We start from the raw sequence: 144,179 nt of genomic DNA, 5'->3' as shown, positions 1-144,179 counted from the left end.
AACCATTTTGGGCTTGGGTGGAGGAAGGTAGGTTGGCCCCACAGGCAACCTCTCTGCAGGCTGCAGGAACGTGCAGGAGAAATTAAGGTGACAGGGTCTTTCACAAAAGCCATGACTCAAAATAATGAGCATTGTGGAAAATAAGAAATGCAAATACTTCGCCAAGCCAGACCCACAAATTCGCAAGTGCAATGAGCAGCCAGGCCAAACTAGATGGATGATGACAGAATGGACCCCGAGTTTAGGAACCTGTGGAAAAGGGGTGCAGAGCAGACAAGCACTTTGTACGCAACAACTGAGCAATGGACCCAAGATGAGGGTCCCAAGAGGGACTGCTCTGGGCCTTAACCCGCCTCTGGCCAGTGCTGCGAGGGCCAGGACTGCACGACCACGTGGGAGGTGGGAGTGTGGTCAGAGTGATTGGCAAGTGTGGCAAACGTGTCTGTCCCTGGACCCTGAGGTGTGTCAACCCTAGAAAGAAATGAGTCCTCTCCACCGACCCAAAATGTTGCTAACACATACACACTGGGGTCAAAGCCCCTCTTATGAGCTTACCTGGTTCTGCCCCTTCACCTGGTTACCATGGACATTGGCTAGAGAGATGCTAACATTCCACATTCTGAATTGTTGGAGTTAGAAGAGTGAGAAGGAAGGAGAGTTGTGTGAGCTGTTGGAGAGGAAAGAGTGAAGGGATTCAGGAGCATCTTTCTTAGTTGGTGTGTGAGTGCACATGAGAGACTGGTGAAGACCAGGTACCACAGTACCATCACCGGGACCACAGTGTTGTTGAGGTCCGGAGCTTCTTCTACCAGGACCTCGGTGCATCTGAGGTCTGGAGCTCTCTTGCCTGGGAACATTGTGCCCTCAGATCCGTAGCTCCCACCACCGGGACCACTGTGGCACTGAGGTCTGGAGCGCTGACCAGAAACTTGGTGCCACTCAACACTGAAGCTTTGACCAGGAAGACGTCCACGCCACTCGACAACTACCAAGCCAGTATCCAGGTGAACAAGGCTTCTGGACAATGGACGCTACTACTGGGCTCAGACCCTGGGAACTAGGAATATTCCCCCTAAGGGAGGACTGTAGAAGCCCCCCTAGATCCCATTTTCCTTTAATAAATCCTGCTTTAGAGCAAGAAAAGCCAAAAAAAGGAAATGATGGTGCTCATAAAAAAGACAATGGAAGTGAGGAAGATGGACCACCAAATGTGAGAAACTCAAATCCAACAAAAAGTGTTAAGGCAGGAAGCCAGCCTGCTACTCAATGAAAAGCTACCATTTCAGGCTAACACTAAAGTCATGATAGTGCACTTGGCCAACAAAGCTAAGAAGTACCAAAGGGAAATGGAAAATTAGTGGGACAAATACGCCCAACAAAGATGTGAGATGTTACCAAGACAAGGACGGGATCAAGGGGGAGGGTGGAGGTGGGGGAGGGAGGTGGGACTGGCTGGGGTGGGGTGGAGGGAAGGGGAGAAAATGCAGACAATTGTAACTGAGTAAAAATTTTAAAAAAAGAAAAAAGAAATTAAAAAAAACAAAGAGAAAAAATAAAATAAAATTGTAATGTTTTCTCTGTAAATATCACTACACCATGTAGAAACCATTAGTTTCTTTTGAAAATAGAAATCCAAACACACACACACACACACACACACAAAGAATCAGCCTCCAAATATGCGAAACAAACTTCAGGGCCTCAAACAGCACTGCTCTTTGAAGAAAGAAAAGCTTGTCTGCGATTTCCAGCAGCAGTGCCGCACAGTGAGGGACATTTCACTGGGAGGGGAGAAAGCATACAGGGAGCTGCAGACAACCCAGGAGGAACTAAAGAAAGCCGAGCCAGCTGTAATTGAGCTGAGACAGCTGCAAAGGCTCCGGGCTGGTACCTCCAGGAAAAAGCATTACTGGAGAGGCAACCAAGTGAGCCAGCCCTGAGCATGCTGGGGGAGAGAAAAGAAAAGGAGCTGAAAAGGAGGGCCGGGCCTTGGAGGTGGCAGCAGAGAGGCCTGCTGCTCAGCTGTGCTGCCTCCAAACAGAGAGCCTGACTCACAGAGTCCCTCCAGCAGTCCCAGTAGCACCAGGAGGAAAAGACCCTCCACCCCTGGTTAAAATTTATGAAGCAGCAGCTGCAGCAGGAAAGGCAGTGGTCTGCAAAGAGCTCATATGAGGACAGGCAGGACCAGAAGTCCAGGAAGAGCTCACTGGCTGATGTGGCAGAAAACTAGCCTGAAAGACTGGGATTGAGGAAGAGCTCACAGCCTGAGGTGCCAGAACACCTGCACAAAAGACAGGGATCCGAGAAGAGCTCACAGCAAGGTGCTCCAGGTTCTCAAGGAAATTCCCAATAGGGAATTGAATTACAGCCGAACTGCTAGATATTTGTGTGACCGGCTTCCCTTGATTAGGTTTTTCCTTAATTAGCTCCTGTTGATAAACGAGATTTTCCTCACATCTCTAGATCACGTACCACCACCTGCCAAACACTGATACATGAAACCAGGTGGAGAGTTTGACCCCCTGGAGAAGAGGGACTGTGAGTTTTCCCTGTTAGGAATCCCTGCTAGGAATTCCTCTGCACACCTGCTAGAGGCATCAGCTGCTTAAACACTCCTGGCAGGTGGAAAGGAAATGGGACTGGGAAGGAATAGACTAAGGATGAGCAAGAGTCACCTGAGTCTGGGCCTGTGCACTGTGGTCTGGATGAGAACTGGCCGGGGAAGGCCACGTGATTAGGATTGGCTAAGAAGCACCCTGGGATTGGAGGCCATGATTTGCAGCATTGGTTTGCAGAAGACAGGACCCCAAAACCTGCTTGTGAGAAGGAGTTGTGGGTTCAAGTTTTGTTTCTATGTTCACAGGTTGCCTGCACTCTATCAGTCTTAGTTTTCGGCCTGTATGTTTGGGGCAATAAGGGCAGCTCTGTGCTGGCTCTGGGAGGGAGCCTGCTGGGTAGGATGTGGGCAGACTGGAGCACGTAATACCACTATCCAGTGCCCAAGGAGGTACTGACTTGTACTTGTAACACTGTGCCCTACGTACATTTTGGATTGTGGGAAAAGGTGGCCTGTGGCCGGTTCCCTAGATTCCTGAACCATCATTCACCTGAGACAGAACCGCCAACAGCTGCACAAGTGGGATGAAGCCTGTTATGCCGAGTTACTTCCGTCACCGCGCAGTAGGATTTCAGCAGAGACAGAGGCCCGCTGGATGGTGCAGAGAAGGGAAGGGGCCTTGAAACCTCTTCCTGATAGTAAGACACAGGAAGGAAAGGAGACTGAGTAAATAAACCTCATCAGCACCCTGAACCCAGGGGACTCAGGGTTGGTGGCAGCAGAACCTCCCCCATCACCAGGACCTCCACTGGCTACTCCTGGAGTGGGGCCACAGACCCAGCGGGGGCAATTCCCTTGACAGAGCCTGACTGGAACCCAAACAGTGGGGGCCTAGCCTTCCTGGGACATTACAGGAAGTGCAAACGGGAAGGGCTTAAGAAAGGGGGTGCCCAAGCAAAAGAGCCAGAGCATGATACAAGCCCTTCAACACAAACCAAAGGAAGACCCTTTTGAGTTTTTAGAAAGGACCTGCCAGGCCTATAGAAAGCACACTGGTGCTGACACGCAGGCACCAGAAAACGTGCGGATGGTGAACTTGACCTTTATTGGACAAAGTGTGCTGAATATTAGGAGAAGACTCTAGAAGTTCGATGGGACATTGGGGATGAATCCCTCTCGGCTGATAGACAGAGCCTTAAAAGTCTACGACACCCATGGAGTAAGGAAGATAAAGCAGGCTGCAGTGTTCTTAGACTGAGGGTGGGGAGACCCTAAAGGGAGAAAGGGAGGCCCACTAGGCACCCACCAATGTGCCTACTGCGAGGAGGAGGGCCACTGCAGAAGGAGTGCCCGAAACTCCAAAGGGAAAGTACAGGTGAAAAACCTCACCGACAAATGCATAAAAAGCGAGGGGAGTGAAGACAAAGGGGGAGGCCCAGGGGCTCCCTTGGGCATCTCCCGACCTATTACCATGTCCTCACAGGAGCCCCAGGCACAGTTAATGGTGGGGAACAAGCCACCTGATTGCCTTTTAGATGCAGAAGCTACATACTCGGTGTGGAATACGAAGGTAACTAAGAGAAGTTGGGATGCGGTAAGGGTTACTGGGCGACTGGACAACTACAAACCCAGGCGTCCGTTCAAGCCCTGGAATGCCAGCCTGCGGACCGGGGATTGCACGCAGCTTTCTCTACATGTCGGATGGTCCCAACCCATTTCTGGACCGAGGCTTACTTTGCCAATTAAATGCACAAATAACTTTTTCTCCTGAAATGCAGCATTTATTTGTAGAGGTCCCACTGGAAAATGCTCTCCCGCTCCAGCCACTCCTGACTTGCACAGAAGGTCACGGAGGTGAACTCTTCCCACCTCAGATCCGTGAGCAGGTTGGTCAAACCATTTGGGCTGATGGAACCCCAGGTAAGGCAGTTAACATCCAACCCATAAAAGTCAACTTAAAAGGGTGGGGGGCGAATTCCACAGAAGATACAGTACCCCCTCAAAAGGGAGGCTTTAAAGGGGATTCAGCCAGTAATGCAGAAATTCTTAAAATCAGGACTAATCCAGTCACACCAGTCTCCCTATTTTACACTCCCACTTTGCCAGTCACAGAGCTTCACTCAGATGAATCTCGATTGGCACGGGGTCTTCGAGCCATAAATGACATTGTGCAGGACATTCACCCTACAGTGCCCCACCCCTGTGCTCTGTGGGCCATGGCGCCTGGAGATAGCAAGTGGTTTTCAGTCCCAGACTGGAAGGATGCCTTTTTCTGCATCCCAACAGATGAACAGGCTCAGCTACTGTCTGCCTTTGAACAGCAGGACCCACAAACAAAAGCCACGCTCCAACACTGCCGGACTGTGTGCCGCAAGGATTGAAGAACTCCCCGACTATACTTGGGGAAGTATTAGCCCAGGACCTAAGGGATTTTCAGTAGAGATCAGGGGTTCTGCAATAGTAGATGACATACAGATAACTAGCAATACCTACGAGGTCTGTTTGCTCAACACCATCACAGTCCTAAGTCATTTGGCAAAAAGGGCACGTAAGGTGTCGCTGCACAGGGTCTGGACTTGCAGCAGTGAGAAAGCAGCAGGAGGGCTGCCACCCCTAGGGGCTTTGATCCCCTGCTTGGACCTGTCAAAAGTTCAACCTCATTACACAGGACGAGATGAGGGACAGGCCGCGAACGAGGACTCACTAAAACTGATCCCAACTCACATGGCAGATCTCACCCTTGGTGTGATCGTACTCCCTGAGGCTCTAGTTATCCCCTCAACAAACACCTACATAAAGGGACCCGTTATGGAAGGGATGCGTTGATGGACATCGTTAGGCCCCATTTGAAAGGCCCTCATTTGCAAAGGACCGCTCAGAGGATCACCCAGCCTGTCAGATACGTGCCAAACCCTACCCTGAGACAGCAGGCGCCCCAGTGCAAAAGGGAGAACAATAGAAAGGGTTCTGCCCTTTGAGGACTGGCAAGTGGATTTTACACAAATGCCTAAAACCAAAGGGAATTTCCAATTTCTATTTTTTTTGTGGACACTCTTCCTGGATGGATATAGGGATGCCCCACCAGAACTGAGAAGGTGACTGGAGTAGCGAAACTCTTACCTGAAGACGTGATTGCTAGGTTTGGACTCCCTCACAGCATTCAGAGCAACAGTGGGCTGTCGTTCACTTCGGAGATCGCCCGGAAAGTTGGACGGGCACTGCAAATATGAAGGAAAGTACATGTATCTTGGAGACACCGATCTATGGGAAAGACTTCGAGAAAATGAATCACGTAATAAAAAAGGTCATGACAAAAATATGCCAGGAAACGCATTTGAATTGGACTAGGCACTCGCCATTGCTTTGCTCCGAATTTGGGTGGTACCCAGACGTGGGCTTCAGTTAAGTCCTTTTGAAATAGTTTATGGAAGACCCTTGAAATTCCTGTTTTAGGAGTGCCGCTTTTAGATTTGGAGCACAAGTCAAAGATCAAACAAAATGTGTAACATTTAGGGCAGAGTCACCATTTTGCACAAGTTTGCTCACTGCAGGTGCACATTTCCCTCTGAGAAGCCCCTGCACAGCTCCATCTGGGAGGCCGAGTCTTACTGAAGCCTTGGAGGACTCAAGGCCCTGCACAGCAGCTCACCAAACAAGCCCCCGGGGCCTACTGTTGACGACAGAGACCTGGTTCTTCTTACTGACACATGTGAAGAATTACAGAACAGCAAGTCTATTAGCGTGCAGTCAGAGTTTGTCAGTGATCCGTGCCCATGGAAGAGAACGGGCCTCGCTAGGGTGTGGGTGGGTGGGGGGTGAAAGGCATAGGTTCAGGGCAAAGCAGGGCAGCTGAAGGCCAGGCAGGTGGCAACCCCAGGTGGCCAGAGAGCCAAGACAGCCAAGAACAGGAGGCCTTTGATCTGAGGACTCATATAGTTGGAGGGATGGGAGTCAAAAAGGTACATATTCCTTGACAGGTAAAGGTGGTGCCAGATTTTCTGGGGGGGCATGACTACCCAAACTTAGGTATGTGTGTGTGGGGGGTGTTAGCCCGAATCCTTATCTTGTTCCAGACTCCATTTGTTCATCTTGTTGTAAAACAGACACGTGACAGGATGTAGTTAATTAAATTTGGGGCAGTTACCCAAAGTTATTCATGGGCTTCTTCTCTGGGCACTGTGGACCCTCTTCCGCATTCCAGGCCCTGGGATGAAAGCACAGTTTCAAGGCTTTCTTTCCCGGATAGTGGGAACACTGCATAGAATTTCAAGGACTTCGCTCCTTCCTTGCTAACATAGTGTTTCTTGTGATGTTGGAGCACCTGGGGTTATCAGATAAGGCTCGGACTGCCGAGTCAGTGTGTGAGATGTGTCTCCCTCCTCCACCCTGCCTTGGTTTGCTATTCCTTGTATGCAAGTGATAAAAAGACATTTCCTGGCAACCAGGATGCTAGACGCTGGCCAGTGAGAGCAGCGCAGTGTAAGAGTTCTTCCTATGCTGCCTCCTACCGCACTGTGAGGTCGTAGTGACAGCACACTCTTTTCTAAAGCTCACAGGAAGTAAGCCTCGGATCCACCACACACGGATAAAGCGGGCACTGCATGAGGAGTGTTTGAACGCTGCTGCTGTGGTCGATGCTGAAAACTACAGCTGGACCTGCACTCCAAAAGGAGATTTGAAATTACTCTTTCAAAGAAGGCAGCGACCCCCAATACAAAGTGACCATATTCCTTTACTTGATCTGTGTGTTTACAAATATGGGGACTTGTGGCTGCTTGGTACTGAATTAGGGTATGGTCCTTCCCATTGTTAAAGGTAGATGACTTCTAGTCAAGATGGAGGCATAGGTAAGCACACCTTGCCTTCTTGCACAACTATAGCAAAAAATACAACTACACTACAAAACAAATATTGCCTAGAATTGTCAGAAAATTGAGCTGTATGGAAGTCCAACAACCAAGGATCTAAGCCACATTCATCTAAGCCTCAGACGGGTAGGAGAGGTGGAGATGCAGAGACAGCAGAGAGGTGCAGAGGGGTGCAGAAGAGTGGAGAGGCAGAGAGGCATGAAGTCCTGGAGTGATGCAGAGAGACGTGCAGAGGTGGAATGGGTGGTCCCACATCCACGTGTGGTGGATAAAAATTGGGAGGGATACCTAAGGAGTGAGGGATCTTCGTCCCAGACCAGACTACCAAGCTCAGGGTTCCAGTGCCATGAAGATAAGTCCCCATAACTCCTGGGTGTAAAAACCACTGAGGGTTGAGACAGCAGAAGAAAGTGCAGGATACTCAAGAGGCTCCAGTTAAAGGACCCCCAACAGACTTAGTACTCATGTAGACCCACCCCTCTGTGATTCAACACCAGGGCAACAGCTGGGAGGGCACCAGTGGCATACGGGGAGAAAATGAAGTGACAGGCAAGAGGTCGAGTGCTGGGAGACAACTTCCTCCTGGGAAGAACTCCAGATGCCACGCATTGGCATTGTCCCCTCTGTGAGTCCTCCCACACACAGAGCTGCAGAGCAGTGACACGGGTTGCTCTGCCCTGGCGATTACCTAAGGCTCCACCCCATACAACTTACAGGTGTACTTTTCTACAATAGGTGTACTTTTCTACTTTTCAACTTTTCTTTCACTAAGACAGGGAATCAAAGCAGCTCTATCTAATCACAGAAACAAACACAGGGATGCTGCCAAATGAGGAGACAAAGAAATATAGCCCAAATGAAATAACAGAACAAAACTCCAGAAAAGGAACTAAATGAAATGGAGATAAACCATCTATCAGATGCAGATTTCAAACACTAGTTCTCAGGATCCTCAAGGAGCTCATTGGTGACTTCAGTGGCATAAAAAAGACCCAGGCAGAAATGAAAGTTAAGTGAAATAAAGAAACATCTATAGGGAGCCAACAGTGGAGGTGATGCAGTGAGAATCAAATCAATGACTTAGAATACAAGGAAGAAAAATAAAACATTCCAACAGAACAGCAGGAAGAAAAAAATTCAAAGAAATGAGGATAGGCCAAGGAACCTCTGGGACATCTTTAAACATACCAACATCTGAATCATAGGGGTGCCATAAGGAGGAGAAGAGCAGGAAATCAGAAACTTATCTGAAAAAATAATGAAAGAAACCTTCCCTAATTTGGTGCAGGAAATAGACATACAAGTCCACAAAGCACAGAGAAACCCAAACAAGATGGACCCAAACAGGACCACACCAAGATACATCATAATTAGAATGCCAAAGGTTAAAGATTAAGAAAGAATCTTTAAAGCAGCAAGAAAAAAGCAGAGATTTACCTACAAAGAGTTCCCATAAGACTGTCAGCTGGTTTCTCAAAAGAAAACTTGCAGGCAAGAAGGGACTGGCAAGAAGTATTCAAAGTGATGGAAAGCAAGGTCATACAACCTAAAGTACTCTATCCAGCAAAGCTCTCATTTAGAATGGGAGGGCAGATAAAGTGCTTCCCAGACAAGGTAAAACTAAAGGAGTTCATCATCACCAAGCCATCATTATATGAAATGCTAAAGGGAATTATATAAGAAAAAGAAGATAATCAAAATGATGAACACTAAAATGGCAATAAATTCACAACTATCAATAATTGGATCCAAATAACAAATTAAGCAAACAAGCAGAACAGGAACAGAATCATGGATATGGAGATCATTTAGAGGTTTGTCAGTTGGGAGGCAGAAGATGGAGAATGGGGGGAAAATTGCAGGGATTAACAAGCACAAATTGGTAGGTACAAAATAAGGGGATGTTAAGAACAGCATAGGAAAAGGAGTAACCAAAGAATTTATATACATGACCCGTGGACATAAACTAAGTGGGGGATGGCTGGAGGGAATGGGGGTACTGGGTGGAGTGGGACAAAATAGAAAAAATTGGGACAACTGTAATATCATAATTAATAAAATATAATTTTAAAAAGTACAGGAATATTGAAAGAGAGTTATATTTATTTCTGAATGAGTAGAAAGTTGTGAAAGTTTTAAACTAGAAGAGAGACTTCAGTTCTTGGTTATAGTTATTCTTTCCTGACATTCTGACCTTAGAGGAACTTGCTATTTTGTGTACATCGAGAATCCTCTGTCAGTACTGTTAGACTGGTGGGTGAGAGAATGCCTCTGGACCTAGGAAAGGTCATCTGGTGCCAGTTACTGCCCTGCTGAGGCAAGGGAATGTCTCTACCACTGGGGCTTTGTGCCATCTTGACCTCATGAAGGTCATTTGTGGTACTGGTTGGGGTGAGAGAATGTCTCTGCCATCTGGGTTTTGTGCCATTTGGACCTAGGAGCGGTCACCTGTGTGATGGGTTAGGAAGCCCCATTGGTGTGAGACAAGGTTCTAAAGCTACTTCTAATCCCCTCCTTTTTTCTTTCTGATGTTTTCTCTCTGTTTTGAAAAGAAATTGAGGTTTATAGCATAGAGATAAAAGTTTTGCAGATACTGGAAGAACAAGGATTTTGCCTTTTGCTTTGTATTTACTCCCTACCTGATCCCTCCAGAAACTGGATAATAGTGAGGGTAATTTTCAGGAGAGGAATCACATTTTAAGTGAAATCACAACACTCAATTGTGAATATTGGAATTTAGTACAGCCAACCATCCTCAAAGTTTATTTTCATTAGAATTTGGACTAGTTTACATGAAGGATTTGTTCAATTGTCACTGCTTGATATCATTCTACCAAAGGCCTTGTAGCTGAATGTCTTTACCATTTGAGTAGCCCGTATACATCGCCACTCCCTAAGACTCAGTGGTTTGGGTGGAGCAGATGGTTGAGGTGGTGAAGTATGGGGTGGCTTCTCACCTTTTTTTTGAAATTGGTTTTCTTTCCTGCTTTAATGGTTTGAACAGGAAAGTTCCATAAGTGTTAAAAGGGAGGAACTGTAACACTCCCTACCTTGGTTACTTAGTTGTTTGGTTTTGATTGTGCCCCCTGCTAGCCCTCTTGCCAAATTTGCGGCCTCCAGAGTACAAGATTGCCAGCCTGTCCATCAATGCAATCTTTGGACACCGTGCACGCCACTTTCCAGGGACAACCAACTAACCTGGACCTTGCAACACCCTGCCCCTTCACATGTAGACTCCCTTCCACTCCATTCTGGAACCCCTTTGTCTTACGGATCTCTGGACCTAGGGAATAGGTAGGACTATGTCCATAGCCAGCAGGAAGTATTCCCAGAAGACCAAGACCTTTGACAATTGTCTTTGTAAGTTTGCAAAGTCCAAGAGAGTTAAAAAGGGTGAATTCAGATGCATCAGGCCAAACTGCAGAGAGAAGGCAGGGGGCAGGGAGGAAATCCCAAAGCAAAATTGAAGGTTAGAAGTGACTTGCCCTCCCTGTGCAGAGAGGGGCCACTGGAGAAGGGAGCTTATACAGAGCACATGGGAATGGAGGCTTTGCCTCTTTGCTAAACATAAAGGTTGGAAGAGGGGAAAGGCACATATGGCCAGCACTGGCCCTCATTGGTTGGAAAGATGGACATGCCCACTGGCTTTTGGTGCAATTGTGATTCAGGGAGAGGACTTTAAAATGGAGCACGCCAGGAAGCAAAAAGTGAGTTTGTTCTTCCCCCTCACCTGCCGGGGGGCATGTCAACAGTCACCAGCAGGTGTCCCAGTGGAGGCCTGGGGACAGAGACTTCAAAGGATGCCTGGAGATAGACAGTGACTGGAGTCCAGCTAAGCCACCTACATTTCTGATACTTTTGGGTGGGAAAAGGGGAGCGACCTGTAACTGAGCCAGCAGAGGGTGACAGGGTGATTTTTCTTTGGGAGTCTTAGAGGAGACAGGCTTTCAAGCAGAAACTTGCCATTATTTCCAAAGACCTTGGTGATAATACACTGTGAACAGATTATTGTTCTTGTGTTATTTTCCGTTCTTAAACCTAAGTAGTAGTTGTAATGACAAATACTTAAATAGCTATTTTTGATGTCATACTCTGACTTTTTCTTTCTTCTTACTTTTGTTACCCAGATATTATAAGCAGAAACTTGCCATAATTTCAAATTATATGATTGTTAAATAAAAGATTCCTTTCTTTTCCACTGAACTCCATCTTGGGACATTTGCCTGGTAGGCAGTGAGTGGTGGGACCTCCCGACTTGTTAGGTTTGGTAACCTGCTCTGTAAATCACCCATGTGTTTATCCTCATGCCTTTTGGCCAACTCAGAGCTTGAAGGCAAAGTTTCTTAAGGTTTCTTTTTTTAAAATTGTTTCTATAGTTTGCTCATGAGTGAGAAGGTACTCTAATAACAGCAAGATAATAAACTCTAGGCAGAATGATCTTTTGTCTGATGCATCCCTTACTAAGTTTGAGTTTTCAGTAAATTGAGATGGGAAAATAGAAGGGGCGTATATTATTGTGTGAAGTCTTTTGAAACACTTTTCTGTGAAGAAATAATTTTAGAATTAATAAGATGGCTGCATACCTCTGCTTTTTTTTTTTTTCCTAATGTCTCAAAAGACTGGGTGAGGCAACGGCTGATGGACCAGGTGGCCTCACATTTGCATGAGGATAAACCAGGAGGAACAACTGGAGAATGAGACAGACTGTGCAACCCAGGGTACCAGCATGGGGAAATAAAGCCTCAAAACTGCGGGCATAAAAATCTGTGGGGGTTGTGGTGGCGGGAAATACTCAGCAACTCACAGGAGAGTTTGTTGGAGAGACCCAGGGGGTCTTAGAGTGGGTGCACAAACCCACCCAATTGATAATCAGCACCAGAAGGGACCAATTTGCTTGTGGGTAGCAAGGGAAGTGACTGAAAGCCAGACAAGAGCCGAGCAAGCATCATTGTTCCCTTTCTGACCTCTCCCCGCCATACAGCACCACAACACAGAGAAGTGATTTGCCCACCCTGGTGAATACCTAAGGCTCCGCCCCTTACAATGTAAGAGCTGCACCAAGACAAAGATATATGGCCCAAATGAAAAAATAGATCAAATTTCCAAAAGTAGAACTAAGCAATGAAGGGATAGCCAACCTATCAGATGCAGAGTTAAAAACACTGGTAATCAGGATGCTCACAGAAATGGTTGGGTTTGGTCACAAAATGGAGGAAAAAGTGAAGGCTATGCAAAGTGAAATGAAGGTAAATGTACAGGGAACAACAGTGAAGGGAAGGAAACCAAGGCTCAAATCGACAATCTGGAGCAGAAGGAAGAAATAAACATTCAACCAGAACAGAATGAAGAAACAAGGATTCAAAAAAATGAGGAGAGGCTTAGGAACCTCCAGAAACAATTTGAAATGTTCCAACATCCGAATCATAGAGGTGCCAGAAAGAGAAGAGGAAGAGCAAGAAATTGAAAACTTATTTGAAACAATAATGAAGGAGAACTTCTCCGAGTTGGCAAAGGAAACAGACTTCTAGGAAGTCCAGGAAGCTCAAAAAGTCCCAAAGAACTTGGACCCAAGGAAGCACACACCAAGGCACATCATAATTCCATTACCCAAGATTAAAGATAAGGAGATAATGTTAAAAGCAGCAAGAAAAAAGGAGACAGTTACCTACAGAGGAGTTACCATAAGACTATCAGCTGATTTTTCATTAGAAACCTTACAGGCAAGAAGGGGTTGGAAAGAACTATTCAAAGTCATGAAAGGCAAGGACCTGTCCGGCAAAGCTATCATTTAGAATGGAAGGGCAGATAAAGTACTTCCCAGATAAGGTCAAGTTAAAGGAGTTCATTATCACCAAGACCTTTTTATATGAAATGTTAAAGAGACTTATCTAAGAAAAAGAAGATGATCAATAATATGAACAGTAAAATGACAACAAACTCACAACTATCAACAACTGAACCTAAAAAAATCAAAAACGAACTAAGCAAACAACAAGAATGGGGACAGAATCACAGAAATGGAGATCACATGGAGGTTTTTCAGTGGGGAGGGGGAGGAGGGAGACCGGGGGAAAAGGTACAGAGAATAAGAAGCATAAATGGTAGGTACAAAATAGACAGGAAGAGGTTAAGAGCAGTGTAGGAAATGGAGAAGCCAAAGAACTTATATGTATGACCCATGGACATGAACTAAGGGTGGGGAATGTGGGTGGGAGGTGGGGTGCAGGACCGAAGGGAATAAAGGGCGGAAAAATGGGACAACTGTAATAGCATAACTGATAAAATATACCAAAAAATAAAACCTAAATCAAACTCAATCTCAAAAAAAACCCCCATTAAACGCAGCAATAAGAATAAAATAGAAACTATTAGCCAAAGTCTCTGCAACAAATATAAAAGCATTTACAGGGTAGGCCAAAAAGTCTATTTCATTTTTTTCCATAAAATAGGAGACACAGTTTTCATTTTCAGCAGTAACTTTATTGATTTGGCTATTTTCAGTATGTCAGCTATATCCCGCGTGGTATAACATTGCTTGTTTTAAATTAATGTCTTAATCGCTATCAGCTGCAACTGGACTACCTGACCATGGGGCATTGACCAGTGAGAAATTTCCAGGACAGAAATTTGCAACCACTTTGACATGTTCAATGAGCCACAGTGCCTTCTCCATATACTGCAGAAATCTTTTTTCATGTTTCAGTTGCACTGCAGAACATAACATGTGTTGTCTTAGAGAACTTCTCTTAATTTAAAGAAAAGAACCATTGGTTGGGTACAGTTGAGAATGGGGTAGGATGTGCACATGAGCGTACGTGATGACATGTGGGAATATTTCCTCCATCCACCAGTCCTGTTTCCACTGGACTTGTCTTAAAATAATGGGCCACCCCTGGCCAGGTGGCTCAGTTGGCTGCAGCATCGTCCCACAAGCCAAAAAGGGTGCAGGTTCAATTCCCTTCCCAGTGAGGGCAGACACATAGGTTGTAGGTTCACTCCCCAGTTGGGGCATGTAAATGAGGCAGCTAATCAGCGTTTCTCTTTCATCTCTCTCTCTCTCTCTCTCTCAAATACATATCCTCAGTTGAGGATTAAAGAAAATGGGCCTTCTGAAAACCAAATTTTCTGAATCCTGAATGTTGCTTAATTTGCCTAACACTTTACCCCATGTACATTAATTTATTCTCTTCTACTTATTGGGGTGAGAGAAGCTCATTTTTCCCTTGAAGATGTCACAACAGAAAAAGTCAGTGTTCCTGCGATGCTGGGCATGGGGAGGAGTGAGAGGAAGTCCACACACCTGTGCCAGGACAGGCCTTGAGGGGTCGTAGTAGACGGAAACGCCTGTCTCCAGCACCCTCTTGAGGTGGCTGAGCTGGTCTGTGAAGGCCAGCTGTCAGCAGAACCTATCTGTTGGCTGGTGAAATTAGATGAGCCAGAACTTCTCCTTCCAGACACGGGCATCCAAGTCTCGCAGGAAAGTAGCAAGGCTGTCAGGATGGGGGTCAAATGCCCATACTCTAAGTAGGAGAGGGCCAGAGACAAGGTGGGCCTGTGGGCTGCAGGATTCAGCCGACCAGGGCCGGCCAGCACTCACTTCCTCTCCTTAGAATTCTAACACACCAGCCATTTGTTTGCCTTAGTAAAGGTTTTCAGGTGCCACATTAAAATGAAATATCTCTGGAGGTGGTAACATCAATGTCTCAATACATTTTTACAACCTCCTTTGATCAGTCACGGAATCTGTCCCCCAGGCAATCAGAGGTACTGAGGAGACCATGGGATCCAGGCATTGCAGGCCAGGGGGCCAGGGGGCACACCGGCACCTGGGGCGACCCTCACAACCAAAACATATGTGCATGAAAGGATGCACCCAGGTGTGGGATTCATTTTGAAATACTCAGGTCTGTGTGTGCATGTGTGTGTGTTTGGGGTGAGACCGGGTATGCCCAATGCTGACAGCTGTTGAACTTGGATAATAGGTTCATGGGATCTCTTTCTCCTTTTCTCTGTATCCTTGTGTGTGCCAGGAGGTCATCTGTCCCTGTGCCAGCTCACCAGAGGCAGTTATTGTGGCCATTCGGAGGTACAGCCACATAATTTACGTGGACAGCTCGGGGATGGCCGTGATTAAGCCGCTACGGGAGACCTAGGAATCATAGCAGTTAATCTCAGTGAGGGAATAAAGCCACACCCTGGCTGCTCCTTAACCTCCCAGAGCTCACCTCCCTTCACCCTTCGTGTTTGGTTGCAGACCACATTATCTGCAAACACGAGAACTGGTGCTATAGAATCACTTTTTCACTGAGTGAAGGACGCACTTTCTGTCTAATCCCAGGGTTGGGGTGCAGGGGTATTCTGCGAGGTCTGTGGTCGCCATTACCAGGAGGGCAAAGCAACAAACAAGTCAGCCAGGCTTCCCCAGCTCCCCACCACCGCCCCCCCCCCCGCCCCCCGCCCACAACACACACAAGTTGGCTACACTAACTGCAGTGTGTGGCTGCCGAGGACAGCACTGGGATTTCACAGATTTGGAGCACTATTGCCTACCGTATTTCCCTGTGGGGTTGGACCCCTGCGACCAGGGTAACTAAGTTATAGGGCAGGCACCCACAGGCCATTTTCCACCACCCAGGGAACACAGGCCATTTTCCACCACCCCACAGAGATCTGAAAAGCCAGAGAACTGAACGAAGCAATTAAAAAACTTGTCATTTAGCGCCACCTGCTGGAAAATAGTTGAAAGACTTCTTATCTATCTACTGGAAAAGTGCCATGTTAACACAGAAGACAGAGGCATTTATTGAAGATACAACAAACGTTGTACATAGGCCAACGGCACCTCAGTCCCCTTCAAAGTATGCACCTCAGGACCTCACATGATTCTTTGTTAATTGCAGCACATATGCATTCAACATTCTCAGGTGTTCTGGCAAACCGTTCTCGTTATATAAACAATGGCAGCAACTTCTCCAGACACACCTTGTAAATGCCTTGACAAGAAAGGAATCCAACATGTACCACGAATTACCGAAGTAATGAGACAGCTCAAAATGAAAAGGACAAATCTCCACAAAACCAACTTAAAGACATGGAAAGGTGTGATTTAAATGACAGAGGAATCAAGATTGCAGTTCTGAAAAAACTCAAGGATATGCAAGAAAACACATAGGCAGTTTAACGAGCTCAGAATCATTAAAGAAAATGAGTACTTAAAGAGTCAGAATTTTAAAAAAGAACCAAACAGAAATTCTGGAGATGAAGAACTCAACAAAAGGCATCAACAATGACCTAGCGAGCATAGGAAACAGAGCTGACCAGGTGGAGGATGGAACTAGTGATATGGAAGATAGAAATCAATAAAAAATGCAGAGGGAAAAAGAGTGATACTTGAGCACTAACAAAGAAAGAGAGTAAGAAAGAACTCTATAAGAACTATCTGACTCCATCAGAAAGAGCAATGTAGGAATAATAGGCATACCAGAAGCAGAAGAGAAGGAGAAGGGAGTGAAGAGCCTATTAAAAAAAAATAGGTGACAGGAGTTTCCCAAACCTATGAAAAGAGCTGGATCCTCAAATCCAAAAAGCAAACAGAATAGCTAATTACTTCCCTCCAGAAAGGCTTTCCACAAGGCAAGTGTATTAAAATTGCCAAAAACTAATGACAAACAGCCCTGGCTTGCATGGCTAAGTGGTTTGAGCATTGGCCTGCAAACCAAAAATTTGCCAGTTTGGTTCCTTGTCAGGGCACATGCCTGGGTTGTGGGCCAAGTCCCCAGTTGAGGGTGTATGAGAGGCAACCGATGGATCGATGTTTCTCTCTCACATCAAAGTTTCTCTCCCTCCCTTCCCTTCTTTCTAAAAAGAAACAAAATCTAAAGCTAATGACAAAGAAAGAATTCTCCAGGCAGCCAGGGAAAAGAAGAAAGTAACCTATAAAGGAAGACCCATTAGGTTTATCACTGGACTTCTCAGCAAAAACTCTTACAGGCTAGATGAAAGTGGAACCAAATATTCAAACTATTTGAAAAGAGAAATTACCAGCCCAAAATAATATATCCAGCAAAGTTATCCTTTAGAAGTGAAGGAAAAATAAAAACTTTTCTGGACATACAGAAGCTGAGGGAATTTATCACCAGAAGACTTCCATTGCAGCAAATACTCAATGGGGGTTATTCTACCTGAAACAAAGAATGAAAGGTCACAAAACTACAAGGAAGATCACCAACGAACTTACAGTGTAAACAGGGATGACGCATGACAACCAAAACATAAAAGTTGAGGTATAAAGGTCTGAATTTGCAAAGGAAGAGAGAGATTAGATGCATTTTTTTTAAAAAAAGAGGACTACTGTTTATATTAAACTTTCTTTTTCATAAACCTAATGGTAACCACACACACAAAAAAAACCCAAAACTGAGACACATATCTTTGCAAAAGAGGGAACAGCCCCTGCTGGGCTCATTTGGTTGGAGTGTCACCCTGTAAACTGAAAGGTCTTGGGTTCAATTCCCAGTCAGGGCACAGGCTTGAACTGGGGGGTTTGGTCCCATGTCAGGTACATACAAGAGGCAACTGATTAATATGTCTCTCTCACATTAATGTGTCTCCCTCTCCCCCTCCCTTCCACTCTCTCTAAATTAATGAGCTTGTCTTCAGGCAAGGATAAAATTAAAATTAAAATTAAATAAGATAAGAAAATAGAGGAGAAATTATGGAATATCACCAAACAAAAACAAGAGAAAAACACAAAGGAAAAGAATCAACGGAAGCACAGAGCTACCAGAAAACTAAAGATAAAATGATGATAGGAAATCCTCATATAGAAATCATTACTCTAAATGACAATGGACTGAATTCACCAGTAAAAAGGCACAGAGCAGCAGACGGGATCAAAAAACAACCCAACTATATGCTGCCTCCAGAAGACACATCTAAGCTGCAAAGACAAAAATAGACTCAAAGTGAAAGGGTGGAAAATGATTCTCCAAGCAAAAAGCATTCACAGAAGAGCAGCTGTAGCCATACGTATATTGGACAAAATAGATTTCAACATAGCAAAGGTAACATGAGACAAGGATGAACATTTAATAATGATAAACGGGACACTACATGAAGAAGACATCACACTTCTCAAAGCATATGCACCATCCAGGGAGCACTGAAATATATAAAGTGACTACTAACAGAACTAAAGGGAAAGACTGACAATCACAGTTGGAGACTTAAATATTCCATTGACAGATCTAGATAGATCATCCAAACTGAAAATAAAGAAACATTGGCCTTAAATGACACATTATATCAAATGGACATAACTGACATTTACAGAGCCTTTCATCCCAGAACATCAGGCCATACATTCTTCTCCAGTGTACATGGAAAATTCTCAAGGATAGACCATATGTTGGGTCACAAAACTAGACTAAACACATTTAAGAAGACTGAAATAATACCAAGCATATTCCCTGAACACAATGCTTTAAAATCAGAGATCAACTGCAAAAAGGAAGTAAAGAAATCCACAAATATGTGGAGATTAAACAACACACTACTGAAAAATGACTGGGTCTTCTCTGGCTGGTGAAACTCAGGTGAATGGAGCATCATCCCATACATCAAAAAGTTTCAGGTTCCATTGCAAGTGGAGGCACATACCCTAATTGTGGGTTCAATGCCCAGTTGGGGCACATAGGGGAGTCAGCCGATTAATGTTTCTCTCTCACATTGATGTCTGTCTGTCTGTCTGTCTGTCTGTCTCTCTCCTTTTCCCTTCCCCCAACTGTTCCACTCTCTAAAAATCAGTGAATATGTCCTCAAATGAGAATTTAAAAATTAAATAAAAAACTTCTTTAAAAATGACTGGGTCAAAGAAGAAATAAAAGGTGAGACCAAAAGATATATAAAGACAAATGAGAATGACAGCACGACACATGAAAACTTCTGGGATGAAACAAAAGCAGTGATAAGAGGGGAGTCCATGTCATTACAGGCTGATCTCGAGGAACAAGAGAAATCCCTGGAAACAACCTAACAGTATGTCTTAAACAACTGGAAAAAGAAGAACAAAAGCAACCCAAACTTCATAAAAATTAGAGCAGCAATAAATAGGGTACAAAAACACTATACAAAAAATTAATGCAACAAAGAGCTGGTTCTTTGAAAAGGTTAATACAATCGCCAATCCCTGGCTAGACTCACTAAGGAAAAAAGAAAAGACTAACAGAAACAAACTAAGAAATGAAAGAGGAAAAGTTACCACAGACATCACAGATATACAGAGTCATACTAGAATACTGAGAAAGACTCTGTGCCACCAAATTCAATAACCTGGAAGAAATGGATAAGTTCCTAGTTGTGTAAAGCCTTCCTAGACTGAATCATGAAGGACTGGAGAACCTAAATAGACTGAATCATGAAGGACTAGAAAATTTAAATAGACTGATGAACAGTGAGGAAATTGAAACAGCCATCCAAAACTTCCCCCAAAATAAAGGTCCAGGAACAGATGGCTTCACTAGTTGAGGCTACCAAACATTCAAAAAAGGTTTGGTACCTATTGTTCTCAAACTCTTCCAAAAAAGAAAAAGAAAAAAAAGAGCAATACTTCCTAACACATTTTATGAGGCCAACATAACCATGATACCAAAACCTGGCAAGGATAAAAAAAAAAAAAAAGGAAAGAAAACTACAGAACAATATCTCTGATAAATAGAGATGAAAAAGTTCCTAAACAAAATACTAGCAAATCAAAGACAACAATACATTTTAAAAATAATACATCACGATCAATAGGGCTTCATTGCAGGGGCACAAGGACGGTTCAACATAAGCAGAGTGACCAACGTAATCCACCACAGTAACAGAAAAAAGGACAAAAATCATTTGATCTTATCAACAGATGCAGAAAGAGCATTTGATTAAGATACTAGATCATTTACGATTAAAACACTCAATTAAATGGGTATAGAAGGAAAATACTTCAACGTAATAAAGGCAGTACACGACAAACCCTCAGCCAATATCAAACTCAATAGTGAAACACTGAAAGCCTTCCCTCTAAAGTCAGGAAGAAGAAGACAAGGATGCCCACCCTCCCACTCTTATTCAGCATAGTTCTGGATCCTAGCCAGAGCAATCAGACAAGAGAAAGAAATAAAAGACATCCAAATTGGGAATGAAGTTATAAAAGTGTCATTTTTCGCAGATGTCATGATTCTGTATATAGAAAACCCTAAAGGCTCCTCCGAAATACTATTCGAATCAATACACAAATAAAGTTGCAGAATACAAAAATTAGTGTACAAAAATCCACCAAATTCTATATATTAACAATGAAATTTCAGAACAAGAAATGAAAAAATGCAATTCCTTTTCAATTGTAACAAAAATAATTATATACCCAGGAATAAACTTACCAAAGGATGTGAAGGATCTGTATACTGAAAACTACAAACCACTATTAAGAGATTGAAAAACACACAATGAAATAAAAACATATTTCGTTTTCATGGGTTGGAAGAATCAACATAGTTAAAAATGTCCACACTACCCAGAATAATATCCTAATGTTATTTCTTAACAAATAGAAAAAAACCACCAGATTTGTATAGAACCCGAAAAGACCCCAAATGACCATAGCAATCCTGAGAAAAAAGAACAAAGCTGAAGTCGTCACACTAGCCTGACTTCAACTTACGCTATAGAACTGCAGTAATCAAACAGCAGGTACTGACAGAAAAGCAGATACACAGACCAATGGTACAGAATTGAGAGCCCAGAAATACAACCATATGTAGGTGTGCAAGTAATTTTTGACAAAGGAGTCAAAAAACACAAAATGGAGAAAAGAAAGCTTCTTCAATAAATTGTGCTGGAAAATTGGAAAGCCACATGCAAAAGAATGAAACTAAATTACAGTTTTTCCCCATGACATAAAATAATTCAAAATGGTCAAAGACCTAAATAAAAGAACTGAAACAACTGTGGCCCATGTGGCTCAGTTGGTTGGAGTGTCGTCCCATAGACCAACAGGTCGTCGGTTTGATTCCTGTTCAGGCCACATACCCAGGTTGTGGGTTCAATCCCTGGTTGGGGCACATACATCAGTGTTTCTCTCTCTCTCCCTCCTTCCCCTCTTCTCTAAAAAGTAATGAAAAAAAAATGTTCTCAGGTGAGAATTTAAAAAATGCAACAATAACAATAACAAACCAAAACAATAAATTACACAGAAGAAAACATAAAAACTAAACTTATGGACCTTAGCCTTACAGAAGATTTTATAAATTTGACCCCAAAAGCAAGGGAAATAAAGGCAAAAATAAATGAATGGGACTACATCAAAGTAAACAGCTTCTGCACAGCAAATGAAACTGCCAACAACAACAAAACAGAACCAACCGAATGGGAGATGATATTTGCAAACAACAGTTCCAACAAGGAGTTAATATCCAAAATGTGTAAAGAACTCATATAGCTCAACAAACAAACAAGCAAACAAACCATTAAAAAATGGGTGGAGGACCCGAACAGATACTGCTCCCAAGAAGATATACGAATGGCCAACAGATATATGAAAAGATGCTCAACTTCAGTAGCTATTAGGAAAATGCAAATCAAAAATACAATGAGATACCACCTCACTCCTGTTAGAATCACTATTCTCAACAAGAAAAGTAATAACAAGTGTAGGAGAGGGTGCTGGTGTAAATGGAAACTGGTACAGCCACCAGGGAAAACAGTATGGAGGTTCCTCAAAAAATTAAGATTAGAGTTACTGTATGACCCAGCAACTCCTTTTCTGAGTATCTATCTGAAAAATTTGAAAACATTTATTCGCAAAGGTATGTGCACCCCTATGTTCAATGAAGCATTATTCACAGTGGCAAAGACACAGAAACAACCAGTGTCCTACCATAGGTGACTGGATAAAGAAGACGTGGCCCATATACACTATGGAATACTACTCAGTCATAAGAAAAGATGAAGAACTGGTGACAACATGGATGCCCCTTGAGAATATCGTGCCAAGTGAAGTCAGTCAGTCAGATAAAGCTCAGAACCATGAGATGTCACTCACATGTGGGATATGAAACGGAAACCAATACACACAGACAGCAGTATGGCGGTTACCAGAGGGAAGGGGGTAGCAAAGGGTAAAGGGGGGAAAACATATGGTGACAAGATGATTGGACTTTGGATGGTGGGCACACAGTGAGGTATGCAGACCATGTGCCATAGAAATGCATGCTTGAAACCTATGTGATCTTATTAATAAATGTCACCCCAATAAATTGAATAAAAAAGAAACTGTATTTCAGCATATCACACAATGAGATGGACTATAAATAAGGTAGTATTTTAAATATAAAACTGTATTAAGCGTGTAAGCATAAACAACAGAAAAAAATAGTTATTCACTGAAAAAGGCAATCTACCATTCACTGTCTAATTCATATTTATAATAACTATTTTATCAGCTATTCCCAGTAAGAACCATCTAGTTCTTTTGCCCTGCTATAAGCAAAATCCTAGATTGTTCCCTTCTGATTTCTACCATGAACATTTATACTTTAAAAGAAAAGAGGATTATATAAGTTATTCTCTCCCTCCCAAACACATAATTCGCGAGTGCCATAGAACACACTTCACAATGTACTACTATGAAAGACTGGAGAGATTAGTAGCCCTGAAATATCTGTTCCATGAGGATAATTTAAAACAAACCAGGTGAAAAGAAATCCACTTTATAAAGTTATACTTGGGAAAATGCAACAATTCTCCCCACTTCTTATTTTCCGTAAAGGCTATCCTTAGTCACCCCGGAACTCCACAATCAGAATAGCTCTTTGCTGGGAACGCTTCCATTACACACCATGCTGTATTTTTGTCTGTCTGACAATCTATTCTAAACTGTGCAGCACGCAGCACATTTCTTAATCAAATTCTAAAAATAAAACACCGTGGATTTAAGTTACTAATTTATTACCCCATATTCCCTGAATAGTATTATAGTCAAAATGTCTGCAGCCTCTATCTCATAGAAATGCAGAAACTGAGTTTCATCCTATGAAAACGCCACCTGCTGCTGGGAGATACAGTCCTCGTCTAACCCTTATCCAGAATATTATTTCCACCCATACCCCTGCTTCTAACAATGAATCTCCTCAACGGCCCTCCTTTACTGACTGCTCAAAAAACCTTTGGATCTGACCTGACTACCTCTCCTCAAACCATTCTCGGCCTTACCTGCAGTTTCCAGAATGCACTACGGTGCTCCTGGTCGCAGAGGCTACCTTTACACTTCTTTCCTCTTCGGTGAACCTTCCCCCCCCCCCCCCATCTCGCATATCTAACAGAACACTTCTAAAACTCCCACTCCCTCTTGGAAGCCTCTCCAGACCCCACCCTAGTCCTTGGCTCAACCCAGGCACGGGTTTTTAGGATCCTGGGGTCGAAAGGAGATGCTAACAGACGGGAAAAGTAAAAATGGGAAGAAGAGAGGAAGAGTTTGAGGCCCTGGTGACCCGAGGCAAATAAAGGAAAGTGGCGGCGGGGTGCAAAGGGAAACACAGAGGGTCGCCAGGGCTGGATCCGAGAACCACCTGTTGTTCAAGGGCGCCCGCGGATCTAGGGACCGGCGTGGGACCTCCAGCCCCACTGCAGTGCGGCCTAAAGCCATGGCCTCGCATCCAAAGGACCCCCCACCAGGCACCTGCGCCTGCCCGGGATGACACCTCTGCCAGGCGGACTCTACCCGTGGGCTGCAGCTTCACACCAAGGTCCAGGCGCCCAGGGTACTGGAGGCTGGGCGCACTTGGCGTTAGCCCTTAAGGGTCTGGACCGCAACAGTCGCGATCCTTATGCGGAGTCCGCAGGGCACGTGCCAACGTGGGGTAAGCGAAAGCCTACCGCAAGAAATTCACCTGGGAGCAGCACTCTAGCTGGGGCGCCGCTTGTCGGCAGAATGACCGCACTGCACCTCCCCTCCTCTGTCTCCTGTTCTGCCAAAAGGTGTCGCCGTAGCGCCAGTTTGTAAAATTTCAGACTCCTAGGAGAGTTTGCAGTGACCCCAGATGGTGAGGAGGAGAAATGGTCCAAGGCTGCAAAGATCGTCTTCGGCAGCCAACTGTGTGCTGTCAAGTGTGTACTAGTAGGAGAGAAGGGGAGAATCCCTCAGAGCCCTTGGTTTTCATTCATTCAAACACATTCCTCTATTGAATATACGCACAATGCTGACCACCGTAGTCTAGATGAATGCGAAAACTGCTGAAAAGAATTGGCAACAAGCAAGGTGTAAGCCTAAGGAAATAGTAGATATGGAGTTTAAAGTTATATAAGTGTAATGCCTCACAATTTAAAACGATATAACAAAAGTTGGGAGGAAAGTGGAAATGGGATTTGTCTAAATGTAATTTTTATATGTACAATGGGGGTAAAATATTTCAAGCTGATAGAACACATAGAAGAGATTTAAGTATACATCTTAGGACAAAGAAACATACTGAGAAAGAATATAATCAACTAAAATCTGGCTGCTAAGAAAAGGAGAAAAAGGAGAAAAGAAAAAATATAGTACGGAGTCAATAGGCTATCTAAAGTAATAGATGATAAAGGACAATAGGTAACATAATTATTGTAGTCCACCACAAAAATACAAACACATACACACAACTACAGCGAATCAAACCAAATCACTTAGTAAAATATTTTAAAACATTACAAGGCAGAAATAGTACAAAATCATATGACAGAACTAAGATCAAACCACTTAATGAATAAACATAAATTATCTAAATTAGCCTATTTAAAATATACAGCTTCAGATTGGGGCACAAACCATAGCACAGCTCTGTGTTTCTTGTATGTTGTATACAGAAAATATATATAATTTTGAAAGTTTGAAGTTACAAGAATAGAAAAGGTATACCAGGAATATGCAAACATAAAGAAACCAGAGATCATAAACTGACTATTGCACAGTGCTGATTTCATGGCAGAAAGCACTGGAAGAGATTAAGAAGGGCATTTTACAACCACCAGAGTTACAATTCACAGCGAAGAAGACATAGAAATATCTATGCACCGAGTAACATGATTTTATTAGTCATAGTTAGATTATAGCAGATAGAAAGGGAATACTTAGACAGAAATAATTGGTACAGCCCTTGTCAGATTAAGGTTACAGATGGACAAGACCTAAAAGTATCATTAATATGCTACATCTAATATGTCAAACTCTGTACCCTGACACAGAGATTACATCTCTTCAAGTGTCCTCGGAACACTACAACTATTTGCCATATTTTAGGTCACAGAGAAAATCTTAATACATTCATATAAGGAGAACAATATGGATAAAATCTGATCACCATTTTTTAACAACTAGAAATTAATAACAAAACAGAAAATAAAGTATTCTTACTCCTTGGAAGTTTTTAGATGCTTAGGTAACATTTGGATTAAAAAGGAAAACAATGAACAAGATGGATAATACTAAGAAAAGAAAATGAAAATGACATAGCAGAACCCATTACATTTTGCTACAATTGTACTGAAACTTGTGGTTTGAAATAAGTGTTAATTACAAAGTCATAATAGACTAAAATAAGCACCCTTGGAAGATGATAGAAAGAGAACAAAATAAACCCATTAAAAACAGAAGGATGTAATTAATAAAGATACAATACTAAACTGATGATGGACAAAATGGAAAAATATAGAATTAAACTAACAAATCCAAGACTGATTCTTTGAAAATAAGTAGCTGAGCTGTCAACTCAACAAGACAGAGGGGAGAAAGCACAAATATACAAAATATGAAATGAGGAGAATTAACTCAAGATGCAGAGGAAAGTACAATTACCTTCAGAAATGACTCTATTCAGTTTTGTCAAATAAGTTAGAAAATCTGAATGAAATAAATAATTTTTAGGACATATAATTCCTCAGAAGGGACTTTAAAAGAGTTATAAAACTGAAATAGACCAACTGGCACAGGAGAAATGAGGAAGAAGAGCAAAGAGCTACTCTCTAAAATAGCACCAAGCCCAGATGTTTCCACAGGGGCATTTACAAGACCTATACTGCCTGTGAATTCTGATGTACTGTTTCAGAGCCTGGAGAAAGAAGGAAAGCTTCATGTTTCTTATGTGGAGCTAGTTCAGGAGTGAAACCCAACAAATATAGCCCAGAGAAAACTGTAGGCCAGTCTCACTTATGACTCTCAATCCAAAAATCCTAAATAAAATATTAGTACAGCTTTGGGACAGAAATCCTCAGTCCTAGAATAGGTTGTTCCCAGACCTTTGGGAGTCAGCCCCCACCTGCTTAACCCATGTGAAGGGAAACATTCTGGCAGTAAGACAACAGGCTTGAGACTGGAGTGCTCAGGATAAGCTTTCAGGAAGACTTAAAATGTGATTAATGAAAAATGAGAGGGAGAGTCCTTCTGGAGAGAGATGTGTTCATTGAACATTTGAGAAAGAAAATGAATTTACCTAGTGCCTCGGAGAATTTCTGGCCCTGGACCTGGGGAGCAAAGACAGCACATGTCTGCGCTGGGTCTCCCACCCTCTGATCAAAGCACAGGTGCGTGGGCAAAAGCCCAGACTCTGCGACCCGGAGCCTTGGGGACGCTCCACATGGAATCTGCTGTCTACCAAGCCTCGCTCATGTGCTGGAGGTCTCCGGGTTGCAGGCTGTTTCCTACCACTGCCCTCCTTCTGGTTGGAGTTTTGTGCATTCCCGAATCATTAAGTCACACATTGACAGACAACTTTTTAATTTATAGACCATAGATACAGTCACCTGCATTGTTTGGGAATTTTGTAGTTTCTTAAGAGGAAATGATTTTTCCTTTTCATCTCTGAGTATATTAGAAATATCATTCTTACCTCCACTTCCCGTCCAAGGTAACTAATATGACTTTTTAATTTTGTTTTTTTTCTTTTTGGTGATATAACCCTAATTTTATTTTTGTTTTTAATTATATTTTATTGATTTTGCTATTACAGTTGTATTGATTTTTCACCCTTTTTCTGTGCCTTACACTCAACATCCTCCACTCCCATAGGCAATCCCCACACCATTGTTCATGTCCATGGGTCATGTGTATAAATTCTTTGGCTACTCCATTTCCTATACTGTATTTTACATCCCCATGGCTATTCTGTAACTACCTATTTGTAGTTCTTAATCAACTCTTCACCCATTCCCCCACACCCCCCTCCCTTCTAGCAACAATCAAAATGCTCTCTGAATCCATGAATCTTTCTCAGTTCTTCTTGTTTGTTTAGTTTTTTTTGTACATTCAATTGTTGATATATTTGTATATTTTGCCATTTTATTGCTCATAGTTTTGATCTTCTTCTTTTTCTTAAATAAGTCCCTTTAATATTTTATATAATAATGGATTGGTGAAGATGAACTCCTGTAGTTTTTTTCTTGTCTGGGAAGCTCTTTATCTGCCCTTCCATTCTGAATGATATCTTTGCTGGGTAGAGCAATCTTGGCTATAAGTCCCTGCTTTTCATGACTTTCATTATTTATTACCAATCCCTTTTAGCCTGCAATGTTTCTTTTGAGAAATCAGCTGACAGTCTTATGGAAAATTCCTTGTAGGTAATTAACTGCTTTTCTTTTGCTACTTTTAAGATTCTCTCTTTGTATATTTAACCTTTGGCATTTTAATTATGATGTGTCTTGGAGTGGGTCTCTTTGGGTCCAAGTTGTTTGGGACTTTCTCTGCCTCCTGGACTTGTATGTGTATTTCTTCCATCACATTAAGGAAGTTTTCTTTCATTTTTTTCCCAAATAGATCTCCAATTTCTTGCTCTTTCTCTTCTCCTTCTGGTACCCTTATGATGTAAAAGTTGGACTTCTTGAAGTTGTCCCAGAGGCTACTTATACTATCCTCATTTTTTGGATTCTTTTTTTTTTCTTGTTCTGATTGGTTGTTTTTTGCTTATGTTCCAAATCATTGATTTGATTCTTGGTTTCATCCACTCTACAGTGGATTCCCTATAAACTGTTCTTCAATTCAGTTAGTGTATCCTTTGTTTTTGCATGGATTTTATGATGTTGGGGTCCTCACTAAGATCCTTGAACATCCTTATAACCACTATTTTGAACTTTGTTACTGAAAGATTGTTTATCTCCACTTAATTTAGCCTTTTCTCTGGAGAGTTGATCTGTTCTTTCATCTGGGCCATGTTTCTTTGTCTCCTCATTTTGGCAGCCTCCCTGTGTTTGTTTCTATGTTTTAGGGAGAGCTGCTTTAAATCCATGTATTGGTAGTGTGGCCTAATGTAGTAGGTGTCCCCTACAGCCCAGTGTCACAGCCTCTCCTGTCACCCAAGTTGGGTACTAGAGGTGTGCCCTTCATGTGGGCTGAGTACATCTTCCTCTTGTGGTTGAGCCTTGGTTTTTGTTGGCCGATCAACGGCAGAGAATTACCCAGGCCAGTCAGCTGCAAGGATTGGCTGTGACCACTTACCACCAACCTCCGCCCTCTGTGGAGGATCAGCTGTTAGGGGCAGGGTGGTGGTGCTCCAATGTGGTCTGTTCCTGTCCACTGGGTGTGCTGGCCCAGGGGTTTCCTGGGTGGTGCAGGCAAAGATCAGCCCCTACCTGTGTTTTGCCAACGGCCTCCTTGCCTGAGCTATAAAGCAATCTGTGATGGCTGCTATTGTGTTGGGCCTGGAGATTCCTAAGCAGAGCCACGCTGTGAATCTAGTCTGGCTATTGCTAATGCTGAGCCAGGGGCTCACTGAGGCCAACTGTTGCTTGTTTGAGAGGATTTTGGAAGTTATGAAGCATGAGCCAAGATCAGCCACTCAATGGAAAAGTAGCTTGAGTGGACCAGCAAGTTATGTGGAGTGGAGTTCTGGGGATCTCCAAGGTGGGTCCCACAGTGTTAGCCAGGATGATGGAGTCCCACATATGGCACCAACTTGCAGACTCTGCGGGGGAAGGGTTTATAAAAGGCACAATGGCCTCTGCTTGCTTTGATGACCGACAATTCAGTTCCCCCCTGTATACCATAAGCGCATTTCAAGTTGCTACCTTGGTGCTGGAGCTCCGAGGAAGTGAGTCTGAGTAGGTGAGTCTATGTGTGAGTCTAAGAGGAAATGCTGGGGGCTCCAGCAGGTTCTTCCACCGACTCAGTCCCTGCTGTTTTTTGCAGCCAGAAGTTGTGGGGACTTATCCTCTTGGCATGGAACCCTGGGCTTGGGGGCCTGGTGTGGGCTGGAACTCCTCTCTCCTGAGATATCCCTCTTGAATTTTTATCCACTACATGTGGTTGAGGGACCAGCCCATTCCATGTCTCTGCCCCTCCTAGTCTCCATGGATGTGGTTTCCTTATTTCAGTAGTTGTCGGATTTCCATTCAAATCTATTTCTGACAGTTCTGATGGTTGTTCTATATTTTAGTTGTAATTTTGATATGGTTGTGCAAGGAGGTGAGCCATGTCTGCCTCCACTGTTATCTTCACTGGAAATCATACTTTTATGCTACCAACTGAGAATATGAAGCTTAATGAGATGGAGGACTGTAGCCCAGGCCATGCAATTAGCAGGAAGGATGAACAAATTGTGGAGATTCAGAAGAGGGACAAGACATGAGGCATGAGGGCCCTTCCAGGCTAAACATACCTAGTGACACCTAGCAAAACAAGTTGTATGATGTTCCTCCAGCAGTGCTCAACAGCCTTGAGGGAGGAGGGTAGAAAGCAGATGGTAGCATTAGTCAAAAACTAGAAATTAGCATGGCAGGTGCTCTGGGAGGAAAGGAGATGAGGGAGGGGCTTAGGCTGGCAGGAAGTGGCTGGAATGAAACTTCATAGCATGCAGGACAGACACTGGGAGAGGGCTAGGAGTGAAAATAAACAAATGTGTGGGTGCACTAGAAGGAAAACATGTTAGTTAAGATTACAGTTTGCCCAAAATTATAATTTGACAAAATATGATTATTTCCAGGGACTAGTGAAGAATTATTTTTCTTCACTTTTATATAACTCTAAACAGTTTTGTCCAATTTTTAAAAAAATTTGTTTTTCCTCCCTACATTTTCTTTCTAAGTCATCCTGTACAGTTATTCCTGGTCTGTAATATTTATAATAACAAAAATTTAGAAAACAAACTAAATAGTCAATAATAATAGAGTCAGGGAAATTCAATTATTTGGGGTGAAAATTCATATGGAAGAATCCCATTTTTGTTTAAAATATGTAAATATATTCAAAGAAAGTAGCTAAGGGATATTTGCCAATGTGATTTTCTCCCAGCAGGTGCAATTATTGCAGCTCTGCATTTATATTTTTTGCTTATATGTGTTTTTTCCTAGTAAAATTTTTAAATGTGTATAGCATTTTCTGAATTTTTAAAACAAAGTTTTAATTCCCTTTCTATCAATTGGTGTCTGTTCTCCTTGTTTGACAAGATTTTCCATAAGTTTTGATGGTTGAAAACTAATCTTTCAATAAGAAACTTACATTTTTATAAAAACAATTTTTGTGCATTTTTTTTTACTTTAATGTGGATGTGTTTTAGATGCCTAGTTTACATACACACACACCTAAAATGCTTTTATCACTTTCCATCAGTGATGTTCCCATTTTTCAAGCAGGGAGACTAAGACCTTGATCTGAGAGATGACCCCCTGGGGTCTGTTATCTTTTTCATCCTGGAGTTTGGTGCCATCCCCAGAGCGTGTGGGCAAAAGCAAGTTTTACTTCAGAACTTTGATGGTGAGCACAGCTTTGAGTGACAACTTTAATGTGGTCCTCAATGTGTGATCAGGTCATCAAAGCCAAATCAGTGGCTTATGTGTCAGGATTGGGAAATGACTTTACCTGTGATCAGTGGGTTTTGAGGGATTAGTAATCCTTTCAAGTTGCACTCTCTGCCTCCGTGGAGCAAAAGTGTTGCAGAGAGTAGTGGTGACAGTTGAGCACAGAGGTCGAACTTTCATAGAACCACAGAGGAGAACTAGGGCTGACCCAGTGCAGGGGATTTTAACACAAATCATCCCATTGATCCCTGAATACCCAACAGGACAGGTGTATTAAGAACAAGAAACTGAAACTCAGAGAGGTCAAGTAATTTGCTGAAATTATACAATTAGTAAATGGCTTAAATATGATGAGAACCCAGCTCTCTCATTGTCTGAAGTTAGTGTGCTTTTTTTTTTAATTTTTTAAAATTTTTATTCAGGTACAATTGTCTGCATTTTCTCCCCATCCCTCCTTGTGCTTTTTAACATATTAAACTGCTTCCTGATGAGAAAGCAATTTAACTAATGAGCAGGACAGTGATGCTTCCCCCAGAGGTACTCTGTGGTTTGTGGTACTCTGCAGTTTAGTGTCCTCACTCCCATTGGAACTCCCCTGTCCTTCCCACTCTGACAAACAATGCCTTTCATCGAGCACTTTCTATGTACCAGGCTCTGGGCAGAGTGATTTACATATATTATCCAACTTACACCTCATAAGAGACCTATAAAGTAGCCACCATCATCCTTATTTACAGGTGAAGAAATGGCAGTTTAGAGAAATTATTTGCTTAAGGTCCTAACTACCTGAACCCCGAGCTTCCCAATTCCAAAGCCTGTTCTCTTAAACTCTATGCATTATTCCACTAGTCAAACATGAGCAGAGATCAAGTTCATTGTCACATGCCATCTGTATAAAATGAAAAATATTTGTAAGTCTGACAAAACATCTTATTTTCAACCACATTGCAGTAGTACTTAATATTCTTGGATGCTTCCTTAGATTTTATTGAGTTTCATCTTGGAATTTCTGAGCCCAGTTTAATAAAAATGTATCCAAGATCAGTATTGTAGTTGAGAAAGTTAAGAACTTCGAATACCCAACCCAAGGCTAAGTTATCCCTCCAGTTTTAAAAGCAAATGGGAGAGTTGGCACTGCTCTTTATCTTCTCAGGTGTCACCAAAAGTCACAGACAGAGTCAGAAACAGAAGTGCAAATTCCACCTCTAAGCAGAATGCATCCCTGACTTTGGAGTTTGGGGATAGGCTGCTCTACACAGGGAAAGAAAAACAGCACAGGATAATCCTCTCTGCAGCCAAACGTCTCCGTCACCAGAAGAACTCAGCTCTCCAGAGTGAGAGGCTTACACTGATGAGCAACACCAACATGTTCTTGTTAGAACCAGAGAAATGAAATGTAAGAGAAGCAGAGGAGGTGGGGTGCAAGTCACCTGTGCAGGAAGCTGTCTGTTACTGAAGCAGGGGAGAGGACAGAAACTGTAGCTGACAATGGAGAGAAATAAAGGCTAAAGTTAAAAAACAGATTTCAACATGAAGTCTGCATGCCTAAGAATTTCTGCTACTCTGGACCATGACCCTAGGATATTTCTTATCCAAGCCCCTGCAAATGTCTTGTTAGGAAGGACTTGACCCATTGAAATTTTCACACACACACACACACACACAGGAAAATGTACCCAACATAGATCAGTACAATGTTACACCTTTAAAACAAAGGAAGAAAGAAAGTAAAGTTACCCAAGAAAAATACTATGATGGGACAGATGAGTCCTGGGACCAAATACATTGCCATGAGTTTTTTAAATGTAATGAAGCAATGGTCTTTATAAATAAGAGCTCATAGCAGAGATGTAAAAAAAGATATGATACGTATAAAAGAAGTGAAACCTGAGGTGTTTGTGCTCAGGAAATTAGTGCGAAGGTCACAGTGGAAACGGCACATCTGATAATAAGCCCAGCTGAAAACATGATATGAGGCCTGGATGGTAAGCCTTTGAGAAAAGAGAAGAAACCTAATTGGATGTGAACAGAGTTATAATTTTAGAGAACTTTCTCGGTGAAGTGGAATAGTACATCAGTGGAAGGGAATGCACTAGCTAGTGTGAGAAGTCCGAGGAGTTATAAGGACAACAGGATTGGATAGTGTCTTAGTTCATTCAAGCTACTATAATGAAATAGCATGGATTGGGTGGCTTATAACATAAATATTTTGCTCATAGTTCTGAAGGTCGGTATATCCAAGATCATGGTGCCAGCAGATTCGTTGTCTGGCGAGAATCCACTTCTTGCTTCACAGGCGGTGTCTTTCTGTTGAGTCCTTCCATGAAGGGGTTCTCGAGTCCTGGGGATTCTAATCCTGTTATATAAGTGCACTCACTAACCCATTCACAGGGGCCCCACCCTCAGGACTTAGTCACCTCCCAAAGGCTCTACCTCCTAACACCATCACACAGTAGTTAGGTTCCAACGTATGGATTTGGGGGACACAAACACTCAGACCATAGCACAGGGCTATTGCTAGGCTCCATCAATATTTTACAAAAATAAAATAAAAAGCTATGAGTGTTTAACAAGCAACTGAAAGCCAAGTTTGCAATCCAGAGGAATTCCTTAGTAGCTTACAGAGGAGCTCTCATCTCCTGAGTAAGTGGGAGGGCAGAGAACACTGAAAACTATGCCCCACTCACATTCCCCCCTTGTTTTAAGACAACGCAAAGACCTCCTCTCCCTACTTCCCCCCAGCCGTTAGACTCTAGCTAGGGTTGAGGAACAGCGTATCCCAGGCAGAGATCTTGTCCCTAGAGATGTCATATGCCAGCAATCATCTCCATAACTCTGCAGGTCAGGCCTGCTTGGCTGCCATTCCAACACCCCTGCTGCTCATTATGATCACTGCACCCTCGTTTCCCTTCCCCATCTTCTGGTAATTAAGAGCTGGGACCTGGCTTCCTTACAGAAGTATCATTCCCATTGCTGTTAGTGAGCCTAGCTGGGCAGCCAGCAAGAGTCCTACTCAGATTGTACTGTCAGAAGAAATAAAAGATGGCTTCCCAGGAGGCTGATGGGAGTTATCTCATAAAAAATCATGATCCCTAACCCAATTTCCAGTTCTGAGCCACTTATTAGACCCAGAACTTATTGACAGAAGGGGAGGATGGTTCCCCAGGAGGAAGAACTCTGCAATACCAATTCTGCAAGTATACAGAATACTAATTCCCCCAGTCCATCACCAAGGGAGCTGTGGCACTTTAATTGGGCAACACAGGGGGAAAGAGAAATAAAACATTTTGAAGATTCTTGTTGACATTGATATCTGGAGATGTGAAGGGTTATATGGCACCCTTGTTTAAGTTGGGGTATGAGAGGACAGGTAATAAATGGGGTCCTGGCCAAGGTCCAGTTTACATGGACTCGGCCAGTGGTCCATTTTCACCGTTTCTGAGTGTGTAATTGAGATTGACATACTTGGGAATTGCCACACTCCCTGCATTGGATCCTTGGCCTGTGTGACTGGCTTATGGGTGAGGCCAAGTAGAAGCTTCTGAAGATCTCTTCTGCCAAATCAAGACAGAAAACCAAAACAAATACCATGCCCCAGGAAACGGGAAGGATGGCAATGATTAGTACCACCTGTAAGGATATAAAGCAGCAGTTGGTAAATATTTAAGGCTTTGCAGACCATACAGTCTCTAGTGCCACCATTTGGCTTTGCTATAGTAGCACAAAAGCATCTATAGACAATACGTAAATAACATTTCTGGGTTTAAATAAGACTTTACATATGGACACTGAAATTTGAGTTTCATATATTTCCATGTATCACAAAATATTCTTTTTGATTGAAACCACTTAAAAATGTAGAAACCATCCCTGCTCGGGTAGCTCAGGTGGTTAGGGTATCACCCCATACACCATAAGGTTGAAGGTTCAATCACTGATCAGGGCACATAATTAGGTTGCAGGTTCGATCCCTGGTGGAGGCCTGTGAGGGAGGCAACTGATTGAAGTTTCTCTCTCACATAGATGTTTCTCTCTCTCTCTCTCTCTCTCTCAGATCAATAAACATACCCTTGAGTAGTAGATCACCCTCAGTTGACACACAGCATGGGCGAGACTTTTTTTTTCTGTCATAAGGCACTGAAACTTTGGAGTCATTCATTGCTGTGGCAAAACTGACTACTACTCATCTTGCCTCTCACACCTTCTCAATCTGCAATTTACAAGAATGTAAATTCCATGAAGACAGGGACATGATTTTGTTCACTGCTATTTCCCTAGGTCCCAAAAGGGTGACTGCCCATAATAGTTACTCAATAGAAAGTATTGAATGAGACTTCTCATCTATTACCCTCTGTCCTCCTCCATCTTAGGCGATGACATTGCTTCTCATTTCATTGAGAAAATTAAGCAATGAGAAGAGTTTCATATCACCACCCACCACCACATTTACCAGCAGACCTACTCTGACTCATTACTCACTATCTTCCACCAGTTACAGTAGTAGGACTGTTTCAGGATGGTTCTTTCACCATGTGCCAAATCCTCCATCTTTTCTCTTATTCAAAAGGTTTGTGCCTGTAATAGTAATAGTAATAATAATAACAATAATTTCTGTCTCTCATCAGCATTTTCATCAGCATTTTCATGAGCATACCACTATACCATAACTCCTTAAAAACAAACAACTATAAAGGACACATGGCAAAACCAGGGGGGGTGGGATCAGGGGAGGAAGATGGGGATGGCTGGGGTGGGGAGGGAGTGGTAGGGGAAAAAGGCAGAAAACTGTACTTGAACAACAATAAAATTAAAATAAATAAAAAATTAAAAAGGTTTATGTTTTTTAAAAAATCACTAGTTCTCTGGCTGCTGTGGGTCAGAGGGTTGAGTGCCAGGCAGTGAACGAAAGGGTCATTGGTTCAATTCCCAGTCAGGGCACCTGCATGGGTTGCGGGCAGGTCCCCAAAAGGGGGTGTATAAGAGACAACCACGCATTAATGTTTCTCTCCCTCTCTTTCTCCCTCCCTTCTCCTCTCTAAAAGTAAATAAATAAAATCTTTAAAACAATAAATTTAAAAACATTTTAAGTATATTTCATTGTTTTGGGATGTCCCATTTTTTCCTCCCCTTTATCTCCCTCCTCCCTACACTGTCCCCCTCACCCTGCAGCACTCCCCTTGCCCCCACAGTTCATGTCCACGATTCATACATGTAAGTTCTCTGGCTTCTCCATTTCCTATACTATTGTTAACCTCCCCCTGACTATTTTGTGCCTACCTATTCTGCTTCTTATTCCTGGTACCCTTTCTCCCCATAGTCCCTCTCTCCCTCCCCATGATAACCCTCCATGTGATCTTCATTTCTGTGATTCTGTTCCTGTTCTGGTTGTTTGCTTAGTTTTTATTTTTGTTTTTTAGGTTCAGTCATTGATAGTTGGGGGTTTGTTGTCATTTTACTATTCATAGTTTTTGATCTTCTATTTCTTAGATAAATCCTTTTAACATTTCATATAATAATGGCTTGGTGGTGGTGAACTCCTTTAACTTGACCTTATCTGGGAAGCACTTTATCTGCCCTTCCATTCTAAATGATAGCTTTGCTGGATAGAGTAATCATGGATGCAGGTCCTTGCCTTTCATGACTTTGAATACTCCTTGCCAGCCCCTTCTTGCCTGGAAGATTTCTTTTGAGAAATCAGCTGATAGACTTATGGGAATATCTTTATAGGCAACTCTCTCCTTCCCTCTTGCTGCTTTTAAGATTCTCTCTTTATCTTTAATCTTGCATAACTTAATTATGATGCACCTTGGTGTGCTCCTCCTTGGGTCCAATGTCTTTGGGACTCTCTGGGCTTCCTGGACTTCCTGGAAGTCTATTTCCTTTGCCAGATTGAGGAAGTTTTCCTTCATTATTTGTTCAAATTAGTTTCCAATATCTTTCTCTTCCTCTTCTCCTTCTGGCACCCCTGTGATTTGGATGTTGGAACATTTAATGTTCTCCCAAAGGCTCCTAAGCCTCCACTCTTTTTTTTTTTTTTTTTTTTTTTTTTTTTTGCATTCTTGTTTCTTCATTCTGTTCCAGTTGGATACTTTTTTTTTTCTTTTGTTCCAAATCATTGATCTGAGTCCCGGTTTCCTTCCCTTCACTGTTGGTTCCCTGTATATTTTCCTTTATTTCACTTTGTGTAGCCTTCATTTCTTCCTTCATTTTGTGAATGAGCTCAACCAATTCTGTGAGCATCCTGATTACCATTGTTTTGAACTCAGCATCTGATAGGTTGTCTATCTCCTCATTGCTTAGTTCTTTTTCGGGAGTTTTGATATGTTCTTTCATTTGGGTCATACTTCTTTGTCTTGGTGCACTGGTTTCATGTAAGGGGCAGATCCTTAGGTATTCGCCAAGGCTGGGCAACCCTCTTTTCTGGGTTGTGGTGATGTCTGTGAGGGAAGGGTCAGAGAAGGAACAATGGCGCTTGCTATGTTCTTGTCCCACTTTCCGTCACTTCCCTCACTGCTCACAAGCGGTTTGTGCCCTTTTGGTGCTGATTTGCGGGTGGGTGGATTTGTGCTCATTGTAGGAACCTGTGGCTCCCTCCAATGTACTCTCCTGTGAGGCTGGGATTTTCTCCTGATGCCACAATTCCCACAGATCTTTTCCTCAAACTGTGGTTTTCAGTCTTTAGTTTCCCACGCTGAAACCCAGGGTTTTGCAGTCCATCTCATTTCCCTGCCTCCCCCCAGGCTTGCCTGTGCACAACTGTGGAATTGCCTGCGTGGTCCTCCAGCCCCCACCTTGCTGCATCCTCTCCACTCTGATGCCCATCTCTGCCCCTCCTACAAAATGTTTCTTCAACTTCTTGGTTGTTGTTCTTCTATGCAAATGTTTTTCTGGTAGTTGTGGTTGTTCTTTGTTTTTAAATTGGTTGTTTTCCTTCTTTTGGTTGTGCAAGGAAGTGAAGTATTTCTGCCTACACCTCCATCTTGGGCCCCTCCTAAAAATTATTTTTAAAAAATAAATTAAAAACTTACTAATTGCCAAGGGTTAGGGGAAGGGAGGGACGACTAGTTGGAGCACAAAGAGGAGTTTTAGGACAATGACAGTACCAGACAGAGTCTGGGCCATGAACAGGTCTGCCTCAGGCCTGCCAGTAGTGTGTAGATTCTTGACTTGGTATAGGAAAGGTTTTACAACACGAGTCCAGGTGACTTTGAGAGTGTTATTAAAGCTGGGACAGTGAAACAAAGGAAGTGCTTAAGGTAGAAGAAGCAACAGGAGAGAGAAAGTCATAGAAAAAGAGGGACTTGGAGACAGGTACAGGGGGTAAACCCAGACTGAGCCGCCACTGCCCGCTGATCCCCTGGTTGCAAGTCTCGTGGGGACCCTTAGAGGTTAGAAGAAAAACATCAGGGTTACAAGGCTTGGGTGTGCTCTATTGAAAGTGTGCCATGGATCCTTTGTCTTGAGTCTTCTTATCTTTCTTTGGTCACAGGCCAGAATCCTATGGGAAGTCTCAGGGAAGGGCCTTTACAGAATATTCATTAGCTTTTCAGGTTTGTCCTTCCATATGTTGATTCATCAAAATGTGTGTATAAAGGGATCAGGGTTATTTTTCTGGTTGGGTTTTTAAAAGAAATTATTTTATTGCTCAATTACAGCTGTTTGCATTTACGCCCCTACCCCTACCCCAGTCAACCCCACCTCCCTCCCTTGCTTCCACCTATGCCTTGGTTTTGTCCATGTGTCCTTTATAGTTGTTCCTGAAAACCCTTCTCCCATTTTCCCCTCCCACCCCCGCTCTGATTACTGTCAGATAGTTCTTAATTTCAATGTCTATGGTTATATTTTGCTTGCTTTTTTCTTTTGTTGATTAGGTTCCAGTTACAAGTGAGATCATATGGTATTTGTCCCTCACCACCTGGCTTATTTCACTTAGCATAATGCTCTCCATGTCCATCCATGCTGTTGCAAAGGGTATAAGCTCCTTCTTTCTCTCTGCTGCATAGAATTCCATTGTGTAAATGTACCATAGTTTTTGGATCCATTCATTTGCTGATGGGCACTTAGATTGCTTCCAGTCCTTGGCTATTATAAATTGTGCTGCTATGAACATTGGGGTGCATAGGTTCTTTTGGATTGGTGTTTCAGGGTTCTTAGGGTATAATCCCAGCAGCAGAATTGCTGGGTCAAAGGGCAGTTCCATTTTCAGTTTTTTGAGGAAATTCCATACTGTTTTCCATAGTGGCTGCACCAGTCTGCATTCCCACCAACAGTGCACTAGGGTTCCCTTTTCTCCACATCCTCTCCAACATTTGTTTGTTGATTTGTTTATGCTGGCCACTCTGACTGGTGTGAGATGGTACCTCATTGTGGTTTTAATTTGCATCTCTCTGATGGTTAGTGATGCTGAGCATCTTTTCATATGTCTCTGGGCCCTCTGTATGTCTTCCTTGGAGAAGTGTCTGTTCAAGTCCTTTGCCCATTTTTTTATTGGGTTGTTTGTCTTCCTGGAGTGGAGTCATGTGAGTTCTTTATATATTTTGGAGATCAGGCCCTTGTCTGAGGTATCATTAGCAAATATGTTTTCCCATACTGTTGGTTCTCTTTGTATTTTAGTGCTGTTTCCTTTAGCCATGCAGAAACTTTTTATTTTGATGAGGTCCCATTTGTTCATTATTTCCTTTATGTCCCTTGCTTTAGGGGATGTGTCTGTGAGGATGTTGCTGCGTGGAATGTCTGAGATTTTCCTGCCAATGTTTTCCTCTAGGACTTTTATGGTGTTACGACTTATATTTAAGTCTTTTATTCATCTTGAGTTTATTTTTGTGTATGGCGTAAGTTGGTGATCGAGTTTCATTTTTTTGCACGTAGCTGTCCAGATCTCCCAACACCATTTGTTGAAGAGGCTGTTTTTGCTCCATTTTATGCTTCTGCCTCCTTTGTCAAATAGTAATTGACCACAGAGACTTGGGTTTATTTCTGGGCTTTCTGTTCCGTTTGTTCCATTGGTCTATGTGTCTGTTCTTATGCTAGTACCAGGCTGTTTTGATTACAGTGGCCTTGTAATACAGTTTGATATCAGAGATTGTGATCCTCCTACTTTGTTCTTCTTTCTCAAAGTTGCTGTAGTTATTTGGGGTTGTTTATGGTTCCATATAAATTTCTGAAATGTTTGTTCTATATCTGTGAAATATGTCATTGGTACTTTAATAAGGATTGCATTGTATCTATAAATCACTTTGGGCAGTATGGCCATTCTGATGATGTGAATTCTTTTAATCCGTGAGTATGTTACGTGCTTCCATTTGTTTGTGTATTCCTTAATTTCTTTCTTCAGTGTTGTGTAGTTTTCTGATTACAGGTCTTTTACCTCCTTGATCAGGTTTATTCCTAGGTACTTTATTTTTTTGTTGTTGTTGCTATATCAAATGGGATTGTTTTCCTGATTTCTGTTTCTGATATTTCATTGTTGGCTGGTTTTATTTTTAAAGAACATTATTAAAGAGGGACCCGACTGAGGCTGATCTGCCCTGGGAGAGTTTGGAATGTATAAATCATTTGCTTCTAAGTGTCTTTGGTTAGGGAAGCTTAAACCTTGTACTTCATTAGCTGGCTATAAATTGCTCAAAATTTGGCCTTATTATTTTGTCTCAGTTCCCTTTATTCCACTTGTCAAGGAATTTCCCTAGCTTCTCACCATCCTGCCTCAGTGACACTATCCTGTATGATACTCTAACCCACAGAAGGTACCACAGTGAACCCTAATGTGAACTCTGGGTGATGATGATGTGTCAATGTAGTTTCATCAATTGTCAAAAATATACCACTCTGGTGGTAGATGTCGATAGTGGGGAAGACTGGGTGTGGGCTGTGGGTAGAGGGGAAACATTTGTACCTTCCACTCAAATTTCCTGTGAACCTAAAACTGCCCTTAAAAAATAGTCTATTAAAAAAACTCAGTAGCCCCACAACTCCTTCCAGCTACTGCCTTACATTCTCTGCCCCCCTTTAGAGCACAGCTCCTTAAATGAGTTGTTTATCCACCACCTATACAATACCCACTGAAATGCCAATTAACCATGGCCAAAACAGGACTCTCAAATCCATTTCTCCCTCAAAACCCTAAAACACCTTCTACTCACCTTCACTATCTTGGTAAATAACAACATCTTTCACTGAGGACTCAAGTCAAAGGGCTGAGTCATCCTTGGTTCTATTCTCCTGACTTCCTTCATCCAAGTAATCAAAAAAGTTCTGTGAGCTCTACTTTTAAAAAGATCCCAAAAGTGGGCATTTCTCACCATCTCCATTGCAATTACCTCAGACTAAGCCACCATCATCTCACTGGAATACATGCAAGAACCTGATTGCTTTATTCTCTTGTATCTCTTACTGCTGTCTTCTGGCCCACCCACTCTCACAAGCCTGCTTGCTGGTCCTAGGACATCAAGCTCATTCATGCCACAGGGATGCTCTTCCCCCAGACAACTACATGGTTTGTGCCCCCATTTCACTGAGATCTCTGGCCAAGCGCCACCTTCTCAAAGGGGCTTTTCTTGACCTCTCCACCTAAAATAGCATTATTTTCATCCCCATCCCAGGAATGCTTTATTATTTGCATTATTTTTCTTCGTAGTACTTATCACGATGGAATACTATGCTGTATATTTATTTGCTTATTTGCTTACTATCTGTGTGCCACATCAGAATTTAAGCACCGTAATAATAACAAGGATTTTTTTTCTGTTTAGTTCTCACTTAATGCTCGTGCAATGTGCCTGGCACACAGTAGGTACTCAATAAGTAGTAGCAGCAACAGAGCAGCAAAATATGCTCAGTAGAAAATGAAAAATTATCTTCTTTGTATAAAGCAGACAGACGAGTCACCAATGTGGGTAAAGATGGGTAATAATAGGAGAGATATGGGTTCTTCAGAAAAAGGAGAAAAAATTTAGTTTTGTCTTCACCATGGATGAAATTAACCTAATCTCAACAGATCTCTATCTCTTCATCTATCACACCAGAAACAGAATATTTGACAGTAGTTTGGGAGAGAAAAAAGAGGTAACTCAAATAAAAAATTGTGAACTTCTCAGAAAAAATAAATTTCATCAATTCGAAGTATTGTTAATGCCCCATCTGGCCACAACTGATGAGACAGATATGTGGATTCCATGAATTTAACCACTTGGTAACGTCACTTCTAGAGTCTTCAGACAGGTTCCTTTGTCCTATTTTAATCCTCCAGGTGTCATATATAAAAAAAGTTGGCCTATTTTGAAATTACCCAAAAGTTCCCTATTTTGTTCCTGTTTTTAATTTTTATTTTGTTTCACTTTGTTTTCTCAAGGTCTGAAAGTAGAAGTTGCTGAAAAGAATAGTGGGGAAAGCCGTCAGTTTTTGTAGATGGTCACAGTTGTTCAAAAGCCAAAAGCAAAATGTTATTGTTTTTCCTCCTTATTTTCCCTTGGCCCACACACTCAAAGACAATGCTACCCAGCTCAGTTTATGGAGACCCATCTGCTCTTAAGAGACAAGTCCAGAGAAAAAGAGAACAGCACACTCTGCTCTTAAAAGAATGGAACTTACATCAGCTGGCTAATTGCATCTACTTCTTTGTGTTCATTGTTGAGAATACTGACCATCCCAACTACTGAAACTGAAGATATAAGCACAATCAAACCTATGTAACACATTGCATAATTGTGGACTCAGATATTCCACAACTGAACATTTCTCCTCAAACCCAATGCCTGAAGTAAAAGCCTGATGAAAACCAGTTGAGACCAGTACCATATTATTCTTGTCTCTCCAAAGCAGAGCTCCAAAAGGGTTCTCCATGCCATCATTCATGCAATAGATACTTACTAAGCATCTATTTTGTGCAAGGTACTGAACCTGGTCCTGAGAATAAGAAGTTGACTTAGAAGCATTTCCTCCCTCTAAATACAGGTTTGAATGATCGGCCATGTCTCCAGAGACTGATAACATAGGTATAAATTTGAAAATGCAGAATGATGGAATAGTAACATTGTTTAAGAGGTAGATAGACCTGGGCTTCTAGACATGATACTACCCCTAAGGAATTGTGTGAGTGTGGGCATTTCACAACCACAATGAGATTTAGTCTTCATTTAAAAAATAGAAATTGTGATACTATAGCGATCTCATCCAATTGCTGTGAGAAGACAATGAGATAGATTATAGATATAAAACGCTTAGCACAAGGCCTTCAAGGTAGTATATGTTTAATCAATGCTAGTGATTATGATTGATATTACTGAGAATGAGGAGGGAAGGCATTTTATGACATAGGGATGTAGGGGAGATTTCCTTTAGGAGGTGGCATTTGAGCTGGATATTAAAGAGTGAGTTAGATTTGGACTTAGGGATTTGGCAGAGACAACTAAGAAAAGAAGAGTTTAAGTTGGGGGGTGAGTGAGCTGTTGATTTTGTTGTTGTTTGTTTTTCTGTAGCAAAGACAGACTGAAGGAGAGTATTGGAGAATTTGTGTTAAAGAGATAGACTAGGGCAGATTATGAAGGATCTTGAATGCCAGACTAAGGAATCTGGGCTTAATTTCATAGATAGTATGGACATTCTTTTATTAAAGTATATTTTATTGATTATGCTATTACAGTTGTCTCCATTTTTTTCCTCCCCTTTAGCCACCTCCACCCTGTACCCTCCCACACTCCTAAATTCCTCCCCCCACCTTAGTTCATGTCCATGGGTTGTATATAGAATGTCTTTAGCTTCTCCATTTCTTATTCTATTCTTAACCTCCCCCTATCCATTTCTACCAATTATGTTTCTACCAATTATGTTTCTGATTCCCTGTACCTTTTTCTCCCATTCATCCCCTCCCCTTTCCCACTGATAACTCTCCATATGATCTCCATTTCTGTGATTCTGTTCCTGTTCTAGTTGTTTGCTTAGGTTTTGTTTTTGTTTTTAGGTTCGGTGGTTGATAGTTGTGAGTTTGTTGTCATTTTAATGTTCATAGTTTTTGATCTTCTTCTTTTTCTTAGGTAAGTCCCTTTAACATTTCATATAATAAGGGTTTGGTCATGGTAACTCCTTTAACTTGACCTTATCTGAGAAGCACTTCATCTGCCCTTCCATTCTAAATGATAGCTTTGCTGGATAGAGTAATCTTGGATGTAGGTCCTTGCCTTTCATGATTTTGAATACTTCTTTCCAGCCCCTTCTGGTCTGCAAGGTTTCTTTTGAGAAATCAGCTGATAGTCTTACGGTACTCCTTGTAGGTAACTCTTCTTTCCTCTTGTTGCTTTTAAGATTCTCTCCTTATCTTTAATCTTGGTTAACTTAATTATGATGCGTCTTCGTGTGTTTTTTCTTGGATCCAATTTCTTTGGAATGCTCTGATCTTCTGGACTTCCTGAAAGTCTATTTCCTTCGCCAGATTGGGGAAGTTTTCCTTCATTATTTGTTCAAGTAAGTTTTCAGTTTCTTGCTCTCCCTCTTCTCCTTCTGGCACCCCTACGATTTGGATGCTGGAGCATTTAAGGTTGTTCCAGATGTTCCTTAGGCTATCCTCATTTTTTTTTCAATTATTGTTTCTTCATTCTGTTCCAGTTGGATGTTTATTTCTTCCTTTTGTTCCAAATCATTGATCTGAGTCCCAGTTTCCTTCCCTTCACTGTTGGTTCCCTGTATATTTTCCTTTATTTCACTTTGTGTAGCCTTCATTTCTTCCTTCATTTTGTGAATGAGCTCAGCCAATTCTGTGAGCGTCCTGATTATCAGTGTTTTGAACTCTGCATCTGATAGGTTGTCTATCTCCTCATCGCTTAGTTCTTTTTCTGGAGTTTTGATATGTTCTTTCATTTGGGCCGTATTTCTTTGTCTTGGTGTACCTGTAACATTGTAAAGGGTGGAGCCTTAGTTATTAGCCAGGCTGAGGCAACCCTCTTTGCTGCATTGTGGTGCTGTGTGTGGGAAAGGGGTCAGAGAGGAAACAATGCCATTTGCTCCATTCTTGCCCCACTTTCTATTACTTTCCTTGCTTCCCACAAGCAGATTGTGTCCTTTCAGGTGCCAATTCCCAGGTGGTTGGATTGGTGTACATTCTAGGACCCATTGAGCCTCTCCAATGGACTCTCCTGTGAGATTGGGAGTTTCTCCCACCAGCACAACCCCCACAGATTTTTTCAGCCAGAGGTTTTGAGTCTTTAGTTTCTCATGCTGAAACCCTGGGTTTCACAGTCTGTCTCACTTCCCAGTTGTTTCTCCTGGCTTATCCACCTGCAAACATGGGAGTACCTGGTCCACCAGACCCTGTCTTATCCACATGGTCTGCTGCCTTACTGCATGTCCTCTCTGCCCCAGCTACCTGTCTTTGCTCAACCTTCCAGTCTGGATGAATGTTTCTTTAACTCCTTGGTTGTCAGACTTCCATGCGGTATGATTTGTTTTGGTTGCTTTTTGTTTTTAAATTGGTTGTTATCCTTTTTTTGATTATGTGAGGAAGCGAAGCATTTCTACCTACACCTCCATCTTGGCCAGAACTCCATTATGGACATTCTATAGACTCTATGTGTTGGATACAGAAAAGGAAAAATAACAGTGTTCTTGCCCTGGCCAGGTGGCTCAGTTGGTTGGAGTGTCATCCCGTGCACCAAAAAGTTGCAGGTTAAATTACGGGTTAGGGCACATACCTAGGTTGTGAGTTTGATCCCTGGGGCACATACAGGAGGCAACCAATCAATGTTTCTCTCTCATCTCTCTCCCTATCTATTTCTCCTCTCCCCCTTCCTCTCTCTCTAAAATGAGTAAACATATCCTCAGGTTAGGATTAAAAAAAACAAGGTTTTTCGGGAAGATTAAACTGGAAGAAATGGGTAAGAATGATAGAGTTGTGAAGAGATACATTGGAAAGCCACTTGGAAAGCTGGGTGGAGGTCTAGACAAAAAGTGACACTGGCATGCCTGAGGCCTTCTCCTGGTACTTAGCCCACGGAGCTCCGTTGGTGCCCCGGAATCTTCTCCAGACAGCCAGTGGTAATTGATCAGCACTGGCTTGAAAGACAAAATGTATTATTATCCATACTTAAACCCAGGTTATAGCAGAAGAGGTGATGGGCTTTTTTTTGATATTCATCCAGCAAACACATCCTGATCTATGGAAGGAGGAAATAGGAATTTTACTTTAGACAATCTCTGTTAGATGCAATAAGAATGGTCAGTATAAGCTGAAAAATGATAACAAAGTCATTTTTCAACTATCAAAGACAGAGGACTCAGTTTTTGATTCATATAAACCAACTATTTTCTTGCAGTATTTTATAGGTGGGGCAATTCACAACAGTGAAAAAGCTCCTTGGGAACTAGACATATGAGTAGGGGAGAGTTATTTGATTCATAGTGGATTTTGGTTTTCCACGGTAACCCCTGTGCCCCATTAGTAAATCTGGTGGAAATTACAAACCTTAGAAATTCAACTCAGTGTAACAATAACAGGATGCACCTGTAGATTTCATAGAATTAGTAGCAGCCTTCTCTCAACACCAGCTTGAGAGAAATAAGACTGTTTGCATATAACCAACTGTGCCAAAATCTGAAGTAGTATTACACATCTCTCACTGATAGAAGGTATCAATCATGGCAGATACCGTACATCCCTCCCTCCACCATCCATTCAACAAACTTGTATTGAAGACCTCAATGTTCCAGCTTCTCTTCATTGGTGGTTTGCTATTTAGGGGAGAATAAATCTGACAGATGGCCTGCAGTCAGTTAGTTCTGCTCCCCACACCCCATAATTAGCCAGTGAACTTCTTGAGAGCAGGAACCCTATTTTTATTTGTCCTCACATCTCCCAGACTTTGGGCAGAATGTCTTGTTCCTGGATTCTTAGTCTCTACTCATTGAATTGAATAATACTAAAATATGCACCCAAGAGTGCATGAAGTGTTAAAAAAAGTAAATTGTGCAACCTTAAATGGAGACTTCAGGTCCATATCTAAAAGATAAAGGTCAGAAATACCTGGGATACCACAGGCCTGGGAGGACAACCTCTTACTGAACTGAACAAGAACATCAACTATGTCAACCATAGGCTCTTTTCACCATCTCTGGTCATTATGCTGCCACTATCCAAGAAAGCAAAGAGTTCTTTTTGGATTGTGACTCTAAAACCGCAACTCAGCCCATCACTCTGCTAGGGAAAGTAGAGTGTGAGATGAGAGAGCAAGGCTGCTTTTATGTGGTGCAGCTGGGTAAGGTAGAGCAAGGCTGAGTGCTTAAAGGATCCCTGCAGAATCCATCAGTCATTTCCCTTGTCAAGGGCCCATCTCTTCTGTTTGAGCAGATTGTGAGTGCCCTAGAGCTTAATTTCTTAGATCTCTCCTATATCGTAGCATAATTCTTTAACTGTAGGTTTTCAGTGAACATCTGTTGATAAACTACCTGATGGAAATGCAATTCCTTGATCTGAGTTTCACCTTTCCCTTCCTTAATCTTCCCTGGAAAAGATGCTAGTAAACAATGAAATGGTAAAGAGGACAGCAACAGGACATGAAAGAGAGAAATCACATGATTCATGAACTAAAGAGGCTTCCCTCTTGACTCTATCTCACAGAGAATGTTGTGCTCAGCTTTTGAACTCATCCTCAAAGCTAATTAACTTCAGAAGTCATGATCAAGAAATGGGAATCTTACTCAAGATTTTTGAGGAACGTTAGGGGAAAGGTTTAACATTGCAAAGCAAATTGCAAAGTATTATCTTCCAATTATTTTTAAAAATCTCTTTTAAGGTCTCTATTATTTCCCTAAAGTTCCTCTTAATTTTTCAGTCTACCCTAATCTCTTCTTTGGCACTCTCTCTCAACTCTACTTCTCTATAGTCTGTCTGCCATTTTTTTCTACAGAGCAATTTTTCTTGCTCCTGGCATCTCTAATGTGCATACTCATCCCCAACCTATCAACCAAACTTTGGAGAACTAGTGTTTCAATACCTGAACACAGTAATAAGTGGATTTAATAGAGTACATCCTAACAACCTTAAGTTTCCAGTGTGACAGCATCCTCAGTGATCAGGAATTAGCAAGGTATGGTAGCCCATCATCAAGTGGGACTCACCCTCTCACTGTGTTCACTTTTTCTGCTTATTTCATCCTTTCTCCTTATTTTTATTTCTGCACTCAATCATCACAATCCATTTCTTTTATTTTCCTTTCATAGGAGAATATGTGCCACTCTTCATTAGTGTGGGGAGAGATTGGGGAACGAAGGTCTAAGATAGTCTGGATGATAAATGCCAAAACAAAGTTTCTGTCTTCAAGGACCATCCAATATAGTGAGAATGAGAGAACAATCAAAAGTGAACAACTCCTATCCATTAGTGGTACCACGTTTCTGCCACTTACTTAATCTCAGCCTCATGCACCCGAATTTCATCATCTGTTGTCTTTCCATGTCCTCCTGCTGGTCTCTTCATTTTGTGTTTGCTTGCCTCTTCACCAGAGAGTGTTGAAGGAAAGGAAAAGATGAAACTTTAATCAGTGAACTTTACCTCTGCCAGAGCTCACAGATTCCATTCTCTATATACTGGGATTAAAGCTGCATTATTCCTTTGCAATATACTCTGACATCACCCCACCTTGCCATTCCAATTTGCATCACCTCACTCAGATCCTTATTATTTCATGCCTGGAGAGCATCTTAGCATCTCTGTGTATCCAGTCTTCCCTGTGACTTTACTCTCTTCTGCACACTGCTCCAGCTCAGGCTACTTATGATGTCACTTGGATTATGTTCTGCCCCTATTTAGACATCTTCAGAGGCTGAAGTCCAAACATCTTATGCCATCCTTCAAAGTTCACCCCACTCTAAATCCTGCTCATGTTTCTACCCTTAGCTTCCACTACCTGACTGTGGAATTCCTGTTCTGGTGAACCACAGACCATGCCTTGCTACCTCAGTATCCTGCAAGGCTACACCCATCCTTCAAGGATAATTTTTAGGCCTTTCTGAGACTTTCTGAGTCATATCAACCTGGTAACTTTTTTCTTCTTGAATTTCTTTTTCTTTTTTTACTTTAGATATTATTTATTTATTTTTAGAGAAGAGGAAGGGAGAGAGAAAGAAAGGGAGAGAAACATCAATATGTGATTGCCTCTCATGCGACCCCAACTAGGGACCTGGTCAGCAACCCAGACATGTGCCCTGGCTGGGAATTAAACTGACGGCCCTGTGGTTCGCAGTCTCAGTCCACTGAAGCACACCAGCCAGGGTCCCCTTCCTGAATTTCTATTGCTCTTGTTATAATGAACATAAGTGTTGGTCAATTTTTACTGTTAGAAAATTGTGTCAAGCCAAAGACAAGGTGACCTGGGTCAGAAATTTGTAGTCTGATGTGAGAAGCAGTTTATTCTGGGAATTACTGAACCTTTCCAATAATAGAGTTGAGTAATTTTCTGATAAATGTAGACTCAGCTTGCACAGTTGACCATCTGTCCTGTGAGAAACTTAGTTACCTTTAACCAAATGTTCTTGTCTTGAATCTAATCTAGAAATGTTATCTAGCTGCCCTTTGTTTCTAAGAAAAAAATATATCTACTAGGAAAGAAATCTTTGAATGGACTTACTGGAAAGTACCACCTTGCAGCAGGCTTGAAACACAACTTTGACATGTCATGCTCACAGAGAATTTGTCTGAAATTGCTTTAATATATGTTAGTCATATTTTAATGCAGATGCATCTTAACGAATAGCAGTCGTACACCACATGTGTGACCCAACTTGTTAGGTGGCATGAGGCCAAAGATAAATTGGGTCAGGCCCATCCTCTAGAGGCCCACAGTTTGGCATGGAGATCTTTAATCTGTGACCCTCAGACCCTTGAAGTTCGAAGAGCCCATGACTTTTCTGAAACAGCCTGCCAACTTACTGAGTATATGCTGATGAACATTTTTTTTCAAGGGAAGAAGCCATAGATTCCATCAGATTCTCGAGAGTGTTCCTACCTCCCACAAAGATTAACCACCAGACCAAAGGAAGAAAAGACGTATAAACAGTGGATTGCAATGCAGCATGGCAAATCCTATGACAGAATGAGTATAAAGGGTAAGGAAAGGCCTCCTGGAGGACATGATACACAAGTGTCTTTCCATCTCAGTTCATTAGGGGTGGCAGCTTTGATATATTCAGCCTCTGTAGGAGATTGTACACAATTCATGACAAAAGGGATCTACTTTCTTCTCCTCCTCTCTCTCCATCTTTTCTCTGCAGAGTGCAGTGAACATCAACTAGAAAGTTCAAGATCATTAATGACTGAGCACTAAGACTGGACGTTCACCTCAGTGCGAACTGTAAAAGTCAGCTAGGTTATTTGTTTTGCTTAGTCCATCTTAGCACCAAGAGTTGGTCCTCTTATTCTGCAAAAAAAAAAAAAAATGTGGGGGCTTTGTGATATGGTATTTTAAATTTTTTCATTAATATGAATTTAAATATTTTATAATTACAGTCAGTTAAATACTTGAAGATATTTGTTCTGCTGCTTTACTAGTTGCTTTGCTGCTTGAGCTTGGGGCAATATGTTGGTTCAAATATCAAGGCAATGTTTATATGAACCTTAAAATTATATTAGGAAGAAACCTTCAATAACAACATGTGAAACAATGGAATCATTTAGTTAGATATGTTGTTCAAAGCAAAATGGCAGAGTCCCCATATTTTGAAAAGATAAGATTTTTTTATTAGAAGTTCACAAAATGGTGCTTTTCCCCATTGATGGTGAGTCAGACATAAGCTATTATATTCTTATGATATTCTTATGTGATTTGAGACTTGTGAAGACATTCCTAAGCAAGCCTGCTGCCCCACAGGAAATCACTGATAATAGTAACACGTGATGCTTGATCTGCCCATTGAGACCAATTATATTAGTTAGGATAAGCTAAGCTGTTATAATAAAAGAGGCAACAATAATGTGATATAAATTTTTATTATTGATTGAATTTGGAGAGACATCAATTTGTTTTTTCATTTATTTATGCATTCATTGGTTGATTCTCGTATGTGCCCTGATCGGGGATTGAACCCACAATCTTGGCATATCGGGACAACACTCTAACCAACTGAGCTACCTGGCCAGGGCTATGTGGTTTAATGCACAAAAATGTTGATGGCTTTCTTACATAACAATTTGGTGCATGTTCTGGGCCACAGGTAGCGGTGCTCCAGACATTCAAGAAGCCAGGTGGAGCTCAGTGCTGCCATTTTCAACACCCAGCTTCGGAGGTTACTCTGCTCACAGCATTCCAGCCAGCGGAAAAGAAGAAACGGCAGGGTTTCTAGTTACACAAATGATTCAGAAGTGGTAAACATCACATATGCTAATATTTCTTGGTGAGAATTTCATTACATAACCACACTTCACTGAGGGAGGCTGAGGAATGTATTCTGTTCAGTCGCCCAAGAAGAAGGGAAGACTGATTTTGGTGAACTGCTGGCACTCCCCAAAATACCAACTGTCACGTTCTTGATTTATGGTCTCTGTCACATAACTTGAGTTTTATTTTCACCATGTGTTTACGATATTATTCAGTTTAATGACCATCCAAGATTTTAATCACACAATCATGTTCACTTGGCTTTCTGACTAAAAAACTTTAACATGGTTCTCCAACAGGGACTGGCAGAAGCAAGCAACAAGTCCTGACATTTCAAGGTAAAAACTTAAAAATCCAACCTGAAATTTCTTACACATGGAAAAGTGAGTTTCCCAAGGCAAATCAACAGGTAATTTTTTTAAGCAATGAGCAATTTCTATATTCCTTTGTTTCCCCCAACATATCAGTGTGGGGTAGGATGTAAAAATTGTCAAATGTGGCCTCTGAAATGAGGCTCTAACTTAGCAACACTACTCATAAAAGTCATCATTATTTGCTTTAAAAAGCTCCCCAAATCATTATTTTTATTTTAATGATTTGCATATCATTTTAAGTGATAAAAATGTAAAATAAGATATTTAATCTATTTTGCTAATATTTTATTATTTTGTTTCTAAGAAATGGATTTAGTTCTTCTAATTATGATGAGAAGGGATTGAGGAGAGCTCTGTTGTAAAGTAAAAAAAAGCAATATTCAAATTTTGATTGTTTTATATAGTAAGGAATTAATCTTTGAGATTAACTTTTCCTGTCTACCTTAATTTAAGTACATGTAACAAGTTTGGGTTAATGTTTCTTTCTCCTCAAAATATGTGTAAATAAATATCATTATCCTAGCAGTGGAATTGCTGGGTCAAAAGGCAGTTCCATTTTTAGTTCGCTGAGGAAATTCCATACTGTTTTCCACACTGGCTGCACCAGTCTGCATTCCCACCAACAGTGCACTAGGGCTCCCTTTTCTCCACAACCTCACCAGCCCTGGTTGTTTGGTGATTTATTAATGTTGGCCATTTGGACCAGTGTGAAGTGGTATCTCATTGTGGTTTTAATTTGCATCTCTCTGATGGCTAGTGATGCTGAGCATTCTTTCATATGTCTCTGGGCCCTCTGTATGTCCTCTTTGGAGAAGTGTCTGTTCAGGTCCTTTGCCCTTTTTTTTTTTTTTTTTGATTGTTTGTCTTCCTGCAGTAGAGTTGTGTGAGTTCTTTACATATTTTGGAGATCAAACCCTTTTCCGAAGTATCATTGGCAAGCATGTTTTTCTATATGGTTGGATCTTTTTTTATTTTGCTGATGTTTTCTTTAGCTGTGCAGAAGCTTTTTAATTTGATGAAGTCCCATTTGTTTATTCTTTCTTTTATGTCCCTTGCTCTAGCGGACACATCAATGAAAATATTGCTGCGTGGAATATCTGGGATTTCCTGCCTATGTTCTCCTCTAGGACTTTTATGGTGTCACAACTTACATTTAAGTCTTTTATCCACTTTGAGTTTAACTGCTGGGATTATACCCTAAGAATCCTGAAACACCAATTCAAAAGAACCTATGCACCCCAATGCTCATAGCAGTACAATTTACAATAGCCAAGTGCTGGAAGCAGCCTAAAAGTGCCCATCAGTAAATAATTGGATCAAAAATCTGTGCTACATTTACACAATGGAATATGATGCAGCAGAAAGTAAGAAAGAACTCCTACCCTTCATGACAGCATGGATGGAACTGGAGAGCAATATGCTAAGTAAAATTAGCCACGTGGTGAAAAACAAATACCATATGATCTCACCTATAAGTAATCTATAAAACAAACAAGTGAGCGAAGTATAACCAAAGATGTTGAAATGAAGAACAAACTGACAGTGATCAGAGGGGAAGGGGCAGTATGATAATGGGGAAAGTAGGGGAAGTGACAAGTCAAGAAACACGTATAAAGGACCCATGGGCATGGACAACAGGGTGGGGATTGACTGTTGGAGTGGGGCAGGGAAGAGCAAGTGGGAAAAAAGTGGGACAACTGTAATTGAACAATAAAAAGAAGAAAAAAAGAAACATTAATTCCCAAAATGCCCTAGAGCTTTTAAAAAATATAAAGTGCCTCGCAGGTGTGGCTCAGTGGATTGAGCGCTGGACTGCGAAACAAAGGGTCACCAATTCGATTCCCAGTCAGGGCACATGCCTGGGTTGTGGGCCAGGTCCCCAGTAGGGGGTATGTGAGGGGCAACCACACATTGATGTTTCTCTCCCTCTCTTTCTCTTTCCCTTCCCCTCTCTCAAAAAATAAATAAATAAAATCTTTTACAAAATATGAAGCACATTAAATGCTTGTAGATCATTATGGCTTTGTTTGCTTCTTCATACATGTGACCTGTTGTCTGGATTTGACATTTTGGACTTATTTTCCCTTTACTGCCTTACTCTTGAATAGTGGCCATAAGACTTCCTTTTCCCCTTCCCTTTCTGAAGAATTCATTCCTAGAGTTTTCAGGTTGAGCAAAGCAAGGGGGGCAACTGTGGTGTCCAGGGGAAAGTGATATAGTAGCTTGGAGTTGGGGGAGTGGGCATGTCACAGCCCAAGGGGTGAGAATAGTGTCTCCAAGGGGAGTCAGGCCCCAAGCAGAGTGGAGCAGGGGTCCCCACAGAGAGCAGCCCAGTGGAGGAAGTCAGAACCTGATCAGGGTGAGAGGGGGTCCATAAATACAGGCAGATACTCAAGGGCTATTGGAGCTCAAGTGGGGTGGGGAGGGGGTTCACACATGGAGCTGGTGGCAAGGGGTGTCAGAGCCAAGCAAGTGGAGGAGGTCATCCCCAAGGGCAATGGCCCAATATAAGCTTGCAGCACTCACACAGGGTCAGAAGGATATCTATCCATGGGACCATGGGGGCTAGCCAGGTAAGGAGTGTCAGAGCCTGATGAGGGTGAGGAGGCCATTCTCTCAGAGCCTGGGCATTGTCTCAGAATAGGGGTTCATAGCCTGAGCAGAGAGAACGGTGTATCCGTGTGGGGAAGGGGGTGGTGGCAGAGATAAGAGACTGATAACATACACAGGAAGATCAAAAAGTAAATAGACTAGGGATAATGGAAGCCAAATTTCCCACAGTCATGGAAGGGAGTTACAAAAACAAAAAAGGATGAAACTAGAGTTCAGTGCTGTGGTATTAAATTGGAATTGGGATGTTGGGATATATCAGTGTGAACTCATGGCTTTCAATATGTGTAGATGGATATAGAAATAAATATAGATATAAAGGTGAGTGTGTGTGTACATGCACGTAATCCCTGGCTCTGTCCATGGGAAGAACCTGGGAAGAGTGCCACCCCAATAGCAATGAGCATATCACGGTTGATAATGACTATTTTCCTCTAAAGGAACCAGGGGACTTTGGATAAGTGGCTGATTGAATAAATCAGGAATTCAACCGAGAAACCACAGGATGAGACTGGAAAATCTTTTTATGCCTCCAAATCAAGGAAGTATTCAAAGAATGATGAGACATGTCAAAAGGACACAGAAGCCAGCTTGAATGGATTTCCTATGGACAAACAGGAGACAATTTAGGCTTTGAAATAAATGACAGTAATAGATTATAACCCACTGAATAAAATAGAAAAGCATGAGTCTGTATAGATATAAGTAAATGAATAAGTTGAAAATTTGATGTGTAATGGGATATTAACATCCTATCACAAAATATTTATTACAAAGAGGACAACAGTGGCTTTAAAGTGGGGGCACCTGGAAGACACTGGATGAATCAAATGAGCAAAGTGAACATGGTCAGTAATGGGGTGAAAGGATGCCCTAACTACACAGTACCACTACTGTGTACTTCCTGACAAAGATGCAAAACCTGCATCTAATCATGAGGAAACAATAAAGAAACCCAAATGGTGGGATAATCTACAAAATAACTTGCCTGTATTTCTCAAAAGTGCCAGGTCATGAAATCAAGAAAAGACAAAGGACCTGCTAAGGATGCATGACAACTAAATGCAACAAGTGCTTCTAAACTGGATCCTTTTGCTGTAAAGGACATTATTGAGACAAGTAGAGAAACCTGGTTCTGAGAATTGAATGGTAGTAATGCATCAATGTCATTTCCTGATTTTAATGGTTGTAGTGATGTTGGAGAATGTCCTTGTTCATAGAAAATACACACTGAAGTATTCAAGGGTGAGGAAACCTCACGTTGTCAACATTTGTAAAAGATTTAAGGGAGAAAAGTTATTTGTAATATAATTCCAATTTTTCTGTAAGTTTGTTTCAAAATTATATGATGATAACTATAGCTAGCAAAAATCTCCAGCTTAATGACAGGAATTGCTACATACTCCATAGAGTTGAAAAGGTATCTAGCAATAAGTTTAAGCCCGCTATGGAATTTTAAAAGATAATCTTGTTACATTTTGATAAGTATACCACTCAGAAAACGAGATTGATTTACTATTTTTCACTGCAAAGTCTTACTTCATTTGCAGAATCCCAACACTCTTTTCAGAGGTAGCTATCTTTCTGAGGGGTCAGAGGCAGAAGAATTACATACTAGAACCATGAACTGCTGTGGAATGCCTGGATGGTCTTCCTTTTGCCAATACCTTCGCTTTCTTTCTAATATTTTTAAAATTGTATTTTACTATGACAAGATGATTGTTAAAATGGACATGAATTTCCAGATAGCAAAACACAGCCAACCATTTCATGAAAATCAGGAGGTAGTTCTCTGAGAATTAAACCAGGAAGCAAGATTTAATTCACAAAGTCCAGAGTTTAAAACCAAAAAGAAAGAGTAACTTGAAGGTAAAATATGAAATGACAACTCACATTTGGAAACACAGGACGTCCTGGTAAAAAGACTATGTTTAGTACTAATTATAATCTTGGGAGATTCTTCATGAATTCTGAGTTTGGGTCAGTCTGCTGCTTCCTCTTCAAATACCTGAATATCAGAGACTCATCCTGACACCAGGACTTTTAAAGGGATCAGTGGTCAGACAGCTTTAGGAAGTTGCCGTCTATGGCCAAGGATCCTCTTCCACACTCTTGGGATGGCTATGCTCCACCATCTTGTGTGGTCCCTGCTAACTTCTCTTGGAGGTGCAAGTCTGGGGGAAGACCTCAGTTTCTTGGTGACGTCAATTTATGAAGTGCTAGATGAGACCACTGCCAAGAAGTGCTTGCTCACCCTCCTTTAACAGGCAGGGGAATCTCCCTTTCCTGTTCTGGGTGAAGCTGAAGAAGACTCATCAACAAAGTCCAGTCCTTCTCACCAACTTCAGCCCACACCTCCCAGCAACTGAACTTGAAAAACACCTGGTTAAAACCACTTCCTATCTGAGACTAGAGAAGAGACTGTCAGACACGATTTCCTGGCTGAACAAATCAGCCTAACACTTATAAAGCGCAACTCCTGACTGCCATAGAGACTGGATGGACCAGCAAGGATGACAACCCTAATGGACTGATCCCTTTGTTTCCCATCTTCCCAGCACAATGCTAACAAGAGGCTGACAGGAAACTCAGAATTTTGCAGAGAAAGATCTTCTCTTCACTGTCGCTAAGTAGGCAGTCTATCCCAGGTGCCAGGAAGATGGAGCGAAGCTTGCTGATGTGGAGGTTCTTCACATTCATCATGGTAACTGACTGCGTAATAGGTAAGGGGTCACGGGTGCCCTCAGGAGCACGGAGAGGCTAATGGATGTTATAACTTCCCAACCACAGAATCACAGAGGGCACCAAATAGAAGGGGCAGTAAAGGGGTTTGAATCCTGGGCTCTATTTCTTATCTGTGACCCTCTAGGGCCCCATTTCATGCCTCAGTTACCCCTGATCTATGTAAGAGCTAGGAATGGTGGACTCTCCTGTCACTCAAAGTCTTTGACAGTTAATTCAGGGATGAATCAAGGGGCCTGATATTTTAAAAGAAATTTTCTTTTATTTCTCAATGGATTTAGTTTCCCGCAGCATTCACCAGCTGTTAAAATAATACTAAAAATCTTTTAGAAATTGCTCTAAAACCACATAAATGTGCCTGCAATGTCAGTAGCTTATATATGAAATATTGGGATAATTTGAGATCTCAGAATAGTTTAGCTTCAAGGACATATACTTTGTTTTTTACTGCTCAAATCATACCTAGGAAGCCCACTATAGGTGCAACTCTATAGAAATTTTGGAAATATAAGAATGCTCATTTTCAGAACACTTCTTTTTCTTATGTTCTTGTTGGTGTATATGTGTGTACTATATGTATGTGTATATTTTTATATATGCAAATTTTGTATTTCATTCATCCTTCAAATGTGTTTTGTCAAAGTTGTTTTTTTAAAGAAATAACCACCAACTTTTACCTCAAACCACCCTTCCTAATTGAGTGTGAATTTTCTAATGACTTCTTCTCTTGCTTACCTAGAAAGAGAGATAAGGTAGCAAAGTCTATAATTTCATATCCTTGTTTTCTAGATATACAATGGTGGGTGAAAGTAGGCTTAAACTTGTTTGTATGGAAAATAATATAATAATAATAAATAATAATACAAGAATAAACTCTGTGTTTCACATACTCACAACTATAAACCTACTTTTGCCCACCCCTATATAATAATTCAAACAGGACACAAAATGATGTGTCAAGAAGTGAAATATAATTATGCATATAGAGTCCTTTTCCTTGTTTTGGGGAAGTGGCAAAGATATGTTGGACTGTGAACTAACCCAGGTGTAAGTACTTCTTCACTTTGGAGCTAAAGTGGGCATGATTTTAGGAATGCTTCTAATGTAATTTCTGTCTTATCAGGGTCTTTGCAAAGTGGGAGGTCAATCCAAGCCAGAACAGAAAAGTCTTTACAGTTATTCATGCCCTATTCCTGGGAAACACATTTCAAGTAAGCTCATGTTATTGCTAGCAAGTTATGACTTATCTAAGGATATGAATGTTCTTGGTGGCAGCAGGGCAATTAGAAGTATTATGAGGACTCTTTCATTCACTCAGTCCTCCAAAAATTTATTCAATACCTCTTAGTCCCCTTTTCAGCACTATAGAAAATATAAAAATAAACAAGACACGCTCTATCCTTAAGAGATTTGTAACCTAGTAAAAGGGAGAAAGGCATAGATATAACAACAGTAATACAGTAATAAAGTCAGAATGTGAAGATCTATGGGAACAGGAAGCTATCAGAGGAGGTTTCACAAAGGTGACATGCAAGAAGAGCCCTGACGGACTAGTAATTCTCTGTAAGTGGAGATTCCAGACAGAGAAGACCCTGTGAGCAAAGACAGCAGAGCATTGGGAAAGCATGTGGTCTGCTGTGGCCCTGAGCATGGGACAGTGAGGTGAGGCTATTGGGAATTAAGACTGAAAAGGTAGGATGGAGTCAAATGAATGACCCAAGATCTTGGATAACAAGTTAAAATTTTTTAACTTCATTTGGTAGTCAATAAAAGTTATCACTTATAGCATACCTTCTGTGTGCCAGAAATATGCCTTATTTTAATTTTCATAACAACTTTGCAGTGTAGATGTCACAAATCCGCTGGATGAAGAACACAAAACTCAGAAGTTACACAGGCAATGGCAGAGCCGAGGCTCAAACCCAGGTCCCTCTTGCTTGTGCTCTTTCTGTTCTGTTCACTCCAGACAGGGTCAGAACTCTATGGAAAGGACTCTGGCAAACAGTGGAGGGACATTAGGTGCACAGAGGCAGTTCATGAAGCTCTTGAAATAGTCCAATCCAGAGACAAGTGAGGACTTGGTGGTTAAAGAGAGTGAGATGAGTTGGGTAACAAATAATCTCATCTCAGACTTTATTCTCGAAGAACTCAGTCCTAAACAAGTCTTTATTCCTCAGGGGAAAGGTCTCCAACAATATCAAACAGATTGTCAACAGACACAATTTCTAGCTGATTCATAAGGCAGGTTTTCATTCTGAAAGTTTCCAAAGCCACCATTTAAAGTTGTGATGGGTTACAGGGGATGTATTAATAAACTTGGGTGTTTTTAGTCTCTATATTACTGGGTCCTGGGATGTGGTTAAAAGAGAATTCTCCTGCTAACACAGCACATTATTGAAGGCATTGTTCTCAGAATTGTGGAAATTCTGAGAGTTTATCTATGCCTTGATCACCTTTCTTTCATTCTAGGAATTCTATGATCAAATCTTCATCCCTTAGACTCAAAAATAAAAAACCAAAAAAAAAAAGGTGCAGAAACACGTTAAGATGATATTTCTAATTATCCCTTCTTATAAAGACTACTGCCCACACTGGAATTTCCCATCTTCACATTTGTCATTAAAACACAAAATGTTGAACTCTTCACAGTTAATGATTCAATTTCTCTAGATCCCAAAATGTTATTACCACTGTTATGTTACTCACCTTCAAGATATACCTTGGTGCCCCAGCCAGGTGCCTCAGTTGGTTGGAGCATTGTCCCATACACCAAAGGTTGTGGGTTCAATCTCCAGTCCGGACACACACCTAGGTTGTGGGTTCTATCCCCAGTCGGTCATGTAGGGAGGCAACTGATCGATGTTTCTCTCTCACATTGATATCTCCTTCTCTCTCTCTTTTCTTCTCTCTCTAAAACCATTAAACATATACTTGAGGAAAGATTTTTTTAAAAAAAGATATACTTTGGTGGGCCCTGGCAGGGCTGTTCAGTTAGTTAGAGTGTCTTCCCAATATGCAAAGTCTGCAGGTTTGATCCCTGGTCAGGGCACAAAGAAGAATCAGTCAACAAATGCATAAATAAGTGGAACAACAAATCAATCCTCCCCTCACTCCTCCCACCCCTCTCTCAAATCACTAAATAAAAAAGACAAAAAAAAAAAAAAAGAAGAAGAAGAAGATACACATTGGTGAGAAAGGGCTTTGGTAAGCATAGAGAGTACCTCATAAAACAGTTTCTACTTTCTTTAAAACAGTGTGTCTTAAATAGACAGTGCTGTATATCAGCTGTACCTATGGTCCAATTTAGATTTGAGAAAACTGAGGCATGAAAGAACTGACTTTGCTAACAGATAGTTAGAGATGCTAGTAAAGACCTGTGGATGAGCTCTACAACCCCGCCATATGACCCCACTCTTCTCAAACAGAAGTATTCTTAAACTTTTTTGGCTAAATCCTTGAGTATTCTGGATACTTCTGTGTAATATCTTGTTGAAGTCATTCTTGTAATAGCTAGAGTCAGCTTCGAGTCAGGCTATCTCTCAACACAGTGGCCCTTTAAGTTATTTTCCTTCCTCCTCTCATTGCTCAATGATCAGTAGAAACCTTAAAAATAGATAGAGTTCCTTTAGGCAGTGGGACATGTCACCTGAGGTCAGTGGAGAGAAGAATTAGAGGGAAATTGAACTGTGCAGGGAGCTGATAGAGGGCCAAAGCACCTCTTTTACAAGCATTGTTGGAGAACTAAAGAAAAGACATGTGAAGGATGTGATTTTTTTACAAATTTCTATACCTCCCTGCTCTTCAGTTTCTCTCTTTACAATGAGAATATTGATAGAGATGATTTTGAGGCCTCCTTCCAGTCTATGTCAGGAATTCTGGAAAGGGAAAAAGAAATAAGCTCGGCTTAAAAGGCATTTTCAAGCTGGGGTACTTTTGGATGAAAAAGTTTCCAAACTTAAGACATACAAAACGAGGTTTGGGTTAAGAGACCTTTGAGTATCAAAGAACCCAAACTGACATCTCACTGTAGGTTATTTCCAACTCTCTCCACTGCACTCAAGCATGACCCAGTGCTTCCGCAATTGATGCAGCTGTCCATCTCAAGGCAAAGATACCACTAATGTTGGTGAGACCTTCTGCTGATTCTTGTTCAAGGAATTTTTGCCTGAAAACGTTTCCTTATTTCTCACAGGAGAGGTCTTACATGAGTGGGAATCTGCTTCTCTTCTCTTTATCCCAGGCCATTTCCTATGAGAAAAGGAGAGAGTATCTTAATTCAATTGATTGCTTCAAAAAGTTATAAGCCCTTCACCCATGGAAGTGTTGAAATAGGGGCTGACTGGCCACTTCTGAGGGGTTCCATGGAGGGTGCATATGCTGGCTGGGAGGGCAGATGGGGTGGCACTCTGGGCTCCTTCCCACTCATCTATTGTGGTTCTCTTCAGCTGTCTTCCAACCTCTATTTTTTACTTCCCCTTCTAGAAAATGAAACTAGGGATGTGTGATTTCCATACTTTTCAAATCCAAAAGCATCCAGATCACATATAAGTGTGGATTCTTGGTTTTAACCCACTGACTGCTCCCCCCGCCAAACTTTGGGCAGCAGTGACAAATATAAAAGGAAGGAAAATTTGAGAGGGAAGGTGATTGAAGCTGGGTGAGGGGAAGCCACTAAAAAGGTAAAATTTGAATCATGGGTTTATCTGTACAGGGGGACACAAAAGTAGGTTTACAGTTTTTCTTATGGAAAGCAACACAATAATTAATAAATAGTAATATGAGAATAAGTTCTGTTTCACGTAGTCACAACGGTAAACTTAACTTTTGCCCAACCCTGTATTTGGTGAACTTCCAGAACCCAAACACTCAGACTGAAGAGCTCCTCCACTCCTGTCCTCTCCACAAAAGCATGGGCTCCCTTTTTCTGGAAGCAGATCCTACATGAACTTTTGTCAAAAATGAGAAGAGATGTCCCAAACTAAGCAGAAAGCTGAAGTGGTGGGCTCTGATCCCTTTGGATGTCAAATCTAGGATTCCTTCTATCTGGACTGACAATGTGTAGCCACCTTGGCATCAGTCTATGGCCCACCTGGGGGCCTTCTGTTACTGGGGATCGCTACACTTCCTGAGACCCTCTTCTTCTGTTCAATTCTTTGTCTAGGCAGGTATGGGGAGAGATTGGAGAGACTTAAAGAGCTTCCGCATATCCTGCCTTCCTCTTTGGCGACCCTCTCTGATTATTTCTGCAGGAAGTTTTGGTTTGGTCAGGTTGGCTGTTGTCCCAGGTGGCATCAATGGGGCCAAAAAGAAAAAAAAGAAAGCCCTGAGAACCTCACTACATGAAGATGAACCTCATCTATCACTCCTGTATACACAGGCTGCATTTCTCGATAGGAAAAACAGTGTGACAGCAACAATTCACCTCGCTTTTGGCTCTTAATCTTTTTTGAGTGGTAAATCCTTGAGAAAATTTGATGAGATCTATTCACTGTTTCTTTAGGAAAAATGTGCATATGCACCCAATTTTGAATATAATTCGTGGGTTTAAAGCCTCTTCGTAAACCAGGGTCCCCAGGTAAGACCTCTGATTCCATTATTTGATATCTTAAGACCCATTGTCATGAACAGAGAGAATGAGACACAGGAGGTTACTTTCCCTGGTGAGGGAACTATAAATGGCAAGGACCACCTAAGAGGCTTGGTGCCTAGAGAAGAGAGAAGTAAAGGGTACCACAGACAAACCAATGACCCAGGCAAGCAAGAAAAGTGACAAAGCCTGGACTAGAATCTAGGCCTCTTAAATTCCCATCCAATGGTCCCTGCATTTCTTTACATAGATTCTCAAAGACATACACCCATCCATCCATTTACGCATCAGGCTTACTGAGATGACAAAAGTGACAGTCCTTGCCCTCAAACTGCTTTTGGCTTAACAACAGGGGTGAAACATCTGCTGAGCAATTCTTGTCTTGAAGACTGACAAGGGAAGCCAACAGTGTTTGCCAATGAGTCAACAACCCATCTCTGAATCCCCCCACCAGGCTTTCAGATAAGTCATCCATTTAGGGGAAAAGAGTAATGTAGTTGTCTCTAGGGATTTTAGGTATTTTCCACTGTAAGATTATGCAGGTAGTTTTTTGGCTATTTTGACTTGCTTTAAGGTTACTCTGGGATTTGATGCCATCAGTCAGGAAACACACGTTCCACCGGGAAAAGTATTTAGAGTGGTGGTCCCAGCACCGAATGCACATTGTGTGCACCTGGGATGCTTTAACAAATGCTGTCCATCCCCGACCCAAGAATAAGTAAGACCAATTACTTCATATTCTCTGGGGATGAGCATTGGACATGACAGTAATTTTTAAAAAGTTCCTCAATGAATTCAACATGCAGTTAAGATTGGAATCCACAAAATAATGATTCCCATTTTAGTATGACTCCATGATTTTCTTTCTATTCACTAAGAATGGGTGGTCTAGTGAAGTACTTCCCAAAATTTAATGTATTTACAAATCACCTGTGGATATTGCGATGAAGCAGAATCTGATTCAGGATGTCAGGGGGAGCAGCTGAGATTCTGGTTCAGACAGGCTCCTACATGAGGCCCATGTTGTTGGTGCATGGACCTCATTTTGAGTAGCAAGGCATCATGTGAGAGAAGAAATATGAGTTGTGTCTACCCACACAGAACTTGCAGCTAAAATGGGCAAACCATCTGAGAAAGATTCAAGATCAAATTTTATATAGAAGTATGTGGCAAAAAATTGACACATGTCATAATGATCATATTAGGTGGGTGATATGCTTCCTGGAGAGTTATGAGGAAAGGCTTCTTATAGGAGATGGTCCTGGGACTTAATTGTCTCTGAATTTGTGCTTGTGAAGATCAGGAGATGGGGTGGCGGATGGTGTTTTCTAATGATTTTGCTAAAGTTGTATACATGGAGCATGCTCTGTGGCTAACAAACTGAAAACTGAGGAGTTTATCAGGGCAATGAAATAAATGATTCATATTTCAGCATCTGTGCCTGTGTGTGCTGAGTAAAATGAGGCTCAAATGGCTAGTGATTTAAACAAATACTTTTTCTCATACAAAAAGCATGTGAGTGCTACTTACTCATCTCACTTTAATCCTCTGGTGTCTATGCACATCGTTGGGACCTGGTAAACTTCATTCACACAATGGATCACTGGATTGTCACCAGAGCCACAGTACACCTCTGGGTAACAGTCACGAAGGCCAGGAGCTTATTTCCCCACATCCAAATTTTGCCCCTGACCCAGCCCCAGCTGACCACATGCCAGTGCCTAGAGTCCCAGGGATCCATTGTGACAGCCCCACCTACACTCCCCACCACTCAGTTCATGGGGCACCAGTGGACGTCACTACACTGGAAGGAAGGTGAAGGGGAGGAGTACGGTGCCGATCAGAAGCCTGTGCCTCCGGCAGGACTGCCCACAGTGGAAGGAGAGGGTCAGGTCAGTCAGACACAATTTTGTGGCTGCTTTCTCCCCTTCCAAGGTGTCCCCACACCCCTCATTCCAGATACAGTGAAAGAATAGGCTGGTGTTAGACTAGGAGAATTTGAGTATTTTTTCCTCCAAAAGAGAAAAAGCAGCATGTTTCTAAAGGTAAAAAGGAAGTTCTACATAAGCAATTGGTTTCTTTACCCTAAAGAGCATGGAAAATTGACTAGTTTCCAGTAGGCACTGATCGCTTGTAGTGACAGAGAAAGGTGAGCCGATGAGCGAGGTGTGAACAGGAAAACAGATGGCTGGTTTAGGCAGACCGAGCATGAATACTGAGACCAACACCAATTTTTCCTTTCAGGCTCATTTGCTTTCACCTGTTCCAAGAAACATTCTGAACTGTAATGATAATAATGTGAGTGACTACTCATATTCTGTAGGCTATCTTTCAGATATTGTGTGAAAATATAGCATTACTTTAGTTAATCCTTATTATCCCCACTTTACACCTGGCTACCTGAGGCTCATACAGGTTAAGTAAGTGGCCCAATGTCACACAACTAGGCTCTGAGCCAGGCAGTCTCACTGCACAGCCTGTGTTCTTTGCTATTCTTCTAAAAGTCAGAGATATATGTGTTGTATTAACAAAGAAGTTCATTTTCACTGTGGGGTATGCCCACTGCTCCTGTGGCTTTGCATAAATTAATGTGCCTGTGACTACAGAAACCGACCCCTGATGCCCCGGAGCTGTCCCCCTAATGTACTAGAGAAACTGGTCTCTTAGGGTCCATCAGGTCCTTGGAGTCTGAAACTCTCTGAATCTTGCCGTTCCCCTTCAGTGCTCGTTCTACCCCCAAAAGAGCAGCTTGCGATGTCTTTCTTGTATTTCACTGTGCTTCAAAGAAACTTTAGTCGGGCCAAGTCTGCCCCAGCCGCCCACAAAACAGAGGAAATTCTGAGCACCTCCGGGCATGATTCAACCACACCATGTTCAGGAATTGCTATCTCTGCCCACGGAATCACCCACTCTTTTCTGTTTGGGACAGAAATAGATACCTCCTTCGGCAGCCTCACTGCGTTCTGTACTCTCAGCAATAAAAAAACAAAGGCAAGGATAGGTGGGTGCCTCTAAAGCAACGTGGTGGGAGTTTTCTCTGCTGTGAAGGTTTTCAGAGTAAAAATGTTCTTGCCGAGGCAGAGTCAACAGACAGGATGGGTGGGACAGGTGGAAGAGGGAAGCCGTAGGGTGACTGGGGACAATCTTGCCTGTGGTCATTTGTCCTTTCCGTCCTCCCTCCCTCCTTCCTTCCTCCCTCCCTCCCTCCTTTCCTTCCTTCCTTCCTTCCTTCCTTCCTTCCTTCCTTCCTTCCTTCCTTCCTTCCTTAAGTGAGTAAGTAAGTATGTATTGAGCCACTACTATGTGCTAGATAGAGCATAAGAGGTGAAATGTAACCCAATCCTTGGTCTCCGGGAGCTCAGCAGACAGCAGGGGAGAAATACATTACACAGATAATTATAGCACAAGATCTAAGGTACAAGTGTGAAGAAAGAGTGATGGAACACACAGATGTTCATTCTTACTGCAAGTCCCAACAATTGAAGTCAATAAAAGCCTCGTGTTTACACTATCATTTGGAACAAAACGAGGCTGAGAGCATTGACATTATTAATAACTAAAATTATTAAAATCAAACATCACTGATTTTGAATTTGTGATACTTTATAGAGAGGATGTGTAGAAGCCTTCTTTTGCTCAAGAAATTCCTTTACAGGAAAATGGGAACATTTCAGGTGGGAGTATCTACAGTCCTTCAAGATCAAACTGCTTGATTTCTCCCAAAGCCTCTAAGTCAGGTGTCAAACTCATTTTCACCGGGGGCTACATCAACCTCATGGTTGCCTTCCCAAATGTAACTTTTGGACTGTATAAATGTAACTACTCCTTAATTAGGAGCAAGGAGTTCGGCAGTGCCGCCGGGTAGAAACAGATGGAGGGCTGGATTCGGCCCACGGGCCTTGTGTTTGCCACCTGTGCTCCAAGTGGTTTGGAAGACCCATTTACAGATGGTGCTGACTAAGTGCTCCCTCCCTGGTTGTGAGAACCGTTCCCTCATACTAAACATCAGGAAGGACTTTCCTCTCACAGGGAACTTAATCAGTTTAATTATATTACTATGTACTTAAAAGAAAAGCAACAGTGTTTCTTTAAAGAGTTTTGTTCATTTTACTTCATGAAATGAGCCCTTTGGAGCAAAGTCGCCCATTTCCTCCTTGAAATATCCGTTATTATACCAAGAAAAGGGCAAAGGAATCATTTCTAAGAGTTTTGCTTGAAGTCCCCAAAACATAAGTTGACGTCAGCTTCTTCCTGTCTGAGAGCTCTGCGAGTTTCCCGGGAGTTTTGGGGGGTGATGACTACACAAGGTTGCACATTTGACATCTTTCCTGGCTGTGGCCAGGGGTGTCTCAGCTTCCCCTGCTGATGAGAGCAGGCAGAGCCTTCAAACCCAGCTGAGCCCTGTGTGGTATCTGTTTCCGGCCCCTGCGGTAGTGACACCTCTGTTCACCACCTAATTTAGAATAAAAGGATTTTGTAAAAAGAAAACTCCTTATTTTAAGTGGAAAGCAAAACAAGCAACTACAAAAACCCCCCACCAAAACCCATTTTAAAGTAAAAGGGCAGTTTCCTCAGACATCCTGTTAACACCCAAGAGAACACGGTGACCACAAATGGTTAGCGTTTCAGCTCTCGGTATTCAATCATTTTGTCATTTATTTCACTTTTGGCTTTCACTGCATTCACTCATGGGGCCATAAATCTCAGTTTTCTTCTCCCAGGTGTTCTTTATTTCCAATTAAATTTTTTTTATTTTGCTGTTACAGTTGTCCCATTTTTCCCCTTCACCCCCTTCTCCCAGCACCCCCCTTCCCTCTACTAACCCCTGGACCTTATGTCCATGTCCTCATGTCCATGGGTCATGCATGTAAGTTCTTTGGCTTCTGCTTTTCCTATACTATTGCCGCGGTCCAGCCGCAGCAGAGTCCAGGGGGTCCCGAAGGTGCTATGAGGCGTCGGTGAGTGGAGATCAGGCAACTACACAGCTCAGAGGCAGGTGAAGCACTGATTCGTTTATTGCAAGTACAAGTGGATTTTTATGTTTTCCTTTTTGGCATAGATTAACATTTGCAAGTGTATAGCATGATCAGTTAAGCAGAAAAATCAATACAAAGGTAACCAGGAAAAGTATGAAAGTTTCCATGGATTTAATTATATTAAACAAGGACTGTTTTGACCAAAGTTTCCATAGATTCCATTATAGTGAACAAAGATTATTTTAACCAGGAGAGTTATAAATCAGACGATTAGACATTTTCAGAAATTGTTCATAAGGCAAAAGTATACGGTAGATTGAGCAGAGGCAATAAGGCCTTTGTGATATCTAACTTAGCTATCTATCTTTTCTGTCTAGAATGTTTCTCTGTGTACTCTAAACTTTAGCTTCATAGTAGTTGTTTCTACATGCTTAATAGCTAACCAGCTTTTCTTATTTCTATGGCTGTCTAATTGATATATATATTCTTATTTAAGGTAAAGGAGGGGCTGTTACTCTAACAACTTTTAGACATTCAGGGACTTGTTGACTAGAGACGCATTGGTCTGATTATATCCTGTTTGTGTCAGCTGCTGGTCAATTCTAAGAGTGGTGATCATTTCTAGGAGATTCCAGATGATTAAGGCAGTAAAAATACAGATTCCAAGAAAGAGAAAGAACAAAATCACACACAGATCCCAAGTAATGCCACGTCCTCCAGGCCAGGATACGCTTCCTTGAAGACATATCCCCCATGTCTGGACCTTGTCAAACAACATGGTTGACCATACTGGAACTGGACGTGGCATACTATTCTTAACCTCCCCCTGTCTATTCTGTTCCTACCAATTACACTTCTTATTCCTTGCACCGTTTCTGCCTTTCTCCTCCTTCCTCCTCCCAGCTGATAACCCTCCAAATGATCCCCATAACTGTGGTTCTGTTCCTGTCCTGGTTGTTTGCTTAGTTTGTTTTTGTTTTTATTTTTCTAGGTTCAGTTGTTGATAGTTGTGAGTTTGTTGTCACTTTAATGTTCATAATTTTGATCTTCTTTTTCTTAAGTCCCTTTAACATTTCATTTAATAAGGGCTTGGTGTTGATGAATTCCTTTAGCTTTACCTTGTCTGGGAAGCAGTTTATCTGCCATTTCCATTCTAAATTATAGGTTTGCTGGAAAGAATAATCTTGGATATAGGTCCTTGCTTTTCATCACTTTGAATACTTCTTTCCAGCCCCTTCTTGCCTGCAAAGTTTCTTTTAAGAAATGAGCTGACAGTCTCATGGGAACTCCTTTGTAAGTAACTCTCTGCTTTTCTCTTGCTGCTAGTAAGATTCTCTCTTTATCTTTAACCTTCGGCATTTTAAATATGATGTGTCTTGCTGTGGTCCTCTTCGGGTGATGCGGATCCTGACCAGCAGGATCCTGTGTTGTGGTGGCAATAGACAAATACATACGGACTACAGAAATCCTGTGGAGAAAAAGGGACTGTGTGGCCACTCTCTAAGTCAGAGAGAGGGCCCCAAGATCCCCGCTTGAACAGGCTTTTATTGTTTTTCTAGGCACATTACATCAAGGATGTAACATTTACTATGCACAGGTTTGTTTTGGGTGGTTATCTTTTACAGACAACAAAGGAGAGGATGTTGTTAAATACATCAAAGAAGGATATTTGCAAATGTAAAGGGAAAAGTGGTGGAACCAGTTACACTCCATACTTGGGAGGTCTAGCTCAGATTTTAGGAAGTTAAAGATACTCAGTAACATTTGCTGCCTCAATTCAGGGTGAGGGAGTTTTAGCAAGAGCAAGCCTCATAGAGGCCTAGGTACAATGCAGGCCTGATTTCCCATGGGAGAACCTATCCATGGACGTGCGTCCTGGATGCCAGAACTCGCTCCCCACTGGCTTTACCTAGTGGGGGCTGGGCCACATTTCCCACGCGTGGAACCGTTCCCCATATTTGGATCCAACTTGATTTGGACTCTCTGTGCTTCCTGGACTTGCTGGTCTCTTTCCTTCACTAAATTAGGGAAGTTTTTGTTCATTCTTTTTTCAAATAGATTTCAAATTTCTTACTCTTTCTCTTCTCCTCTGGCACCCCTATGAGGTGAATGTTGGCTCTCTTGAACTTGTCCCAGAGGCCAATTATACTGCCCTCATTTTTTTAAATTCTTTTTTCTTCTTGTTGTTCTGATTGGTTATTTTTTGCATCCTTATGTTCCAAATCATTGATTTGACTCTCAGCTTTGTCCACTCTATTGTTGTTTCCCTGTAAATAGTTCCTTATTTCAATTAGTGAATCCTTCATTTCTGACTGGGTCTTTTTTATGCTGCTGAGGTCCTCACTAAGTTCCTTGAGCACCCTTATAAGCAGTGTTTTGAATTATGAATCTGATAGATTGCTTATCTCCATTTCATTTAGCCTTTTTTTCTGGAGTCTTGATCTGTTCTTTCATTTGGGCCATGTTTATTTGTCCCCTCATTTTGGCAGCCTCTCCCAGGGGTTCTTGAGTTTCACTTCTCTGGTCTGAGTTTGCCATAGGCTGGTGCAGAAGGAACTTTGAGTCAGAGAGAGCCAGGCTGCCTAAGCATCCTGCCTTCCTCCTCCTCATGTGAGAGTAACCTCAGCCCCAGAGACTTTTGGGGGGCCAGCCAGGCACTGAGCTGCATACTCTGCATCTATTGTCTCACAGAATCCTCCTAACAGCCCTGTGAGATGGGTACCATTGTCATCATTCCCATTTTCCAGATGAAAAAACTGAGGTTATGAGGCCCAAGAAAGCAATGGAATCAGGCTATCTGCTCCACTCCTGTATAAGGAAAGCAGCTACCAGCAGGTATTGTTACTTCCCATGGCTTTTTATGAAAGCCTTCTATCTTTCATTTGAAGTTATTTCTTGATCCATCTCCAAATTAATCTCTTCTGAAAGTGAATTTCATGATGACATTTCCCTGATCAAAGAGTTCAAATAATTTTCTGCTGTCTGTGGGACACATTTCTTCTGCCTGGCATCTAATATTCTTACCTGGATGTCCACATGCCCTCTGCACAGTGAGTGCCACAGCTCCATGCACCCCGGCCAGCAGCTCTTCTCCTTTTCTGAGGGCACAACTACTTCACCTGTGATTTCAAGCTTGACTTCTAGGGGAGCCTTACTTCCCCCCCTTACTGGAATAATCTTCCACATCTCACCTGCCTCCTTGGAATTCTGCCCAACTGGAAAACATATTGGGAGAGCAGAAAGGGCTCACGAATTAGGAAATCTACAGGCTTGAATTCAGATCCCAGCTTGGACTTTCATGCAGCTCCTTTAAAGCAATCATTGAGTGCCATTCTCTGCAGGCACTAGCAAGGTGGTGAGATCAGAGGAACACAGTGCAATAAGCACGGCCCCAAAACATGGCAAGGTAGTCTGGGAGTGCAGAGGACTGCCATAAAGCCAGGGCTGAGAGGGTCCAGACAGCTTTCTAGAGAAAAATGGCAATGAGGAAGGTCTGTAGGTCAAGCAGGGTTCAAGAAAGTAGGAACTAAGTTTTAAATACAGAATGAGCAAGGCCAAAGACAAAAGACATGGTAAATTCTGACAGCTGCATGTAGTTCTGCCAGGCCAGAGCATTCAGGTATATGGCAGAGGTGGAGGCTTTGAGGCTGGGTGTGAGCTATATCATAAAGCCTTGCCAAGTGCAGGGGTGGACTATATTTTGAGAGGAAAAGAATGCCATAGAGTGGTCTGAAGCAAGAGAAGGACATGATCTGGACTTTAAAGGGTTGGCACTAGCTTCATTATGAATGATTAGTGGAAGATGGGAAGGAAGGCAGGGAATGGCAGACCCCAAATGTGCCAAGTTAGGCTGCTAGGTTAGGTGAGAATGGATGGTAGGCAGGTTCCTTAAACCTCCATGGGCTTAAGGATTGCTGAGCATATATCCCATATTTATATCCCAGTTGCTGAGGATATAAAATGGGAATAACACCCGCGCTCCTCACTGGGTGGCTGTAAGGCCATGTAAGACAGCTTGCCTAAAGTAACCAGGATGCAGTCAGTGGTCAATAAACATGACTTGCTGGACTTCTAATCTGCATAGCCAAAGGATCTTTCCACGTGAATATTTCACAGGCTTCTCAAACTTGATACATCCAGAATTGTTCCCCCTGGTCTACTCTTTCTCCCCTATCTCCTGTCTCAACAATAACACCATCATCCACCCAACTTCCCTGGAAACTTGGGCAAATTCCTTGTTTCTTTCCTATCAGTTGTCCTATGCACCCAATCAAGCCCCAAATCCTTGGAGTTTCCAGCCCTTATAATCGCTGGACATTAGCAACCTCTCTCCATGATCTCTCTCATCACTCCCACGGAGAAGGCCTACAATAACAATCCCACAGTGCAGGACAGAGGCAGAACAGGGGCAGTGGGGGATTAGAGGCTACCGTGACCACAGGAACAGATGCAGCCAAGACACAAAGGCAGGGAAGGTATGAATGCATCCTGCTGTTAGGCTGTCATGTCCAAATGCCTCCTTTGCCACCAACTGACTGTGTGACTCTGGGAAGGTCACTCACTGAACCTATCAGTACCTCACTTCCATCATCTATAAAATGCAGACAACAAGAACCATTCATCTAACAATTAAGTATTCAATGATTCCTATTTATAATTATTATACTATGGTACCTTGTATAATATTTATCATATTTTAATTATACTATAATTATATTATTTAGCATTAATATTTATAATAGCATACCTCATAGGTGACTGAGAGGATTAGAGGAGTCAATATGTGTGAAGTACCTAGAAGAGCTCCTGGCATGCAGTCACTCTGAGATAGCTTGGACAGCGATGCACTCTCATGCAAGGAAGCAGATTGAGGGAGGGAGTGTTATGTCCCCTTTCAGTCCTGACTTGTGGGTTAATAAATACTTGCTCTGTAGTGGACTGAAAAGTACCATCTCTTCAACATTATGCTGACTATGCCATTTAACTGCCCAGGGGTGTGGCAAGCTCTCTTACCTGCTTTGGGTCGGTTCACAAGCAGGACTGAAGGTATTAGTCCAAGGCAAGGAAGGAAGTATATCTAGTTAGCTCTCTGTAATTACCACATCCTTGATGAGTTCCATTGGTTACTTTTTAGCACAAAGCAATTCCCAGTAAATCTTGGTAACATCTTAAGTTCCCATGTCCTTAGAGAATGCAGCCACCTTGGATTTAAATTTTATAAAAGCCCAATAATAACGCCCATTTTGCAGGATCAGAGACCATGCTTTTGTATGTCAGCCAAAACGTTATGTAAGATGGGAATGGCAGAGCCAATACTTTTAAAGGGAGCGCTGGGGAGCATGGAAGGCTGTTTCCTTCAGCCCTGGCTGAGGGAGCGTGGCCCACAAACTGAACTCAACAAAAGCCTCTCAGTTAAGTTGGCTTTTCTGAGGCCAGTCCCTGGAGTACAAGAGAGGATTTTCGGGACCAAATCTACAATCTTAACCTAACCTCCTCCCTACCCTATATTGCCCACCCCATCGTCCCACTGGAAGTCCAAGGTCAGGGGGCTAGCATGGTGGAAGTCTGGGGAGGACTTGCTTCAGGGTCACAGATGGTTGTCTTCTCATGGTGTCCTCATGTGGCTGAGAGCAGAGAGAGGAAGCCAGCTCTCTTGTGACTCTTAGAAGGGCTGGAATCCCATTCATGAGGATTTTTAACCTCACGACCTCATCTAATCCTAAAGGTCCCACCTTCTAATACCATCTCATTGGACAGTAGGGTTTTGACACATGAATTTGGGGGTGCAGGGTTAGAGACATTCAGTCCAAACAGTATGCACTTGTGTCTGGCTTAAAATTGAGTGTGACTTTTGAGAGCAGGGAGTGCCTCAAAGAGAGGGGTCCAAGCATGTGGAGATGGCAGGAGAGGGGTGGCTGATGGCAACATTTGAACCAGGGGCACCTCACGTTCTGTACAGGTTATTTGATGTGCCAGACACAGTTAGGGCCTGTGTCAATGTGGCTGGCCCTTGCCTGACACCCAGAATGGGCCACAGTTCTGAGGAGAAACACTGTTTTGCTGAAGTCTCCATTGTTTCACATGACTTTTTCCTTCTTTCCATCTTTTATTTGTTTCCCTTCTGGTCTTAAGTTTCTACCTGGCATCATATTTACCTACCCGGTATTCTTTAAAATCTCAGAGGAAATTCTGTTGTTAACCTGTTGAAAATATCCTCAACTCTGCAGTCCAATTTTGCAGAAAACTCTCCTTGCAGAAGACTGTGTGTGGGATTCACCCATGCAGCATGTTTCTACTAAAAATATTATTCTGTCTCAAGAAATAGGTTTCATAGATTTGAAGGAAAGCTGCTTTTAGATTTCAGAGAAAGAACAAGAGCATATTTCTACCCTCCTGTTTTTCTTATCTGATAACCCTTTAATTTTCATCAGGTTGTCATTCTGTGGTGAACTTGTGGTTAACCCATTCATGTACAGAAGCTTGTTATCAACTGAAACGACTTCCAGGGGCAGAAAATAACCAGTCCCAACATTTCACTTGCAGAAGCATTTGAGATCCCAAAACACAACAGTTTCCATTTAGAGACAGCTGCTGGGAGGGATATTTTTGGTTGCCTGCCTTCTTTTTTCCTTCCAGGGTTAACAGAAAATAACTGGATTCCCACCCTCTCTCCCCCTTTATTCTTGGTAACAAGTGTTGATTAAGGCACAAGCTGTTTTCCAGAAGGCTGTTATCCCATGAGTCACTCATTCTTCAGTTGTAGAAACTCTGACTATTTGACCTACTAGGCCCAGCCATGCCTCAGGAACTGTGGGTCAGATAACACACAGGTGCTGATTTCTGCAGAATGGGCCCAACCCACCAAGACTTTCTCCCTCACAGCACACAGCCTCCCCTCTTATTTCCCCAGGGAACCAGGCACCTTTGATGCAGGAACTGCCCTTGACCTCATTGCCCCAGCTCCCATCCCAGTGACACCAAACTTGCTTCTGTCACATTCCCCTCAGCATTTTCCTTGCTGAACAAAGATGGATATTTGTTTGAATGAATGATTTAATGAACAGTAATACCACTGGCAATACTCCCAATCATTTATTCAGTGCCTACTGCTGCCTGTGGTGATGAAATTGTTTAAATTAATAGGGAATGAGGACAGCCAACAACAACCCAAAGGGACTGTAAGTATTCAAACTAAATGATGGTGACCTAGTTGACAGTGATCAGGGAATTGACCATATTTTAATAGATTTGAAATCCATTGTAAATTATGTATGTGAATATACGTAGGAGGAAGGAAACTGATATAGAATTCTCATAAGTAGTTCTTAGAAGATGAATTCAAAAGAAACTCCATTTCCGTGATCTGACACAATGAGATTTTAAGTAATTAACATTTTAAATAATTTTTTCCAGCTCACAAAGCAACCTTACATATTTTATCATTTTGTCCTAAAAACAGCACTATTTGAGTGGTTATAAAGGCAACACACAGGATTTATAAAGCTTTTTACAGATTTTAAGATCCTTTCACTTATGTTATTTCCACTGATATATTTCTTTTAAAAAATATTTTAATGTATTTTCATTTTTAGAGAGAAGGGAAGGGAGGGAGAAAGAGATGTAGAGAAACATCAGTGTGTGGTTGCCTCTCACACACCCTCTACTGGGGATCTGGCCTGTAACCCAGGCATGTGCCCTGACTGGAAATCAAACAGATGATCCTTTGGTTCCCAAGCCAGCACTCAATCCACTGAGCCACACCAGCCAGGGCTCCACTGATATATTTCTGTCATTCATGACCTTGCAATTCACACTCCAGCAAAACATTCTACTTATAGTCTCCTGAAAATAACACTCCCTCTGCCAGGCAAGCTATTCTGTTGAACCTGCCAGGTAAAACCCTATTCACCCTTCAAACATGGTACAGTCAAGAGCAGCCTTTCTCCTTATCTGGCTCATGCACTGGGGTAAGATTCCTCATCAGGGGGCACCATGTCAGGAGACCTTGAGACCAATCAACATGGCCAAAGGCAACAACTTGGGGTATCTAAGAAGCTCCTGTGGTCACATGTTGGTTAGTGGCTCTGAGGAATCTGCCATCTACTCTTTCACTGGCAAACTCAATTGCCAAAGTAAAGCAACGAAATGCAGTCAATATCTCACAACAAAAACTTAGTCCATATTAGAAAAACACATTCCTGGATCAAAAGAAAAAGAAGGGAGACCCTGGCCAGTGTGGCTCAGTTGGCTGGAGTGCCATCCCATAAAACGAAGCGTTGCAGGTCCTATTGCTGGTCAGGGCATGTGCCTGGGTTGCAGGTTTGGTCCAATGCTTCTCTCTCGAATCGATGTTTCTCTCCCTCTCCCCCTCCCTCCCTTACCCTCTCTTTCTCTTAAAAAAAAGGGAGACTTTCTTTTGTTGTAACCAGAAATAAATCACACAGGTGAAAAACACATGAAACCTCACCTCTAGGCCATTTATTATGCTACTGGTATAATCAGTTCTGTATTTTAGGATGTTCGATATGACAATATTTTAAAGACATATTGGAGAGATGGAGAGATGAAAGGTAGAGAGAAACAATAAAATACTATTGCTATGGAAGGCAAACAGGAGGTAGTGAAAGTGGAGGTGAGAAAAGATGTGAACAAGAGTGTTGCACAGGTAAAATTAGTGAGTCTTGGGAAGTGATTTGATATGAGGGCAAAGGAGAGGTAGAATTTTAAAAGGATGCAGAAGGGTCAAGCTTGGGAGACTGTGAGGGTTGTTGTTTGTGTATTTGTTTTTAACTTTTAATTTTGAGATAATTGTAGATTCTCATGCAATTGTAAATAATAATAGAAGTCCCATATAGTCTTCATTCAGTTTCCCCCATGATTATAGCACAATATCACAACCAGGAAATTGACACTGAGACAATCTATCAATCTTATTCAGACTGTGCCAATTTTATACGGACTCAATAGTGTATGTGTGTATTAGGTCTATTCAACTTTATCACATGTGTAGAGTCATGTGACCTCCACCACAGATAAGAAACACAACAGTTCCTGTCATAAAAATCCTTCCTGCTGCCCTGTTGTAGCCACAGCCACCTACCTCCTTCCCTCTTAACCCCTGACAACAACTAAGTAATTCTCCATTTCTATAATTTGTCATTTTAAGAGAGCTAAATAGATGGAATCATATAATATGTAGCCTTTGAAATTGGCTTTTCTCACTCAAATTCAGTCCCTTGATATCCATCTTTCTGCATTCCTTAGCTGGCATTATCCTGTAAAGTACAGCTTTCTGCCCTCCACTACACACCCCACAGTGTTTTAGTATCACCATGAGTTGCTATCTTTTAAAATTATTTTAGTACTTTAATCATTTATTCTCTTGGATTTATTAGATATACTATCATATAATTTGCTGAGATAGTTTTATTTCTTTTATTTCCAATTTTTATGCCTCTACATTATGTTGTCTGATTGCATTGGCTAAAACCTCAATGGCAATATTAAGCAGAAGATAAAATAGTAGCCTAGGAACAAAGTTTTTTTCTTAAGTATACTTTATTGATTATACTATTACAGTTCTCCCATTTTTTTCTCCCCTTTATCACCCTCCGTCCTGTATTCCCCCTCCTATCAGGATCCACCACCCTTAGTTCATGTCCATGGGTTGTACGTTTAAGTTCTTTGGCTTCTCCAATTCCTATACTATTCTTAACTTCCCCTTGTCTACTTTGTATGTACCATTTATGCTTCTTATTCCCTGTACCTTTTCCCCCATTCTTCCACTTTCCCCTCCCTGCTGATAACCCTCCATGTGATCTCCATTTCTGTGATTCTGTTCCTGTTCTAGTTGTTTCCTTAGTTTTTTTGTTGTTGTTGTTGGTTTAGGTTCAGTTGTTGATAGTTGTGAGTTTGTTATCATTTTACTGTCCATAGTTTTGATGTTCTTCTTTTTCTTAGATGAGTCCCTTAAACATTTCATATAATAAGAGCTTGATGATGATGAGCTCCTTAAACTTTACCTTATTTGGGAAGCACTTTATCTGCACTTCCAGTCTAAATGATAACTTTGCTGGATACAGTAATCTTGGATGTAGGTCCTTGCCTTTCATGACTTTGAATACTTCTTTCCAGCCCCTTCTTGCCTGCAAGATTTCTTTTGAGAAATCAGCTTATGGGAACTCCTTTTCAGGTAACTCTCTCTTTTTTCTTTTCTCTTGCTGCTTTGAAGATTCTCTCCTTATCTTGGGTAATATAATTATTATGTACCTTGGTGTGGGCTTCCTTGGATCCAATTTCTTTGGGACTCTGAGCTTCCCAGACTTCTTGGAAGTCTATTTCCTTTGCTAGATTGGGGAATTTCTCCTTCATTATGTTTTCAAATAAGTTTTCAATTTCTTGCTCTTCCTCTTCTCCTCCTGCCACCCCAACAATTTGGATGTTGGAACATTTACAGTTGTCCCAGAAGTTCCTAAGCCTCTTCTCATTTTTTTTTTTTAATTCTTGTTTCTTCATTCTGTTCTTGTTGAGTGTTTATTTCTTGATTCTGCTCCAAATCATTGATTTGAGTTCTGGTTTCCTTCCCTTCACTGTTGGTTCTCTGTATATTTTTCTTTATTTTACTTTGCATAGCCTTCACTTTTTCCTCTATTTTGCAACCATACTCATCCATTTCTATGAGCATCCTGATGATCAGTGTTTTGAACTCTCCATCTGATAGGTTAGCCATCTCTTTGTCACTTAGTTCTTTTTCTGGAGTTTTGATCTGTTCTTTCATTTGAGACATGTTTCTTTGTCTTGGCACACCAGTCTAGGTGAATGTTTCTTCTTTAATTTCTTGTTTGTCACATTTCCATACAGTTCAATTTTCTGGCAGTTCTGATTGTATTTTGTGTTTAAATTTGTTACTGTCCTTCTTTTGATTGTGTGAGGATGCAAAGTTTATCTACCTACACTGCTTTTTTGGCTAGAAGTCTAGGAACAAAGTTTTGAACAGAGTTGCAGAACCAAAGGATAGCAGAAGTAGAAGGTAGAAGGAAACAGAGTGGTGGTGGAGGTCAGGAATAGAGATATGGATCTGGAAGAGACAGCATAGCATTATTACTAAGAACATGGGCTCTGAAGCCTAGACCAGACTCCCAGCTCTATTACTGTAGGTTCTCTAGTTGTGTGACCTCACTAGGGATTACCTCAGGCAATTTATCAAATTTCCCAGGACCTCAATGTCTCATTTTTGAAAAATGGCAGTAATATTTACAGTATTTACTTCATAGTATAGTTTTCAGAATTAAATTAGTTAATATCTATAAAGGGCTTAGAATTATTCTTGGAAGTTGGTGAGAACTCAATAAATGTTAGATTTTTTTTTTTAATCATTTGGAAGCCACAACATAGAGGTGAGGACTGAAATGATGGGACTTCTGAAAAAGAATAGAATGACAAGAGCCAAGGTCAGATCATTGGGAAACTCCTAGACTGAACCATTCTTAAGAATTTTTTGGTCATGGATTAATCTGAGAATCTCATGAAAGTTATTATCCTTCTTATTCCAGTCTAATCATGACAAGGACATCAGACAAATTCCAGTAGTGGGGCATCCTACAAAATACCTGACCAGTATTCTTCAAAACTGTCAATGTCATCAAAAAAAAGAAAGAAAAAAAGGGGAGGGGAGAAACTATCATATCTTTTCCATAGCCAAGAGGGGTTTAAGGAGCCATGACAACTAAATGTAATTCAGACCCCTGGATGGGATCTTGGAACAATGGAAAAAAAAAAGGACATTAAGGGAAAACTGAGGAAATCTGAATAAAGTATAAACTTTATTTAATAATAATGTATCCATATTGGTTAATTAGCTGTGTTGAATGTAACATCTTAATGTAAGATATCAGTAATAGGGAAATCTTGGGTCAGGAAATTTATAAAACGAGAGTAAAGTGCACATTTGGAGAAAGAAAGCCAAAAAGATGAGCAACCAAGGGATCATGATGCCTTATGATACCAAAAGTGAAATTTCAAAAAGGAAGAGTTAAATTTGGAAGCATACGCTAAACAAATGTTGAGGAGAATGAGAACCATTGGATTTGACAAGAAGTTTGACTGGTGGCTTACTGGTGTGCTCTGAAAAAAATATTTCCAGTGGAAGCAGAAGACACACTGAACAGTTATGGAATGAGTGTGTCAGCAGGAAATAGAAATGATGAGGTGAACAATTCTTATGAAATACTGAATTAGGGAGAAAAGAAATAATGATTGATTAGTGGGGGACTTTGAGTAACTGAGATGTTTATGGGCTGAGGAGGGAATCTGGTGGGAGTGGGGATGCTGGAGCAGGAACAGCTGAGAGGGCACACCTCCAGAGGCTGTAGAGAAGAAGTGATCCAAGGCACACTGGTGTCAACTTTAAAGAGATCAGAAATATGTTTTATGTGGAAAGAGAGAACAGAGGAAGTGATGAGTTAAGATGGGCCCATTATGAGATATTGAAAGTAATGTTGAGGAACTTAAAAAACAAGAGAGAAAGTAGTAGGTAAGTAAAAAAGGACAATGAAGCAAATATTTCACCTGACCAAATTCATAGCATCATTAAGGGTTGGGGTGGCAGTAGAATGCAGAACAGTGCCTAATCTTTTGACTTCTGGCACCAGCTCTGCCCCACTAACTGTATAACTTTGAATAAGCTAACCAGACAGACTCTTGGGCTACATTTCCCCATCTATGAGTAAGATAGGAATTCCTTTCAAAAGCATGTCACAAAAAATCTTAGGTAAATTAAAAAAAAAAAATCTGTATGCCAAAAGATAACATTACAATTTTCAAGCTAGGAAAGCCCCTCTAAGGGTTCTCAAATTCTCATAAACTTCACCCAACTATCAAGACAGTCTCTCAGTCCATGGTAGTCTTCCTAACCTCCCATGGGAATTTCCTCCGGGGGCGGGGGGTAGATGAGCTTAAGGCACTGTGAAATTTGACCAGGGACCTCGGAGGAATTCTTCTTACTCCATCTCATGGACAAACATCCAAGGTGAGACTACAGTGAACCAGTGAGTGGAAATGGAAGAAGACTTGAGCCTTTAACACTCAGGACTGATTTGCTTTCCTTCAAAACTTAGGCAGTAGATCCAAATTAGCCAAGAGGCTCTCAACTCAAGGTCATCATTGCTAAACACTTGACATTTTAAAATGAGGACAAAGTGTTCTCTTCTTTAAAAGTGTTCACATTTATTACTTCACCAACATCTACTCTATTGACTGCACCAGCAACTCTGTGCTCTGTTGAGATCCATGATGTCATCTCTCATTTTTCCTCTTCCTTTGCTCCCCACTGCCAGTGGTTGTGCAGTCATACTGATATCCCTTCTCTCCCATCTCCAATCTACCCGTTCCCTCTGCTCTTTCCCATTCCCAAGACTCCTCTTAGCTCTCACTCAGCCTATTATAATGATCTACTAATTCCTTACCCTTCAAACTGTGGTAGGAACAGCATCAACAATCCCTCAGAGAAATGCAGGTTCTCAGGCCCCACCTCCAGACCTGCTGGATCAGATAAATTCCCCCATGTAACTCGTGCACACAAAAGTTTGAGGAGTGCTAGCCCAATTGGTCACTCTACCTCCCACCTCTGTCTACCCTGCTGCTGCTCACAACTAGCCATCTGTACACTACTGCCAAAAAATGTTCTTCTTAAAAAATAGACTTGAGTACAGCATCCCACAGTCATAAAACTTCAAATGGCTCCCTGGTGACGTTCACATGATTTCCTCCATGATTTCATTCTAACAATTTCCTTCTTGCTTTCTCTGCTAAATATCTTGAGTGCTCAGACTCAAAGATGACCTGAACTAAATGGGTCCACTCAAAGTTCCTCATACATACACAGTATTTCTCTAACACATCACCTTGCCTTTCTCCTGCTATTCTACCAATCTCTGCCTGAGAAATGCTTTTTATCCCTCCAGACTGTGCTCACAGAGTCATTATTTCCATAACTTTCTTTCCACTGTCCTACCTACCATACAAAACTAATTACTTCCTTCTGGGAACTCACATCACTTTGCATTTGTTCTTTCCTTCCTACCAGTTATCACTTTTCTGCTTTGCCTTAAAATTGCATTCCTGTCCTTATCTCCTTTACTAAATTACAAAGACATGGAGGCAGGGATTGCAGCTTCATTTTAAAAAATTTATTTGGCTGATATTGGTTAGTAAATTTATATAAGTTTCAAGTGTACAATTCTATAATATATCATCTATGTATTGCATTGTGTATTTACCACCCAAAGTTAAATCTTCTTCTCTTACTATATATTTCACCCCTTTTACCCTTTACTCCCTCTATCCCACCCCCCTTTCCCTCTGGTAACCACCATATTGTTGTCTGTGTCTATGAGTTTTGGTTTGTTTGTCATTTATTGATTTGTTGCTTCAGTTTTATAGCTTACATATGAGTGAAGTCATGCGATTCTTGATTTTTTCCACCTGACTTATTTCACTTAGTATAATATTCTCAAGATCCACCCGTGTTGTCACAAGTTGCAGTATTTCATCTTTTCTTATGGCTGAGCATATTTCATTGTATATATGTACTACATCTTGTGGCTTCCAGTTGTTTTTTTCCCCAAATGACTGATCACCAGTTGTTTCCATGTCTTGGCCACTGTGAATAGTGCTGCAATGAATATAGGTATGCATATATCTTTGCAAATAAATGTTTTCAAGTTTTTCAGATAGACACTCAGAAGAGGAGTTGCTGGGTCATATGGCAACTCCATACTTAATTTTTTGAGGAGCCTTCATACTGTTTTCTATGGTGGTTGTACCAGTCTTGTCGATAATAGCCATTCTAACAGGTGTGAGGTGGCATCTCATTGTAGTTTTGATTTCTATTTCCCTAATAGCTAGTGAGGTTAAGTATATTTTCATATGTCATATTTTCATAGGCCATTGGTGTGTCTTTTTGGGAGAAGTGCCTGTTCAGGTCCTCTGCACATTTTTAATTGGATTTTTTGTTGTTAAGTTGTATGAGTTCTTTATGTATTTTGGATATTAATCCCTTATTGGAGGTATTTGCAAATATCTTCTCCCATTTGGCTGGTTGTCTTTTTGTCTTGTTGATGGCTTATTTTGCTGTGCACCTTCATTTTTTTAGTTATCTTCTTGGATCATGAATACTTAGTCATTGTCATTGTCATTATCATTGGATGAATAGTCCATAAGGGACCAAATTAATTCACATCATGAATCGTAAACAGAATGTCACTATCAAATAAAGCTAAAGGGAAAAAATGCCAAATATGATTATACTCTGATAGTAGCTTATACTACATTTTTTCAGCATTTCACATCTTTGTAATTGTTTGCCTATTTGTAAAATTTATTTAATATCTATCTTAACATAATATCTGTCTAGAATATAAGATCCATGAGGGCAGGGGTCCATCTCTGTTGTTCACGCTAATCCCCAGGCCTCAGCAAAGGCTCAACATATAGTGCTGTCTATGATCTACTTTGCAATCTAGTTCACTGTCAGTTGTAAAGTACTTAAGTCATATCAATAATGCCCTTTGAAGACTGATACTGTCACATCCGTCAGGAACTCAATGCTATTAATCATGTCTTTCCTGGGTTTCAAAATAATTTGAGTTTCCTTTTTAAACAACCAGAAGCAGTTCATACCCAGGGGGAAATAATTTTCCCTCTTTTCCCCATTTTTCTTTCCATCTTTTTAAAAAAATTGTTGTTTAAGTATATATTCCTCCATTTTCCTCCAACCACTCTCCCCTACCCCACCCACCCCCACCTCCCACCCTTGATCATACTCCCCTTTGGCTTTGTCCATGGGTCCTTTATACATGTTCCTTGACAACCCTTCCCCTTGTTTCCCCCATTATCCCTTCCCACCTCCCCTCTGGTTACTGTCAGGTTGTTCTTCATTTCAATGTCTCTAGCTACATTTTGCTTGCTTGTTTGTTTTGGTAATTAGGTTCCACTTACAGATGAGATCAAATACCATATGATTTCACCCATTTTTCTACCACCATCTCTGGGTATGGCTTCTCCCAGGAAAAGACCTTTAAAGCAAGTCTTTCATCTTGGGAGCTGGAACACATTATCAGAAACAACCACCCTTGATGCTACAATAGAAAAACCTCTCCTTGTTTTTTGAGCCACCTGACTATGCTCTGGAGACCCACTGATTTTACATTAAACCTTTGTTTTGGCTTTAATTTTATTTACTCATTCATTCATTTTACAGTTAGATCAAGAGTTGACTTAATCATTATTATCGATTCATGGTACACTGCTCTTGTGCGTCTACACAGCATCCCTCTCTCGTTGTTATTTTCCTTTTGTCTATTCTTTATTTAGACTTTCATTTTCCCCACGAACACCCTCTTTTAAGTCCCTAGTTGGCCTTCAATTCCTTGACTACCATATAAATGTCTCATGAACGCATGAAAAAAAATGGATTCTGCTTTTGTTGTCCATTATATCAACTTTGTTAATAATGTTGGTCAATTTTTTAATATTCTTATTTTTTGTCTGCTTGATTCATCAACCACAAAGGAAAGCTTTGTTAAAATCTCTCATTATGATGGTAGATTATAAATTTATCATTCTCCATGAACATTTTCTTTATGTTTTGAAGCTATGTTATTTAGTCCATACAAGTAAAGAATTTTTGTTTTCTTGGTGTTGGTTTTGTATATTTTGAAGCTTGTTTTCCTTTAACAATTTGTACTGACTTCTGGATTTCTATTACTGTTTTTGCCTTTAAGTCTGATATTAATTAATACAACATTCTTTTGGGTTGTAATTGCCTATTCTTTTTTAGGTTCAAACTTTCAGAGCCCTTGTGCTTTAAGCATGTCTCTTATAAACATCACATAACTTTATATTTTAAATTCTTTTTTCTTTACCTGCAGAGCTAATTCATTATATTGGTTCTTATAGTTGATATATTTGGATTGATTCCCACTATCTTATTTTCTTTATTTTTGCTCTTCTCTTTCTATGTATTTTTTCCTCCTTTCTTTCATCTTAAACAAATTTTTATTCAATCTAATTCTCTTCTCTTTACTAGTTTTAAGGTATTTACTTTACTCTGTCACTTTAGATGTTATTTTCAAATTTTTAACATGAACCCAGAATTTAAACATTTCAGATTTAATCAATATCATAACCCTCTTTACAAATAATAAATAACCTTAGAATGCTTTAATTCTACTCAACTTTCTGACTTCCAGGATTTTAGTTCTATCTTTTAACTCCACAAAACAGACATTTTGATTTTTATATACCATCAATGTTGATTTTGATTCACTCACAAGTTTACTTTTACCTTTCCTCATCATCTCTTCTTGTAATTCATATCTTCCTTCTGGGCTCATTACTTTTCTCTTTGAAATATATCATTAGAACAAAGTAACATGGTAAAAATCAACACATATGCATTAGTAATTTTAAACAATACAAATGGACCAACTCTGCAGTCAAGAAAATTAATAGAAATCCAAAGGTCAGTTAATATTGATAGAAGTTCAATACACCAGGGACATATTAACTTGTATGCAACCAATAACATGGCTTCCACATATATAAAACAAAAATTGACAAAACTATAGGATAAGTTTACAAATCCAGAGATGGTGACACATCTAATTATAGTCTCTGCATTACCTGATTTGTCCTTAACCCTACCTGATGCTTTTTGAAAGTTTCTCAATAAAAGGTCTGTCAAAGCCTTAATTCATGTTACTGCTACATTCATTTCAATCCATCTGTGAGTCCTTTATATCAGCTCTTTTAACCAATCCTTATGTTTTTTAATTCCTGTCTCATATTTTCCATATTCTCTCTCATCCCTTTTAGGGCATTAAAAGCTAATCAAAAATTCTCACTTTTTTCTGTTCTATTTATTCTGCTCTGGCAAGTGCCTTTCAGTTTGTTGTTCTTTCTTTCCTAATGGTGGCAATCCTCACTCCTTTTATTTCCCCTTTTGAGATTATTCCTCCTGGGGATTTCAATCCAAATGTCCTATGAGAAGGGGCAAAGATTGGGCCCCAGTTGTGGCCAGGTGCTGAATTAAAATTGGGAGGGGGCAGAACATTCTTTAGGCCAAAGAAATCTGTTGTTATAATGTCTTCCCTTCCCGCGTTGACCACATCACCTCTCTCAGGCAGCCTCTATGCAGAGAAGGGCTCTGCGCTTCTCCAAGAGCTTTCTCAGTGCTATTCATCTAGCCTTGGACACGAAAACAGCAGCAAGAGGAGAGAATGCCCCAGGATCAGGCAGTCCCCATGTCTGTCACTGTCCCTCTTTTCGCCCAGCTATACTCAAAGTGGCCCCTGGGTAAATCCACTCCACCCTGCTCGTGTTGGTCTGGTTGCTGATTTTCTGCGTTAGAGGTGATAGAGAAGGAAGTGTAAGGGAGAGATAAAGACGCAATTAAAAACTCTGCATGGCTTTTCATCCCCTTAATCTTGGTTGCCTCATGTCTCCTAAACCAGCAGCCCCCACCTTTTTGGCACCAGGGGCCTGTTTTTCCAAAGGTGGTGGGACAGGGACGGGGAGGTGTGGGGAGGATGAAACAGGAGGTGGAGCTCAACCGGGCTACCCTCTCTGGCCAGTTCCCAACAGGCCATGGACCCAGACCCGTACTGGTCCATGGTCCTGGTATTGGGGACCCCTGTCCTACACACAAACACAAACTGAAAGAAAGACCCAGCCACTTTCCATTGTGTCTGCACTAGTTTTATAGATCTCTCCAGAGCCCTTTTTCTCCTGTGACACTCCTGGCGGGGGGGGGGGGGGGGGGGGGGGGGCGGTTCTGTGGGAGGAAGCTGGAATTTCATGCTAATTTTCTACTACTCAAGGAGTATAGATCTCTTTAAAAGGGACAGAGTTGCATTTATATATAATCAACATAGATTTTAGAGAAGTTAGCTGAACCAAACATGTAATAGAATATAACAGATTTTTTAACAACTCGTCATATGTGAATCTTGGAATTAGTTCTAGTCCTGTGACATTTCCAGCAAATGCAGAAAAATGTAACATTCAGGAAACTGAGGAGCAAAGCTAATACTCACCTGGTATACCCTAGTAGAGAAGTTCCCAAAGTATATGGTTTGCAGGCATTTCTTGAAATTGAACAGTGAGCCTGCCACTTCCAGGGAAAACAATCATACTATTTATTATGATAAATTTTGAGGCTTCATAATAATTGATAAATTTTGATAAAAGGATCAAATTTGAGCACAATTAAAATTTTGAAAAACTTGTACTTCCACTGTGAGCTTGACTATTTTTCAATACTGAAAAGATTTTTCTGATGAGATCAGAAGTGACATTAACAAATCTGATTTGTTGGTATTATATAATGAATGTGTCAATATTTAGGAGCTCTGTATAACTCAGTGAACCATTTTTTTCCCGAAATGACTGATTCGAAATCAGATATAAGCACAAGACCCATTCAAAGTGCAAGATAGACCCATGGGTTTTAATCTAACAAATCAGTGATCCGCAACCTACAATGAAGAAACTACCACCTATTGAGTTAATATCAAAGAAGAATACCCGCAATTATCTGAGAGGCTATTAAAATACTTTTCTCTTTTTTAACTGTAAAAGGCTGAATTTTCTTCATATACTTCAACCAAAACAACATATTACAGTAGCTTGAATGCAGAAATGAATGAGAACCCCCCTTCTATTGAGAAAATTTAAAAGTTTGCAAAAATGTAAAACAATGCCACTTTTCTCACTAAATTTTGGAAAATTTAGTCATTTTCATAAAAATTATTTGTTAGTAAAATGGCTCATTATTGTTATTGTAAAACGAATTACCTGGTAAGTACACACTTTTAAGTGTTCTCAGTTCTGATTTCAAATATGGTAAACAATGATTGATATAACCCACAAAAACAAAAGCTTTGGGGGTTCTCAGTCACATTTAAGAGTGTAAAAGCGTCCTGATAACAAATGGTTTGAGAATCACTCCCCTAGTCATATTGGTTGTTAAAAAATTTAAACACTTCCAGGCTTGTTGATAAATATCTGCCCCTTTGAGCCTCTCAAATGACCCCTGCATACTCATTACCTTGGCCCCTCCTACACATCAGCAACTAAAGGGTTGCTGGGGCTGAGCAGGGTTAATGCTTAGCCCCAGGGGCTCCAGGACCCTCTCTGTCATCCTACAGTGGCATCCCTTCACATCTGTCCCTGACCCTGCTAGCCTGTTGTTCAATATTTTGAATCTCACTCAGCACAAAGCTAATGGCATCAGCCTCTCAGCTTTTATAGTTTCCTAAGGTCCATGCACACCTTTTATTCACACTTCTGTCCTCTTCATCCTTTCTCCTTCTTGACACATTTAAGTTTGCTACTTAAAAGAATTTCCTTAAAGTAAAAGCAAAAAAATTTTAAAGGCAGAAAAGAAGGTGGCAATAGTAGGATTTCTTGTGATTCCTGTCCTGCCACCTCCCTCTGAACTTCAATCTCCTGCTATGTAAAATCGGGATGACAGTATTTACCCTTCAGGGGTGTAGTGACACTAAAGGCAGTCTAGACAAAGGAGCAGCACACAGGCAGGCTCACATAACATAGTTACTATTACATAAATGGCCCTAACTGGAGGCCCCGAGCTCTCTGACTTCTTCAAAGATAATGATCTGAATTAAACCACAATATTTCACAAACACTTTCCAGTGACCCAGATAGTTAGACATAGCTCTACTTCTCAGCTAGAGAGAAGACTCCACCACTGGGTGAGAAGCACACTCGTTCCTGAAGTTTACGATTGTGCATGATGGGAAAGCACTGAGCTGGGAATCAGGGTTCCCGCGACTCGAAGAATGACACACAGCCTGTTTCTTCAACCACAAAATGTGGAGGTTGACCTAAATGATCTTTAGGGTTTCTCTGAGCTCTCAGATCTTAGGATCCTAGTAAGAGTTATGTTTGACATGTTCTATGGTATTTTGCACCAGAAGCACTTGGTTTTTGCTGGTTTGGTTTCCTGAGGAAGTTGTATACTATGTTTGACATTAGGTACAGCGTTGTGGTTCTTCTTAGATCTGACATAGATGAATGGCTTTAGGTCAAGAACCAGGTCATTTCTTTATCAAGTGCCCCAAGCTCTTGACGTACTTCTACATCCCTGTGTAAAGCTTAGTAAATATTCATCTAGAAGTTTCTATGCTTAGTGAGTTATTCTAATGTTCATCCCCCATCAGGGGTGTCCAACCTGTGGCCCAGGATGGCTATGAATGCAGCCCAACACAAAATTGTGAATTTACTTAAATTGTTTTTCTCATCAGTTTTTGTTAGTGTTTGTGTATTTAATGTGTGGCCCAAGACAGTTCTTCTCTGTGGCCCAGAGATGCCAAAAGGTTCGACACCCTAAATGGAGAAGGAGACAGGCACTAAGATGAAGCCATTTACTCAGTTTTGGAAACAGTGCCAGCTGGGCTGTGGGTAAACATAACTTGACCTTGATTCACCCACAGAGCAAAGAATCTTATCTCAGACTCTGTCTACATCCTTTTGAAGCCCTTTCCTTTCCTTTATCTTTCATGTTGCTCACAGGGGCCACAAGGGCCAGAAGAATTCTTTCTCACTTTAAACAACATTGGACAAAAAATAGTTACCTAGCCCACAACTGTTTTTCACCCACCCATCTTTCCTCCAGTCAAGGAAATTTTCACTGCACCATCTTAGATACTGAGTGAAGTACCTGGGAAAAAGATGCTGTCGGCAGGTTGCATAGCACCTGAAGGCCCCTGCTCGCTGTCTACTGGAGGAGGTGGTGCTTAGGAAGAGGGCAGCTGGAGAGGGAGGCTGCCCCAGCCATTGCTACTTCAAGTGTGCGGTTGCAGCACCAGCGGCATTCGGGAGCTTCTTGGATGTTGTTAGCCCCCACACTTGCCTAGGGAATCCTTAGACATGTCCTACTGGCTGGAGACAACTTAGACATCACTCTCCCCGATCAAGTGGCCTCCAACTGTTGATATTTCTAATTACCTCAAGAGACACAAAAATATCTCAGCACAAAACTCATTTTAGTTTTATTCCTTTAAAAAACCAAAAGGATAAAAAGTACGGGGGGAGTTGGCAAAACAAAATAAAGGGGTATCAGGATTCCAAATCTGATTAAGAGCTCCTGGATCTCTGGCTCCTGTCCTTCTTACTGTGGGGTAAGGCCACTTACAGGAAGAAAAGAGAGCACCTCACTTCATTACATTTCTCCTCTTTTATTTGAAACCCAAGCAGTAGAAGCTGCACATTTGTTCCTCTGGGAATAGTGATGAGCAGTTGATGACATGGTCTAACACTTGAAAGGAGAAAGCAGATGCCTGGGAGGCAGGAAGCTGGTTGGAACTGCTAGATCTGTTGCTGTGTATCCTACAAATGCCTGATCTTTCCCAACCCAGCATGGGCATGGTGAGTGAGATGGAGTGGTTGAGTCCCCAGCAATCCATTGGAGGGAAATCAACAACAACAAAAGCCAACAGTGAAAAGAGAAGAGTGTCCAAGGGTCCCTCACCCATCTTTCTCTGAGATCTCTTTGGTGATACAAGCCAGAGGAAAGTTGCTCTCAGTTATTATCACTAGTGTCAGCTGAAGAAGCCGAAAGTACCTACAGAGTCACACTTCATTGAGTAGGAGGCAACAAATCCATAAATATCTCAAGGTAAGATGCACCCGTGATAGTATTTCAGAGACAGTGATCGAGGTGGGCTATGACAAGGGAGTGGAACTCTGGGATCCTGCCTGTGTCTTTCAAAATACCATTCGTAGAAAAATTATGAAATAAGATACGAAACATTTTCAACATCAGAAGAGCCCAGATTAACACTCTCTTAGTGGATGCTGAAGCCCTCAGGATTTTCAGGACTAATAATAAGAGTTGGCTGTCTCCTTTTCCCACTGCCCACATAAAAGGTGTAAGAGCTAAAAGGTAAGGCCACATCAATGTATCTCTGCACCTACAGTAAGACTCCCTACTGGGAGCCCTGCTTTACAAGCTCTGAGCACTTACTTATCCCCATCTCCCGACGGATTTCAGGTAAGAAATCTGAAGTTTTACTCTACTTAAAAGTATAAGCAGCAGACACTTTTTAAATGTTTTAATCAAGTATTTACTGATACCCATAGATCTTATTTTACAATAATATTAACTGAAGAGAGAATCTTGTGTTCAATTGGAGAGACATAAAAAATCAGAAAAGAAATCGTAACTCAGGGAAGGCGTTGATTTAGGAAGCTAAAGAAGCTTAGCTTGAGACAAACATTAAAGCAAATACGAACTAAAGACAACATGGTTGGAAATCTTTACCCATCATTTTGTCCTCTGCCTCCCCCTCCTCCTCAATGCTTTCTTCTCTCTCTCCAGTTTTCCTTTTGCAGAGTCTTTCTTCAGGCCCTAGAACTGAGGATGGAATGATTAGGTTAACTACATTTGAGTTAAAGAGCTTCTTTGCACTGATGCAGAGAACTAACTAAATTTTGCTTCACTTTTTGTTTCTATTTTTATTTTAAAAATAATACAGCACCATCTTGGTCCACATACCAGATATATCTTCTGACTCTATCTAACTTTATATCATAGATACTTCCCAGGCAATGTCATAATGATTTTTAATATTTGCATAATGTCACAACACACTGATTTCCCTTATTTAACCATTTTTGTTTATGGCACAATCAATAGTATTTATGTTTGTGGTTTAACAGAAAGAGCAATCACTGAATGGCTTTGCTCTCTTTCCTGTTGAATTGGTTGCTTACGGCATGCTCCTTGTACTGGGATTCTGGGATCAATGATTATAAACACGTCCATGGCTTTTGATATGTTGTTATATTACTTATTTAATTAGAAAATGAACTCTGAGTTTTCTAAACACACTGCCACACAATGATGGTTTTAAGGGACTGGCTTTGGTTTAATCCAGACCTCACTTTTGCAAGAAATAAAGTATGGCCATGTTAGTTCAGTCAGCAAATACTGTGCTCATCTGTGTAAAGCTCTATATCACATGTTGCAAGGGGCTGCCAAGGGGACTAGGACACAGTTCTGGCCCCAAAGGGGGTCCCAGTTGTGGTAGGAGGTTGCAATATAAAACCATTGGGTAAACCGGTGGTTTGGCCTTTTCTTCCTGGAAAAGTCAAGATCACACAGGCCGGGAAGGCTGCACAGTGGAAGCACCAGTGGGATGCACAAGACAGCCACGGCAAACCTGGGAAGCCAAAAACACTTGTCGTCTGTGGAGCTTGATGGTACTGGGTCTGAGTTTAGATTCTGAGGATGACCTTGAGTGAACCACACATTTTCTGTGAGATTCTGGTTCCTCATCTGTGAAATGGAGATGACATTTCCCTCAAACACTGTTGTCAGGATGAAATGCTAATGTGAAAGCCCTTTGGAACCAAATAATCCTATACAAATGTCACATATTAGTGACATACCGACCTTCCTCCTTCTCTTTCTCTATCTCTTACTTCCAATCCACCACCCTTCTCATGCACTTAGCTCCCTTATAATTCTTTCCAGATCTTTCCCTTCTTGAGAAGAACCTATTTCCCATTTCTACTCCAAACCTCAACTAGTTAGCAAAGGGCAAAGGGTGGTATAAACTAATTTACATTAAGGAGTGGCATTGGTCTGCTCAGCCTACCATAATAAAATGCCACAGACTTAGCAGCTTAAACAACAGAAATTTATTTTCTTAAACCTCTGGAGGCTGGAAGTCCAAGACCAAGGTGCTGGCAGGGCTGGTTTCCCCTGAGGCCTCTCTCCTTGGCTTGCAGACATCATCCTCACGCTGCCTCTTCACAGGGTCTTTTCTCTGGGAATCCCTGGCATCTCCTGCATGTCCAAATTAACTCTTCTTGTAAGGACACAAGTCAGATTGGATCAGGGCCGACCCATATGACTTAATGTAATCTTTTTTTTTTCTTTTTTAAAGATTTTATTTATTCAGTTTTAGAGAGAGAGGAAGGGATAGAAGTATCAATATGTGGTTGCCTCTTGTATTCCCCCTACTGGGGACCTGGCCCACAACTCAGGAATGTGCCCTGACTGGGAATAGAACCAGTGACCTTTTGGTTGGCAGGCCAGCACTCATTCCACTGAGCCACACCAGCCAAGTATGACCTAATTTAATCTTAATTATCTTCTTAAAGGATAGTTCTTTAAATAGTCGATTTCAAGGTTCTGGGATTAGAGTTTCAATATATGAATCTGAGGGGACTCTTTATCATAACAAAGAGTTAATGATAAATGATCTAAAATTCCTAGCACTGGAAAGAGGATTCTGAAGGAGAGAAAGCCCTAAGAGAAAGGATGACTAAATGAAGGATGGTGATTGTAGCACCTCATGAGCAGTGGGAGGGGTGTTGGGCAGGGATTTGGGGCTGGGGATCTTCTTGGCACCCTTCACAGGCAGGCAGCCATTGGCAGCAGACACTTTAAATACTCTCAGGAGAGAAAATGACATCAAAATCCACACTTGTACTGATACTTAAAAATTACAGGGAGAAAAATATTTATTTCCCTTCCCACCTTCTAAAGAAAATTCTGTTTACCTCCTGAGCTTCTGGGCCCACTGCAGTACAACTCAGGGCAATGGGTAGAGCTGGGAGCACAGACTAATTTCTGCTCAAGAGTCAGAGCTACTGGTGGAAATGAGAAAGACAGGTACAAGAGGAAAGGTGGAGAAAAGCCCCTCCCTGTTAGGTGAATCTCGAGAAATAATTTTCAAAGTTTTAGTGAGTAAACGTAGAGAATAAGCAGAGATGCTATTCTGTGTGGGAAGACATTTTTAAGGGCCATATAGGGAAAGAAGATTTAAAGACATTTTGTTGAGTCATGTAAATGGAATTCTTTATTATTCCTCTGCAAGACTTCAGGATAGACAAAGTACTTTAAAGTCCTTTTCTTTTTCTTTTTTTCTTTTTAGATGTACTGCTGCTTCTTTTATGACACCCTACTGAGAAGGGCCAAAAAATTAGTCCAGATTTATTCCCATTAGAGTAAAAAAAAACAAAACTCCAGGACTACCTTCCCCATGTACTCTTCTACCTCCCACTTTCTTCAGATGGCATTTGGAACACCCTTGGTAAGGCATTTTAGGGAAAAGAATTACATTCTAGCTCATTACTGGTTCTTAGCTATAAACCAGAGAAGTTTCAGTGTTTCTGAGTTACAGAAAAGATGCTTTCATGACAGGAAAATCTATGGCAGTAAGAAGTTCTGGAACTTCCCCTTATCCCCACATGAACTCCTCAGACACTCAGGCTAATTCATAATGACTCTGAAAATTTCCACGACCTTACTTAGAAAAGCATGCTATTATGTAATTGAAGAGTTTTTAAGGACATCTGTATGCCTTTTTTCAAATTTATGTGTTTAGAAGTTGTCTTGGTTTGTGGTTGAGTTATCAGATTCCAAATGCATCTGAGGTTAACCCTTGATTATTTGTGGTAATTAATAACTACAAGAGTTGCTAAGTATACCTCTTAATGATTTTTTGAGGTAAAATTACTGACAGTGAAATGCACAGATGTTAAGTGTACAGTTTGATGAGTTTTGGCAAATACGTGCTCCCATATAATCAACATCTCTGTCACCCCACCCCCCCTTCCGGTCAATCCCCACCCACCACAAGCAACCAGCTTACTTTCTGTATACTAGGTCTGTCTCTTCTTGAACTTCATATAATAGAATCAAACAATATGTAGTATTTTGTGTCTATCTTCTTTAGTTCAATATAATGTCTTTGAGATTATTTAAAGCCACTATAAATATTTTGTATGCCTTTTGTAGATATATGCCTTCATTCCTCCCAGACAAATATCTGGAAATGGAGTTGCTAGATGTAGAGTAGATATGTATTTAACTTCACTTTAAAAACTTTCAATTTTCCAAAGTAATGGTATTATTTTACACTCCTATCAGTAACATAAGAGAGTTCCAGTAGCTTTACTTCCTCTCCAGCATCTGGTAGTATCATTCTTTTATCTGTTTTACCCTTTCTAATGGACTATTTCATGGTTGTTTCCAATTTGCTTTTTTTTTCTTCTGTCTACTGATGTTGAGCACTCTTTCCAGTGCTTACTGATAATCATATATATGTTCTTTCCAGAAGTAATCCTTCAAGTCTTTGCCCATTTATTTATTGGGTTGTTTGCCTTTTAGTATTGATTTGTAGTTCTTTATATAATATGGACACAAGCCTTTTTATCACATATATATGTTGCAAACATTGTCATCAAGTCTATCTCTATCATTTATTTTTTCCATTTTCTTAATGTCTTAGGATGGGTAGAAGTTTTTTATTTACTTCTCTTTTATGGTTAGTGCTTTTTGTGTCTAGGAACTCTCTGCCTATACCTAGCTTGCAAAACTATTTACCTTTATTTGCTTTTAGAAGCATAATAGTTTTAACTTTTATGTTTATGTCTAGAATATACAGATCTAGTACATAAATGTTTAGATATAAAATAAAATGAATTTTTGTATATGGAGTGAGGTTCTTTTTTCACTATATATCTATTCATTTTTTCCAGAAGCATTTGTCCTTTTTTCACTGAATTGCCATGATATATTTGTAAAATAATCAACTGAATTTCCATGTTATTCAGAAATATCTATTTCTGAATTTTCTATTCTGTTTTATTATTCTATGTGTCAATCCTTGACTAATATGTACTGTCTTGGTCATTTTACCTTTACAGAAAGTCTTGACATAAAATTATGTGAATCCTCCAAATTTGTACATCTGTTTAAAGTTGTCCAAGAAATTCTAGGTCTTTTGTATTTCCAAAGAGGTTTTAGAATCAACTTGCCAAATTTCTACCCATAAGTGTGTTGGATTTTTAAAATTGTAATTACATTGAATTTATTGATAAATTTAAGGTGAATTGACATATTTTTCTTAAAAAAAGAATGTTCCAACCCATGAACATTGTACATTTCTCCACTTATATGGTTCTTTAATTTATTTTGGCAATATTTCATAGTTTTCAATTTAGAGGTCTTGCACATTTTTGGTAAATTTATTCATGACTATTTTATGTTTTTGATACTATTATAAAGGGAATTGTTTTATTTTTTTTATTTTATAGTTGGTTTTTTCCAGTATTTAAAACTAAGCACAAGTGGCCCTGGGTGGTGTGGCTTAGTGGATTGAGTGTAGGCCTGAGAACTGAAGGGTCACTGGTTCGATTCCCTGTCAGGGTACTTGTCTGGGTTGTGGGCCAGGTCCCCAGTAGGGGGTGTGCGAGAGGCAAAACAATAAAAAGATAAAACGATAAAAAGAACTAACCACAGTGATTTTTATATATTGAGATTGCTAAATTTACTAAGTTCTAGTAGTTAGTTTGTAGATTTCTTACTAATTTTATGTAAACAATCAAGTCATCTGTGAATGTTTCTTACTTTAAAATCTACTTTCTGACATTTACCTATATATATAAATAAACATGTGTGTGTATCTATATATGTATATATATATAGCCACACCAACTTTCTTACGTGTACCTTTGCATAATATATCATATCTTTAACTTATCACTGTCCTTATATTTAAAGTGTGTTCTCTTGCAGATAGCATTTGGTCGGGCCTTGCTGTTTTATCCAGTCTGAAAGTGTCTGGCTTTTAATTTATGTTTCATGTAGTTACTGATATGAGTGGCTTTAAGTCTATCTTCTTGCTATCTGTTTCTAACTTGTTATACTGATAAACTTACCCTGACACGTCATTATCCCCCAGAGTCCATAGCTGACATTAGGATTCACTCTTGGTGTTATAGGTTGTATGAATTTGGAGAAATGTATAATGACATGTATTCACCATTATCATAACATCCAGAGTATTTTCACTGCTCTAAAAGTCCTCTGTGCTCCTTGTGTACATCCCGCCGCCCTCCCTAACGCCTGTCAACCACTGATCTTTGTACTGTCGCCACAGTTTTGCCTTTTCCAGAATCTCATAGAGTTGGAATTATACAGTATGAGGCCTTTTGAGATTGGCTTTTTTCACTAACAGTATGCATTTACGTTTCCTCCATGTCTTTTCATGGCTTGACGGCTCATTGCTTTTTAGTGCTGAAGTATATACCATTGTCTGACACACCTCAGTTTACTTGTCCATTCACCTGCTGAAGGATATCTAAGGGGTTGCTTCCAAGTTTTGGCAACTATGAATAAAACTGCTATAAACATCCATGTGCAAGTTTCTGCATAGACAAAAATTTTCATATCCTTTGGGTAAATCCCAAGAAGCATGATTATTGGATTGCACAGTAAGAGTTAGTTTAATTTTGTAAGAATCTGCCAAACTGTCTTCCAAAGTGGCTGTACCATTTTGCATCCGCACCAGCAACATATGAGGGTTCCTACTGTTGCACAACCTCACCAGCATTTGGTATTCCGGATTTTGGCCATTCTAAAGGTGTGTAGTGATAATCACATTATCGTTTTCATTTGCATTTCCCTGATGACATATGATTTGGAGCATCTTTTCATATGCTTATTTGCTATCTGTACATTTTCTGTGGTAATGTGCTATTAAAGTCATTGGCCCATTTTTATTTTTTTTTAAACATTTTAGTTATTTATTTTTAGAGAGGAGGATGGAGGGAGAAAGAAAAGGAGAGAAACCAATCTGTGGTTGCCTCTCACATGCCCCTTACTGGGCACCTGGCCCACGATCCAGGCATGTGTCCTGCCTGACTGGGAATTGAACTGGTGACCCTTTAGTTTGCAGGCCCGCACTCAGTCCACTGAGCTACACCAGCCAGGGCAAGGGGCCCATTTTTCAGATCAGGTTGTTAATTTTTGTATTGTTTAGTCTTAGGCATTCTTTGTATATTTTATATAACCGTCCTTAATAAAATATATCTTTTAGAAATATTTTCTCCCAGTCTGTGGCTTATCTCTTCATTCTTTTGAGAGCAGAAATATTTTATTTTAATGAAATCTAGTTTCTCAATTCTTTCTGTCATGGATCACACCATTGGTGTTGCATCTAAAAAGTCATTATCAAAACCAAGGTCATCAGGCTTTCTCTTATGTTATCTTCTAGGAGTTTTATAGTTTTGTGTTTTACATTTAGGTATGTGATCCATTCTGAGTTAATTTTTGTGAAGGACATAGGCTCTGTCTAGATCTACTTTCTGCATGTGGATGTCCAATTGTTCCAGCATCATTTGTTGAAAAGACTGCCTTTGTTCCATTGTATTGCCTTCGTTCTTTTTTCAAAGATCAGTTGACCATCTTTATGTGGGTTTGTTTAAGGCATCTCGCTTCTGTTACACAGATCTTTTTGTCCATTCTTCACCAGTTCTGCACTGTGTTATTTACTGTAGCTTTTTAGGCAGTCTTGAAGTCAGGTAGTGTCAATCCTCCAACTTTGTTCTTCAGTATTATGTTGGCTATCCTGAGCCCTTTGCTTCTCCATATAAACTTTGGCATCAGCTCGTTGATATCCACAAAACAACTTGCTGGAATTTTGATTGGGATTGCATTGTCTATAGTTCAAGTTGGAAAGAACTGACATATTGACAACATTGAATCTTCCTATCCACGAATGTGGAATATCTCTCCATTTATTTAGCTCTTCTTTGATTTCTTTCATCAGAGTTTGATAGTTTGCCTCATATAGATCCCATACATATTTTCTTAGATTTATATCCAAGTACTTTATTTTTGGGGTGCCAATTGAATGCTATTGTGTTTTTAATTTCAATTTTCACTTGTTCATTGCTGCTATATAGTCCGGCATTTGACTTCTGTATATTAGCTTTGTATCTTGTAACCCTGCTATAATTGCTTATTAGTATGAAGAGGGTTTTTTTAAATCTGTTCTTTCAGATTTTCTACATAGTCAGTCATGATATCTGCAAACAGAAAATTTTATTTCTTCCTTCCCTATCTGTATACCTTTCATTTCCTTTTCTTTTCTGTTACATTAGCTAGGACTTTTAGTACAAGGTTGAAAAGCAGCAGTTAAAGGTAATGTCCTCGCCATGTTCCTCCACTGGTTCTTCTGATTATTATGCATATTTTGTTTTAGAAACAGATTTACCATCTGATACTTAAAAAGTTGGTTAGTGTCGATGTCTGATAAATGCCAGAGAGTGGTACTAATCGTATGGGCTGTAGAGAGAGATGTCTTTTTGCAGAAGTTAAGGGATAAACTTCACCCCAGACAATGTGAATCACTATCCTCTTTTTCTGGGCAGAGGAAAAAAAACAAACTAGCAACTATCTATGCCTACTTTGTGCCAGGTACTCTGCAAGTTACCTTAGTATATTATGTCATACAGTCTTTAAAACAAATCAGTAAAATAATTATTATAACACCCACTCTACAGAAAAGGAAGCCACATCTTAGATAAGTAAAAATAATAAAGCTATATAGCTAGTAAACTGGTAGAGCTGTAATCTAGAAAACCATCTCTTTCCCCTTTCTACCATGCTGCCTTTCTTGCCTTAGTAGTATGTTATTATAATTACCAGAATTTATTGAGTGCTGATGGTACATGTTCCTCTACAATTGCTGGCCTACTGAACCATTCAAATTACTTTCATTTAATCCCTTTTTGTATAGACGTGGGGCAAGCTGCCCATGGTCTCCTCACCTGTTCCTGGGGTTAATAGGAGTGTCCTAAGTCTTGGATGGGCTGGCTTCTAGGATGGCAAGACTCTGGGCAAAGTGTAAGGGCACAGAGAAGCTTCACTACAACCCAAGTGCTGGCAGATGGTCCTCTGCCAGCAATAAGTGTGGCAACCAGCCCAGACTCAATGCCTATTCTGGTGGATGGAGAAGCTGGCTGTGATAGAAGCCCCTGCTCTCTCATCTTTTTCTGTTTCCCATGATCCTTCCTATCCACTTCTTTTATCCAGCGGGTGGCTTTTTCCTAAAAATCTAGTTTCTTGAGGCAGGAGAACTTGTTGCAAGATATGCAATGAAGTAATCTTTCCAGTTAGACCAATGTCTTTTTCCCCTTAATAGTTGAGTATTTGGCCACTACATCAAGCGTGGGAAACTAGTGTCCATTTTTTGAGCTGAGAAAGGGTCAGGTCTTTGCAGTGTGCAAAGGAATTTGGAAAACTCACAGGTGGGTAAGAGGGTGAGAAGTACACACTTCCTACTCGCTAGACATTAAGTGAAGAAGCACTTTACATTTCTATTTTTTAATGGTATGGAATCATTTAATTATAGAAAGTTAGACAACGCTCATTTCCTGAAAGTTCTTATTTCACTCACACGCACATTTTGTCCCTTAATTAAATTTACACGGCTTTCCTCTGTTCTTTTCCTCATATTCCTGCTCTTCCTCTCTCTACTTGCTCAAATAGGAGGCATATTCAGAACAAAACCTCATTCATTTCTATTCATTTATTTTGAAATATATTGTAGTCTAAAGAGGGATTTGGTTGAAATTAAATTTTGAACTGTGTCTCATACAAAGGTTTCTAAAGAACAATGGTAACAGCCTTAGTTTCTTTCTAGGAAAAATGGGGTGTACATAAATCCTTCAAATAAAATGAAGAAATGGGTGATTAAATCACTACATGGTTAAATATGTGAGTGTTTGCCTGGGCCTTCCTGAACTCCTACCATGCTTCTTTTTCTCTGCAGAGCTTTGTCATCACGAGCTACCACATGTGAGCCATGCCACATACAAAGCCCTCACGTACAAAATCGGCACCCTGATCAACTGTGACTGCAAGAAAGGCTTCCGCAGATTAAGCAACAGGTCACCCTATATGACTTGTACAGGAAACTCTGGTCACTCTTCCTGGGGAAACCAATGTCAGTGCACAAACATTTGTAAGTGTTTCCTTTTGTAACTACCAAGGGAAGGGGAGCTGTAGCAAAGAGTGAGACAGAGCTCCAGCTTTTGTTCACTCAACCGTACAAACAAAAATTGACCAGTCTGAACTATATGATAACTAATTTTAGTAGCTCCTGGAATATTTATTTACTTAACAAATATTTAAGGAGCATCTTCTTGTTCTAAGGACTGGTCTGGGCATGCGGGATACCCAACATTCAAGAAACGTATTTCAGGGGCAAGTAGGGAACAGACATTACACTAATAATTACTGAACAATTAAAAAAAAATTCTAGTTCATAGCAGCATGAACGTACTTAATGCCATTGAACTGTACACTTAAAATGATTGGTATAATAAATTTTATGTTATGTCTATTTTATCACATTTTAAAAAAATAAAAAAGAATAGTGTGAATAAACCTATGTAAAGAATATATACAGTAAAAAAAACAATTCTAGTGGGCAATAGCTACCTATAAGGCTGCATTAACTTGTTTGTGTTCTGATTTCCAAAGCTCATACTTCATACCATCAATATCCTGATTGATGAAATATACTTATCCTAGCTCCACCTCCAGAAACACAGCAGTGTGAATTCCTAAGAATGCCCCATGACCTCTCTTCCTCCCTCTCCTTTTCAGTTACCAGCTCTGTAAACCTAAAGAAAAAGTTCTAGGTACAAAAACTGAAGCAATGGGAGAGGCATTTCCTCCCCTGCAAGGGTAAAAAAGAAATAGAAGCTCATGCTACTGAATTCTAGAGTCTTATCTATTACTGACATTTTTCCCTCTGGGTACAATGGGGCCTTTTGGAGATTTCTTTGGAGGGGAAATATATAGCCAAGCAGAAATACATTGTTAATCCAGGTTCTTCCCCAGCCCACTGCAAGAAACTGGCATTCCAGAGCATGAGGAATATTCCCCAGAGGCCCCACATCCCCTTGCTGGGGTCAGAATAACAAGCCACAGGCAGGTCAGACTGGTATGTGTGGGAGTGAGGCCCCAAATCAGCACAAGGGAAGAAGAGAGGCAGAGGAAGTTGTTCACTTAGCATTTCTTTATGTCTGAATTTCCAAACATGGCTTGAGAGCTCATGGCCCTCATTACCAGACATGACTGGAATCACTGGCAGACTAAGAGTCTCAGCCTCACGATTGCTGGGGAGGGCAAGAAGAGATTGCAGAGCTACTTTCCCCAATACTGTAGGCAGTTTGCCTCCTTGGAATGGAATTGATGGAAATGACCCTCGAGATGCTTTCTAAACCTAAGTTGACCTGATACCATGATTTTGCCATTTAACTTTCTTCTTTGAATCCTGAAAGTTCTCTCATGAGTCCAATTTCCCTATGAGGTTCTTTGTCTACTCTGTGATATTAGAAAGTGGTGAATAGTGGTGAGTTCATGTCCTTTTATTTCTTAATTCTGGAGATAGTGTTGGTGGGTGGCAGTGACTTTTGTCCCACCCAGACCATGTATAGACTGCGTGTCAGGAGACTGCTACTCTCTTGAAGTACCCCATAGCCTTTTTCCCCAGAAGATCCGCTCTTGAACCCTAAGTTAGAATCCCAACTCCCCCTCATTTTGGTGCCCTTACTCAACTCCTTTGCCAAAATCTTCACAATAGAGAGGGGGTTGTAGAGAGGTCTTCTTCTTGTTACTTTAACATTGCATCTCTCTAAGTTTTTTTAAAATTTTTATTGTTATTCAATTATAGTTGTATGCCTTTTCTCCCCATCCCTCCACCCCACCCCAGCCGAGGGGGTTCGGCATCTCTCTAACTTTTAAATGAGCTGCTTTAGGGAAACAAAGGAGTCAGTCAGTCAGTGCACTGAAGAGCCATCTGACATACACCCGTGCAGTGTTCGCAGGGTTGATGGCCAGAATAGAGTCCCTTTGGGGGAGGCACAAACACACAAAAAATCCCACCAGAAAATCTCTGTCTTTTCAGGAACATGTTGAAGGCCGTTGTCATTACACACACGAATACTGAAGGCCAGTGCTGCCCTGGGCTTGACATGAGCAGGGGCCCCTGAAAGCACCCCAAGGGCAGGGCTTATGTGTGGGTCATCTTTGTAACCCCAGCACCCCAGATATTTCCTGCACACCACAAGCACTAGAAAGACACTTCCTGAGTAAATAATACATGAAGAAGGTTTATTATTATAAGCCTTTGTGAAGTTATTTGCTTCCTTCTGTTCATATTCTGTAGCCCTCAGGAACAGACAGAAACAAGCTACTCCTACACCTGAAGAACAGAAGAAAGGAAAAAACACAGAAATGCAAAGCCAAATGCAGCCCACAGACCAAGTTAACCAAGGTAAGAGGTGAATCTGAACAACTGTTGTCTAGCTGAGTACAAGGAGCCAACTTTTCTCTTGCAGGTATGTGATGTGCTCCCCAAAGGAAGGAAGTCTGTCCCACTATCGTCTCTTCTAAGGCTATCATGTCAATGAGAACTGTTGTATAGAATTTGCAGGCTATTGGCTCAGCATTTCAAGTCACTCTCACAGTAGCCAACCTGGGCTCTGGGTTTCTTCCTGGTTTGGGAGCTAGCTGAATATAATTCAATTCAATTCAATCCAATGCAATTCAATTCAATTAGCAGGTGTTGGGACTAAAGGTGCCAGGCACTGCCAAAGAAGATACAAACATGACCAGACAATAGTCCCTGCTCTAAGGAAATATTTTGTTTTTACTCTAAGTAGAAGATAATGAACTGCCAGGAAAGCAATTTACTTCAAGATGTTTCTCACCATGGGGTTGTTAAATGTGCTGGGCCATATTTGTGAATCTTGAAGTTGCAGACAAATACCTCCCAGCTAATGGGCTGTGGATGAGTGAACACCATAACTACCCAGTTACTGTCGCAATTTTCCACAATGAATCATATTGATTGAAGTCACCATAATGTCAGGAGGAAGCAGAGCCCATTGGGAAAGCCTGAGCTTTGGGGGGAACCAGCTGACCTTATGAAACCCTGCAGTCCCATGCTGATTTTATAACCTTACAAAGAACTTTGTCATACTGTATATAAGCTCACTTGAACCTCACAACCCAGTGAGTCAGGGAGCCGGAGTATTACTTCTTCAATTTACAAAAGAAATAGAGATGTTGAGAAGGTAAATGACTTGGCTAATTATTAAAAAAAAACTAATTATTTTTAAAAAGCTAATCCAGGGGCATTTTTGCAACATGAAGTGTTTTCCATTTGCCTCTCCAACTTTGTAATGGAATGGTGTTTTAAAACACATTTGTTTGTTTTTCTCTACTTCTACCACATTACCCTCCACAATTATTGAAATTTTTCTCAAAAGGTCAATATTTGTTTTCCTTATTCAATAGATAACCAACTGGTTCTGGCTAAGGGATATTTCACAGATTGTCTTAATTAGGATGTTTTCGTTTAAAAGAAGCAAACCCAATTCAAACAGGTTCAGACATTCTGGTTTTCATTGGCTGTACCAGAAATGTTTTGAGCCTAAAACAGAAGTTCAGTGATGATTTGCAAGGTGCTATGCCAGAGCAGACTGTCAGGACAGAACCGCTAGGCTTGCTGCAGGGGCAGAGACGTTACACAGCATCTTTTAGAGGTTATATTGGGTAGTCAGGTTGTAGAAAATCTGAAACGTCAGAGAATATGTTTAGCTTCACATGTCTGGGGATAGAGGATACATGTGGTTCCATATGTTCAGATAAGGGGTGGGGTAGAAAATCCTGAGATTAAATTAGAGCAGGACGTGATCTCTGGGGTTAAAGGTCAGTCAGAGTTGGGTTTTGGTTGGTAAGTGGAAAGTTCCTGGGCATGGGGAATTTTCAGAGGCCTTGATGGGGTCAGGGAGGGCAAGCTTCAGGCATGGCTTGATCACAGATCAGGTCCAGTTCTCTGAGATTCTCTCAGCCTTTCTCGCCTCATGATTTTGGCTTTGTCCCCAGTCCTTCTACCATGGCCCCAAGGTGACCATTAGCACAACCCAAGGATGTAACTTCCTCCATCAGCAGTGGAGATCCAGGGTGGTCTTCACTTTTCAGTGACTCAAATTGGCTTGAGCCTGCCCTTATCTCTCAGCTGAGATCTCCCTTCCTGCTTCTGTCCACTTATGAAAACCCTCGCTGTGGTCAAAAGTAAGTACTTATCCCTCTGCGTAGCAAGCGTCTGTTCCTTAACTCTAATACTCAGCACATCCTGCCTTCATGTGCCTTTTTTACCCAATTGACTGACCCCTCCTGCAGGAGTGACTGGACCTTTGTGCCTTCCCACAAGATACTCAGCAAAGTTCCTGACACACAGATGTTCTCAATATTGGCTAAGTGAAATAAAATGAATGAACAAGTGAATAAACAAACAAAAGAATCAGAACCAAGGTCCAGACTCTAGGAAGGGGAAACTTGGATTTACTCATATTGCTTCCCCAACTTGCCTTTGTAATTTTCTTTCCCTCTTCCAGATCATTGCAGGGAGCCTCCACCATGGGAACATGAAGGTTCAAAGAGAATTTATCATTTTGTGGTGGGGCAGACCGTTTACTACGAGTGTGCCCAGGGATTCAGGGCCCTACAGAGAGGTCCTGCCAAGAGCACCTGCAAAATGACCTGTGGGGAGGGGAGGTGGACACAGCCCCAGCTCAAGTGCATAAGAGAAGGTAAGAACAACCAGTTCTGAGGTATGGAGGGCACCTTCTTGAGTTCACTACTCTGCTTTTCCCATCAGGCCAACCAGGGTGGAATTCCTGACCCACCACCTATGTAGCCTTGGGCAAGCCACTTAATTTCCTTGGGTCTCTGTTTTTTCTCATTCTAGAAAAAAGACTAGATAAGCTCTAAGGTCTCTAACACTGAAGATCCCCTGTACCCTGAGTGGGAATAAGTAGCAGGAGACAGAAGAGGAGATAAGGTCTTTTGAGTGTCCCAAAGCCCCCAGATCACTCATTGGTAATAATTCTCCCCCTTTCCTAGATGATTCTGAAATTTCACTTCTTCCTCTAAGCTACCAAGACTTCCTCTCATTCAAAAGGGAAAGTCCTTGCCCTGGCGGGTGTGGCTGAGTGGACAGAGCGTGGGCTGTGAACCAAGTAGTCACTGGTTCAATTCCCAGTCAGGGCATATACCTGAGTTGTGGGCCAGGTCCCCAAGAGGGGGCATGCAAGAGGCAACCACACATTGATATTTCTCTCCCTCTTTTTCTCCTTCCATTCCCCTCTCTAAAAATAAATAAAATCTTTTAAAAAGCGGGGGGGAGTCCAGCCTGTAACCCACAGATTTCTAACTTACTGATATATAATGTAAATCCGTTTTTTCCCTACGGTGCTATACCATTGGCATGCAACTTCCCCTGTATCATTCATTCCCACTGAGCTTTGATAAAAGTGCAAATGTGCAGGGAAGGGATTTATTCAAGCACAAACATGCACACCCCCACCCCCACATACACACACACACTCACTCATGCATACACACAATCCACCTATATTAAGGTCTTCTGCTATTTTCATTCTGAAATCATGTTACTGTTTCTACAATCAAAAGGCACTTACTTTAACTATGGGTGACTGGTTTCTTTCCTCACCACCCTTCCCCAGGTCCCATGTCTTACTCTTGGATTCTTTGGGAATTCTGCACTTCTTTCCCATAGCCTGTCTTCAGTGAGCCACACTGCTGGCCATGGCATGCTGCTGGTTTCTTTTGTGAAAGGATGACAAAGCAGGGCAGTATCCTAGGCAACTGACAACACCCATTAGGAATGGGGGACCTGTCACAGAGAAAAGCTATCCCCTCGTGCCTTTCTACTTTGTTTGATGGTTCAATGGTATTTGTATTATTATGACCTGTCTTCAAGCCACAGATGGAAACCAGGGCTGAGTAGGAGTGTTTCTCAGAGTTCTATAGAAAACCAGGATCACAGTTAGAATTTCCTCTTACATGGATGGCTCTACAGGGGCCACTTACCCACCTCCCTGTGACCCTGATAGGGAGCCATGTGATGTGGCATGCACAGATAACACACCCAGAACTGAGATTCACACCTTAGCTAGTGTATCTGAAGTTCACTGAGGAGGGAAGGTGGGGTTGGATGCGAGGCTCCCCAGTACCCCCACCTTCAGACCACAGCATTGCTTACTGTCTCCTCCAGGCGATGAAGAGTCTCAAGAAAGCACGGATACTCCTTCTGAGAGCGAAACTTCCTGTCCCTTAATAACGACAGGTACCACTACAGGTATGGCCAGAGTTTGTTTCTATGAAGATAAAAGCTTTGCCATTAAATCATAAGGAGAAAGGGAAGGGGCTGCCTGGAGCAGCCCCTCCAGCAGATGGGTCAGAGCTGCCCCGTGGATGTTTAAAGATCGTCAGGCATCTGCATCCAACCTCCCGACCCTCAGATCCTGAAAAGCAAGTGTCAAAAAGGAGAAACCATACTGAGGGTGATATATCGAGGCAGAAGAACGGAATGCTTGCACATGGCCTCCCCTTGTCTTTTACATCCCTTCCATCAGTCTCAGAGGTTCCAGCTCACAGAGAAGCCCTAACACCCTCTGGCCCGTGCAGTCTGATAATCGCATCTTCTCTTTCCTATCTTGCACAGATTTTGAAAAGCGTACAGAAGTGGCTACAACCACGAAGATGTTCATATTTACCATCGAGTATCAGATAGCAGGTGGGTAGGAGCCACTTCTGTTACTGACAAAATGTGCCCTAGACAGAGACTGTGGGGCGTGTTGCTTGGTCGATAGATTGGTTAATTGTTTAAAATGGCCCTCTATTTACACTTTATGTTTATAAAAGTAAAAAACTAATCCAGAAATTAACATAACTTAAAATCACAGTAATCGGTTACAGTAAGTCCTGAGTGAAGTCTCAAACCCGCCCCAATCAGTTCCTCCTTGAATGGGTTCTAAATGACAAAATACCCATGCCTGTATGTGAGGGCTGAGGCAAAGGAGGAGGGAGGCAGTAACAAGGCAAAGGGAGAAAAACATTCTGTAAGCACTATAGTTGTTTCCTGGTGAGAGGGGGAAAAAACATGCCTTGCAGCAAAAAAATAAAAAATAAAAAATGAGCTCAGAAACCAGAGTAGAACGTACCACCAGGGGCTGGGGCAGACAGGGAGACACTGTCATGGTCAGAGAGCATGAGTTTCCAGTGAGAAGATAAGTTGGGGTGGAATGTACAGCATGGTGATTACAGTTAACGATACTGGATTGTATATTTGAAAGTTAAGAGGCTAGATCTTACCTGTTCTAACCACAAAAAAGAAATGGTAATTATGTGACGTAATGGAGGTATTAGATAACGCTATGGTGGTAATTACATGGCAATATGTAGGTGGACCAAATAAACAGGCTGTACACCTTACACTTAACAATGTGTATGCCAATTATATCTCAATAAAGCCAGGGCGGAAAGAAGAAAAACAGGCTTTGAGACACAGGCTTTAAGATAGGTAGGTAGGTAGGTAGGTAGGTAGGTAGTTACATACATAGATAGATAGGTGGCTCACTCCAGTACTATTTGGGAAATACGAACACTTTCAAGAGATGCTAAGGTGTTTATCATTTATCTTTATACTTCGATATCTCTTTTACTTGTCATAGGCCTCACTCAGGGCCTCTTTAAACTGAGGCCTAGCCTCTGAACCTTTCTGAAGAGTGCCTGTCAGCTGGATCTCACCCAAAAGCCTTTTGAGGAAAGGCGCCATGCCCTCCTCAGCCCATGCCAACTCACCCCGTCCTAGCCTACTCCTTGAACCCCCTAAGAAATTGTCGGGGGAGGGAGCTGCACTCTGGGAGGGGAAATCAGAAGCTGCAGGGCTCACCTCTTCAGAAAATCCTTGCTCTGAGGGGATTTTCTGAGCACACTCTGTGAGCTGGCCCAGGGCACACCTTTGCTGAACTGCTTCTCTGTCAACAGTGGCCGGCTGTGTTCTCCTGCTGATCACTATCCTCCTTCTGAGCGCGTTCACCTGGCAGCGGAGATGGTGAGTCCCATATTAAGGAAGCCCTTGCCCAAGCTACCAGTGAAGCCAGACGAGGAAAAGCACCAGGGCAGGGATACCCATGCCCCCAGCCCACCCCATTGTCTTACTAACACCAGCAGTTTGGAGAATGGCAGAGGGAGAATTGGGCAAGGTACACACTCCCGAAGAGTGTGTACAAGAATTAAACAAGAATTAAAGAATCAACAAGAATTAAAGCCACGGGGAACTGGGAGAGCAAAGGAAACTAACATTTGTTGAGCACTTACTGTATACCACAAGTGGCAAACACAAGGTCCGTGGGCCGAATCCGGCCCCCCACCTTGTTTTACCCAGACTGGCACCTTGTTTCTACCTGGCGGCAGCACTGAAATCCTTGCCCCTAGTTAAGGAGTAGTTACATTTATACAGTCCTAAAATTACATTCGGCCCTTTGAAGGCAACCAAGAGGCTGATGTGGTCCCAGGTGAAACTGAGTTTGACACCCCTGCTGTATACCAAGCTCAATGCTTATCTAATAAGCATTATCACAACCTGTCTTGTCAGAAACCTTCTGGTGGCTACATCTTAGACAGATAAGTAATGTAAACAAGACTGCACAGCAGAGGCCCAAACCGCAATCTGAATCAAGAGCCCATGACCCTTCTGCCCCACTGCCTGGCTAGAAGGAAAATAGGTCCACCCTGAGCTTCTCCTCTCCTGTGCTCCCCACCCCATCTCCTGCAGATGCCACGCCAGAGCCCCCTTGACCGGGAACATGACCCATGTGTGGCCTTATTTGCATTAACTTGGATTCTCAATCCTGACTACAGGTTGTAACAACCAGGAGGTACTTTTTCAAATACCAATGCTCAGGCCCCAGCCAAAATTTCTGGGGGTGGGCCTCAGACATAAGTACTTTCTTCTTTTCAACTGAGATATAATTCATTATTTTAACCAATTTCAAGTGCATAACTCAGTGGTTTTTAGCAACGTTGTATATATACCACCACTATCTAATTAGAATAATTTAGAATAATTCCATCACCCCAAAAAGCAAACCCAAACTTCCCAATTCCCCATTCCCACTATTCCCTGGCAACCACGATCTACTTTCCATCTCTGTGGATTTACCTGTTCTGGACATTTCATATAAATGGAATCGTATAATATATAACCTTGTTGGACTAGGAAATAAGTACTGTTTAAGATCTCCTCAGATGTATCAAATACATACACATCCAATTTTGATAATTCTGCACTAAGCCAGTGGCTCTCAAACTTGAGCGGGCACGAGCATCTCCTGGTGGGCTTATCCAAACAGACTGCGCCCGCACCCCCAGAGTTCCTGATGCATCAGGTCTGCGACAGGACCAGAAAATGTACATTCCTAACAAATCCCCACATCATCCTGATACTTCTGTTATAGAACCAAACTTTGAAACCACTGCGTGAGACTAACAATGTTAAGAATCAAGAGAGTGAAGTCATTTCTCTTTCAGAGAGAGAGAGAGAAAGCCTGCTTCTTCCTCCCTTCAGAGAGTAGACTACAGAGACCTAGCATGTCACTCTTTCGATGATCCAGGGAATCCCTACCCACACACCAGAGTGCACTCTGACCAACCCTAACATGAATTCCCCAGCAAGACCCTGAGAAGATACTTATTAGGTCCTCTCCTTCCTTCAGTGACAAGACAATACATCTCAAGGATCTTTTCATTTTGGTAGCTTAAAGATCAAAAGCCTTCAGACACAAACAGATGAAGGTATTTGGGAGTGGTAAAGGTTTTGGAATTTATGTTGTGAAACAAAGAACAGACTAAAATTGAGTTCCCACAAGCTCTTCCAGATTGGCAATCTTCCAGGGGACTCAGACTGATCGTTTTGTCAGAGACTAGTCTGAATTCTTCCCAAAATCAAATTTCAGCTGATAGTGCCCTCTTATGGCCAAACAGAATCCTACAATTTATTTATTTATTTATTTATTTATTTATTTATTTATTTATTTTATTTTAGCAATTAATAGGGGCTAGTGATGAGTCAGAGCTGGTTTACACCGGCTCCTGAGAGCTAAACTTAAATGTCCAGAAAATGTTCAAACTGTTTCTAAGCATAGCCATTATGAAATTTTTTTTAACTAGTCAGTTATTTAATTAGGTTTTTCAAAAGAAATTTAGAACTTCATTTTGTGAGGATAAAGGCCATTTGTGAGAGCAAACACAGAGCGGAGGTAGCCCTGGAGCTGGTGAATAGCTTTAATTTTTGGCAGAATTTGCGAGTCCAGGGCTTTCTGATCAACCTTGCTTTGCTCTGTAATCTCGTATTTCTCTTTCTCGGGTGTCGAAGATCTCTCCCTCCAGGTGTCTGGGCTTGTGCAGCTTCTTCCTCTTAAGTAAGCGTCAGTGAGATGCTTGGGGATTTTCACACCGCTGATATCAATTTTGGTGGAGGTGGCGATGACAAATTTCTGGTGTGTTCTATGCAGAGGGACTCGATTAAAGGCCAGAGGTCCAGTCACAAGCAGCAAGCCACCGCTCAGCTGCTTCAGGAAAATCACTCTCATGCCCCTGTGGCGCCCAGTGAGGACGATGAGAAAGGTCCCGGGAGTGATGCTGGCCCGCAGTTTCCTCACGTGCTGACTGAAGGGTTTCTTGCCGTGGCTCAACAGCTTTCCAGGCACGTCTTCAGTAGGATAGTATCTACGCATTTTGCGAAGTTTAACCACTCGGATACCTCCATTCTTGTCGCCACCAGCTGGTTTAGTGACAGTAGCCATAACTTTCTCCTTCTTTTTCTTTTCACTCCTGGATTTAGCTGCGGAGTATTTCCTCTTGTACATGGCTTTTCGGGAATACAAAGCTGACCGGGAGTACCTGCCAATTCCTCGGACTAGGACAGGGTTTTGGCTGCAGTGGGGCTTCCCCTTCTTAGGCGTCTTGGCCTTGAGGTGACTCTTCTTAACCTTGCCTCCAGCATCAGCCTTCTTGGCTTGGGGTTTCTTCTCCTTAGCATTCGGCTTCTCAGTTTTTTCACCTGCCATCTTGCAAGATGGGAAAAAGCCCATTATGAAAAATTAAAGTATATAAACATAAATAAATTACATTAAATACAAAATTAAATACTCAAAAGTAATCACATTTCTAACTATTTTACTGCATTTCACTGCTTTCTTTGTTCTCAGGGTTGTTTACATCTATTGCATCTGTATTAAGAAAACACTATATAAGAGTTTGCTACTGCACATCTCTTTCTAACTCTGTATTCAGCAATGTCACATTGGTAGCTTGAAACTAGGCCATGTGGGAGTATTTCCACCATAGAAATAGGCAAGCCTTTTCAGAGAATAGGTTGTTAAACATTCAGCCCCCATGGGAGCTCTGGACAAGGTAGAAAGTATCTACCTGGGCTAAATAAAAACTGGGGAAAGTAAGGACTGTACCATCCAATACCAGTAGCCACTAGTCACATGTGACTATTTAAGTTTAAACTTAGATAAATGAAATATAATTAAAAATTCAGTTCATTAGGTGCATTAGCCACTTTCCAAGTGTTCAAAAGCCACTGGTGGCTACCTTATTGGACAACACAGATACAAAATATTTCCATCATCACCAAGTTCTTATGGCACAGTGCTGGCTGGAAACTAAGCATTTTCAGTTCATGAAAATCACTTAGCATAGCTCAGTGCTATTATTATTGCTTTTCTGAGACTATTGTACTGCACATAGTTTTACAAAATTACAGAGTACCTCCTATGTAGACTTTGGTTAAAAGATACAAACTCCCAGTTAGCAGATGAATAAGCTCTGGGGATATAATGCCCAGCATTGTGATTATGGTCAATGATACTGTGTTACATACTTCAAAGTTTCTAAGAGACGGGATCTTACCTGTTCTCACCACAAAAAAATGATTATTATGTGGCACAGTGGAGGTGTTAGCTGATGCTATGGTGGTAATCACATTGCAATATATAAATGTATCAAATTGACATGTTTTCACCTTGAACACAAACAATATTATATGTCAATTATATCTCAAAAAATTATTACATGAATATCTGAATTTTATTAACCAATGTAATCCCAATAAATTTCATAAAAATATACAGGGATTGGCAAAAGTAGGTTAAATCACCAGCCATCATTACCTAAAAGATAAATCTTAACTAAGAATACAAAATGATAATGATAACAATAAGACAAATAATACAAATAAATAATACATAATAAAAATAAATAATAATAGAAGAATAAATTCTGTTTTGTTTACTCACAACTGTAGTCCTACTTTTGCTCACCCATATATATATATATTTTTTTTTAAAGAACATCTAACATGTGCCAGGCACTTGCCAGGACCCTGAAGATAAATACAAATGACTCCTCCCCTGAGGAGCTACAGACTAGTAGAGGAGAAGGGGAAAAAATAGAAACTTTAAATAAATTTGTGAAAGCCTAAGATTGAGGTATTTACAGGAGCAAAGGAAAAGGACACTTAACCCTACATGGGCGTGCCAAGAAGGCTTTTACAGTTCAAGGTGCCTGAGAAGCCTGAAGCCAGATTTTAGAAGGCAGGGGAGAGCTGCTGGACAGAGGGACCATGGGAGAGAGAAAGCGGTGAGAAGGAGCATAATGATGTTTGGGAGAAGCCACAGAGTTCTGAACACAAAGTACATGGGGCAGTGGTGACCGTGATGCCCTCGGGATGGACAGTGACCAAGTCATGGACGAGCAGGCCAGACTGAGGGGCGTAGAGCCTATCCAGAGGGCAGGAGAGAGCACCACAGAAGTTTTACTTATGGAACAAATTAGCATCGGCCCCTTGAGCAGTCTGGCTACAACAGAGGCTGGATTTAAAGTGGGTAATAGTGGTGGCAGTTTGATTATGTCATGATAAAAATCCACATAGCAGAGGATGACAGCATGAACTAGGTCAGCGGGCACAAGGTAAAAAGGAGCAAAAGAATAAAAAAATACATAAAGGAAGTCAAGATAGCTGATTGGAAGTGAGCGTTAAGGAAGAGGGATGACTCAGGATGAGTCCCGGTTTTAGAGCGTTGACAGTAGGACCCATAGTCACTGCACAGTGGGATGAAATGTAAAGTGAGGATCTACAGTGTACCCCTTGGAGGTTCACCCCCAAGCAGAGCCCATCCATTACCTGGGACGTGCTCAGCCTCCACACCTTAACTGTCCGGTCCTGGGACTGGCAGGGAAATGGAAGGGCTTTCTCAGGCTCTTTCTCAGATTGACTCACTGCACGGTGATTGAATTTTCATTCTGTAAGAACCACAGGGCAGTTCTGGTGAGATGGAGAAGCCTTGAGGTCAGATGTCAGCATATGGAGAGGTACTAATATCCTGGAGTGGAATTTATAGTTAGCAGGTCAATGTGGGTTTAGCTGAACGTTCTACCCACATCAGTTTAAGGTGGAACCACATTTTTCTTGGTGCAGTATTACACTGATGACTAAGACTTAGTTATATCACTACAGGAGGAAGAATAGAAGAACAATCTAGAAAGTCAGAGTGGTACAGCCCATAGCCAAGAACAGCCCACAGAAGTCATGAAGCATGAGCAAAATCAAAGAAATTAAACAAATTCCCAAGCTGCAACTCCTGTGATCCCTTGGGTTTTGAAAAGCTCTGAAGACACATCACAGATCAACTGGCAGCTGCAACCCCATCATGAAGCCAGCTCTGGAGTATCAATGAGTGAGCTCAACCTGCTTCTAAGTAGCAATTCCAAGATCATTGGAGGAACAGAGTGGAACAACCAGAGCCCTCACTCTCATTTTCATGTATATGTGAAGCTTGATAAGCAAGGAACTCTCTCCACACCCTATTTAGTGTAAAGAAAATGGCTTAATGTGAATTTTATCCCAACTTCCTAGTTTAGACATCCCAAGGAAAACCCACACCCTAACTTAACAGGCACATACAAACTCTCTAGCATGTGTCACAGGACCTTGTCCCTTGATCCACATAGATCCTTACCCAGCCTTCAGTTGACTAGCCCATTCTCCTGCTCATATTTCTTAGTAAACACCCTGAAAGAACTCTGGACTGGTAACTCAACTGCACCCTTTTGTTCTTAGGTCAGTCCTCTAAACTAGCACACCCACCACTGAACCTTTGATTTGGAATTTCGGAAGAACAGAGGTCATGGCTGAATTATATTGGGGTAACAGCAAAACAAAGCAATCAAGCTTTGGAATTATAGAGCTTCAATATTTGAAAGAATTTTAGTGGAGTTCATGTCAGGAAAAGAAGGATAAACTACCATATTTTGCCATCTATAATGTGTACGTTTTTGCCCAAGTTTTTGAGGGAAAAATAAGGATGCACATTATACATGGGTGGTACTAACTCTATATCTATATAAACACTTTTAATTCTTTTATTTGTGCTTATGCATTAAAAGTATAACTCTAAAAAGCAATAATGATGTCTGTATGCAAAATAATACCCTGGAATACCATAATAGGTTTTAGATATAAATAAAAAATTGAATTAAAAAGTTAAAACAAAAGATGTTTTCCCTGAAAGTTTGGGCCAAAAAAGTGGGTGCATATTCTACATGGCCAATATGGTAGGTCCCAGGTAATGAATTATACCTATTAAAAAGCTTCAATTATTCATTGCTAACAGTTTTCTTTAAGAGTTAGTTTCTTTGGGGTTGCTATAAATGACACTCTAAATTTGTCCTTCAATAATTTGATATTTATAGACAGACAGACGATGTGCAAATGTGTACATTTCCAGATAATTGTCATAGAAACACCAATGAGAGATCAATACATTCAATGTTTACAGAAAGAAGGAAAGAAAGAAGAAGGAATTGAGGAGGGGAAAGGAAGATCATACCGACCAGATGTGACTATGAAAAAGGACATACCAGTGGTCCTCAAACTGTTAGAAAATCAGAATCTCCTGGAGGCCTTGTTATAACACAGATGGTTGCCCAAAACAGTGTGACTCAGTTGTCTGAGCTTCGTCCCACAATTTGAAAGGTTGCCAGTTCAATTCCCTGTCAGGGCACATGACTGGGTTTCGGGTTCAGTTCCTGGTCAGAGTGCATATGAGAGGCAACTATTGATGTTTCTCTCTCACATTGATGTTTCTCTCCTCTTCTTTCTCCCTCCCTTCCCCTCTTTCTAAAAATAAATAAATAAATAAAATTCTGAAAAAAAAAACCCCAGATGGCTGGGCCCATCCTAGAGTTTCAGAATCAACAGGTCTGGGCTGGGCCTGAAAATTTACATTTCTAACAAATTCTAGGAGAGGCTGATGATTCTGGTCCATTTACCATACTTTGAGAACCACTGGGTTATACCTCTCCATGCCCACTGATCCTCAATGCCTACTGAAAAAAATCAGCTTCAGGTGCTGGGATTTCAGTGAAATGTCTTGTACAGACTTTTACATAAGAGCTCAGTGCTAAAATTGGTTGACTTCAGATGTCCCAGCTGGGCAAAATCACATGACTAAGGCAATTAATGAGAAGCTTAAATCTGTAGCCAGTTTTCATATCTGGAAGGGCAGGAAAGTGTTATGAAAAAAATGGGCAGGTGTCAGCAGGTCCATACCCAGATTAAAGAACCATTTCCTGTCCTTTCTATGATCCACCAAGTACCATACAGATTCCATTGTCAATATTTGCCCCCCCCCCGCCATGCACTACCACTACCCCAAATTTGTGTTTTGTGGTTAAAGTTGAGAGGACTCTCAGACCAAACAAAATTTTTTTAATCTTACTTATCTTACTTGAGTAAAATTGAGTTGAATTTTCATTACTCATTTTGGGAGAGGGAGGACTATGAAATCAATTTTTTTTCATAATAATTAAGATGTTTATTTACCTTTTTCACTCTCATTCTCTTACAAGTGTAGGGTGCAATTTTCGAGAAGCTACATGCGTGATAATGTCATCACTCTGATATTAACATACAATGAGTTTAATACTATTGTTTATAAAGGAATTAATAAACAATACTTTTAAATTTCTTGATTTTATTATCTAAATCTGATACTACTGGATGTTAACTACAAAAACAAAAGCTCTGTGGGATCCTCAATACTTTTAATAACATACAGAGGTCCTGAAAAACAGCTAACAAGCACATTATCATTAGTCATTTCAGAAATGCAAATCAAAACCACAATGAGATGACTTGAAGGAGGAGGAGGAGCAGAAGGAGAAGAAGAAGGAGAAAAGGAAGGAAGGAAGAATGGAAGGAAGGAAATTGTTGAGTAGGATATGGAGAAATAGAAACCTTCATACATTGTTCATTGCTGGTGGAAATGTAAATGATGTAGCCACTGTGGAAAACAGGTTGTTGGTTCCTCAAAAAGTTAAACATTAAATTACTACATCTTAGCAGTTTTACTTGTAGGTATATACCCAAGAGAGATGAAAACCTATGTCCACACAGAAACTTACACATGACTATTTATAACAACATAATAGCCAAATCACCAAGTGAAAACAACCCAAATTCCCATCAATGGACGCATGGCTAAGGAAATTGTTGTATATCCATACCCTGCGATATTATTCAGCTACAAAAGGGAATGAAGTATTGATACATGCTACAATGTAGATGAGCCTCAACACCATGCTAAGTGAAAGAAGCCAGATATGGAAGGTCACACATTCCTTTTATATGGTATATGCAGAATAGGAAGCTCCATAGAGACAGAAAGTAAATTACTGCTTACCAGGGCCTGAAGAGAGTGATTACTTAATGGGTATGCCTGTTTTTCTGGAATGATAAACACAACAATCTCACTAAAAGACTGAAACCTAACCCCTAATTGTAGGACATGGAATAGTTCCCTCCCCCACACCTTAGCATCATAAAAATAGCACTTCTCATGGCAATAGAGAAAGGAAGCCATAAGAATTGAAGGTCTCACACTCTATTTAAGAAGTCTCTAGGGAAACTCAGAGACAATAGGGGAGCCAAAGACAATAGAGAAAATTTTGTCTCTAACACCACAGTAGCAGCAAAGAGTAAACACATCATAAATCCTAGCCAAATGAACATAAAGCCTCACACACCAAAAGCCTACTTACCTCAGTTCTTTTTACCTACTACGTTGTGGCCAACTTTCAACAAAAAGTTACAAGATATATTAAAGGCAAAAACACAGTTTGAAGAGACAAAGCCAGCATCAGAACCAAACTCAGCAATGGCAGAGATGTTGGAATTATCAGACTAGGGATTTAAAACAACTGTGGGAAATAAATCATTCTGACACATATTGCTACGTCCCCCTAAATCTATTCTTCCATTGGTAGTAAAAGCCCCAGGATTCAGTGGGACACATCCCTCTCCCCAGCTTAGGATAGTATTTGCTAGCCTCCCTTGCAGCTAAGTCTGGTCATGTGACTAAGTTCTGATCATTGAAACACGAACAGAAGTAAAGTGTGAAATTTTCAGGATATGTCTTTGAAGAGAAAAGGCATGCCTTTCTCCTTCTTTGTCTGTTCCACTGGCTGGCAGGTGGTTTTGGTGGTGAGAGTTAGAACTACCAATGGGATAGAAACTGTGTCTTAAGTATGACTGGGAAACAAAACAAAAGGAGCCTGGATATCTGACACCATGGAGGTGCCACACCAGGACTGTTTACATTTGTACTGTACCTAAGACAGAAATACCCTCCCATTTCAGGCCACTGTGGTTTTTGCCCTACTTAGAGCATCTATACCAGGATCCTATGACAATAATCCATCTCTACTAATATCTGGCATATGCATGCCCCTCCCCCCAATTTGGCTTATACCATAATATTAACATTAAAATATTTTCAATAGAAAATGGGACAAGAATAGCTTTTACCATTCAAGCAGACTTCCAAGTAAATACATGTTTTCTTTTCCATAAATACTACATTAAAATTTTTTCTACCAGGAGGTAAATAAGTATATCAGAGAAAACGGTGTCAATTCTTTGTAGTAATTTTACTGCTCCCTTATTCATCTTTGGAGAATGGCTGCAGTTAATTTACGATGTCCCTGAAGGCTCTCCAGAAATATTGGCTCACAACAGATGTTCCTAACAGATAGTGCTTTCTGGCTAAGTCAGGAATCAGAAAGAAGGAGCTGCTGAGATTTTGAAAGCCAATCCCTGTTATTTCCATTCCTCCTTTGAAGAACGTCCTCTTCTTCTACAGTATTGAGAAATGTGTCTTTGTAGTTCTACTGCTGCTTTGGGAATAGGGACCAAAAGAAAGTTATGTGGTTAAAAGATAAGAATTAGTTTCCTTCATACCTCAACAACAATCTTATCAAGAACATAGTTTGGGGGGATTTTTCCCCTCTCTCCTCTGTTTCCAGTGATGTCAGCTTTATCCAACAAGATTAATTTCATGGTGTCAAATAGGCTGTAAATATTCCAGAATTTTTATCAGATCACCATATCTAGAAATAAAAACAGCTTCTTTCCTAAGGAGGTCCCAGGAAATGGGTTCTTCAGTCTTTTTGGCTCAAATTAGGCCTCATGTCTACTCTGCCCTGTAGAAAAAGCATATAAAATGACACACTTCCTTGGGTTTGACCCACATATCCCACCCTTAGAATTAAAAGTGGAATCAGCTTCCCTCATTGGCTACTTGGAGTGGGGAGAATTGTAAAAAACAAATGAAAAGTAGGTTGTCACCAAGAGAAGGGAGAATGGATATAGGGAGAAGTAAACACTTTTCTTTATCACCTATAAGGAAGTATTATTCTATTTTTAACATCCTAAATTTTCACATCAATCATACTATCACAAAGCTTAGAAAGAATTAGGTCAAATCTTAGTCTTGGGAATAGGGAAAAATGAAGACAAAAAATTTGTTAGGACTAGAATATGGAAATTTTTAAGGGTGTAGAAAAATTTCTTTGATGTTTCTTCCATTGACAGTATGCTAGGCTGTCCAAACAAAACTTGGACTCAGTATCTGAGAAGCAGTACTATGGACTACAATGGAATTGGGATGGAGTGTTGGGTTGGGTGGAAGAGAGGAGGGTGAAGACTCAGAAGCACTTGGACCTTGATATTAAAAAGCAGGCACCAGCAGACTAAAGAAATTGGAGATGGGGAATGAGGAGGGTAAAGAGTTGAAATTGGCTACGAAAATTTTCTCCCCTTCCTACATATGTGTGTGCATGGTCTGGGACACAGCTCTGTGCCGGTCAGAGAGCATGGTGGAATATATGATTTGTGCCCAATCCTCCTTATGCTACATGATACTGCATCAATGATTCTTTCCTCCCCTCCACTGATCCCTTGCTCAGGAGGTTCAAAGACTCCATCAGCTATAAGATCAAGTACATAATCTGCCTTTCAATTTAAACTTTTCTACCCTCCACTTGGCCCAGAATGCTGTATTACATGCTGTCCTCTAAACCCCAATGCTACTCCCCTTATTTCAGTTCTGGCCATCGACCAGAGCCATTGCAAGTCCCACCACCTGAGCTCTGCCATGTGCCAATCACAGTCTCGTCCTCTCAACTCAGTGTTCATTTTCACTTAGTTGACAGTTATTGTCAGTTAACTTCTATGGTGTGCAATGTGATGTTTGATGTATATAAACATTATGAAATGATCACCACAATCAAGCTAATTAGCATATCCATCACCTCATATATTTACCTTTTTGTGTATGTGTGAGAACAACTAAGATCTGCTCTCTCAGCAAATTTCAAACACACAAGACAGTCTTAACTATAATCACCATAGTGAATATTAGATGTCCAGAACTTACTCATCCTGGATAACTGGAACTTTGTATTCCTTGACCAATATCTCCTATTTACTTCCCCTCACCTGGTAACTACCATTCTACTGTCTAATTCTATAAATGTGACCTTTTTAGATTTCTCATATAAGTGGGGTTATGCAGTATTTGTCTCTGTCTGGCTTATTTAATTTAGCATACTGCCTGCCAGTTTCATCCATGTTGTCACAAACACAGAATTTTCTTTTTTAAGGTTGAATAATATTCTATTCTGTGTGTGTATGTGTGTGTGTCTCACATTTTCTTTGTCTCTGCATCTGTTGATGGACACTTAGCTTGGTTCCATATCTTGACTCTTGTGAATAATGCTGCAGTGAACCTGAGAGTGCAGAGATCTTGTTGACATACTAGTTTTATTTCCTCTGGGTATACACGTAGAAGTGGGATTGCTGGATGGTAAGATAGACCCTGTTTTATTCTTGAGAAACCTGTGTACAATTTTCATAATGGCTGTACCATGTGACTAAACTCTTTGTATTTTATTTTTCTTCCCTACCTCCCCAATTTGGAACTTGTTGTATGTCATAGAATTCCACTATTTACCTTAGTGCTATGAGATAATAACCATCTGTTAATATTTGAGCAAAGAATGGGTCTTTTACCTCATTAGACCTACAGATTAACATCTATTGGTTGAGCATCAGGTGGAAGAGTAACAGATATATTGAGCTTTACCCCAGAGTTCTAGATGTATCTACTGGCCCTTATTAGTGCCCACTAATAATTCCTTTCTCTTACATTCTTTGTGCTTGGTATGTAGGACATTTTGTGTGCGTGTGTGAGTCTGAAATTCTTCCTTTAAACCAATCACCAGATAGTTTTTATTCTTATGTTAATCTGTTCAACATTTATGCACACAACCAATACCATAGTTGTTTAGGGCACGCAACTGCCATCTCCCATATCTGGTGTTTGGGAATCCCCGGCAGATGTGTTTCCATTAGTAACTATGAGAGAAAAATATTGGGTGGTACAGTAAACAGACCAATAAGGAAAAAATTATACAAGGATCCAATGACAAAATATTATGGAAACAACACTAAGAGAATAAAGCATCTGAAAAAAAAAGTAGACTAATAGCTAGCTAGCTAGCTTTGAGCAGTCAGGAAAGAGGGGCAGCTAGGTGTTTTTCATTTCTAATTAGATCAAAAGAGAAAATTTGGTTTAAGCTCTTTAGATGACCTTGAAAAAATAGGACCTACTAAGAGAAGATACTACATGTTTAAAATCTTCAGCATTTTTGATGGAATAAATGCTTTAGAGCAAAGTGATTAATTGTGAAAGTAGTACCATTAATCAGCAGTGGAGTAAAAGATGCAACAGCAGAAATGCCGAAGCATTCCTGTCCTTCCATGCCCTATTCTCTATGGTTAGGGGCTGGATCTTTGCAAATTACCCTTCCCACATGATCTAGCCCTTGCTTCTGGGTTGGTTTGGCCAATGGGAAGTCCTAAAAATAGTTGAAAGGCAGATGAAAAAAGAAAAGACATAGTTCTTCCTTTTATCTAGTCCTTTTTTCTAAAGGCATCTCTACCAGCAAGAGATGGTTCCAGGCTCCAGCAGCCTGTGGCAGGTCCAGCAAAGAGAGAAGTGGGTGACCACCATCACAAGCTTCTGGGAGTTACAAACTCTGGAAATGTTTGCAGTTACAGCAGCATTGATTTCAGTAGCAACAACAGTTTCCACCAGTATTAGCCCTAAGTACTTCTAGATTCATATAACATCACCACCTTCTTTTTGTTCCTCTAGACTTTTGCTTCCTGCAGTACAAATCTCTGAGGTATTTCCATTTTATTCCTCAGCCCTTAAAACATTTATGTAACCATATCCCTGTATTAAAAATAAAAGTTCTTTTAGCCTTACATTTCTAGCCAAGATGGAGTGATAGGGAAAAAATTTACCTTTGTGTCTAAAACAACTAAAAATGAACAAAATATATGAGATCACAATCTTTAAAACATTGGGTGTGAGGCAATGAATCTGATCCCTGAGAGATAGGAAAGAAACAAGCTGAGCCCTATGCCAGTCCCAGCTTGCTACCTGGAGAGAGTTTTCCGGCTTGGTGCCAGGGGGAGGAGCCCAGGTAGAGACCAGCAGACTTCCTGAGTTGGAGAAGGAGCTGAGTTTCCAGAGAGACCAAGGCCATTAGAGTTCACAGGGAGGAGAACAGAGAGAAAAGGACAGCACTGAGAGAGAACCCAGAGACCTGCACATTATGGGAAGACTGCTTTAGTGTCCTAAATTTCACCAGAGTACTGATCACCAAATGTGCTGTACCTTACACAAACTCCTCAAGGCCAGGAAAAGAGCCACCCTAAAGGATTAGAGGCAACAACACTCAGTTTACATGGAGTTGAAAATACTGCCTGTTTCCACCAGCCAGCCTTAATCACCTTCTAATTCCATAATTCATAGATCATTAGGTAGGGTGCTGAGAAAGGCCATGCTCAGTAGTGGGGAATAAGTATCCCTAGACTAAAAGGTGCTCTAATCCTGCCTAATACCTTAAAAGCAAGACCCCAAAGGATCAAAATATATCCAAGCACTTAACTACGTCACAGAACAAAGCTCAGAAACTTTTACAGGAATGCAAAGGATATCCATTAACCAAGAAGGTAAAACTCACAACTCAGTCAAGAATTACCAGCCATGCAAACAAGCAGGAAAATGTGACTCACAATGATTTGATGATCAATCAAAATCAAAGCAGAACTGACATAGATGTTAGAACCCGCAGACAAGCACATTCAAACAGTAACAATAGGGGGGAAGGCAGAAAACTGTACTTGAACAACAATAAAACAAATGTTAAAAAAAAAGACAAAGGCAAAAAAACAAACAAAAAAAATCCCAGTAACAATAACTCTGTTCCATTAGTTTAAAAAGCTAGAGGAAAGATCATACATGTTAATAGAGACATAGCAGATAATTTTTTAAAAACCCAAATAAAAATTTTACACTTAAAACTACATTATCTCGGATTTTAAAATATACTGGATGGGATTAACAGCAGATTAAACATTGCAGAATAGAAAAATAGTGAACTTATAGACATAGCAATATAAACCATGTAAAATAAAACACAGAGGGGAAAAAAAATAACAACAATGACAATGAAACACAACTGTGAGCTCTGGGGAAAAAATCAAAAGAAACTATATGAAATAAAACACAGAGGGAAAAAGACTAAATTAAAAAATAACAGGAAAAAAATACATGAAAAGACCCTTAATATCACTAATCCTTAAGGAAATACAAATCAACACTACAATGATACCTTACACCCATAAGAATGGCTAAAAAACAAAACAAAACAAAACAGAAAATAACAAGTGGTGGCAAAGATGTGGAGGAATTGGAACTCTTGTACACCATTAGTGGGCATGGGAAATGGTGCAGGGCTGAGGAAAACGGTATATAGTCTCCTCAAAAAATTAAAAATAAAGCCACCATATGAATCAGAAATTCCACTTGTGGATATATACCCCAAAGAGTTGACAGCAGGGTCACAAAAAGATATCTGTATACCCATGTTTATAGCAGTGTTATTCATAATAGCTAAAGCATGGAAGTTACCCATACCTCAGCGGATGAATGAATAAACAAGATGTGCTCTATACATACAATGGAATATTATGCAGCCTTAAGAAGGAAGGAAATTTTGTAATATGCTATAGGACAGATGAACCTCAAAGACATTATGCTAATAAAATAAGCCAATTACAAAAATGCAAATATTCTCTGATTCCACTTAAATGGTTACTTGGAATAGTCAAAATCTTAAAGATAGAAGGTAGAATGGTGATTGCCAGGGCTGTAGAAAGTGGGGGTGGGGAGTTGCTGTTTAATGGGCACAGAGTTTCAGTTTTGCAAGATGAAAAGAATTATGCAGATGGATGGTGGTGATGGCTGCACAACAGTGTGAACGCATTTAATGCCATGGATTACACACTTAAAATGATTAAAATGGTAAATTTTGTGTTATGTATTTTTACCACAATTTTCTAAAGAAAGAGTATTTACTGTTTGAATCCATTTATTTTTGTAAATGTAAACACATGTACAGTGACAGAAAGCAGATTGTCAGGGGAGAGGACAGGAAGGGGCAGGAGTGAGGAGTACAAAGGAGTACAAACTACACCTGTGGTGTTTACAGGTGTAGACATACTGAAACTCATCAAACCATATGCTTCAAATATATGCAGTTTTTGCATGCCAACTAAACCCCCAATAAAACTCTCTGTAAAAAAGAAAAAGAATCACCTCTGAAATTTCTGGCCACTTTCTGGAGTTCTGAGGTTTTTAATTTGCTTCTTTTCTTTATTTGTTGGTGGTGGGGTTGATCTCTGACTGAAATATTCCCTGGTCTCACCAGCTGGGAGGTGAGGTCATGCTATTGATAGTAACCCATAATTCCTTGATTCTTGCTCCATCTGCTATTGCAGAACTTCAACCCTACACGCACCCATGCACATACACACACAGAAACTCATTCAGATACTTTTGGGCATCTCCATGATCCAGTTGGCAGGACTGCATTTGCACTAAAAGAAGTCACTTGTGTCCTGGAGTCCCACCAAATCCTCCAAGAAACGTGTATCCTCAGGTTATGCCTATAGTTTTTCTCTCCACCAGGTTCTCACACATGGCCAAGGGGCCAGACAATGGTGCAGTCTCAAACACCAGGATGTCCTCTCTATTCCTCCCCATTCTTCTCCCCTTGGCTCACTCCTCCAAACTGCAAATTGATTCCTTCATCCTGCCCTGTGGGTTCATCAGACGTGCCCAGAGACATGTGCATTCCACCGGCCAACTCAAGTGAGTGCAACTTCCAGTGCGTGTGGTATCACGAACACAGTGTTGAAATAACATCTGTTAGGGCCTCTGGATTAAAGCATTCCACATATTCATTTTGTTTGTTGTTTTGTTGCTATTGTTGTTTTACTGTGTCTGCCCTTGGGATGGCTGCTTTTATTTTTTGTTCATGAATCTTGGGCCAACTCGTGACTCTGGTTGTCACCCCATCCCTCATGTTCAGTTTTTATTCTGCCCTGAGGGAGGGTGGGGTGAATGTCCTGTTTTTACACAAGCTATGGTAGACACCCACAGTGTTGTCCAAGGGTTTCCCGTGTTGGAGCAATGTCCAGCTTTGTCCAAACAGTAGAGGCACTGGCCTTTGACCTTCGGAGTCAACAGGGCAGGGACTTCAACCCATTGGGCTCATGCAGGATACCTGGCTCAAGGGAATAGTGAAATGGGCACCCAACCGAAAGGGGACGTGAGTGGTTAGGATCACCTGCTCGTCTATACCCTGGGCTCTCCTAGAGCATCACTGAATGCGTAGAGAAGAGGGAGAAGATCAGCACAAGTACCAGGGTACACGTGGCACCACAGACGACAGGCAAATGGTAGCGCCAGAGTGTGGAGCACATATCCAGACAGCCCCAGTCTGGAAACTCCGCCGTGCTGGGGCCGGGTTGAGCCAAGGCTGCCGTGGCCAGGGAGGCCCAGAAAATGCACTGGCCATCTCAGAATTGCTCAAGAACTGAGAAGAAGCAGTCCTGCTCATGATGGACAAACAGCACATCCCACGGAGGTATTGCCTCAAGCGTTGGTGCTTGGGCAGGTTCTGCAGGGTGATAGGCAGCTGCACTGGCCACCGTTGCCCAGGTGCTACCAGATCCAGCTCGGTGCCACTTCTGGGGAGGGACTAGCTCCATGTGTTCATTTTACAAGTATGCAACAGCACTCCCAAGGGAAAACCTGCAAACAGAAGTCTCCATAGCTGGGGGGATAGGCTGACATGCCAAGTATTACATTTTGGCAGAGGTAGAAATTAAAGCATCACATTATGTTCTGCACCCTTAACCACCTACCCTTAGACCCATAAAAACAAAGTTGCCAGATGCTTATCCACCGGGTTCAAAGAACACTTCTGGGTGTGGACAGAAAAGGTGGGGAAATACGGGACAACCAGAACTGATTTCCTTGCCTATACCACTCTCACTGCCCAAGTTGTGAAGCAAAAGCAGGAAGGATATAGTGACATCTGTGATTAATGGCTCCACCTTCCCCCTGCTCTGGGGTCTGTGGAGGAAGGGGAGGTTCTGATACTCAGTACGCCATTAAACTGAGAGAGAGGACTGGGAACCTAGGCAACTATGTAATGTGATGAAGACATTAATTAGCTTGATTGTGGTGATCTTTCCACAATGCATAATGTATCAAAACATCAAATTGTACACCTTAAGGATATACGATTTTTATGTCAAAAATATCTCAGTAAAGCTGTTGAAAGGGTTGGGGGATGGTGCTAGGGGAGTGTGGCTGTTTAGAGAGCACAGCCAGGAATACCAACCCTGTACCACTAGAAGTGGGAAAAGCAAGAAAGAGCTTCCAGAGAGGCCTCTGAGCTTTCTCCCGGCCTGAACAGGACCTAATGTCCCTGTGTGTTCACGTGGAGAAGAGAGGTTAACGTAGGGCATGGACAGGCACACTTTCCAGAGCATCACCGAGCAAGGAGCCTGAAAACCTTCCATAGGCCCCAAGGGAGTGGAGGCCCAGATGTTAGTGAGTCTCTGAGCCAGGAAGTGAATGGCACCCTCAGACCTGCCTGCTGCCACCTGCCAGGACTGGGAACAGGAATCATCAGCCATCTGGGGCAGAAATGGAAGAGAGACCCCCCCACCTCCAATGTGTGGTCAATTGTAACCACCACCAGCCTCTCCTTCCAGGAATCCCAAACTGCCTGCGCCCTGACAGTACCAGAGGAAGAAGGCATGGAATCCCAAGGTAGAATTTTGAACTAAACTCTGCCTCAGTTAATAATTGGCCTGAGAAATTAATGAAGTGGATGGAAGGGAAACATGGAGTAGGTAAGATTCAACTGAAGGCACCTGGCAGATGAAAGGTTTAGAAAGAAATCAAATGTCTAAAATGCTCCTGGCATCCTGGGCCCTGCAAAGGTAACTACTCAGTCTGCCTGGGAAAAAAAGCAGATGGCATCTTTGCTCCCCAAAGTGTACCTTTGGGATTCACAGTTTTTCCCTTTCCTCTTCTCCAGTAGTTCCCCTCCTTAGAGTTGTATCAGTCATTACAAATTGACAAATCATTTGCTGCAGCTCAAAGGAATCCTACAAGACAGTATTAGAGGATAAATAAGCTGCAAGTATAGCAGGTCACGTTATACCTCTAAGGGGTACAGCCGTTCCCAAATATCCAATGCCCCACCATGGAGGAGAATTCTGTTGTCCACCCTCTTAAACTCAGGTATGGCCATGTGACTTGTTTTGATTAATAAGGTGAGAAGCATGGGTATAACCCCTGGGCTGAAGCTTTAAGAGACAGCGCATGCTTCACCACAGCAATTTTCCAGACAGAAATCCCTCTGTTAGCCTGGGTCTCAGTGTGAAGCTGACCTGAGGCAGAGTCTCAGCCAAACTATGATAAAATGTAACTTGAGTAAAACTTGTGTTGTTATAAGCCATTAATATTTGGGGGCAGTTTGTCACTGAAGCCTAATCTATCTCACTCTGACTGATATACTACCATTCAGTGATGCACACAAATTATGACTTCTATAATCTATAATAAATGTATAATGAATCAGGCAAACCCCACCTACTAGTTGACAGGAAAATTAACAAAATGTCCTATCCAATTTAAACAATCCTGTAGACATTGTTCGGTCTCTCTTTAATAAAAATGCTCACTGTCTCAAATATCCTCTCCTTCCATTTTTTGCCCTAAAATGGTTTCCAGGTAGTGTGGAGCGGGGCAGATGGAGGAGAATGGATCATGCAACTTCTTGCTACGGGAATCAACCTGGGTGCTAAAAGGGCATCATCCTCTGTGTCTCCAGCCCTCAGCACTGATTGCTCAGCTGGAGTTCTGAGTTGCAGCTGCAGCGGTCATAAATTGTGCCCTAATCTCTCTCGGTCCCAGCACCACCCCCGATAGCTCTTCCCTGCTGACCCAGCTTTATCTCAGTTCCAACAGGCTTCATAGACCATTCTGAAGGGGCCTGCAACCCACAACAACCTCACTTCTGTTCCCAACATGCAGATGAGAAACTGGAAGCAGAAGGAAGCTAAGTCATAGCTAGTGTGTAGGAAAACCCAGACTCAAGTACCTTGAACTCTGACTTCAAATGACTCTAGACTGTGACTGTAGACTCACAGTCATCACAGAGCACTGTGGCACTACGACATAGAAGTGACACCCAGCACTTCCTTGGAGCACTTCCTGGGTTGAGTTTCTGTCTCTCATGGAATTTGTTCATTACATGAACAAATGGAATCAAATTATTACTCACTCATAAATAATATCCTTTTATTATCTGTAGCATCCATAGTGACATGTATTTCTTAATTCATATTATTTGTAACTTGTGTCTCTTGTCACTTTTTCAAAACACTGTTAGTGTCCTTGACTTTATTGATTTTCTGTTTCAATTTCAGTGATCTGTTAATAGAGTTATTTCTTCATTGTGCTTACTTTTAGTTTTATTTGCTCTTCTTTTCTACTTCCATTAAGTGGAAGTTGAGATCACTGATTTGAAATCTCTCTCTTTAATATGGGCATTCAATGTGATAAATTTGCCTCTAAGCTTGCATTACCTGCAGCTCATAAATTTTGAAATGTATCTTCATATCACTCCATTAAAAATTTCTGTCTTATCTAGTGACTTCTGACTTGACCCATGAATTATTTAGAAATGTTTTACTGGCTTTCCAAATATTTATTCCTTTCTCCTTTCAGTAGTTTGATGTGTTTTGTAGCTCTGTTATAAAGTACTTTAACATTTAAATTGCGGTGTCTTCTTGATTTATTTATCCTGTTACTATATGATGTCCTTCTTTATCCATTGTAATAGTCTTTATTTTTATTCAAATCTGATATTAATATAGCTCCAGTTTTATTTTGAGTGTTAGCATGATGTGCCTTTCCCCATTGTTTTAACCCATTTGTATCTTTATATTTAAAATGGGTTTTTTACAGTGTTGTCAGGGGGCTTTAACGCAGCCCCCCGGTTCCGCCACGGATGAAGAAAAAGACTACCAAGACATGATCTGCTTGGGGAGGAAAGGTGGCCGTTTCTCTCAAGGGGAGAAGGGCCCAGAGCCTCTCTCTCCAGGGGCTTTTATTAGGTTCATTCGCATAGGAATGCAGATAAATCTCATCAATCATTGTCAGCCAGTAAGGGTTAAACAATACATGATTTACAGAGAACTCTGAGGGCTTATTCTGAGTTACGGCCAATTAGTTAGAGGGCCATAAAACTTTAGGCGCCAGACTCATCTGAGGTCTGGACCCTTATCTCTTAAAACTGAGGGTACAAATTAAGTAGGTTTCACAGGAATGTATGTATTTTTCTTAGGCCTGATTCCCCAGGGAATCCGCCCCTCCCAGCACAGGACTGCACTGCCCTCTGTTATTGCTTCAGGCTTAAGTCAGGCAAGGGAAGTAAGGCAGCCAAGAGATTAGGAGACTTCTTGCAGACAGAATGAGGACTCAGGCTATTTCAAAGCCGAGGGGCGAGGGTCCATCACCCCCTTTTTCCACAGCCCCCCGAGGCCTTCCCTGTGGGCCTCTTCCGTGACCATGCCTGTCTTAGGTTGATCCTCCCTTAAGGATTCTTACCTGTCATTGGCTAACTGGCCAAGCTCAGGGCCAAGCAGGGTGAAGTGGGCAGAGGTGGCACACCTGCCAGGGAGACAAGCTTTGTCTCCTTAGTGGCTTATAGTCCCAACTCTGACTCAGTCTTAACCATGGGGGGGTTACAGCCTCTGAAACCAGGCAGGGAGGTTCCCAACACAGTGTCAATATAGTTGGGTTTTGCTCTTTAAATCCAGTCTGACAGCCCTGACCCATGTGGCTCAGTTGGTTGAGCGTCATCCCACACAGCAAAAGGTCGCTGGTTTGATTCCTGGTCAGGGCACACGCCTGGGCTGCAGGCAGGTCCCCCAATAGGGGTGTGTGGAAGAGGCTACCAATCGTATTTCTCTCTGTCTCTTTCTCCCTCCCTTGCCCCCTAAATAAATAAATAAATAATCATTAAATCTATATGACAATCTCTCTAATTTATTGAACTGCTTAAACCATTTATATTTAATTTAATTAACAATATAGTTGAGTTTAAATCTGTCATCTTGCTATGTATTTTCTACTTGTCCCATCTGTTCTTTGTTATTTTTTTCATTTCCCAACTTTTTAATTATTTTTTATTATTCTGTGTTCTGTCTACTATTGGCTCACTAGCTCTACCTTTTTCTTTTTTAGTCGTTGCTCTAAGGTCTTACAATACACACATTTCTACCTGCCACAATCTGTCTTAATATTGTAGCACTTTACCTTAAGCACAACAATCTTTCAACAGTGTATTTCCATTTCCTCTCTCCCATTGTTTGCGCCAGTGCTGAAATTCATCTTACTTCTGCATGTTATAATTTCCATAATATATTGTTACTATTTTGCTTTAGGAAGTAAATTATCCTTTAAAGAGATTAAAAATAAGAAAAGACATTCTTCATATCTGCCCATTTTTTTTACCACTTCCAGCACTCTACACTCCTTTATGTAGATCCAGATTTCTTTCTCGTCTCATATTCCTTCACTCTGAAGTATTTACTTTTATATCTCCTGCAATGCAGGTCTACAGGTGATAAATTCACCTAGCATGTACTTGCCTTTAAAAAATTCTTTCTTTGTGAGATATTTTCACTGAATATAGAATTCTAGGTTGACCTTTTTTTTTTTTCAGTATAGATGCTCCTTGACTTGTGATGGGGTACCGTCCCAATAAACTCATTGAATGTTGAAAATATCGTGAAGTCAAAATGTAGCTAATACACCTAATCTACCAAACATCATACTTTAGCCTAGCTTACCCTAAATGTGCTCTGAACATTTACATTAGCCTACAATTGGATAAAATTGTCTAACACAAAGCCTAGTTTATAATAATGTGTTGTCTATCTCATGTAATTTATCATGTGTATCACTTTTGCACCATAGTAAAGTTGAAACACTGCAAGCCGCACCATCATAAGTTGGAACCACGTCTATTTAAATATGCCACTCCGCCATCTCCTGGCTTACACAGTGCCTGATGTCAAGTCTGCTGAATATGTCTTCCCTATGGACTATTTCATTATTTTCTTGCCATTTTCAAGATTTTCCCCTTATCGCTGATATTCAGCAGTTTGCCTATGATGTACTAGTTGTGTTTTTATTTGAATTTATGTTACTTGGGGTTCTCTGAGCTTCCTGGATTTGAAGTTTGTTGTTTTTCATTCATTTTGGGAAAATCTCAGCTATTATCTTCCATCTTTCTCTCTCTCTTATTCTTGTAGGACTCAGTTAGAAGTCTGCTTAGACCATTTCATATCATTCCACAGCTTTTGAATGCTGTTATTTTGTTGTCCTGTTTTACTCCTTATGTTTCAGTGTCAACCTATTTTCAAATTCACTGATTCTTTCTTCTGCTATGTCCATTGTGCTAATAAGCCTATTGAAGGAATTCCTCATGTCTCATATCATGGTTCAATTAGTCTGCTAGGGCAAGCCCTATCTGTAAATAGTGTCAAATTGGGGGTTAGGGCTTCAACATATAAATTTTGGGAGAGAGAGGGGAGGTCAAAATTTAGTCCATGAAAATGGTATTCTTTTCTGGCATTATCATGTAACTCTTTTTTAGAGTTTCCATCTATCTGATAAAATTCCCTGTCATGCCTGCTGTTCACCTCTTCCACTAGAAACTTTTAACACATTAATTATAGTTATTTTTTTGTTTATTTTTTATTAAATCATTTTCTGTTGTTATTCTATTACAGTTTCCAAATTTTTCCCCCTTTGTCCTCTTCTGCCCATTCCAGTCCCCACTCCCACAGTCAATTCCCACACCATAGTTATTTTAAAGACTCTGATATTTCAAACATCTGCACCATCTCTGTGTCTAACCCTGGTGACTGCTTTATCTAATTTTACTTTCCTTTTTGGTATCTCTTGTAATTTCAATTGAATGTTGGATTTGGTGTGTTTAAGAATAGTATAGACTGAGGTAAATAATATTTATACCCAGAAATGGGTGTGTGCGTTCTTCTATCAGACAGTAAGTATGTGGATTGATTCATCTGAGGGTCTACCCAGGGCCAGCTTCATGACACAAAACTTCATTGCCTAGAAGTATGCTGCACTTGTGCTCTGCTGTTACTATCTTGAAATTCTTAAAAATTTTGAACAAGAAACCTCATATCTACATTCTGCACTGGCCTCTGCAAATTATGTTGCTGGTCCTGCTCATAAGTATGAGTTTGTAACTGCTTCAGAAATCCAGAAATAAGGAATGTTTTACAGGAGTAATGGGAATTTCAAATTAATTTTATGTATGAGTGTACCTGAGTTAGGAATACAAACAATGGGCAAGCAAATATATCCGGCCAATAAGATAGCGACCTTCAAAAGCTACTAAGGTCTGATCTAGAAATGGAATGTCATAGGCCACTAATAGAACCAGATGTTGCCTCAAGACTTTGATAATATTTATATTAAATATAATATTAATATTAAATATATTATTCATAACTATCCAGTATTAATATAAATATTTATACCACTACAAATACATTATATTTATTAATGTAAATATTAATGTTTTAATATTAATGATGATATTAAATATAATACAAATATTATATTTGATAATATAATATTTGTAAATTAATATAAATTAGGTTAGGTAGATAATATGACTACTCAGAATTTTCCCCTAAAACTGAACTCATCAGGTTAAATAAAGAAATAATCAAGTGAATGTGTTTTTAAAGACAGAATAATTAGAATAAACTAGTACCTTATAACCTTATAAATGCTCTTTTGATTGTATTACAAATTTGACTATTTATTAAATTCAAGTATAATAATAGTCTTTTCTTTAAAAATAAAACATAATTGTATGCTTTTTGTAAATGAAATACAATAAAATTTATTTTAAATCACTAAAGGGTAATGAGGATGCAGGGAATAGGTTAAATAGTATGTCAAAATTAATAAAAATAAAATACCATATATTTTCTTTCCATCAGAGAAATGAAAATACAATGGCAAATAAAAGAAAATCTGTAAGGGAAAACACTCACGCCTATCTGAAATTTAGTTTCTCTTTTAAGGTGTGTTGCTAGGATAAAGTTTAGTTGCTAGTAAGATAAAAAAAATAATGACAAGCAAGATAGATATTTATATCTCCTTCAAGTTCAAGAAGTCCAGTGGACGATAGTCCAGACTGATTTTGCCTCCCTGGTGTGAGGGACCAGGCTCTTTTCATCTTCTTTCTACTCTATGGATGGCTCATGACTTGCATTTTCAAGAGTTCTCATAGTCTAATATGACTGCTGGAGCTTTAGTTATTATGTCTGCACTTTAGCCAGCAAGGAGGAAAGACATCACAGAATGATAAAGGAATCGAGTCAACAAACCACTTTTTCATTTTAAATTTTCCCACCTTTATTGATATTTTTAACAAATAACATTGTGTAAACTGAAAGTATACAATAATATACATATATATTCCAACAAACCTTTAAACCCCTATAAACTTTTACGCAGCCAACATAGTAGTACTTAAGTACATAAAGCAAATATTGATGGATATAAAGGCAGAGATTAATAGTAATACAGTCATAGTAGGGGAATTTAACACCTCATTGTCATCTCTGGATAAATCTTCCAGACAAAAAATCAGCAAGGAAACAGCAGCCTTAAATTACACAATAGACCAGATGCAGTTAATTGATATTTTTAGAACATTTCACAACAATGCTGCACAGTATACATTCTTTTCAAGTGCACATGGAATATTTTTCACGAGACACTGCATGTTAGGGTACAAAACAAGTCTCAATAAATTTAAGAAGATTGAAACCATATCAAGCTTCTTCTCCAACCACAATGGTAATAAACCAATTACAGAAAACAAGTAAAAAACACACAAACACATGGAGACTAAATAACATGTTACAAAACAATGAATGGATTAACAATGAGATCAAGGAAAAATCAAAAGAAGCCCAATTCAATGAGAAGCAAAAAGGAAATAATAAAGCTCAGAGGGGAAATAAATGAAATAGAGTCCAAAAAATTATATAAAAGATCCAATACCAAAAGATACAATGAAACCAACAGCCAGTTCTTTGAAAAGATAAACAAAATTGATGTGATGCAGGCAAGGACTCTTCTGAAAATAAAGATCCGCTACCATGTCAGCCACTTCCCTTGGCCTGCATCTCAGTCTCCCCTGCTACAGGCCAGCTCAAATGCCAAAGATCTAACTTGCAGCCATGAGCAGAAGTGAATGCTTCAAGTGTAAATGATCTGGCCACTGGGCCTGGGAATGACCTACTAGTGGAGGCCATGGTTGTGGAATGAGAAGCCATGGCAGAGTGGTTTCCTGTTAGTTTCCTCATCTCTTCCAGACATCTGTTATCACTGTGGTGAGTCTGGTCATCTTGCCAAGAATTGTGATCTTCAGGAGGATGCCTGCTATAACTTCAGTAGAAATGGCCACGTTGCCGAGGACTGCAAAGAGCCTAAGAGAGAGCGAGAACAATGCTGCTGCAACTGTGGCAAACCAGGCCATCTGGCTCAAGACTGTGACTCTGCACACGAGAAGAAGTGCTATTTTGTGGAGAATTTGGACATATTCAAAAAGGCTGCACCAAAGTGAAGTGCTACATGTGTAGTGAAACTGGTCATGCAGCCATCAACTGCAGCAAGACAAGTGAAGTCAACCATTACTCCTGTGGTGAATCAGGGCACCTTACACAGGAATGCATGATAGAGGACAGGCTTAATTATTTCCCTTTGTCGCCCCTCCTCTTTCTAGTTGATGGTTGTATTATTTTCTCTGAATCTTCTTCACTGGCTAAAGGTTGGCAGATACAGGCTACTCCCAAGCCAGTGAATTTCACTTGCCATGTAGGAGGAGGAAAAATCAACTTTCTGCATTTAACTACCAACAAAAGTTTTAGTTTGGTAGAGGTGTTATGTAGAATGCTTTGTTAAAGAACCCCCTTTCCATGCCACTGATAAATAGGGACCGATAAATGGGAAGGGTTGAATCAGACCAGTAAGCCCATTCTGAGTTTCTTCAATATGTTCCCATGTAGGAGATAAAAACCAATTCTGGGAATGTCTGTAAGCTTCCATTAATAACATTAATTTTAGCATAATGATGCCCTTGGGTTGTCTGACTTCAATAGCTGTTAAATAACATCAAGTAACATCTGTATCAGGCCCTACCTACATAGAACATACAGTTGAGTGGGAATAAACAAAATAAAAAGATAAATATGTATGCTAAAAAATAATCAAAACTGATTAAAAACTTTTAATCAGACTCATCTAGAAAAAAAGGGAAAGGACCCAAATAAATAAAATCAGATAGAGGAGACGTGACAACTGACACCACAGAAATACAAAGGATTATCAGAAAATACTATGAACAATTAAATGCCAACAAATTGAACAACCTGGAAGAAATGGAACAATTCCTAGAAACATGCAATACTCCAAGACTGAATCAAGAAGAAACAGAAAATGTGAACAGACCAATTATGATCAATGAAATCGAAATAGTAATTTAAAAATTCCCAACAAACAACAGTCCTAGACCAGATGGCTTCACAGGAGAAGTTTACCAAATATTAAAAGAAGAATTAGAGACTTCCAGCCAAGATGGAGGCATAGGTAGACACACTGTGCCTCCTCGCACAACCAAAAGAAGGACAACAACAATTTAAAAACAAAAAACAACCAGAACTGCCAGAAAATCAAACTCTATGGAATTCCTACAACCAAGGAGTTAAAGAAGAAACATTCATCCAGACCTATAGGAGGGGTGGAGATGGGCAGGTAGGCAGAGAGGACTCGCGGCAAGGCTGGGCTGGAGAACCCAGCAAAATTGGCAGATTGTGGAGTGGGGTGGGCAAGGCTGCAGCTGGCCAGCAAGGCAGCAGCTGGCAGACCTGGCTAGGTGGCGGCTGGCAGACAGGGTGGCCCCACAATTGGAGAGCGAAACAGACAGAGCAACCCAGGGTTCCAGCGTGGGGAAATAAAGCCTCAAACCACTGACTGAAAACACCTGTGGGGGGTTGAGGCAGCAGCAGGAGAAACTCCCAGCCTCATAGGTGAGTTTGTCGGAGAGACCCACAGGGACCTAGAATGTACACAAACCCACACACACGGGAATCAGCACCAGAAGGGCCCACTTTGCTTGTGGGTAGCAGGGGAAGTGACTGAAACCCAGCAGAGAGCAGAGCAAACGCCATTGTTCTCTCTCAGACCCCTTCCCCACATACAGCATCACAACACAGTGACCTGGGTTACTTTGCCCTGGTGAATACCTAAGGCTCCACCCCTTACTACATAACAGGTGCATTGAGACCAAAAAAAAAAAAAAAAAAGGGCCCAAATGAAAGAACAGATCAAAGCTCCAGAAAAAATACAACTAAGGGACAAAGAGATAGCCAATCTATCAGATGCAGAGTTCACAACTCTGGTAATCAGAATGCTCACAGAATTGGTTGAATTTGGTTGCAAATTAGATGAAAAAATGAAAGCTAAGCTAAGTGAAATAAAGGAAAATGTACAGGGAACCAATAGTGATGGGAAGGAAACTGGGACTCAGATCAATGGCATGGACTTTCTTCCTTCTGGAGTGGACCAGAAGGAAGAAGGAAGCATCCAATCTGAAAAGAATGAAGAAACAAGAATTCAAAAAAATGAGGAGAGGCTTAGGAACCTCCAGGACATCTTTAAATGTTCCAACATCCAAATTATAGGGGTACCAGAAGGAGAAGAGGAAGAGCAAGAAATTGAAAATTTATTTGAACAAATAATGGAGAACTTCCCCAACCTGGCAAAGGAAATAGACTTCCAGGAAGCCCAGGAAGCTCAGAGAGTCCCAAAAGAAGTGGGACCCAAGGAGGAATACACCAAGGTACATCATAATTACATTACCCAAGATTAAATTCTCTTGGGTAATAACCCAAGAGAATCTTAGAAGCAGCAAGAGAAAAGGAGACAGTTACCTACAAAGGAGTTCCCATAAGACTGTCAGCTGATTTCTCAAAAGAGACCTCACATGACGTGGATCCCGTCCCGCAGGATCTGCTGTTATGGCTGCAATATACGAATACACACGGACTACCGAGTCCTGTGGAGGAAAAGGGACAGCGCGGCCACTCTCTCAAGAGGAGAGCGCCCCAACTCTTGCCTTGACAGGCTTTTATTGTTTTTCTGGGCATAATACATTGAGGATGGCCCTCATTTACTATGCCTAGGTTTGTTGTGGGTGGTTATCTTTTGCGGACAAAGGAGAGAATGTTGCTGAATACATCAAAGGAGGATATTTGCAATGTAAAGGGAGAAATGATTGAAATCAGGTTATGCTCCATACCTGGAAGGTCTAGCTCAGATTTTGGGAAGATAAAGATACTCAGTAAACATTTGCTGCCTCAGGGTGAGGGAGTTTTAGCAAGAGCAAGTCTCATAGCAGTCAAGGTACAATGCAGGCTGGATTTCCCACTGGAGAACCTATCCATGGATGTGGGTCCTGCCCGCCAACCTCGCTCCCCACTGGCTTTTCTGAGTGAGGGCTGAACCACATTTACCACACTTGGAACAGTTCCCTACACTTATAGGCAAGAATGGGCTAGAAAGAAGTATTCCAAGCCATGAAAGGCAAGGACCTACATCCAAGATTGCTCTATCCAGCAAAGCTTTCATTTAGAATGGAAAGGCAGATAAAGTGCTTCTCAGATAAGGTCAAGTTAAAGGACTTCATCATCACCAAGCCCTTATTATATGAAATGTTAAAGGGATTTATCTAAGAAAAAGAAGATAAAAAATATGAACAGTAAAATGACAGCAAACTCACAGTTATTAACAACCACACTTAAAAACAAAAGCAAACTAAGCAAACAACTAGAACAGGAACAGAACTACAGAAATGGAGATCCCATGGAGGGTTATCAACAGGTGAGTGGGAGGGGGAGAGAGGGAGAAAAAGTGGGGGGGCTCTGCCCACAGGTGCCCCCCCCTCCCCCCTGGCTGCCACAGATGAGAATAAGTCTACCAAGACATGATCTGCTTGGGGAGGAAAGGTGGCTGATCTCTCAAAGGAGAAGGACCAGAAGCCTTTTCCTCAATAGGCTTTTACTGGGTTTAATTTGCATAGGAATACAGGGCATATACATAAAGCTCATCAATCATTGTCAGGCAGAAATGATCAAATAATAGATAACATTCAAAGAACTCAGGACTTATTCTGAATCGAAATCAAATAGTTAAAGGGCTATAAAACTTTGGGGAACAAACTCATTTCATGCTTGGATCTTTATCATTTAAATTGAAGGTATTAGCAACATAGGTTTCATAGGGTTTTATGTAGTCTTTCTTAGGCCTGATTGCCCTAGGGAACCCGCCCTTTCCAGCACAGGGCTGCACCCACCTATGGCATTCTTTCAGGCTTAGGGCATTGTTTCAGGCTTAAGTCAGGCAGGGAAAGTAAGGCAGCCAAGAGATTAGGAGACTTTTTGCAGACAGAATGAGGACTCAGGCTATGTCAAAGCTGAGGGGTGAGGGTCCATCACCCCCTTTTTCTATAGCCCCCCAAGTCCTTCCCTGAGGTCCTCTTTGTGACCATGCCTGTCTTAGGTCTTCCCTCCCTTGAGGAATCTTACCCATCTTTGGCTAATTGGTCAGACTCAGGGCCAAGCAGGGTAAAATAAAGTGGGCAGAGGTGGCACCAGTGGCTTATGGTCCCAAGGTGTCTCACTCAGCCTTATCTTTGGGTGTTTACAGCTTCTGAAACCAGGCAGGGCAGTTCCCCCCCAAAAAGGTACAGAGAATAAGTAGCATCAATGGTAGGTAGAAAATAGACAGGGGAAGAGTAAGAATAGTATAGGAAATGTAGAAGCCAAAGAACTTATATGCATGACCCATGGACATGAACTATAGCGGGGGGATGTGGGAGGGTGGGAGGGGGTGGGCAGGATGGAGTGGAGTGAAGGGGGGGAACTGGGACAACTGTAATAGCATAATCAATAAAATATATTAAAAAAAGAAGTATTAACACCCACCCCTCTTAAATTATTTCAAAAAATTCAGGAGGAGGGAAGGCTCCCAAGCTCAGTTTATGAGGCCAGCATTATCCTTATTCCAATACCTAACAAAAATATTAGCAAAAATATAAAATTATAGGCCAATATCCCTGATGAACATAGATGCAGAAACCCTCAACAAAATATTAGCAAAATGAATATGCAATACATTAAAAAGATTGTATGTGATGATCAAGTGGGATTTACTCCTGGGGTACAAGGTTGGTTCAATATCTGTAAATCAATTAAGATGACATACTATATAAACAAAATAAAATATAAAGTAATGTGATTTTATCAATAGATGCAGAAAGAGCCTTTGACAAAACCCAGCACCCATTTATGATTAAAAAAAAAAAAGTTTTAGCAAAGTGGGAAGAGAGGGAACAAACCTCAACATAATAAAGGCCATAAATGACATAACCACAGCTAACCACATATTCAACAGGGAAAAGCATAAAGTATTTCCCTTAATATCAGTAACAAGAAAGGATGTCTGCTTTCACGACTATTATTCAACATAGTATTGGAAGTTCTACCCACAACAATCAGACAAGAAGAACAAAAAGGCATCTAAATTGGAAAGGAAGAAGAAAAACTGTCATTATTTGCAGATGACATGTTACTATATGTAGAGAACCCTAATAATTCCACCAAAAAACTATTAGAACTAATAAAGAAATCCAATAAAGTAGAAGTATACAAAATAAATATTCAGAAATTGATTGTATTTTTATACACTAATAATGAATTATCAGAAAGATAAACTAAGAAAACGATCCCATTTACAATGCATCAAAAATTTTAAAAAAATACCTAGGAATAAATTTAGTCAAGGAGGTAAAAGATCTGTACTCAGAAAACTATAAGACATCGAAGGAAATTGAAGAAAATACAAATAAACAGAGGCATATACTGTATTCATAGATAGAATTAACATTGTTACATACTACCCAAATCAATGTACAGATACAATGTTATCCCTATCAAGATACCAATGGCGCATTTCATAGAACTAGAAGAAATACTCCAAAAATTTATATGGAACCACTCAAGATCCTGAAGAGCCACAGAAATCTTGAGAAAGAACAAAGTTGGAGGTGTCATGCTGCCTGATATCAAACTATACTACAATCAAAATAGAATGGCACTGGCATAAAAACAGACACATGGATCAATAGAACAGAATAAAGAGCCCAGATATAAACCCATACCTATATGGTCAATTAATATATGACAAAGTAGACAAGAACATACAATGGGGTAATGACAGTCTATTCAATAAATGATATTTAAAAATCAGACAAATAAATGCAAAAAAAAAAAAAGAAACTAGACCAACTTATTACCATATACAAGAATAAGCTCAAAATAGATTAAAGACTTAAATGTAAAACTCAAAACCATAAAACTCCTAGAAGAAAATATAGCCAGTAAACTCTCATACATTTCTGTTAGCAATATTTTTTTCTTATATGTCTCCCTTTGAGCAAGGGAAACAAAAGAACAAGTAAACATAAGAGAGACCTACAGCCAACATCACACTCAACGAGCAAAAACTTAGATCTTTCCCACTAAGATCAGGAACAAGACAAGGATGTCTGCTTTCATCACCCCTATTCAACATAGTTTTGGAAGTCCTAGCCACAGCAATCAGACAAGAAAAAGAAATAAAAGGCAGCCAAATTGGAAAGGAGGAAGCAAAACTGTCATTGTTTGCAGATGACATGATAGTGTACATAGAAAATCCTACAGACTCCACCAAAAAACTACTCGACCTAATAAGTGAATTTGGCAAAACAGTGGGATATAAAGTCAATATTCAGAAATCAAAGGCAATTTTGTGCACCCACAATGAAACATCAGAAACAGATATCAGGAAAACAACCCCATTTGATATAGCAACAACAAAAAAATAAAGTACCTAGGAATAAACCTAATCAAGGAGGTAAAAGACCTGTACTCAGAAAACTACACAACACTGAAGAAAGAAATTAAGGAAGACACAAACAAATGGAAACATGTACCATGATCAAGGATTGGAAGAATTAACATCATCAAAATGTCCATACTACCTAAAGCAATTTATAGATTCAATGCAACCTCTACTAAAGGACCAATGACATATTTTACAGATATAGAGCATTTGTGAGCGAACATTTCAAAAATTCATATGGAACCATAAACAACCCTGAATAGTTGCAGCTATTTTGAGAAAGAAGAACAAACTAAGAGGGATCAGAGGAATGATATCAGAGGAATGCCTGATATCAAACTGTATTACAAGGCCACTGTAGCCTGGTACTGGCATAAGAACAGACACATAGACCAATGGAACAGAACAGAGGGCCCAGAAATAAAACCAAGTCTCTTTGGTCAATTGCTATTTGACAAAGGGGGAAGAAGCATAAAATGGAGTAAAAATAACCTCTTCAACAAATGGTGTTGGGAGATCTGGACATCTACGTGCAAAAAAATGAAACTTGATCACCAACTTACACCATACTCACACACACAAAAATTCAAGGTGGATAAAAGCCTTAAATATAAGCTGTGACACCATAAAATTTCTAGAGGAAAACATTGGCAGGAAAATCTCGGACATTCCACACAGCACTATTTTCACCGATATGTCCCCTAGAGCAAGGGACATAAAGGAAAGAATAAACAAATGGGATCTCATCAAAATAAAAAGCTTCTGCATGGCTAAAGAAAACATCAGCAAAGTGAAAAGAGATCCAACCATATGGGAAAATATATTTGCCAATGATACCTTGGACAAGGGTTTGATCTCCAAAACATATAAAGAACTCACACAAGTCCACTACGGGAAGACAAACAAACCCAGTTAAAAAATGGGCAAGAGTCTTGAACACTTTTACAAGAAGGACATACAGAGGGCCCAGAGACATATGAAAAGATGTTCAACATCACTAGCCATCAGAGAGATACAAATTAAAACCACAATGAGATACCACTTCACACTGGTCAGAAAGGCCATCATAAACAAAGCAACAAACAAGTGTTGGAGAGGTTGTGGAGAAAAGGGAACCCTAGTGCACTGTTGGTGGGAATGCAGACTGGTGCAGCCACTATGGAAAACACTATGGAATTTCCTCAAAAAACTAAAAATGGAACTGCTTTTTGACCTGGCAATTCCACTACTGGGATTACATCCTAAGAACCCAGAAACACCAATCCAAAAGAACTTACGCACCCCAGTGTTCACAGCAGCACAATTTACAATAGCCAAGTGCTGGAAGCAACCTAAGTGCCCATCAGTAAATGAATGGATCAAAAAACTTTGGTATATTTACACAATGGAATACTATGCAGCAGAAAAACAGAAGGAGCTCTTACCCTTTGCAACAGCATGGATGGAACGGGACAGCATTATGCTAAGTGAAAAAAGCCAGGCGGTGAGGGACAAATATCATATGATCTCACCTTTAACTGGAACCTAATCCACAAAACAAACAAGCAAAATATAACCAGAGACATTGAAATTAAGAACATCTGATAGTAACCAGAGGGGAGGAGCGAGGGGAGAAAGGGGAGAAAGGTTTTCAGGAACAACTATAAAGGACACATGGACAAAACCAAGGGAGGGGTGGAAGCAAGAGAGGGAGGTAGGGATGGCTGGGGTGTCGGGGGAGGTGTGGGGGACAGATGCAGACAACTGTAACTGAACAACAGTACATTTTTTTAAATGAAAAAAGAAAGAACAAGTAAATAAGACTACATCAACAAAATGAAAAAACAACCTACTGAGTGAGGGAAGATATTTACCAATGGTACACCAAATAAAGGGTTAATATCCAAAATTTATGAAGAACTCATACAAATCAACACCCCAAAATCAAACAATCTAGTCAAAAACTGGGCAGAGGACCTGAATAGCCTCATATCCAAAGAGGACATACAGATGACCAATATACACATTAAAAGACAGTCTACATCAGTAATCACCAGAGAAATGCAAATTAAACCACATTGAGATACCGCTTCAAACCTGTCAGAATGGCTATCTTCAATAAAGCAACAAACAAGTGCTGGCCAGGATGTGGAGAAGAGGGAACTCTAGTGCAATGTTGGTGGCAATGCAAACTGGTGCAGCCACCATGGAAAACAGTATAGAGGTTACTCAAAAATTTAAAGTGGAACTGTCTAATGACCCAGCGATTCTACGTCTGGGAGTAGCTCTAAAGAAACCCGAAATACTAATTGGAAAGAATATATGCACCCCTATGTTCATTACAGTGTTATTTACAATAGCCAAGATATGAGAGGATCTAGTGCCCATCAAAAGATGAGTGGATAAAAAAAGTGGTGGTACATATACACAATGGAATATTACTTTGCCATGAAAATGGACGAAACAATACCACTTGTGATAATATGGACCTAAAGGGTATTATGCTAAGTGAAATAAGCTGGACAAAGACAGACAAATAGCATATGATTTCACTTATATGTGGAATCTAAAGAACAACATAAATGAACAAACAAAACAGAAACAAACTCACAGATGCAGAGAACAAACTGATGGTTGTTGGAAAAGTTGGGTTTGG

General features: G+C 40.9%; 1 protein-coding gene and 3 pseudogenes across 5 annotated transcripts; 2 read left to right on the top strand and 2 right to left on the bottom strand.

Moving 5' to 3' along the window:
• The first annotated feature begins 56,949 nt into the window (after nucleotides 1–56,949).
• Nucleotides 56,950–125,387, top strand: IL2RA (interleukin 2 receptor subunit alpha). Of its 5 annotated transcripts, none has more exons than XM_045186610.2 (8): nucleotides 56,951–57,279; nucleotides 100,519–100,692; nucleotides 102,925–103,032; nucleotides 105,161–105,355; nucleotides 106,843–106,926; nucleotides 107,293–107,364; nucleotides 108,618–108,684; nucleotides 125,084–125,387. In XM_045186610.2, exons 1-8 carry the CDS (start codon nucleotides 57,216–57,218, stop codon nucleotides 125,268–125,270), a joined length of 951 nt encoding a protein of 316 aa, XP_045042545.1. In that variant the 5' UTR covers nucleotides 56,951–57,215; the 3' UTR covers nucleotides 125,271–125,387. The 5 variants fall into 5 exon arrangements, with proteins under 5 accessions (XP_045042553.1, XP_045042545.1, XP_045042541.1 ...); XM_045186606.3 differs by having other exon boundaries at nucleotides 56,953–57,279; nucleotides 100,519–100,710; XM_053923350.2 differs by lacking the exon at nucleotides 125,084–125,387 and adding an exon at nucleotides 111,146–111,263 and having other exon boundaries at nucleotides 56,956–57,279; nucleotides 100,519–100,710.
• LOC112321031 (large ribosomal subunit protein eL6 pseudogene) lies at nucleotides 110,809–112,613 on the bottom strand (annotated as a pseudogene).
• Nucleotides 125,388–125,489: 102 nt separating the features above from the next.
• LOC112321205 (transmembrane protein 223-like) lies at nucleotides 125,490–126,560 on the bottom strand (annotated as a pseudogene).
• An 8,224-nt stretch (nucleotides 126,561–134,784) lies between these two features.
• LOC112321221 (CCHC-type zinc finger nucleic acid binding protein pseudogene) lies at nucleotides 134,785–135,508 on the top strand (annotated as a pseudogene).
• The last annotated feature ends 8,671 nt before the right edge of the window (nucleotides 135,509–144,179 follow it).

Source organism: Desmodus rotundus, chromosome 4 (assembly GCF_022682495.2).
Source record: "Desmodus rotundus isolate HL8 chromosome 4, HLdesRot8A.1, whole genome shotgun sequence".
NCBI lineage: Eukaryota > Metazoa > Chordata > Mammalia > Chiroptera > Phyllostomidae > Desmodus > Desmodus rotundus.
This window is presented reverse-complemented; position numbering and strand designations above follow the sequence as displayed.

What these genes read in the sequence shown, in the direction of transcription:
- IL2RA (XM_045186606.3), top strand. Translation starts at nt 57,216, where the DNA reads ATGGAGCGAAGCTTGCTGATGTGGAGGTTCTTCACATTCATCATGGTA. An exon ending in GGTAACTGACTGCGTAATAG is followed by an intron (nt 57,280 to 100,518) that starts GTAAGGGGTCAC and finishes TTTTCTCTGCAG; the next exon opens with AGCTTTGTCATCACGAGCTA. An exon ending in AACGACAGGTACCACTACAG is followed by an intron (nt 106,927 to 107,292) that starts GTATGGCCAGAG and finishes TATCTTGCACAG; the next exon opens with ATTTTGAAAAGCGTACAGAA.